The sequence below is a fragment of the Mesoplodon mirus genome (genome assembly GCF_964341445.2).
Source record: "Mesoplodon mirus genome assembly, chromosome: 10".
NCBI lineage: Eukaryota > Metazoa > Chordata > Mammalia > Artiodactyla > Ziphiidae > Mesoplodon > Mesoplodon mirus.
In genome coordinates this window covers 43679620-43823798 of record NC_138986.1, presented here as the reverse complement: position 1 = coordinate 43823798, position 144179 = coordinate 43679620, and the positions used below count along the sequence as shown (strand labels likewise).

The 144179-nt window shown below is 38.5% G+C and overlaps 5 protein-coding genes and 1 pseudogene across 6 annotated transcripts; 5 read left to right on the top strand and 1 right to left on the bottom strand.

The window, feature by feature from the left end:
• The first annotated feature begins 6436 nt into the window (after positions 1-6436).
• On the top strand, positions 6437-8554 carry CALHM6 (calcium homeostasis modulator family member 6). Its single transcript, XM_082633819.1, has 2 exons — positions 6437-7065; positions 8030-8554. The coding sequence occupies exons 1-2, from the start codon at positions 6538-6540 to the stop codon at positions 8450-8452; spliced, it is 951 nt and encodes a 316-aa protein (XP_082489945.1). The 5' UTR covers positions 6437-6537; the 3' UTR covers positions 8453-8554.
• A 24199-nt stretch (positions 8555-32753) lies between these two features.
• TRAPPC3L (trafficking protein particle complex subunit 3L) lies at positions 32754-36319 on the bottom strand (the record flags this gene model as incomplete). The annotated part of the gene is made up of 3 exons (XM_082633215.1): positions 32754-32873; positions 35944-36129; positions 36281-36319. 3 exons carry the CDS (start codon positions 36317-36319, stop codon positions 32754-32756), a joined length of 345 nt encoding a protein of 114 aa, XP_082489341.1.
• A 1845-nt stretch (positions 36320-38164) lies between these two features.
• On the top strand, positions 38165-50002 carry CALHM5 (calcium homeostasis modulator family member 5). Its single transcript, XM_082633592.1, is given in 5 exon segments — positions 38165-38381; positions 38385-38507; positions 38511-38900; positions 49250-49327; positions 49894-50002. Coding segments are annotated over 5 exon segments (672 nt in total). The 5' UTR covers positions 38165-38360; the 3' UTR covers positions 49954-50002.
• A 20112-nt stretch (positions 50003-70114) lies between these two features.
• RWDD1 (RWD domain containing 1) lies at positions 70115-93905 on the top strand. The gene is made up of 7 exons (XM_082633591.1): positions 70115-70537; positions 78488-78553; positions 80397-80527; positions 82413-82556; positions 83255-83387; positions 83899-83961; positions 93612-93905. The coding sequence occupies exons 1-7, from the start codon at positions 70177-70179 to the stop codon at positions 93731-93733; spliced, it is 1020 nt and encodes a 339-aa protein (XP_082489717.1). The 5' UTR covers positions 70115-70176; the 3' UTR covers positions 93734-93905.
• A 17007-nt stretch (positions 93906-110912) lies between these two features.
• LOC309811516 (amine sulfotransferase-like) lies at positions 110913-124667 on the top strand. The gene is made up of 7 exons (XM_082634340.1): positions 110913-110996; positions 113051-113202; positions 115051-115259; positions 117915-118041; positions 118984-119078; positions 121785-121971; positions 123412-124667. Exons 2-7 carry the CDS (start codon positions 113061-113063, stop codon positions 123531-123533), a joined length of 882 nt encoding a protein of 293 aa, XP_082490466.1. The 5' UTR covers positions 110913-110996; positions 113051-113060; the 3' UTR covers positions 123534-124667.
• Positions 124394-126972, top strand: LOC309810891 (N(6)-adenosine-methyltransferase non-catalytic subunit METTL14-like; annotated as a pseudogene). Its single transcript has 2 exons — positions 124394-124522; positions 124872-126972. The product of its transcript is annotated as a N(6)-adenosine-methyltransferase non-catalytic subunit METTL14-like (transcript).
• Positions 126973-144179: the final 17207 nt, after the last annotated feature.

The window sequence follows — 144179 nt, the reverse complement described above, 5'->3', positions numbered from 1 at the left end:
AAAGGTAGAATTAAGATATTCAATTGGATAAAGAGCCAGGACAAAGATCAAAGTACAATTTTTCTACAGAAAACTGTAGTCTCATATTTACTCAGGGTACCTGTAATGGCAAGAGAGAGACAGATTATATCTATATCTATACCTACACCTATACCTATACCTATACCTATACCTATATCTTTACCTAGAGAGAGAATGGAGCAAGAAAGCAAAAGGATACAGCAGATCTGAGAACCATGTTTTGAAAACAACTGAGTATAGGTATCGGCAAATATAGTTTACTGAATAAAAAAGACAAGAAGCTTATGAAAATCTGAGAGACATTTATAGTCAAAGGAATCGTAATCCCAACTGGACCTGTGGTCTTTCAACGTTGTACAAGTAGCACGTGGATGAAGAAAACTACTCAGCCACCAAGAAGGGCAAATGCGCATTAAGTAGTATTGAGCCAAGGAAGATAACAGAAGACCTTCCAGAGGGTCGAGTCATAAGAATCAAAGAACATTTTGCAGTCACCAGGGTAGGGACCTCTGTGGTGTTTGCCCAGGAGTAATTCAGAATTGTAACAGGTTAGTTAGTGCCTGCTGCCTACTTCCATTTTTCCCTTTCAGGATGGAGTGTTTCCTGTGGTTGCCCTGGCCCTGTTCCTCCACTAGGCATTGTCTGTGGCAAACAGATTAATCTGTTACTGTGAATTCATAGTCTGAGGACCAAGAAGGGCCACATGAAGACCTGATGTGGAGACTATCACACACTACCCAGATATTCTGGACTGTGAGCTCCATGTCATGACCGGTTTGGACTTCCGGTTTGTTTCTTTGGGGAAGATTAGTGAGTTTCAGCCTCTTAACCCACCTCCTTCCCTCTCCACCCACCTTACCCCTCAGCGTTGTTTCTATCCCAACAGTGGGCACACAGAAGACTCTACAGAGCACAGCTGGAGCCTCGTCTGAATGGGGCAGGTGGCTCTTTCCATACTGTATCCCCCAGGGCTTGGGCAGACGCCACCAGATCCCGAGCCCATCTTTTCCACTTATCCTCCTATTGATTTTTGACACCTTTCAGTTCTCAGACGGTTCTTTATCTTCCATATTCTTTAAACACAGTTTCTCACTAGGATTTATTACTTTGGGCAACAAGAGGTGAGTTATTAGGATTCTAGGTTCAGGGAGCAGCCCTTGATATGAGCCCTGTGTGCAAAGAAAGAGAAAGAAGAGACTGAAAAAGCCTCTTCCCAGAGATGTTCCTTAGACCTTCTCATTACATCAAGGTATTTTATATTAGTTTTTTTAATTGTTGAAGTAACATATGCATGTTAAAAAATCAAATACTGTATATATATCTTAAAACTTTTTGCTTTATTTTTACACAAATGGATTGTGTGACATGCAGTGTTTTTGCTTGCCTTTTTCAAGTACCCTGTCTACTCTGTCTTTTCAACCATACCAGCACATACGGATTGACCTCAATCATATGGATCTGCTTTGTATTCTATTGCATAGATGCCCATAATTTATATATATAGTTCTCTACAATGGAACCTTATCTGACTGTGAATGTTTTAAATATGCAGCATATTTCAGGTGATTTATTCTTTTAGGGAAGATCTTTCACAACAGTTTAACTTCTCCAATGAGTTGATTTAAATTTTTGAGATTTTGCAATAGCCACGTTTATAATTTGAAGAAACACAAATTTTCTCCTATTAAGTTATTTTCATTTTCTTTATCTTAATCCTTTAATTTTATTTGTTATTCATCCTTATTATCTTTGGAAATCCAAATCTTTGGTCATAGTTCATAAACTAGCAAACCAAATTTGAGTTCAGGGGAACTAGGCTTGTGATGAAGCAAAGTATAAATGGCCATTGACAGTGAAGCTCTATCCCATGTTAAGATCACTCTAAAATGACTATCTGAATCGATGGGAAAACACAATTTAATGTGTGTTTATCAAGATTCCTAATAGATACAGGTCTTAAGAACCATGGAAGGAAAACTGGGACCTTTAATAGCCTTTTATGGTACCAGACGATGATGATGGTGGTGACAACAAAGACTGGCCACATCTAGGTTCGCAGAGTTAAAATACTCATCTACCATAAGAAAAAAAATTTGGGGGGTGGGAATCACGGAATACTTAACATTTTGTGATAGGTTTAGGAAATTCGTGCTCAGAAAAGGGGAAACTAATCTATTAAAAGGTTACTTGAAATGTTATGGGATTGCCACTTAGCAAATGACACTGCTGTGCTACGGAAAAGTCTGAACGTTCCTTCTTTCCGCTTTATACTTCCAGAGGAAGAACTTTTATAAACATTCAAAAATCTTATTAGATTAACAGGTCCCAGGTCCCAGACTCTCAGATACATTACTTAACGTAAACAGTATATTCCACAAATTACAGCATGCAGAAAGGTATACTCTAAGATTCAGAATGTCAGACGTTCTAAATCTGTTACTTTGGCATCCAAAGTTGTGTCTTGCATATTGCAGATACTTAAAAGATACATGGGGCTTCCCTGGTGGTGCAGTGGTTGAGAGTCCGCCTGCCGATGCAGGGGACACGGGTTCGTGCCCCGGTCTGGGAAGATCCCACGTGCCACGGAGCAGCTGGGCCCGTGAGCCATGGCCGCTGAGCCTGCGCGTCTGGAGCCTGTGCACCGCAACGGGAGAGGCCACAGCAGTGAGAGGGCCGCGTACTGCAAAAAAAAAAAAAAAAAAAAAAAAAAAAAAATATATATATATATATATATATATATATATATATGAACCTTAATTTGATTTTACTCTCATGGGTCTTGGGGCCAGGATTGACACTTTGCTGGAATCTAGCAGTTGTATTCCAAGCAGGACCATACAAAATTAGTCTAAGTTCTCATGAGAACTACAGAGACTAATGTTTGACATCCAGCTCACTTAAGGATGACTGCAAGGAACTTTCAGATTCACAGTGTGAATGTATACTTCCTTTCAAGAGTTTCTCTTGCTTTCTTTTCCAGGAAATGTTTTGTGGTTCCTGAAACCCATTTCTGACACCGATAACAACAGTGTTGAGAAACAAAGTACTACAGTTTAACAAAACAAAACAAAACCCATAACCATTGGTTTTTCGCTGCGTTTAACATGAGAGTCTCTCACTTATTTCTTAAAAGCTAAAGTAAACTGATGTTAAATTATAGGTTTTCAAAAGTGTAAAGTTCTTTCAAATATTATTTAGTGTACTCTCAGAGAAAATTCTTGAATCTTCTTGAATTACTATGTTACTCTATTTGCACTAAAGGCTGAACTTCTGAGCAATGGCCTCTCAGAACAGAGCCGAGTATAAAGGGCTGGACAATCTTCAATAGACCCAGAACTAGAACCACCCACTGCTCCAGAGGTGGTAAGGGTGGGTGTCCGGGAACTAGACTCAAATCAGGGGCTGGGAGGAAATTCAGGCTGGTGGGCCGCAGCTGGACTCTAATAGTTATGGAAACCTGGAATAAGTACAGAAGGATCATGGGATCAAGGGAGATCTGTGATCGGGGGAGCACAGTGGTGGCATCCCCAGGAGGTGGTGTTTAGAGACACAAGCTGACAGGATAATAGGTGAGGATGCAGCTCAGTCTGTAATGAGTTTCTGGGGGCAGGATCGTAAACTGCATACTCTGGTCTATGAAGCCCCTAAACCTGACCTTCCACCTGCAGCTCTGTCCTCGTGATGCACCACCTTCCTTCTCACTCTCAATGCTCTCGTCACTCCGGCTGTCTTTCTAACCGCAGAATACTAAGCTCCTTTACACCCAGAGCCTTTGTCATTCGCATTTCTGCTTGAATGTCTTCTCCTCATAGAGGCTTTCTCAGGACACTCTGTACCACATGATTGCATTTTAATTATCTGCGTAACCTGAGGACGTTCCCCCTCATCATCTATATCCTCTCGACTAGAACATAAGCTCAATGAAAGCAGGGCATCTCTTGGTCTTGTTCCTAGTTGCACCCAATAACACCAGGCACTTTTATAGGTACCTAGCATATTCTGGGTGCTTATTAAATCTTTAAATGAATGACTGAATGAACAAATGAACTAATTAATAAATTGGTTAACAAATGAATTACTCTAGTCAGGATAGTAACAAAAAATAAATGAAACCAAATCCTTGACAGCGGCGAGGAAGAAGAGGAAGGCTGTCGCCAGATGCAAATGTCTTAATAAATGAAGGGAATGAAAACAGATTGCAGGACTGGGGTGACGGAGGAGGTCATGCTGAACAGCTTGAGCCCTGATGGAGAATAAACTATTAGAAGTGATGGAAAAAGCCCAGGTGTGGATGTAGTAGTGGGGGAATGGCAGCGCTCCCTCTTGTTCTGAGAAATGTGGGAGAATAAATAAATTTCATTCAAGAGAATGGAAGGGTATGTTTGAGTTAGGTTACAATTAAGGGAGATTTGGATAAAGCCATCTGCACAAAGGAATTTGTTCATGACGGTAAGTGGAAAGTGTGGGAAAGGAGGCAACATCTCAAAGACGTAGGGTGGCAGTGAAGAGAGGAGAAGGGTCACCCACAGGAAAAGGGAAGGAAGATTTTTTGCATATGTGGGCTTACAGAGATGATAGTCAGAGCAGAAGTGATTTGCCTCAAACATGCAACTTCGATGCAAGTTTACAGGAATCCTGGCAGTACCTGGTCCAACTCCAGAGAAGAGGGCCCCAACTGTCCAGCAGGACAGAAAGGACCTTGATCTGGGGACAGATTCTGAACACTCACACAGAGAGAGGAGCTATTCATCCCAGTGCCAGGTGGTTCTGTGCCAGGAACTGGTGGTGGGAGGGAGCTCAGGAGGCAAGTTGAACTAAGAAAAGAGTAACATGCTCCTGCCCCGTCTCTAACAGTTCACTCGGCTCTGTGGGCTACCTGTTCTTCCCAGATAAATAAGGCAAACCTAGGGGATGGGCTTGAGCAGCAACCAGTTCACTGCGACCTGCGCCCCCCCGCCCCGACTCTGTATCCAGACACCCTCCTTGAAGTGAAATGGACAGCTAAGGGCACACTGATCCTCTGAAGGTCTTGGAGGATCATTGAGTCACTGAATACAATCCTTGATCTAAAATAGAGCATTCATTTGGATTCCTTTTTTTTTTTTACATCTTTATTGGAGTATAATTGCTTTACAATGGTGTATTAGTTTCTGCTTTATAACAAAGTGAATCAGTTATACGTATACATATGTTCCCATATCTCTTCCCTCTTGCGTCTCCCTCCCTCCCACCCTCCCTAAATAATGTACAACAGAGTTGTCTGTTGTCTCTTCCTGACGTTGTAAGGTGAGAGGTAATCCCTCACACTGAGCATTCGTTAATAGGCACACCCTGTGTGTAAAAGTGCTTTACAGATGCTACGCAATTTACTTGTCTCAACAATCTTGAAAAGTGAGCACTAAATTCTGCTTTTACAAAGGAGCATGATGAGTCTAGGGGAAGCTAACTTATTAAACACACACATACACACACACAATGCACCTGACTTCACAGCCCATGTTCTTTCAAGTACACCTCACCTCACTCTAGAGCTGCACAGAGTAAGGCTCAGTTTCACAGAAGTGGTTTTAGCTCGTGTCAGAGAAATGCTGCTTTGAGAAAACTGAAAGCGGAGGAAATAATGTTAGTTAGATGTGGCTGCAGATTGAAATTTTTTGGTTCAACTAGTGTTTTTTGAGCAACCATGTACCGCTCTCCTCTGCTGATCAACTTGGTGGTCACTGAGTAGGAATTTGACACTCTTCCACGTACTGCCAGTGTTAGGACCCACCTGAGGGGAAAAAAAGAGGCGGAAGTCAATACCGTCTATTCAGGCTAATGCCCTGCAGGAGACCAGGCAGAGGAGAGGACAGTGGTAGTTCTGTCCAGAGGGGGACAGAAAGGAGACAGACATCATGGACCTACTGGGATTTGAGCGGGGCTTTGCTGTGATTTAGTTTATGAAAGAGAAACTGGAAATTTGCCCTTGAATAATGTTTCTTCTAAATAATCAGTTTTGTTTGATTTCTTTGTTTTGTTTTGTTTCTTGTAATTGTTTGGTCTGACTGGGAGTGGGTTTTGGAGCCAGGGTGGCTGCCATCGAGGAAAAGCTGGTGTTTTTCCCAGTTTACCCAAGTAAAAAGTAGTCATTTGGTGACTGCATAGGGTCATTAAGGGGAAGGAAAGTCCCCTTGTCAGTTAGGAGGAAACAAAACTCACAATGGAACAGGGCCTATCTTCCCTCAGAGCTCCGGAATTGAGGGATAAGGGTCACGAGTACCTCCGCTTCTGGAAAAGCGTGGGTAGTCGGGAGGTCAATGGTGTGTGTGTTTTGAGTCTGCCACACCTAGTCTGGTTGAAATAAGAAAGCGAAAGCTCAGGAAACCCAGAGAAGACCTCTTTCTTTTTTGGAAGGCGCGGCTTAGCAGAGCAGGGAAAATCCCAGACCCCAGACCCTCCCCAAATCATTCGAGGAGCTGGGCAGCGAAGAGGCAGGAGCACACGGGCCCGTGCACGGCGCCCTGGGGTAGGGGACCCATGGAGAAGTTTCAGGCGGTGCTGGACCTGCACCTCAAGCACCGCAATGCGCTGGGTTACGGCCTGGTGAGCCTGCTGACGGCGGGCGGGGAGCGCATCTTCTCCACCGCGGTGTTCCAGTGCCCGTGCAGCGCCGCCTGGAACCTGCCCTACGGCCTGGTCTTCCTGCTGGTGCCGGCGCTGGCGCTCTTCCTCCTGGGCTACGTGCTGAGCGCGCGCACCTGGCGCCTGCTGACCGGCTGCTGCGCGCCCGGCGCGCGCACTGGCTGCGGCGCAGCGCTGCGCGGGGCCCTGGTGTGCGCGCAGCTCAGCGCTGCCGCTGCGGTCGCGCCGCTCACCTGGGTGGCCGTGGCGCTGCTCGGGGGCTCCTTCTACGAGTGCGCCGCCAGCGGGAGCGCCTTCGTGGCGCGGCGCCTGTGCTTCGGCCGCAGCCCCGGCTGCGCGGCCCAGCTGCCGCTGGTGCCCTGCCGTCAGGTCCAGGCGCCCGACGTGCAGGACCTGCAGAAGGAGCTCAAGGCCCAGTCGCAGGTCGGGCGCTCGCGCTGGACGCGCTGTGGGGATTGGAGAGGGACAGGCTTCTACGGGAATGGACGGGGGTGGTAGAAATGCGTGCCCTTTCTCCAGACATAGGACACCCGAAGACTAACTAGAATGGTTGTTGGCTTCTCGTGAGCCGATAGGCATTCCTTCCTTCCTCCCTCCCTCCCTCCCTTCCTCTCTCTTTCTTTCTTCCCTCCCTCCTTCCTTTCTTTCTTTCTTCTTCCTTTCCCCTAACCCCCTTCCTTCCTTCCTTCCTTTCTATCTCGGTGCTTTTTCTTTTTTAAATTGAAGTACAGTTGATTTACAATATCGTGTTAGTTTCAGGTGTACAGCACAGAGATTCAGTTATATGTGTGTGTGTATTCTTCTTCAGAGTCTCTTCCCTTATAGGTTATTACAAAATATTGAAGATAACGAATTAAAGGGGGAAAGGCACTTGGGCACTCGTATAGTGCCAGGCATCCACTCTGTACCAGTCACCGTGCTGGGCCCTTTACTTCCTTTATTATTCTCTTCTGTCTTTACAGTGAATACACTGAGTCCAGGTCAAGTTGCTTGTCCAGTCAGAATTGTTACAGTAAAATGAGTCTGCCTGGCTCTAAAGCCATCACCCCACACTACTTCTGGGCTTGTAAAGCTAAGAGGTTCTTGGAAATGAATGTTTGTTTCATTGGATTTTCTGAAATTCCATGTTTTGAGTTCCAGGGATTCGACATATAAACTCCTCCTTGGGCCCTTGACATGCCTTGTAAAATGACTGTCTTGTCAAGTGAGCACTTGTACTGAGGGGTTCGAGAGGTTACTGCCACTTCTTTCTCGCAAGGGATTAAGACCTAAAGCTGTTGCTTGTTCATCATCATAACTCTAAGTAGTTCAAACTTTATTGAGGATTTTAAAATTTCTAAAAAAAAAAAAATGTGACTAAATTGCTATTTTGTTGTGTTTTCCTAAGGTGTTGGGCTGGGTCCTGATAGCAGTTGTTATCATCGTCCTCCTGATTTTTACATCCATCACCCGATGCCTATCTCCAGTTAGCTTCCTGCAGCTGAAATTTTGGAAAATCTATTTGGAACAGGAGCAGCGGATCCTTAAAAGTCAAGCCACAGAACATGCAACCCAACTGGCAAAAGAAAATATCAAGTGTTTCTTTGAGTGTTCACATCCAAAGGAATACAACACTCCAAGCATAAAAGACTGGCAGCAAATTTCATCACTATATACTTTCAATCCAAAGGAACAGTACTACAGCATTTTGCACAAATATGTGAACAGAAAAGAGAAGAATCGAAGTATCAGATCTTCTGAAGAAGATGCAGTGGTTCCTGTTCTTGGCTTTGTAGATTCATCTGATATGAACAGCACTCCAGACTTATGACCTTATGAATAGGAAAAAAGTTCTTCTGAGTTATTGACTCATTTGAAAAAATAAACATTGGTATTGTTTATGACTTTTTTTGGTCTTCCAAATTATGGAAACATAGCATATTAAATCAAATAAAAATTTAGAACTTTATCTCTTTATTATATTATAAGAAAAAAAGGAAGCAAAGGTAAACGGTTCACCCAAAGTGACAACCTGGAACTAAATCAGAATTTTTATATCCCTAGCCTAGGGTCTTTTTCACTGAAAAATAATGCTGCTTTCAAATAAAAGAATTTAGTAGCAAAAGCAGCAAAAGAACAATTGAACTTCAGACCTTTCTTTTAGGATATCTGATGTTAATTTCAAATTCACTTTCATGCAGACAGCACATTGTTTGGAACTTTAAAATACTGGCATTTTATGGCTACTAAAACAAAACACACAAAAAAAATCATCATGAAAAGGGAAGTAAATTTTTTTAAAAACAAAATTTGAAAAACTATGATAATTGCAGGCATAACCTGTATTTAGTTTGTAGGATCAGAAGGAAAGCTGTTTATTGTGGTAAATTTCAAATATACACAAAGGTAGAAAGGATAGTATTATGAACCCTCATATGGTCATTACACAGCTTCAACGGAGTGGGGAAGTCAGCTAAAGCCTACACCATACAAATAAATATAGAAATACAAATTGTGAGCTGATTTAGATTCAGAAGGAGGGGATTGGAGAGGTCTGTGAGAAACTGAAATCTGTAGAGTCAGAGAAGAGCATTTCAGTTTGCAGAACAGTATGTACAAAGACTGAGGTGAGGAAGATCTTAGTACAGTCAGAAGCCTTAAAGGCGACTGGAGAAAATGTGCAAGGGACAGCTCATGCAGCCCCTGGAAGTCGTGCAAAGGATTTTGGTTTTCATCCTATGAACATCTCAGGAAGATTGATGTGCTTTTCTTGTGGGAAAAGGAATGGCAGGGGGAAGAGGGAGAGCCAGGGTGGAAACGGAGAGATTAATCAGGAGGCTACTGCAGGGGAAATAGTGGGAGTGAACTTGAACCTGGTTGGTGGTGAGGAAGACAGAAAAAGAAGATAGATTCAAGGTAGACTTTGACAGCATTTGTTGATGGAAAGGATGCAAGGATTTTTTTGAGAACAAAAATATCTATAGATAAAATTCTGTTGCTTGATAGTGCCAGGACTTTTCAGGGGATCTTAGATTGTCATTCCTGTCCATCTCCCAAATTTATGGCTGTTCTGTGTGTTTAAAAAAATGACTTATGAAAAGTTTGTAAAACAACTAAGCACAGATCATATTTAGCCCTTCTTCCTCTTTCGGCAGATCCTTGCTCCTGCTTCTATTTGCCCTTTGTTGCATAGGGGCCATTAAAAAGTACTGGTCAGTAGAGCTGAATATCCTGTTATTGAGAGTCATATATTACAAGAAAGTTGGCAGAGAAACTGCATGATCAGTTCTTTTCTATTCCCTAATGAATAATTTTGAAAATCATATCATGACTACTTTCATTTCTGCTTCCTTTATTTTAAAATTTCTTTAGTATATTCTTCTCTTCAATATTTTTTTTTCTGGCCTACCATTTATACTTATGTATAATACTGTCTTCAATAGTCTCATGTTCCATTTTATTGACTTATGCTCCACTTTCTCTTGCACAGTCTTTAATATTATTGTGAAAGTATATATGCTTAAGATAAAAAATGATGATGGAGAAATGTGTGAAAGAAAAAGTGAAATCACCTCATTCCTTTGCAATATGTTCTTCCCAGAGGAAGCTGTATACTCCATGTCTAAATAAGCGTTATCTCATACTATAAATGTGGCTTTGCACATTTTTCATATAAAATATCATAGTTCCATGTATATATACATAACAATTTACCTCCTGAAAAATTACTGCATAGTATTCTACTGATTAGTAGGATATGATTCCTTTTTTGTTAAAAAAAACACACACACATGCACACATATATATGCACACATTCATAAAGTATATAAAGATAGGCACAAAATTGTCAGATTTGGTCAATTCTGAGGAATAATAATGGGTCAGGGGATTCTTTTGAACCTCATGCACTTTTTTTTTTTTTTGTGGTACGGGGGCCTCTCACTGTTGTGGCCTCTCCCGTTATGGAGCACAGGCTCTGGACGCGCAGGCTCAGCGGCCATGGCTCACGGGCCCAGCCGCTCCGCGGCATGTGGGATCTTCCTGGACCGGGGCACGAACCCGTGTCCCCTGCGTCGGCAGGCGGACTCCCAACCACTGCGCCACCAGGGAAGCCCGAACCTCATGCACTTTAGATCTTTGGATTTTAAAATAATAAATAATAAATATTAAGAGTATAATTAGAAATGATTAAAAAGAACCCTTACTACTGGTGTAGGGCTCTACAATCAATAAAGAGGTTTTGCATCTTTCACTGCATTTTATTTTCAGGAGTTTGTGGAATACCCATGAAACACATCACTCACACTTACAAGTAAGGTATCGAAGGTTAGAGAAGTCACATTGCTAGGCCAAGGTCACATGGTAGAACTGAAGCTAGGGGACTGCTCCTTTCTGGATCATGTAGTTCAAAGTGGCCACTTGGCTGTTTTTATTACTGGGTTAGATTTTTTCCCCTTTTAAACCCATGTGCCCTTGTGAGCGGAAAAGGTACAGATGTCCTTAGCGACCCCCAGGAATTTTCATGTCCTTCAGAAACTTGGCAACTACTGATAGCTAAGACCACCTTGAACAAACACAGTGAGATCAGGACACAGCACAGTTATTTCATGGTGGGAACACGGTCACCACTATTTCACAGGATACATCACTCTTCTGACCCTGGCCCCAAACAGGCCATGTCTGGGCTCAAGAAGCATTTTTATACTCAATGTATAGTTTTTTGCTGGCTCACCAAATGATTCTTCGTAATCACCCCGGCTTTATGCTGCTCTGAAGCCTTAACCTTAGAAGAGATTCAGACACAGCATCTGCTATTAGTATTTGCTGAAAAACAGCTATATTGTTCTAAGAGATGATTCCATATGTATTGAGTACTGGCAAGGTGATACAATTTACAGAGCATAAGATTAGGCATGTTCTCTTTGCTCCATCCAAAGCCGTGGACAGTAAAGTCAATGCTCCATGAACTGATTAAAGAAGAAAGTCCCGAGGAAAGCATCTGAAAATAGAACTAGCCTCATATACAAATATCTCTGGTTGAAAAGCATCTGGGAATCCCCAAATTTTGCAATATCTTGCATCTTATCTACCAGGTGGCCTACTGTAAACAACTCTTCCTAAGATAGAAGATGAAGAAAGGCTCCCTGTCTGAGTCAGACCAGCAACAACTGCCACTGCCTATCTTGTCCACAGCAAACTCCCACTGTGTGCCTACCATGTGTCCAACACTGGGCCTGCCCTGAAAGCTAAGACTTTAATTGTCTTATTTTGTCTCTTCCTCTTCATTACCTAATTATGAAATATCTCTTATAAATTTCGATGTAAGGACTGTGGAATTGATTATATTATATTCTTATCTAAGGAAAGGCACATATATCAAAAAAGGGATATGGGGACTTCCCTGGAGGTCCAGTGGTTAGGACTCTGCGCTTCCACTGCAGGGGGCATGGGTTCCATCCCTGGTTGGGGAACTAAGATCCCGCCGGCCCCATGGCACGGCCAAAAAAAAAAAAAAAAAAAGAAAAAGATGGTCTGTCAAGACCCTTTGTCATAAGAAGAGAACATAAAAACTTCCAAGTGAAAGAAAATTTCTACAAGATAAGGCAATTAATTGTCATTTAAAAATTGTGAGAAATCAAACATAGAGAGGAGTATATGAAACATTTATGTACAAAGAATAATTACAAAGCAAACATCTATGTAACCATCACAGAGGGGAAAGAAATAGTACATTTCTAGCACCCCTAAATCCTGGCCCATGTGTCCCTTCACAATCCCAACTCTCTGCCTGTAGAAGTCGGGGGGTTGATCATTTCCTTACTTTTATTTATAGTTTTACCACCTACATGTACATTTGCATTTCTAAACTGTTAATGTTTAGTTTTGTCTGTTTTTGAACTTTCTATGAATGAAATCATCTTCTAAGAATTATTTTTATCACATTCTTGTTTGATTTTGTTTGAGAGATTCATCCATATTGTGTCTAGAACAACTTATTTATTTTGCTTGCTGTATAATATTCCACTGCATGAATATCCACAATCTAGTTATCCATTTAACTGCTGATGGGTATTTGAGTTGTTCCTAGTTTCTGGCTCTTATGAGCAAAGCTGGAGTGAACATTCATGTACTTACATTCTGGTGTACACATGCTGGTTGTTTTTCAGGGTGTGCTCCTAGGAACAGATGAAACACGAGGGCATGTACATATACCAGTTTGCTAGATATTGTGAAATATTTGCCCTTATGGTTGTACCAATTTACACTACTGTGAGAGTTTCCAGTGCTTCTCACTTTTGCCACACTTGGTATTTCCAATTATTTACTTCTGTCACTCAGGTGAGTATGTAATGGTATTTCTCATTGTGTTTTTTTTCTTTTTATTTCATAGTGTATACTGTATTTTATTTTATTTTATTTTTAACCATTTTTATTGAAGTATAGTTAATTTACAATGTTGTGTTAGTTTCAGGTGTACAGCAAAGTGATTCAGTTTTATATATATATATATATTCTATATTCTTTTTCAGATTCTTTTCATTATAGGTTATTACAAGGTATTGAATATAGTTCCCTGTTCTATATAGTAGGTCCTTGTTGTTTATCTATTTTATATATAATAGTGTGGATATATATATTAATTCCAAACTCCTAATTTATCTCTGCCCCCCTACCCCACTATCCCCTTTGGTAACCATAAGTTTGTTTTCTGTCTGTGAGTCCATTTCTGTTTTATAAATAAGTTCTTTTGTGTCATATGTTAGATTCCACATACAAGTGATATCATATATTTGCCTTTCCCTGTCTGGCTTATTTCACTCAGTATGATAATCTCTAAGTCCATCCATGTTGCTGCAAATGACATTGTTTCATTCTTTTTTATGGTTGAGTAATATTACATTGTGTGTGTGTATATATATATATATATATATATATATATATATATATATCTCACATCTTCTTTATCCATTCATCTGTTGATGGACATTTATGTTACTTCCATGTCTTGGCTATTGTAAATAGTGCTGCTATGAACATTGGAGTGCATGTATCTTTTCAAATTAGAGTTTTCTCTGGATATGTGCCCAGGAGTAGGATTGCAGGAGCACATAGTAACTCTATCATTGTGGTTTTAACTAGCATTTCCCTAATCATTAAAGGCTTTGGCACATTTTCATATGTTTACTAGTCATATATGTAAACATATATATTTGCTAGGATATTGGATACCCTCTTTTATGAAGTGCCTATCCAAGCCTTTTGCCTATTTTTAATATTTGGGTTTTCTGTCTTTTTCGTTTTTTTTTTTTTTTTTTTGCGGTATGTGGGCCTCTCACTTTTGTGGCCTCTCCCGCTGCGGAGCACAGGCTCCGGACGCGCAGGCCCCACGGCCATGGCTCACGGGCCCAGCCGCTCCGCGGCACATGGGATCCTCCCGGACTGGGGCACAAACCCGCGTCCCCTGCATCGGCAGGCGGAGTCTCAACCACTGTGCCACCAGGGAAGCCCTTTCCTTTTGATTTATAAGATTTCATTATTATATCTTTCACTTAAACCAACAAATATTTATTGAGTGCCTGCTTTGTTTCGAGCATATTTTAGGTATTGGGATACATCGGTAAACCAACAGCAAAGACCCTGACCTTATGGAGCTTGCATTCTAAGGGGAAAGAGAGATAATAAACAGTAAGGATAATAAATAAGTAAATAATTGGACATGTAAGGGGAACTAGAATTCTAAGAAGGAAAGAAAAACAAGAACTTTCTAAAAGGTATTAGAAATGTTGGAGATTGGAGGGCTGTTTCTCTCATCGAGGAGTGAATTTTAACAAAGACTTGAAGGGGTGAGAGTTTAGACAGTGTGACCTGAGGGTAGTGAGCTAGGGGACAAAAGTAGGCCATGAGGTCAGAGAGGTAAGGAGGCAGGGGCAGATCATGTAAGACTTTTGGGCCAGTGTAAGGACTTCAGCTTTTACTCTGAATGAACTGAATAACCATCTTACACGTTCCCTACAATACCTGAATCAGATGATTCTAACTGCGTTAGACCGTTGGCCCTCGGGGATAATCAACAGAAGGCAAGAACACACTGACTTAAAAAACAAGTGATGCTCCCTTTTTGACCGTAGATGGCCATAGTCCTGGAACTAGGGAAACAATGCCTAAGACCTAATGAAATATGTTATTGTGGAATTAAAGTCAGATAGGAAGTATCTGAGTGTGTGTGTGAGTGTGTGTGTACATGAGTTCTCTTACGGTGCCTCAAGTACATTTTTTATTGATTTGCTAGGAGAATATTAACTTAAGAAAACTTGGTTTGATAAAAGAATTGATAGTGATGAGAAATGAAGTTGTATATTCAAAAGTCACAGGTTGCTTTTAAAACTCTGAAACTCACTTTTCAGTGATTCCCTTTGTCAAGTTTTGGGTTCCATTTAACCTATGCCTTCATGTTCACCATCAACATCTTAATATGTTTATTTTCAGTCATTCAAGAAACATCCAAACATATACTGAGAATAGCTACTGTATGTGGGAGTCTTTATAATATCGCGATTAAGAGCTCAGTCACTGGAGACAAATGGGTGGTGTATGAGCAATTGAAACTTATTTCTCACAGTTCTGGAGGCTGGGAACTCCAAGGTCAAGACACCAGCACATTAAGTGTCTGGTGACAGCCCACTTCCTGGTTCACAGATGGTTATCTTCTCACTGTGTCCTACATGGTGGAAGGGGCAAGAGAGCTGGGGTCTCTTTCATAAGGGCACTAATCCCATTCATGAGGGCTCTGCTCTCATGACCTAATCACCTTTCAAAGGCCCAACCTCCAAACACCATCACATTAGGGATTAGGTTTCAACATATGGATTTTGGAGGGATACAAACATTCAGTCTACAGTACTGGGTTGTTGTTCTGGCTCAGCCTCTACTAAGGATATGAGCTTAATCATCTCTCCAAATCTCAGTTTCAGCATTTGTAAAATGTAGAATAATCATATTATTTACCCAGATGATTTTTGCTCACAACTGAGATAATGCCAGGAAAATGCTCAATAAACATAATATATTTTTATTATTGTATGGCAGTAGGCTAACTGGATTGGAGAAAAGGAGAGAAATAAGATAACACTCTTAAGGAACTCTCAAGGAATTGGTAGGCAAATAAGTAAACAGTTAACCATTATAGGAAGGGGAATAAAATATACTATAACTAGAAACATAAGCAAGGTGTTTTGAGAAAAGAGAAAATAAATTCTGCCTAGGAATATTTGGAGGAATTTTCACAAAAGAGGAAATAGTTTAAGGCTTCCTAGTGAGTTGGATCCCACTCATCAGGGAGGGACTGAAAAGTCAACCTACTAAAACTGTAATAAACTCCCAGGCTACCCAGAGCCTCCCAACGAAGGTCCCTTGAGTTACATTCCTATTGAACAGTGCTGCTCTAGAACATGGTAATCAGCATTAAGTCTTAAAGAATTCTCCCTGCCCCACCCCAATGTGCCATTTCAGAGTTTCTCCACAATAGCTTCTTTCTCTGGAGCGTTCTTTTCTTGAATTCAACTTCTTTTGTGGGCATGGTGATTGTAGTTTTCAATGTAATGTTTCATTTGGTGTGTGGAATTTTTTTTATTTTTTTTTAACAGTGGCAGCTTAAGAATCTATCTAATTCAAACCAATACTGCTATGGAGACTAACTTCCTTAGAACTCTTCCCAGTATGTTCGCAGTGTCTGGTCACGTTTTCTCATATATTAAACAGTGATTGTCACAAAGAGCTCAATATCCACAAATTTTGACATTTATTGTGAATCAAGACAAACCAATTCAACATATGAATTTTGAAAAGTCACCGATATTCAGTCCATAGCATCGTCATTTAAAGCTTTTAAAATCTACCTGTCCTCCACTCCATCCCACCTGTCTACCCTTACTCTTTAATATTATCCAATATAAATATAATCTCTGAGTTAATCAGGCTTTTGACATCCTACCACACCCATTAAACAGCGTGAAAGGCTCAGTCTTACCTCTTCACTCAACTGGTTCTCTTTTCAGTCATTGTTCCAATGTCTTGACTGGGATTTGATTTTATCCTACTTACAAGCTAATAGTTAGCCTGTTACTGTAAAATGGAGGCTGGCAGAAGAGATGAAATTTCTGGACCAATAACCAAAATCTATATTAATCACAACAGAGCAGACAGCATGAGCATTGTGTTTGCATTGGTTCCCCTTGCCCCCAAGTCCTAAGGGGAACAACACAGAAAGCTAAGATGAATACCTGCACACAGTGTGCGTTGTGTTGCTGGAGAGAACACTGAGCTTAGGGCACCACCATTTTATAGCAAGTAGTAATGAAGCCTGCTTTCTAAGAGAGAAATTTTTTCTCTCAAGGCAGGGTGCTGCAAACACAGCCCTGAGAAATGACCTGGTAAAAAGCAGTCAGAGCCTTGCATTCCTGGCATACTAGTAAGACATGCAAAAGCATGAGAGACCAAGGGAGGACTATCTCCCATCACACAATATCTTCCAACTTTCAAGCCCCATTTCAAATCATACTTGCCCCTCAATGCGTCCTCCAACTCCATCAATCCACAGCAACTTCTTAATTCTCTGAACTCATGACTTTACCTCTCAAACTCACTGTAGCACTTGATCAGATACTTGTTTGTATCATATTAAAATTTTGTGTGTTCTCTTCCCAGAATGATTTTATGACTTCTGAAGACTTAAAAAAATTATCTTGTAAATGTCACAAAACAACAACAAAACTGATAAAAACAAGTGAGAAAGATTAAATATATTTATTATTTCATTGAGAAGAAAAAAGAGTTTAAGTATCACAAATACTTCTTGAAATTTTAAGACACAGGGTACATGACCATGATAATATATCAGTAACCAGAGATTGAGTTTTGGTAAATACACTATCATTTCTAGACTTGAAAACCACGTGTTTGTCAATCACGTGATTTTTTATGTTATTTGTTCGTCTTATGTGTATGGCACTCCGTTTCTTAAAGGCAGTTTATAGCATAAGAAAAACAGTTATATAAATATATTTAATGTTTTGCTTGCATATCATAGAGAAGCAAAATTTAAAAGCCAAATTTTTTTTTTCATGGCATATCCACTAGCAACTGATGTTCCACAGAATGCAGTTTGGGAAACAGCACCTCAGATAATCAGAGGCAGATGGAAAATCAACTGTTGTTTGGCTTGCTTCACAGTATTCTCAAATCACATAGTCTATTCAAAAATAGCAACTTGAATGAACTCAAGTCTGAGACATGGTCAAGCTGTGGGGCAACATTTCAATGGCCAAGCAAGTAAATGGATACATAGGGGATTCATTAAACCATAGTTTACTTCATGGAGACCAGATCATCATGTGTCTAGGCATCTTTAAAGATACTTAAAAGCACTTGGAAAGAGGGCAGTGCATAAAATAAAAAACAGATGTTTCTCCTCTTAAAATATCAAAACAATCCTAACCCCTTTCTCAGCTCCCAGCTCTGCTCCAGAACTCTTGATGAGACAACTGCTTTTTATTCAATTCCTATGTTAGTCTTCTAAGAAGACTAACTTTGAGTCCACATGCTTTAACTTTAAATCTGCTTGCCACTGTACATACCAACAAAATTCCACAACCCTTCCAGCCTCATAGGCACATTTATCCCAGCTAGAAGCTGCCTAACTCTCCCTGCAGATGTGTGCTGAATCTCTCTCTATAAAATAGGAATTTTATTTTCTAAAAATGTAAACCTTTACTGCACATCCTCTATATCTCCACTCCAATTTGAGATTCAATAATTTATACTTGCTTAAAGAGTGCTTGATAAATGCAATCATTGGCAGTGAAAGGCTACCCAAAGAGGTACTTCTGGTTTAAATTGTTGGTTTGAAAGTACATATTCAACCACAAGCAAACAAAATAAAATGATCTTTTTTCATGTCATAAAGCAACCAGAGAACAGGAGAGGAAAAGGCAACACTTTTTTTGGAAGTTGGAAAGCAGGTGGTAAGTGGTGACTGTACTACCAGGCCTGAGAAATCTAAATCCCAAGCCAGAACTGGAGAAAGATAAGAAGCAATATGATTTGTACCATACAATCTGTACAAAACGATCAGGATTTAGCAGCAACAGTCACCTCTGGAAATGGGTCTGGCAGCAGAGTTATAAGCAGGATTGGTTGAAAGCTTGTTTAAGAAGAACTGGTCTCTCAGATCTCTGCTGCCATTCCAAGAAGCTGGACAACTGCTTCTCCCTACCTTAGCAAAAACGGGGGTTTTAATCTCTAGATAAAGTTTTTCAAAAATTTTCTGAACTGAGAAAACAGGATAGTTGAAGACAGGGATACTATATTGAACAAAGTGAAATAAAAGTTAAAATATACATACTGAATTTTATTTTCCCCAACCTGGCTCCCAGAATGCTGGCATTCAGGCTCACATTCTTCAAGCAGTAGGTCAGAAGAGTCATATCTAGCAAATTTGACTGCCCAAGAGAAGAAACCTCAATAAAATGACACATTTTGAGGTTCACATTTAAATTCCCCAACTTGCCATACTGCTCGGGGGTGGCAGGCAGCTGGGGCAACTAACATCACATCTGCCCTCTCCATGGTCTGAGTGGCAATCCTGACTTCCTGGGGTGCTTACAGTGCACCAGTTTAAGATGCGAAATTAACAACTGTTTTCTCTCTCCTTCTGCCTTGCCTTCTTCTAAAGAAGAGCTGTTTGTCTTGGTTATCATTCCTGCCCCTCTCTGAGCCCTGAGTTTTAGTGCCGGGGCTCTCACACAAATCTAGCTTCGCATCCTGAGTGAAATATTTCACAGGAATGTAATTCTGGAATGATCTCATTGAAAAAGCACATCCAGCAAAAGCCATAAGCATTCACACCCATTGCCCGTTCACACCCAGAGCCAAGGAGATCACAGACCCCTTTCCCTTAAGCAGAGAATGTGCTTGGGGCCCAAAGCAAAGCCCACCAGCTGCCCATAGATATTATCCTGCCGACTGCCAGCCTGCCTGCTTGCAGACTGAAGCCTGGGTCCAGAACAGCCACCACCACAAAACATTCTGCACTGTACAAGGACAGACTCAGGAAAGCATCCAAGCAAACAGGCCTCACTTTGCAGATGCTCCCTATGTTTCATGGGAGATATCTGGCTCCAGGAAAGACCAGCAGAAACTATTAATACTCCCCTGTCACAGCCCCATAAGACAGAAGAATGTCCGGAAGCCAAGCTGTCAAGATCCTTCCCATAGCTGCCCGCCTTTCCCAATTCTCTAACTCAGTTGCTATCCAACTCTTGAGAGAGTCAGAAAGTAGAGTATTTAACTCTGAAACTAGATGTCAAAGCCAGGTCTAGATCAGTCCAGCAGGGCTGAGACAAAGTGAAACTGGAGAAGAAATAATGTACTTTGATGGACTTTCAAAAATCCTAGCTGAAACATCACCAAGTTGGAATCTTTGGAAAAAAATTCCTTACTGCAATCTGTATCCCACTCCCAATGAATCCTCATAAAATGATCCAGAAGAGGAGAAAACAAATTAATGGTTTGCCGGGTCTATAAATCTAAAGCTATTCTAAAGTAAAATGTTTATTAAGATAAAAAATAATATAATAAGTCCCTCAATTTATTATTCTATGTTGAAGGCCATAATCTACAAGCTCCACTAAAGTTCATATTTTATCCAATATGGGTGGATAACCAAGGAGCTCCAGAGATTTGAAAAAAGTATGAGAGGCAGAAGCCAAAACAAATGGAAAAAGTTACTTGTAGGAAACAGACACTATGTACTCATAAGAAAACTTTAAAAAGATGACCAATAATGATTTTAGAGATGTAACAGGAGACATGACATGTATGAAATGAGAATAGAATTGTATTTAAAAACTTTTGAAGGACAAAAGAGTTCTTGAAAATTAACATGATAGCAGAAATTAAAAATGCAATAGACGGTTTGGAAGATAAACTTGAGGAAATCTCTCAGGATGTAAAATATTAATATAAAGAGATGGAAAAGAGAGAAAAGTTAAAAAAAAAAAGAGAGAGAGAGAGAGAGAACTAGTCTAGGAGATCTAACATCCTACTAATAAGAGCCTAGCAGAAAGCAGGGAAAATGGATAGAATAGGATAAGAAATCATCAAAGAAATAATTCAATGTTTTCACCAAATGGAAGATGGATTTCTAGATTGAAGAGTTTATCAGGTGATCAGCACAGTAGAAGGACACAGAGCCACAGTGAGATGCATCATGGTGCAATTTTGGAACAATGGGGATAAGAAGATCCTAAAGTTTTCCAGAGAGAAATAATAGACCAAGAATCCAAAATCAAATGGCACTGAACTTCTGAAAAATATCTGGAAGCTAGATGATCATGTTTTCACAAACTTTATTCCCTATTCACTCTTTATCATGAAGCTACTAAGGTATGCACTCTTTCAGAAGAGGGAGGACACGGAGAAAGGAAAGTCATAGGATCAAGGAAACAAACGATCCCATAGAAGATAGAGGGGAAGAGAATCTCTAAGAGGATAGTGAGAGGAAAAGACAAAAATGATGGTAAAATTAACCCCTGATAATAAGATTAGCCCTATCTGGGTTAGTCAAGGGTCAGAAAGGAAGAAAGTTAAAAACAACAAAATTATGCATTCTTAATATTTTACGGGAAAATCACTGTGACATCTTTCAAATAGCATGTGGTGTTTATAAAACATTGTCCACAGATTCTCTGAAACTCCTTCCTTCAAGAGATAGAGATGAATTACCTTACTTGATTGTGAGCTGGACTTAGTGACTCATTTCTGACGAATGGGAAAAAAGTGGAAGTGATGATATCAAGTGTCTTCAGAACCTAGGTCATAAAAGATGTTGCAGCGTCCTTTCTCTCTCTCTCCTGGATTTCTCTCTGGTGGAATTCAGTTGCTGGGTTGTGAGGGTGATAGAGCAGCCTCAGGAGAAGCCCATGTGGTGAGAAATTGAAATTTCCTACCAATAGCCATGTGAATGGCCTGTCTCAAAATCAAATCCTCCAGCTCTAGTCAAGCCTTCAGATGGCTACGGACTCTGCTGACAGCCTGATGGCAGCCTTGAGAGAAACCCTGAACCAGAATGACCCAGCTAAACTGCTTCTGAATTCTTGACCTCCAGAGACTGTGAGATAATTATTGTTCTTAGATCATTAATTATTTTAAAATTATGGGGTGACGTTACACAGCAAAGGGTAAATAATTCACTGCCTTTTTTTTTTTTTTTTTTTTTTTTGCGGTATGCGGGCCTCTCACTGTTGTGGCCTCTCCCGTTGCGGAGCACAGGCTCCAGACGCGCAGGCTCAGTGGCCATGGCTCACGGGCCCAGCTGCTTCATGGCATGTGGGATCCTCCCGGACCGGGGCATGAACCCGTGTCCCTTGCATCGGCAGGCGGACTCCCAACCACTGCGCCACCAGGGAAGCCCAATTCGCTGCCTTTTGAAGTAACTTATGTCTCTAAGGTCCATACTCCCACCTGTTGTTTTATGACATTATATCTCATTTGCTCTTAGCTGAGTGTCACAGGTTGACACTCTTGCTGACCATGAGGCAATTTTTGAAGAGAGTTTTACACTGTACTCGTGTATAAAAGAACTGTGATTTTGATGGGTTAAGGAATCTGGATTTGTAAATGCCCAACTACTGGCTGGTAATCACCACTTCTTCATTCCTGAATTGCAGCTCTCAGCATCATCAAAATCTTATTTTGAATTTTGAGTACGTTTTTTTCCCACTGCAATAGGTAAGCAACAAGACAACATCAAAAGGCTTGAGAGAGACTATCACTAAGAAGATAAATTGATAGAGAACTTAATGTGTTTGAAAATATTAAGAGGAGATTTATGCACATGGGGGAAGAATTTAAGGATTACTGATAAGAATAGAGAAAGCTAAGAAAATGTAAAGACTCTTCTATTATTAACTCTAGGGAAAAGTTGTAGAGGAAAGGAAACCTACTCTTACTGTGCTGCATGGTCCAGTGGTCGATAGTGTTTACACAGTCTTGGTAATGTAACCACCGAATATTGATCTAACCCCAATTACACCATAGTAGGAGGGATGACAGTCCGGAAGTTTGCCTATGTGTGTGGTTAGGATGGAGGCTGTGTGTGAGAAAGCCTTATATTTCTTGTGTCAAATAAAAAAATAATATCTCAAACTGAAAAAATAAAGAGCTATATAAGCATTTTATGTATAAAGGTGAAGTAAATGACAGAAGAATCGGTCACAAGAGTAGAGAGGAGATGCTGAGGTGAAGCAGGAAATGGTAAAAGGTAAAAGTGATGGAGGTCAGGGAGGAGAGGCAGGCAGATGATTCACACTCTCATGTGATGCTTTAGATTGTTTGCATGAATACATTTTTTTAAGTAAATTTTGAAAGAAAAGAGAAATAAGATAATTACTAAAATAATCACTAAAATGTATGGAAAGAGTCTGTAAATGTCACCAATTTACTAACAGGTGCTTTACGTCTTTTGCAATGTCAAATCCTTTTCCAGGGGCCCCTCAAATATGGTCCTTACAGGTACAGAGAGGAATATTTACATGATATTAACTTTCACTTAAGATCTTCCAGTGTTTTCTGAACTGATGAAAAACAACCCTATGACTGGAGCCATAATAATCTGCTCTTTGAGAAGAACATTTTTGTGTTTTGAGATGAAACAAAATTTCTAGTGACAACTTTAATCAGTTCTGGTGAGTATTTTGTTGACTACTGATTTAAAGTATGAAAAACAATATTCCAGTTATTGAATAGATTTTCTTCATTTTAGCTTTTCCTTCTCTTTGCAATGTCACTCCAAAAACTTTTGAAACGGGAGACAGATTGATTTAATTAACATTTATTAAGCATTCATTACATGATCATAGTCTAGTAGGGGATGGGCAGCCCTGGAATCAAATCATTAAAATGTAATGGGATTTGTGCAAAGATTAATGTGTGTACATGTCAGAGAAATAGTAGAGTGATAATTTCTCTGAGAGTTGCCTCAGGTATTTATGGAAGGGGGCAAGATATAAATTGACTAAGGAGTTGGAGAGAGATGATAAGAGAAGGTTTTAGAGAACACGAGACCTGTAGAGGTTTTTGGAAGATGAATTATTTACCAGGTGTACAAGCAGGGGAAGACCATTGCAGGATGAAGGAACAGCATGTGAAAAGGAACAGAGGCACAAACGGCCTTGTATATTTAGTAACCGAATTCTTCAGCATTGCCCTGAATGATTTAACAGAGAGTGAGAGGAAATAACAAGTTGAGTTTTGGACACACAAAATACATGCTTCTGGAACATCTAGGTGGAGTGACCAGTAGGGAATAGGAGCAGGTGAGTGAAGAGGTAGAGAGGAGAGGTTTTCTGTGTAAGGGTTGTACTATCCAGGGGAAATGTCTACCTTGAGAAAAATGCCAACCATGGAGTCTGCATATATCAAAATTTGGGGAAGAAAGAGGAACTGGAGGAGAATGAAGGAGACTTAGAATTAATAGCCAGCTAAAATAGAGGAGAAGAATCAGGATAGAGAAATTTTAAGACAAATATTTTAACATAGAATTGTCCAGTTTCAAAGCTGGCACTCTGCCTTTGTTTGGGCTGCTATAACAAAATTCCATAGACTTGGTGGCTTAAACAACAAAACACATTTATCCCTCACAGTTCTGGAGGCTGGGAAGTTCAGCATCAAGGGGCCAGCAGATTCTGGTGAGAGACTTCTTCCTGGTTTGCAGATGGCTGCCCTGTTGTATCCTCAGAAGGCCAGGAGAGAGATATCTTATGTCTCTCTTCTCGTAAGAGAATTAATCCCATCATGAGGGCCTCACTCTCAAGACCTAATCTAACCTTAATTGCCTCCTAAAGGTCCTACCTCCAAATATTATCACATTGGGGTTAAGGCTTCAACATATGACATTTCGGGGGAGGCAAACATTCAGTCCATAAAACACTCTTTCTGCTACATCACATTTTCTTAAAATTTGCCAGTGAAAGGATGAAGGAGGTATCAATTGTCTGTTAAGTAAGCAGTGTCAAGAATGTTTTTTTAGGATGGTGGAGACTTGAGCATACTTTTAGGCTTATGAGAAGGAGCCAAGTGAAAGGTGAAGGTTGATAAGTGACTAAGAAAGGTTTCTGAGGATGTAGTGCGAGCTAGAGCGTGCCTGTGTCTCTATAAGCAAATCCATAGACTAGTAATTATTTAATTTGCCCTGGGGTCTTCCTCCTGACATCATTATCAACCTTTCAGGTCTCAGTAACTTTATTAATTTTTTTTTCTTTTTTCTTTTCTTTTTTTTTTTTTTTTGTGGTACGGGGGCCTCTCACTGTTGTGGCCTCTCCCGTTGCGGAGCACAGGCTCCGGACCCGCAGGCCCAGCGGCCATGGCTCACGGGCCCAGCCGCTCCGCGGCATGTGGGATCTTCCCGGACCGGGGCACGAACCCGTGTTCCCCGCATCGGCAGGTGGACTCTCAACCACTGCGCCACCAGGGAAGCCCTTTATTAATTTTTTAAAAAGCAGGATACTTTAGATAATCCCCAAGACCATGTTTGGTACTAAATTTTTATCTTTGTAGCTTTTTCTATAAAATCTACCATCCCAGAGCTGGAAAGAACTCTCTGAATTATTGTATTGTCTATATTCCTGCTGCCAAGCCAGATCTGCTGCAAATATTTTTACCTCTAAAAGGTAGCTACCAGGCATATCATCGTGTTCAAGTACATTTAACTTTCAGTTATAGAGTATCACAAATCTTTGCCAAGAGACGGCTGGCCCAGTCCATGCATAGAAACTATTGGACCCGGAGAAGTTGAATTCTTGGCAAAGAATTGTCCCCAGAGCTGTGTAAACTCAAGCAACTAGTTTTGGCCTCCTTTTCCCCCCAGTTCATTCATTTTGATTTGACATCCTCTTTTTTTTTTTTTTTTTTTTTTTTTTTTGCGGTATGCGGGCCCCTCACCGTTGTGGCCTCCCCCGTTGCGGAGCACAGGCTCCGGACGCGCAGGCCCAGCGGCCATGGCTCACGGGCCCAGCCGCTCCGCGGCATATGGGATCCTCCCAGACCGGGGCACGAACCCGCATCCCCTGCATCGGCAGGCGGACTCTCAACCACTGCGCCACCAGGGAGGCCCGATTTGACATCCTCTTGAAGGACTCCCCCCGGTGGCTGCTTAGAAAAGTTTAAAGAGGCAATTTCCCACCTCTCAAGGGGGTTGAAAAGCACATTGTTTAGAGCTGGAACGCTTCCAAACTGTCTGAAATGTCTTAGGTAGTCACAAGGCAGGCACAGGTTATAGTTTTTAGGGACTGCTGACATTCAGGATGGGGATTTGTTTCTTTCTATTAGTTTTTAAGTGTCTCTGCAGCAGTAAAAATTATGTCCATGGACACTTTTTCCTTTTTGGCTCCAGCTTTTGTGATGCTTTTCCTGTTTTGTTTTGTTTTTTCCTTCAATAGTGGCATTTGTAAGCTCTTTGCAGGATTCTGTGTGAACCCTTGAAAAATATTTCCCAAAGAGGAACAGTGCCATTTCTTTTACATCTTTGGGAAAATCACCTTACAAGGCTTTGTAGTCCAGTTATGTGGCTTTCTATGGCTTTCCTTAGTGGTCACTTTTCTGTGTACACCATCAGCAGTTTCAGAATGCAGGAGTCCCTGGGGCAACTTTGTAGCCACAAATCTAGTGCCCGCTGCTGGGAAGAGCTCCTTTAAAGAGCTGAATTTCCCAATCTCCTTCCGAGACACAGGGAATCCCGCTTTTGATCCAGGTGGAGTCTCAGGTCAGAGCATGCAGTGAGGCTGTTATCCCCTTTGTGTTGGTGCGAGGGGAGAATGGTTCATTAGAGCACAGGGGAAGTAAAGGTGATCTGTATTTTCTCCCCAGGTATGTGTACAGTCATTCAAGCTGAAGGCTGGGGTATTTTCTACTTCCGGGTGTGCTTGCTGAGAGGATGGGCTGTGACCTGCCCCAGGAGGTGTCCTCATCCAGCCTCCACCCCCGCTCCATCTCCACAAAGACCATGAATCTTGCTTCACAGTGAAGATTGAGGCCAGTGGTCATAAACTCTAAGCTCTTCCCCTAACACCTCCAATCCCATTCCTATTTATGCGCATTCTCACTGCCATTGCTTTTTCTCAGGGGAAAGGGTGGTCTTTCTGCTGTTCAGAGTCAAACTTTTCTCTTATGATCTGGATCTTGTCCCCTTCTACCTTCTGACAACTTTGCTTTGTCAATCATTCTCTCTCTCTTATATTTTTCTATGCCTGCATTCTTAAAAAATAAAAATAAAAGAGCAAACAGCCCAACTTTATACCAGTATCCTACTTCTCCTTCCAGTTACAGTCAAGTTCCAAGAATCATTTACACCAGTATCTCACCTGCCACTGACCCTTCAATCCACTGCAATGAGGCTGCTGTCTCCATCTTGCCCTGTTGATCCGAGGCAAAGACCTCCTCATCAAGTCCAATGTCCCTTTTCTGGACTAACCTTCTTGGCTGTCCTGTGGCACCTAATACCTCTGACCATTCTACTCTCCTTGAAACTCTCTTGGTCTCAGTGTCACCAGTTTCTCCCATCTCCGTCTCTGACTAGAAGTCCAGCCTCCCTTGTGCTCTTCTTCTCTTGCTGCCTCTTGAATGGCGGTATTTCTCACGATTCTATCTTTGCTCCTTGTATTTTCTGAAGTCCATGCTCTCCCTGGATGCTGCCATCCTCATCCTCTGCTTTTACTATTATTTGCATACTGATGACTCCAAAGTGCATCTTCAGTTCAGACCTCTCTCCTGAGCTCCTCATGTTGTTTGGGTGTTTCAAAGGCACCTCAAACTCAAAATATTCAAAGCTTATTAGCTTCTTTCCTAAGCTGCCGCCTCTTCCTGCATCCCTCACCCAGCCTCCCAAGCTAGATACTCGGGAGACCTTGCCAACTCCCTGGACTTCCGGTCCCACGAATAATACACTTAAAGCAGGCAAATTTAGGCCCTTTGTAGTTTCATATCCAACTCCTTTTCTCTCCCTGTTACCAACTTAATGCCTCACAGATTATTATGAATATTAAGTGACATACCACATAATTAACGTACCTAGCACCTGATAAAAATCTTAATTGAATCCAAAACCAAGAAAGCAGCATTTCCAAGTGCTTCTATTGTTTGGCATATACGGACCACTGGGAATTAGCACTTCCTCTTTTAAGTCATTAAAATCTATATGGTTCACATGCTACAAGGAAATAGCAAGTCACTAAGTACAGTCTGCTGGCTTGAAAGATTCAGGCCACTTGGGAGGCTCCAGAAATCAGAAGGATTCCGAGTTGGAAATCCTCAAGTGACTCTGGATGTGATTTAAGTTTCCAGTAGAAATAGTTGAAGGAAGAACCTGAAATGTATGAGTTTTTTGTGGTTTTTTTTTTAAGAGCTACCACTGATTGAAAATGTCTTTTTTCTATGAAATCTCCTTTTTCTGGAACCTGTGCTCTGTGGATGCACACCATAATGCTAGTTCTATTCTCTCTGTCCTGTAACCTTTTCTTCTCTGTGAGGAAAAGAGCTATTGTCAATGCAAATTTTATTTCATTGAGCATTCAACCATGTGAAAAATGTAATAATAAGCAGTTTATTCTCTTTGGTATTCTCCAATATGTTGCAAATTATCTGACCTATCACATATTTATCATGCAATGAACCTTGTTGCATTACTGTAACAGAAACCCAACTCTACTACTTAAGGAATATAGTAAATTTATTGCCTCATGTAACAGGCAGGTTTTTCTTCTCTTCAGTCCATTCAGCCTTGTCCCCCTCCCTATGTCAGCAGCAAGGACTGTGGTCTGGGGAATGCCATGTCACGATTGGCTTAGATCTGGCTGGCAAGATTTTAAACTGGGAAAGAGCCACTGTACCTAGGTAATAGCAATGAAGCTGGACGTATGGATGACTTCCTCTGAAGTAGATGGGTTGGGTTGCCTAATAAAATGGTGGGCACCTGAACAGAAACATGTCATTCTATTAGGACAGGGAAACATACAGGCAGCCAACAAGTGTCCATTAAATGAAGAATAATTAAAATAAAGGAACTGAAACAGAGAATAAAAAAGGAAGTAAATGAGTTGCAGAGACTTCTTTGGAAGAAAGAGAAGTGTATGTAGTGGAAACAGAGCTTCGAGAAGAAAAAATGGAAGACAAAAGAAACTGAAGGAAGAAAAGCAAAGAAAGATTTAATTGGGAAAAACAGAGTCTGAGTTTAAGGGAGAACAAGGAATTATCCTAGGACATTTATTTCTTAACTGTTTTTAGTGAAGGATTTCCAATGGTTGATGCATTTTTTGGGTCTTCTGTCAGTGAAACACTTGAAAAATAAAATTTTGCTAATGATTGTTGTGGCTATGGCTTGTTTTCAATTTTAGGGTAACTATTACTGATTGAATAAGAACGGTTTCCTTTTCAGATCATTAGAGGGGTACATTATACTGGCTGCATCCCTTTTCTGTCTGCTGATTATTTGCCATAGCCACTGTAGGTTGACCATTGGTCATGTCCAGTTAAAGTTCTGGAAGGTTTACCAGAATGAGGAAGTGCAACAACTGGACAGATTTTTTTAAGGAATATGCAACCAAGCCATGTAAAGAAAACTTGGCTCATTTTTTAAAAAGGGAGTCTTTTGTTGTCCCAAGTTCCTAGGACTGGGAGGGTGCCTTCGTCAGGGACTCCTTCAGTGTTACTGAGAAGAAATGAATTAGCCTCCATAGCTGGTGGATGAAGCTGTGAACTATCACAGCCACCCAGAGTCTACAGTCCCAACTCGAGAGACCCTTAACAATGAATAACATTATATCTTTCAGCATTTGCTGTGTTACTCAACATTTAGCAGGTCTTGGTTAAAGGGACCTCTTTGGTTACAAAGGTTTTAATGTTATATTTGCACTTCAAGTGTCTGGTTTTCCAAATTTCTGCTTTGGTCCCTCATAAAGAAGGAGAAGGGGGAACTTTCCACTTATTCATAATAGTCCATTCCAACTGCTAAAGAGATCCAGGCTTCCAATAACTAATGGGTGTAACTGAGAGATTTGAGAAGACAATAAATAAATGTGCAGGCTGCTGAGGGAAGTATGTCTGATTCCTGGCATCTTTAAACAGTGAACAGGCAACCAAGGCAGGTCTCCTCAGAAAACAGCTCAAGGAACCATCTGGTGATGTCATTTGAATAGCATGAAACTATCCCTCTGTCCCAAACCTTTCTTCCCTTTGGCTTTGCCAAGATGACAGAAATCTCTGCATTGATCAAGGTTTGGGGTTCAGAGTGAAGGCTTTTATGAAATAAAAATAGTATATAACTCTGTAGTTACACTGTGCAATTTCCAAAAGTTCTTTGTTTAAAGACTCAGCTTTACACAAAGGCAATGAAAATACACTTGGAGCCCAGGGGGTGGTGTGCAACCTTTCTTTACTATGAAGCATTTTTGTTTTTATGTATCCTCTTTCAGTTTGTGAAGAGATAGAATTTCATGGATCTCTGATGTTCTCTTTCTCCTTACCTTTTATCTTTTCTATTCATCTCCTCTTTCCCTCTCCATGAACCTAGATCCTCCCCACTTATTCTTTGTGTCCAAGGTCAAGGAGATCCAATAGATCTTTGACTGGGAATTCTAGACCTGTGTACATATTACAGTAGCTGTAGTCACATATGGCTATTGCACACTTACAATGTGACTAGTGTGACTGAGGAAATGAATTTTTATTTTAGTTTAATTTTAATTAATTTAGATTTAAAAACTGAAGCTACTAAAGAACACTAAACACAGTTTGATTATTTTGGTAGGACTGCATTTTACTGTAAACTTTGAAAACTTAGCATTGAATTGAGATGTGCTAAAAGTGTAAAATACACACTAGAGTTCAAAGATTTAGTATAAAAAAGAATGTAAAATGTCTATAATCATTTTTATATTAGCTAAATGTTGAAATAATATTTTGGATAATTAGTCTAAATAAAATATGTTGTTAAAATTTATGTTACCTGTTTCTTTTTACTTTTTTAATGTGGTTATTAGAAAATTTATATATGTGTCTCTCATAATTCTAATGAACGGCACTTTCTAGATTCTTGCATTCTTCAAGATGGAGCAAGTCAAGATTGAATACAAACGAGCCATTCTCTTGGTTATATAGATCACCTTTCACAGCATAAATTCAATGCCAAGAGACTTGCCTCCCTCTCCAGGGTGAGGAAAACAAAAAAGTATGGAGAACAAACCCCATCTTGAAGCAATCACCAGTTTCAACACTCAGCACCACGGAGAGTATCAGATTAGCTGCCTTCAAGGGGTGGGTAATAAAAGGACTGGGAGAAGCGAATTTTGATGGCTGGGTTGGGAAAGAAAGGAGATGAAGGTGTAGACAAGTAGGAGAATATTCCAGGGCACGGAACATTTTCAAGACAGCTTGTTGAGTGCTGACTTCAGAGGGAGACACTTAGACATGAATATCTTGGGTTTCTGGAGGGGTGAGTGTACTATAGAGGAGAAAGAGGAAACTGAGCAGAAGATGGAAACATCCCAAAATAAGTTTTGGGGTGGATTGTGGACAAACATCCTTGAAGGCATCCGTTTAAAATCCATGGCTTACGATATCACTTCTGCTATCAGAAAACATTCTTCTTCCAGATTCTACTCCTGGTCTTCTGTGGTATTGGTTTGAAAGTCCTTCCATTGATGCTGCAGTTGCCCCAGTGACCTTATTCTGTCCTTAGTACCTACCTCAATGTCCTTTGGAAGAGATAGCTGAGTAGGTGGGGAACAAACAATTTCCCCATAGCCTTCTAAAGTCCAAAAATGTAGAATTTCAGTGGTGGTTGTTTATGTCATTTAAACTCACTGATATAATTTTAGATATTTACTACATTCAATCCTCTCATTTTACAGATAAGTGAGAGAGAGACAGAGACAGAGACAGAGACTGACAGAGAGACAGAGGTGGAGAGAGGCTGAGAGATGATGTGCCTTGCCCAGGATTAGCCACTAGTCAGGATCAGCTGAAGCCACTAGAAACAGAACTGGGACTGTATCTTCAGGATCCTGAGACCTAGTTGAGGTCTACCACTACCTTATTACTTACACCAGTTTTAACTGATGGTGCCACACTAATTGGTACTTTTACTTATAATTTGAGTTCTCCGCAGAGCCTAGTAGATTCTGGACTTCTATATGCTTATGGTCTAGTAAAGATTATCATTTATTTAATCCAGTACATTTTGAATTTTAAATATGTTCTGGTCACAAACAAAATATACTTTGTATGATTTTTAGGGGATAAAAATTATACTAAAATTTCTAACCAAATAAGCTTTGGGATAAGACAGTATTCTCAAAGAACATTCTTTATCTTTCATTTTATTTCCTGGCCTGACCATCAGTAATATTTCCTGAGAAAAGGAAGGAATTTGGTTATTACCAGCTATCTAAAAATTAAATGAATTAAAATTAAATGTTATTTTAAAATATTTCAGAATTAACATTCAAATAAATAGTTTGCCTTGATGTTTACAAGTCAAGAGTAGCTTCAAGAGGCCGAAGATATAAGCCAAGCCTATATATGAGAAAAGTCACATGTACAGCTTCTCAAAAATATGGAAAATTGTTACAAATGGTACTGCTCCTATAGAGAATGCAATATACAGTATCTGGAAACTGTCTTTATATAGTGACATTGATATTGTATAATTTCATCCATTTTTCCAGTAAGAAGGGATAAATACACCAACTGTGTAGGTCGTATACTTTTTTTTCATTACCATAAGAAAATGAAAAAAACAAACTCTCTTAGAATGGATTATGTAATATGTAGAGTTCATGCTTACTATTTTACAAGGAGTTATTTGTATATGAAATCTTGCAGACTTGAGATTGAAAATGTGTGATTTACAAGCAAAAAAAAAAAAACAGCTTTAAATCTTAGTGCCCTGCATTTCAAATTTCTGGCTGATTTATAAGTCTTTTAAATCCCATGCTATTAAACAATTCAAAACTTCTATGGCTATATATGTTTAGCTAATATTAACTGCTCAACCAGCCAGCCTGTGGCATTTTGCATGCTATTCTTCATTTTTTCCATCTGTATTTTTCCTCATCCAGCTTTTTCAGAAATATTATTCCTATTTCTGTCACACTGCCACCTTTTAGTCTGTCTTGCAAGAATGTAACATCAGCAGCCAAATGAACCTAGGAAAGACAAAAAGAAAAAAATATAAACAGGTTTGAGTCATTCAGGTTTAAAAAAAAAACAACCTCTAATTTTTTCTGTCTTTATTTTCAGTTTGATTTACCCCATAAAGAGCTGACTTTCTTTACAAAATGATTTAAAAAAGAGCTTTTTCTGTGGATGAAGGGCCCTTTACTGGGTGTCCTCCATTGATGATCTGGCTGTGGTCAGCTCTCTGTGTGAGTCTGCAAAGAGAGGGGTGGTCCAGGACAGGCTCAACTTGGTCGATTCTGGGGCAAGCCCAGGATGTGGGCCCCTTTTTGCTCACAGTGCAGGTCTAAACTAAGGCTCCATCTCAGGAAGAACACAAATTCCCAACTCAAAGATAGCCTTGACTCAGTGTGCCTTGCCAAGCAGAACTTCCAAGGATAAATGGCTTCTTAAAATAATTTTTCTCCAATTGACTTGCTATAAATCACCCTGTCATTAGCTCAATAACATAATCACTTGTCCTAACAACATTTAGCAATTACTTATGGCTTTGAGAGCTGTGAAAAAACACCAACTAAATAAATTATAAGTATAAAATTAAAAATCGAAATTATAGACATGAATATTTGATACCCAGACCTTCTTTTCCACGATAAAGCATTTCTCATTTCCCAGACACTGAAGCAAACCCTAGGGCCTGCTTCTCTATTCATTAAAATATACTCACATAAGAGCAGCATATTGCTGACCTACCCTCAATAGAGTACCTGTTCAGCTATTTTAAGTCATTGGGATAAATAAGATATAAGCAAAAGTACATAGTAAAAAATATCTAGTAGTTAAATTATGACAAAGACAAAAAAGGTCTTATGGGGAAAAAATGAGAGTGAATTTAGCTTCCATATTTCAAAGTGCACTGTACATATGAACTACCATATGACCCAGCAATCCCACTACTGGGCATATACCCTGAGAAAACCATAATTCAAAAAGAGACATGTACCACAATGTTCATTGCAGCTCTATTTACAATAGCCAGGTCATGGAAGCAACCTAAGTGTCCATCATCGGATGAATGGATAAAGAAGATGTGGCACATATATACAATGGAATATTACTCAGCCATAAAAAGAAACTAAATTCGAGTTATTTGTAGTGAGGTGATAGACCTAGAGTCTGTCATACAGAGTGAAGTAAGTCAGAAAGAGAAAAACAAATACAGTATGCTAACATATATATATGCAATCTAAAAAAAAAAAAGGTTCCAAAGAACCTAGGGGCAGGAGAGGAATAAAGACGCAGACGTAGAGAATGGACTTGAGGACATGGGGAGGGGGGAGGGTAAGCTGGGACAAAGTGAGAGAGTGGCATGGACATATATACACTACCAAATGTAAAATAGATAGCTAGTGGGAAGCCGCCGCATAGCACAGGGAGATCAGCTCCATGCTTTGTGACCACCTAGAGGGGTGGGATAGGGAGAGTGGGAGGGAGATGCAACAGGGAGGGGATATGGGGATATATGTATATGTATAGCTGATTATACAGCAGCAACTAACACAACAATGTAAAGCAATTATACTCCAATAAAAGTGTTAAAAAATACCTAGTAAAAGCAAATAATAAGTGAAAAAGCCTGGGTCTAGTAGGCAGTTAATTAATATTTATTGAGTCTTACCTAACTCCCCTCTCTCACTAAGAATTCCCTGGCCAACCAGCCTGCATTTGTTAAACCGTAGACTTTGGTGTATCAAATTATCTGCTCCTGTAGAGTGCAAAAACCATGCTTTTGTGATGCTCACCATCCAACAGAAGGATGTACAGTGCACTTTGGAATATGGAAGCTAAATTCACTCTCATTTTCTCCCCATAAGATCTTTTTTGTCTTTGTCATAATTTAACTGAAAATCAGTTAAAATAACAAAAAGACTACATTGAAATTATTTGGATATTTGGGACCACATGAAGTCTGATACATATTTGTCATTCAGCACATATAATCAGCTGTTACCCATGAAAGCTAGAGACTTCTTTGTTCTATTTTGGACCTGATTTTTTTCCCCAATCTACATGTGAATCACACTGAACTAATTCAAATTCCTTGTCCCTTGAACAAAATATTATTTTTGTGCCTTTGGGCAAGGTCCTCCTTTTACCTGGAATATTATTTTCCTCTTACCCCAAGACCGTCACCTAACTGCTTTTTATCTTTCAGATGTCAGTTCAGAGTTTCCCTAGGAAAGTTTCCCTGCCCACCTCCCACCCCACTCCACCCCACCCCACCCCAGGTCCTCCCATGGCCCTAAGTCATTTGACTTCTACTGGACAGAAGATTCTTGAAGGGCAATAACTGTGTTTTGTTCATCTGTGTATGCTCCGTGCCTCTTAACAGATGCTGATCACTGTCTTAGTTAAATCAATGAATAATTCAGGTGTGGAAGCCAGCCTCCAAAATGGCCCACAATGGGGCTTCCCTGGTGGCACAGTGGTTGAGAGTCCGCCTGCCGATGCAGGGGACACGGGTTCATGCCCTGGTCCGGGAAGATCCCACATGCCGCGGAGCGGCTGGGCCCGTGAGCCATGGCCACTGAGCCTGCGCGTCCGGAGCCTGTGCTCTGCAATGGGAGAGGCCACAACAGTGAGAGGCCCGCGTACCGCAAAAAAAAAAAAAAAAAAAAAAAAAAAGGCTCACAATGACCCCGCCTCCTATCATTCAAGTAGTCCCCTCCAACGTTGTCCCAGAGTTGACAGCACCTGTTGTGATTAGATCTACAAAGAGACCTATGTGACAAAGAATTTCATGAAGCCTCTAACCGACTGCGAGAAAGGCACTGAAGCCATGTGAGTGAGCTTGGAAGTAGATTCCCAGCCTTAGTCAAGCCTTCAGAGACTGCAGCCCTGACCAACCGCTTGATTGCATGTGCATTAAGCTGTGAAAGGCTTTGAATCACAGCCACCTAGCAAAGCTGCTACCAGATTTCTGATCCTCAGAAACTGTGTGAGATAATAAATATTTGTTGTTTTAAGAGGCTACATTTGGGGGTAGTTACACAGCACTAGGTAATGAATATACCTGGCAAAATAGAGTCTGTGCCTTACCATTTCCAGGGCCCCTCTGATAATCCCACAGAGTAAACTGCAGTAGCACAGAGAAGATCGCCCAGCAGTGAGCTCTTCCACAAACTCCACCAGAGGATTCTTGTCTAGAATCAGGGAAAATTCATTTCTGCTTGAATTGTTACAGGTCACACTTGGTGTAATTCCCAAGTACATCTTGAAAACAACCTAGTAAACAGGAAAAAATTTACAAAACTTGGTCTAGAACAAAGAACTGTTAGTAAGGCACCCAAATACCTTTTTCCAGGCACAATGGTTAAGCTCGTGGAGTTTGTAGTCAGAAAGCCTGGGTTCACACTCAGCTTTGAAATTTACTGACCCTCTGACTTGTGCAAGTCTTCAACCCTTTTATTTTCATGGAGTGTCCTAAAGGACAAGTTTTCTGTGGAAACAATATGGTTTATGAAACTTAGAGTTAAGGCATCATTTTTGAAAAAATCTTTTTCAAAAGTGAATATCCTTTAGGAGGGTAAGAAATTAAAATATTACTAATCATCAGCATACTAGCATAATGTTTGTCACATGAGCCTAGTAAAGGATAAGATCCTGAATTAGAAGGGACCCAAGACACACCTGCCACAACAGGAAGGCGACAGAGCAGAGGGCAGAGGGTGCCATGGGAAGATTAAACCCAAGGGTGTGTTTTGGGAAGTGGAGGGAGCCGTAACACCAAGGATGACTAGTCTCTGAGAAGGAACAAGGGTTAGTGGTGGGAGGCACATAAGTGAGTCATAAAGCAGCTTCTCAAAAAGGTCTGCTGTTTTAAAGAGCTGAAAGAATTCTACAATGTAGAGATAGAGGAAGCCTTGGAGACTATTTCTGGCATACCTCCAGTTTCTCAGATGAGTAACCTGGGACTCAGAGAAGTAAAATGACATGGCTAAGGTTACATTGTAACTTAGTTCCATGGCTTCTAGTCCAAGGGACTTCCTTGTCACAAAATATACAGGTCTGGAATCTGAAGTTCATTAATGGAAATTTGTCAGCTTGACTTTGTTGTTGTTGTCTTTCAAGTGCCTTAATTACTTTAATTTTAAAATTAAAAGCAGTGTAGGACAGATATGGAGACAATTTCCTTAAATTATTTATAATTAGAAGTACTAAAAGTTTCACCATTCATTCTTTCATTCATTCAATAGTACTCATTGAGCACTGTCTGTCTAGCACAGTGCCTGGCACACTGTGGAGTGGAGTGTGGAGTTCGATAACTATTTGAAAAACGAATTATTGAGTAAACATCCATTCTGTGTTTGACATCATATTGATGCCCAGAATACAAAATGTAATAAGATGTAGTTCCTGTTTTATAAGAGCTCACAGTTAAAGAGGAGCTATAGATATTTTAAAAATAACTGCAATACTATGATAAGCTCTGCAAGTACAATGTTATATATTTGGTAGCAACCCTTGAAATATTCACAGAATAAGAAGCTTCTACCCTGTTTATGAATATTGAGTGAAAGTTTGCCAGGTGGACAAGGTCAGGTGTGTGTGTGTTGGGGGAGGGGACGGATATTCCAGATAGAAGGAACATGTCAAGGGCATGAAATACCATGATGAGGTTCAGGGGAAGTTGGCATCTATCAATTTGTGGGTAACAGGGAGCCCCAAAGGTGTGAGTAAGCTAGGGAGGAACTGGTTTTCTGTTTTCGAGGGATCTCCTTTATGTCAGCATAGAGGATGGGTTTAGGGTTGAGAATGGGGGTGGGCATAAGCTCAAAGGCAGAGATACCAATCAAGAGGTTACTATGAAAGTCTAGGAAAGAAATGATTAGGACCCTTCTCACTTTGTCTTTCATTCAAAACTCAAACTCTCCCTGAACTTTTCCGTATAAATTTCAAATAGCCCAACTCCTAACATTTGGTTTAAGTCACTAGTCAGTTAAAGAGGATGTAAAATGAATCTTCCAGATCTTAAGTCAAAGTGCAAAAGTCTTAAGCAACAGGAGAAAAATACCATCATGAAACTCTAGGCTAGGAGGCTTGATTCAATGGCTCCCAATCAATTGGCTGAAACCCTATTTCTGCTAATGTTGATTCCTCTGGTTGGAAAATTCCTAGACTATTATTATCTGTAGAGTCGCAATTTCTTTCTGATTCTCAATCCAAGCCACATGGAAATAACATAAAAATGGAGGCTGTTCACTTTGAATTTTCTCTAATTCTCAGTGTTTTGGCTCTAGTTTCATGGCCTAATATCCACCAGTAGGAGGCATTATCTGAACACTGTTGGGAAATATTCATTCCTAGGGAATGACATTGTTTCCTTATCTGGCTGAATTCAGTCTGAGAAGGAGGACTGTTGCTTCTAACGGAGAAAGAGCTCCACCCTCGGCCACTGCCACAGCTGCTCTGCCAATAAATAAGAGCGAAGCGTTTTCCCTTTGTGTATCTCCAACATGGATGCTTTTCAGGGGATTTAAAAATTCATCCTCAACCAGAAAACTGTTATTGGCTACAGCTTTTTGGCTCTGCTGACTGTGGGAGGTGAGCGTCTCTTTTCACTCGTGGCTTTTAAGTGTCCCTGCAGCACTGAGAATGTTGTGTAGGGATTGGTTTTCCTTTTTGCTCCTGCCTGGGTGTTACTGATCCTGGGATTCTTTCTGAACAGCAGGTCATGGAGACTCTTCACAGGCTGCTGTGTGAATCCCAGGAAAATCTTCCCCAGGGGCCACAGCTGCTGCTGCTTCTATGTCCCCGGTCAGATCACTCTGAGTTCATTGGTGGCTCCAGTGATGTGGCTTTCTGTGGCTTTGCTCAATGGGACATTTTATGAATGTGCCATGAGTGGGACCAAAAGTTCAAGACTCCTGGGGCTGATTTGCAAGGGCAAGCCCAAAGAGTGCTGGGACGAACTTCACAAAGTACCTCGCGGCAAAATCAGCATGACCCCTACGGACAACAAAGAACTGAAACTGTCCCTGCAAGCCCAGCCTCAGGTAAGAAAAGACAAACATGACTTTTTTCTTTTTTTCCCCAGAGTGAGCTTGAAGTGTTCCGTCTGTACTCTGTTGAGCCAGGGCTGAGTCTGAATCCTCCTAAAACATTTTGAAACTAAATGGAAATTGGAACACGGGGCAGCATTAAGACAATCTGAGGAAAAGCTTTTTAGTGGTTGCTTGGCTAGTAAAATTGCTGATTGGTTTGCCTTTTCCATTTCTGAAAAGAAATCTCCTCTGAGTTATACATACGTAAATACTTATGTACTTTAAGACAACCTCTCTGGGTTGATTTTGTAAATAATGCATGACACTAACTCATAATAGAGTGCTAATGGCAGAGTAATTAGAAGTTACTGCCTTCTATTAATTATTTTCAAACTGGTTTCTCAGAAAAACACACACATCGATTAAAATATTGCTGAACGAAATGAGATAACACTTTTCAAAGCCACACATAATATAATTAGTGTAGAGATTCCCTTGCATGATTTCTGGCCACTGCTATCTCTATGTATAAATATTGTCAAGATGGAGAAGAACTTCCTGTATAAAGTGGGTGTTGGCAGTCTCTAAATAGCCTTCAGTGAAATGGGACCATATTCTCCAGGGAGGTTTCGTCCTGTGCTCTGTGCTCTATAGCTAAAAAAAGTTCTTACATTATTTTAGAAGCGCAAGATTTGGGGCACTGTTTTATTTAACAGCAGGAAATTGTAGCTTTACCTAATTGACACAAGGAAGTAGCTTGTCATCCTTCCAGGTACGTGAGCACAAATCCAGATGTGAGCCTGGCCCTGGCCTCAGGAAAAGACTGAATTCCTACTTGTGAGGAGAAGGAATGATGTTCCCCAAATCAAAACAAGCAATAAGAGTAGATAAATAGATCCACAGTTTGTCAGGAATGCTATTTGTTTAAGAATAAATGTGCTGGAAATAGTGTAATTTTACTTTCTTTCAGCCTAGACTCGCCTTTTCAACAACACATCAAGGCAAGATCTTTTTCTAAAATCATGCTTTCCAAAACTGGTTGGCAATACAGTCGTACTCTCTTCATAAGCTGCTAAGCCTAAAAATGCTCCCCAAACAAAATCTTTGGTTTCATGCATAAAGCGCATCTTAGATAAAAACATGCCAGGCTCCCAAACGTCTTCCTTCTTTGGTTGAAGGAAGGTATTAATTACAAGTGTTATGATAAAATGAGTGACGTATGATTTGTGTCCTCGGGCACCAGGCTGCATTCAGGTAGATCCAAACACTTGTCACTGTGTGAACTTTTCTTCTCTAAACGGAAGCATAAGGAAATCATGCACGTCCTCCCAATAGCTTAGCCTGGGCACGCTGACCTGTTTACTTTTCAGAGGAATGAGAAGGGCCTGGGGCTGATTCCTAGGAGAAGAGACATAAGAGATGTGGACAGAGGGAGCTGTGTCACCGCAGGTGCCGACTACAGTGCTTCCCACAGGCAGGAGCGACAAAGAGTCCAGACCAACAGCTGGGTGTGCGGCTGGGGGCAAAAGGTGCCGCGTCTGTGGGTGGAGCAGAGAAATGGAATCCAGCTGGGTGGCTTGCTATTCCTCAGGAAGGTAGGGTAGAGCAGTGGCAAGATCTCTGTCTTGGAGTTTGCTCTCCGTGGGTTTGAATACTGATTCCACCACTTACCAGCTATGTGGCCCAGAGCTACTGGTTTGACCCCTCAGGGTCCCAGTTTCCTCAGAGTTTCCTCCTACCTTGGAGGGGTGCTGGAAGGTATAGTGGATGCTGGACGTAAATGGATCTAAAGCTGCTGGCACGGAGTAAGTGTTCTAAACTGACGAGAAAAACGTCAGGGTTTCAGGGAGAAGACTCGTGCAGAATGGGACACTCTTGAGGGCTGGGGCGGGAGCATCCACCATGTCTAGGTAGACCCTGGGTACCATGAATTAGGGAAGAACAGAGGGCTCAGGGCTCAGTGCTCAGCGCTCAGGTGAGAGCGAGTCGAAGGTAAGGTCATGTAATGGGGGGAGGGGGAGTCTGAAGCTGATCAAACAGATGATGACACAGCAGAATTGGTTCAGATACTGAGGTGAGATGGCCTACTGGCCTACAGGAGAAGCTGTGTGGAAAAAGAAAGGTAGAGGTTAAAGAAAAGAGGAAGATCTGAGGGAGCCAAGCACAAGTGACTGAAGTAAACGTGAGGACTTTCACACGATGGGAGCTGTGCTTCATTTGTGACTTGTGAGTGAGTGAGTGTGGTACTCTTAGCAGACTTCTGTACAGTGGGATCTGCAATGTAGTTGGTGGAAATCCTCACTCAGTAAATCTATCCTACTGCCTTTCAAGGATGTGTGAAATTCTATCATTTGAAATTCATTTCCTTGGAACCTGAAGACACCGGTTCTCAAAATAACACATTAAAAGAATATGATGCCTAAAATTCAGAGCTTTTCACGTTTCCACTATGCACTGAAAGTAGACCCCTACGGTCAGGGCTGTATTATGACTTTTGTGGGCTCTAGGTACTTTTGCCTTCATGAAACCATTTCTACATTAAAAAATACACATGTACACATACACACAAGCACACATATACATATATATATTTATGACTATTGATATAGACATATATTAATATTACATGTTAAAACTTTTTTCAACCTTGAAGTTCATTTATTTCCTGTGACTTTATAAGAAAATAAAAACACTTTTGTGGGCACTTACAGAATGCAAATTTTGCATTCTATTATGTAATATATCCACATTAGTTTAACTATACAGATATTTAATTCCCTTTAAATCTTTGAGTGGGATTGATATTTAAGGGAGAGGCACCATGTTCTATGCTGTGGCTCACATCTTATACCACAGAGAGTCCTTGCCTCCTAGTTGGAGAATCCTGGGGATGAACTCCTTATTACCATGGAACATTATCCCAAATTGGGGAAAGGATCCTATAAGTATAAGACCTGAAACAACATATCCTTGGGAACTTGGAGGTGCAGAGTCAGGTTGTGTGTGTGTGTGTGTGTGTGTGTGTGTGTGTGTGTGTGTGTGTAGGTGGGAGAGTGGGAGGTGGGGGCTGTGATGTTGCAATATTTGAAATATTGTTTGGGTTTTAAACATGGTATGTGATAAATGTTTAACAACTGGCTCTCAAAAAAAAAAAAAACCCTGATTTGAAGTGTTTGCCAATTTCTATGATGTAATTTCAAGTTACCAAGGTGATGTCACTGAAAGCAGAGTTAGGAAGAGATGCTAACTATGGGCTCTATGAGCTGGAACTTTCTAAGAAGTTTTTATAGCTAGTATTTTTTTTTTGCATTTACTTTGATTCTAGCCAGATCTTCTCCCGTGCAACTTTGGTGCATCTGAGTTCCACTGTAATAAAACCTAACCATGGGAAATTAAACTTAGCTCAGTGGCTCCAATTGAGAGATGGAGTCTCTTTCTCTTCTTGATTCTGACCTTAATGAACCAATAGAATGTAGCAGAAGTGAATCCAGATTGCCAAATTGTTGCAGCTTATGCCTTGGTCTCTGGCAATGCTCAGCCTGGTAAAAGCCAGCCACCATGTAAGAATTCCAATTACCCTGAGAGCGCCAAGCTCTGAAGAAAGCCAAGTTAGACAAATGAAGAGAAAGAGAGAGAGATTAAAAAGAGTTAGTTGGCTAACTCCAGCTTTTTGAGTCATTCTATTGATAGGTTAGGTAAAGTACCAGGCATCTGAGTGAAGAAGTCATTTTGGACATTCCAGCCTCAGCAGACAAGACATGGAGAAGAACCAGGGGACCCAACCGACAGCCAGAAAAAAGGTCCCAGGTCTATGGTCTGAGTGAAGTCATTCCAGCCATCAGACTTTCGAGCCATACCATCTGAGGCTGCAGACATTACAAAGGGGTCCCCACTATGTCCTGTCCAAATCCCTGATCCAGAAAATCATGAGCTTAAAAAAATATTTGTTGTTTTAAGCCATCAGATTTGGGGGCACTACGAAGTAAGATAGCCTGAACACTAATATGTGAAAATCAGAATTTATTAAAGGAGAGAAATTAGAGGCAAATTGAATTTATGCATAGATTTATACAAAAATTCTCCCTATGCATAGGTGTTTCCTTAATAATTTTTTCCTCTTGATTTCAGGAAGCAGTATATCCTCTATGGAATGATTTGATAGATGTTGAATAGGTACCTCTCCAAACTAGCTCCACCAAAGCCTGAAATTCATTTTTAATGATTTTTGGTTAAATTTGGTTTGAGAGGAACACACTGATGTGAGTTAATTCAGTTTAAAATAAATAACTGAGAGGAGAAACATACTATTATCATTAATACCTAGAAGAAAATGGCAGTAGAAGGTACAGGATAGGTTGGCCTTGAGTAAGCTAGAAACAGATTGGTCTTCTAGTCTTGCTCCTCAAAGTGTTGCCTTCAAACCACAGCATCAGTAAATGAGGGAGCTGTTAGAAATGCAGAATCAGACCCCATCCTAGGCCTGTTGAATCAAGGCTGCTGTTAAACGAGATCTTAGGTGATTCCTATGCAACTTAAATTTTAGAAGTGCTGGCGTGGTGGTTCTCAAACTTTAACGCATGCCAAAATCATCTGGAGGGCTTGTTAAAATGTAGACTGCTGAGCCCAAGTGTCTGATTTGGTAGGCTTGGGATGAGAATTTGCGTTTCTAACAAGTTCTCAGATGCGGCTGCTGCTGGTCTAGGGATCACATCTTGAGAACAACTGCTCTAAAGCAGGGGTCCCCAACTACCGGTCCGTGGCTTGTTAGGAACCAGGCCTCATAGCAGGAGGTGAGCAGCGGGCAAGCGAGCGAATCTTCACCTGCCAGTCCCCATCGCTCCCCATCACTCACATCACCGCCTGAAACATCCCCCTCAAACCCCAGTCTGTGGAAAAATTATCTTCCACAAAACCGGTCCCTGGTGCCGAAAAGGTTGGGGACCACTGCTCTAAAGCACAAAGCAGGCCACGCCAAGGAAGGAAGCCTAGAAGAAATGCAGAATCTTGGGCCCCACCCCAGACCTACTGAATTAGACTTTATGCTGTTATCAACCTGAGAACATGGGGTAACTTTCCATGTATTTTCTATTTATTCAAGGTGACCTTTCATCCCTTAACAATATTTTAAAGTTTTCCTCACATAAGTTTTGCAAGCACTGTGCATTTGTAGGTAACTTCTTTGCTGCTAGTCTAATGGTTTCTTTTTCCCGTGATATTTTCTAAGTGATGGTTATCTGAGTACATAAAAAAGCTATTACTTTATGCATATTAGTTTTATACCACTGTACCTTACTGATTTTTAAATTATCTTATTCTTTGTAGAGCTTTTCAGAATTAGAAAATAAATATTTTGCAACCCCTAATGACATAATGGATCTGGACAACAAATAATGAATTCTGAACTACTAGGTGAAGGCGGGATGGGTGAGGAGCATGCAACTTGAAGCCACTCCTCTGTCTTAGCATCCCTAAAAATGGGACAACCACACATTATGTGACTCCTTATGTTATGCAGTGCAAGAGTAAGTACACAGTACAATTTGTGAAATATTGTTTCCTAAAATAACTAAATCTGACTCTAATCAAGATCTTACTCGTAGTTTATAGGAAATGTAGGCAAGAGAAAACAAGTTAATTAACACCATGAGGAAGCAACCAAGTAAATATAGAATATAGGACATGCTATTGGACGTATGACCCAGCTTTCTGTAGACCAATGGCATTAAAAAAAGGAGAATAAAAGACTTGAGAGACGTAATGACCAGAGACAACATGTGGGCCTCATTTGTATCCTGTTTCAAACAACCACTGACACAGGATATCTTTGAGATATTTAGGGAAATATGAATGGGTATTAAATGGGTATTAGATAATTTCAAGGAATTGTTCATTTTGATGTGCATGATAATAGCACATTGGTTTATGTTTTACCAGTTTGAGGTGCACGTTGAAATATTTATATGTGAATTACCAGAATGTCTAGAGTTTTCGTTAAAATATTTCAGCAGAAAAAAGGGGGAGCTGATAGTTGAAACAAGATGGGCAAAATACTGATACTTATTGAAGCTGGATAGTAGGTACTTGGGACTTATTACATACTCTCTTTATATTTGTGTAGGTTTGAAATTTTTCATAATAATTATATAATGAAATAAACTATGTGCTCACCTCAGTTCTTTTTGCTGAAGTTTTGTCAATCAACTCCTGCTTGCCTGGAGTTTACCCTCCAGTATTATTCTCAGAAAAAGTTCTCAGGAATCCTATTCCCTGAATTTTTACATATTCAAGTTATTGACCTATTCTATACTTGAAGGACAGTTTAGCTGGTTCACACTTTCTCTACTTGAGTATATTTTAAGTGTTACTCCACTGTCTTTTGTCATTGAATTCTGTTAAGGAAACATCTGATGCCATCCTAATTTATTACTAACATGATGTTTTTAACCTATATTCTCACAAAATTCTTTCTTCATCTTTAAAGTCCAAAAACAGCACCAAATATGCTTTCAGGTAGGTCTTTTGGATCAATTTTCCCTGCTACAAGTTATACGCTTTCATTATGGAGAAATATTTTCTCTTGTTTCAAGAAAATGGAGTTTGTGAGTTTCCCATTATTCTCCTTGTTGCTCTATATGATTTTTAAGAAACCTTATGGTTTTAGATTCAGAACTAAGCCACTGCTATGTTCCTATTGGAATCTCATTAATTTAATAATAATTTTAAAAAGCTAAGTTATCTTGTGGTCTTGATTCTTGTTTAACCCATTCCTACCCTCTCCTTCCCCTTTGCCCATTCATGCAACCAGAATAAAGTCAATACTTGCAGCCCCTCACCTATGAGATGAATAGCAAGGAGCAGTGGATCTGTACATGTACCTTTTATATGGCAGCTGCAAGGATGAATGAAGACTTTTCTCATTTGTGTGGTTGCTGCCTTGATTGTTGTCATGTATTCAACCAATCCCATCATTGCCCAAAGTTCCCAGGGGAACCTAGATTGCCCTGAGGAGCTAACACAAGGAAGGATCTGGCTCCAGTTCTAATCATTCATAGCAGTGGCTTCTGACTAAACCTAAATGAAGCCCCAAATGTGTACTGGGACCTAATGAGACTTTAGGAGAGGTAGAAGCGCAAGCTGAGCTACTGAGGCTGGACTTGAGCATGGAGCGTAACCCCAGAAGGACGCCTGGGATTACTTGTAGGCAACGCAAGTGTCAGTGGCTTTGTACTTATACCTATTGGAGTAGGGTTTTGGTCAAGAGCATTAGGTTAGTTTAATCCCTTTTGGAGATTGGAAGATTCTTTTTTTTTTTAACTTAAAAAAATTATATTTATTTATTTATTTTTGGCTGCATTGGGTCTTCGTTGCTGCGTGCGGGCTGTCTCTAGTTGCAGTGAGCAGGGGGCTACCCTTCATTGCAGTGCGTGGGCTTCTCATTGTGGTGGCTTCTCTTGTGAGTCTAGGCATGCGGGCTTCAGTAGTTGTGGCTCACAGGCTCAGTAGTTGTGGCTCGCGGGATCTAGAGCGCAGGCTCAGTAGTTGTGGCTCGTGGGCTTAGTTGCTCCACGACATGTGGGATCTTCCTGGACCAGGGCTCAAACCCGTGTCCCCTGCATTGGCAGGTGGATTCTTAACCACTGCGCCACCAGGGAGCTCAGAAGATTTTTATTACAAACATAAAATGTCATATTTGAGTGTGGAAGAAAACTGCTTTTAGTTTGCTTCAAATAATATTTTCAAAGTTCAGTAGTTTGTTAAAATTGAGTTATGCAGAAAGAATACTTGCCCAGCTGTAAGAGAGATCATATTCTAAATTTTGCTATTCCACCGAAGAGGAAAGGCAGAATTAAAATTTATTAACAAACTATTATGTGCTGGATACTTTACATAAGATTTATATTTAAAATTTCACAAGGTTAAAATTCAAAAAGTTTACGTTTAAGCCACAGGTAAGAGATAGAGCTTAAATTTGGACCTGAATTAGTCTGATTCCTAACCTCCATCACATAAATGCTGCCTCGTGTTGGTATATTCTCAAGTGTTTATTTAATCTTTTGAAGCAAGTTTTTTCACTTGTAATATTAGAGTGTTGGATTAATACATCAGAATTTCTTTCAAATCTGTCGTCCTAAATCTTAAGGCCAGTAGCACATGAATTCCCAGTCAGTTGGCTTCTTGACCTACTCCTGGGAATTGATGCCTATCTCCAAGTTTCTTGGCCTTTGTCTGGGTCCCTGGCCTCTTTCCCTTTCAGCACAGCTTTTCCACCTTGGGTTTCTAGATATTTGAGACAGTTATGCTCTAACTATGCTTCTAGTTCTCTATATTGATGAGGTTAACTTCCCATTTTATTTCCTTAAGTAAAAATGACAATTGATAAAGAAGGAATTTTCAGCAAGGGAAAGTTCATAAAAGATTTAGAATAGTCGCCAAACTTTAACTTTTATACCTTTTAGAGCACATCTTTCTGTCTGTCTGTGTGAACAGCTCTCTCTTCACAGTTTCAAATTCCTGACCCTACAGCTACACCAATGCCAGAGAAAAATCTTCAAACGTTTTAAATTGTAATGAAAACTGAGATTAAATTGGGAAAAATGAATTAATCAACTCACCTAATCACATTCTCTAGATCATTTCAAGGAATAGGATAAAGTAAGTAAAATTATCAACTCAGGTGAATATTGAATAATTTTGCCTTAGAAAATACCTCAGAATATATGCATCCTTCGGCAGAATACATAACCTATAAAATGATTACTAGTTGCATTGTAACAACGTTTTATTCTTAGATTTTAACATAAAAGGATGTGCTTCTGCAATAATAATAATTGCTGATGATATCCACAGATCAAGATGATTCTCCCAGGAGTTTTGTTGGTATTTGTGCCATGAGAAGAAACATGAGGGATAGTGCTTTTAAAACGCTTGCTTCATTAAACAGTTGGCTAACTATGAGTGAGTTTCACTGACCCTATATAGGAAGTAAAGTGGTTAAAGAAATATGCAGACAAATATAGAGTTACAGACTAGTGTTTGATCAATATCCATCTTCTTTGGAGTGAAGGTCCTGGGAGATAAAACTTCTCTCCCTACCTCCTCTGCGAGAGATAAGCTAGTTATCCCAACCACTGGTGGGCTTTGTTTTAATTGAGACTGTCCTTGATTACATCTCTCTGATGTTTTCCACTTTTTTTCCAATGACATTTTATTTTATTTGAAACACTTAAAGGAGACAAAATGAGTGGTAACTCTGGAAGAATTTGGACTGAGGGACGGGAGGGGTAGCAGTCATCACAAGCCACCTTGCCTCTGCAGTGATCACCCTAGAGCACCAAGGAACGCAGTTTGAAAACCCCTGCTCTAGGGCACTGGATGCCCATTAAGATCACCTGGGGAGCATTAAAAAAGTTCTGATGCCTGAGTCTTATTCCCAGAGAGTGTGATTTAATTGGTCAAAATTAGGGCCTGGGCATCAGGATTTGGGGGGGAAAGTTCCAGGAGATTCTCTGGGGGAGTCAGGATTGATAACCATTACCCTGGAGCCTCACGGAGAGGTCAGGGCAAGTCAGGACAAAATCTTAGTTCTGACACAAACTAAGAGTCACACCAAGCAGGGCTGACCAAGAGCGTGGCTGGCCTTCCATGTGTCTCTGAGTGTGGCTGGCCTTCCCCATGTGTTTCTGAATCTTGAGGCTCAGATGAAGGTTGCTTGAGCCTTGGGGGTTTTGTTTCCTCAACTGTGTTCATCTCTCAGTAAGGAATTTCATTGTAAATAGTTACATTAATGAAACGTTCCCCATGTGATTGCTAGTTTCAATCCACACATATAGGTTTGTTTCATAAGTCCGTCTCTCATGAGTTTCTTCCAAATAAGTTAAGCAATAGGAATAAAAACAAGAGTCTCCAGTGGAAACTTAGGACAGCCTAGATTTTCATGGGCTGAGATATCTGGAAGATTGAAAACTTCCTTCTGGAACATCTTTGGTAATAGTGCTAAGGAGACAAGATGCCTAGAGAAAGCCAGTTTGCTTGTTAAGACTGGATCATGAACAGGAGTGGAAGATGGACGTTCATAAGTAAGGGGAGATAACTTGCAGAATTTACTGAGAATTGAGCCTTAAGAGATACTTTTCTGTGACTAAAAGAAAAATAATATTACACAAACGTAGTCACAATAAAAGTTTAAGCGTAATTTTCCTGCAGATGCCTTGCCTTCATATTGGGAATCTGCCTTAAGTAATTGATGTAGTCTTCTGGGTTCGACCTAATCAGTCTGCAGAATCCACAGATCTTGTGGTTATGCACACAAGCTTGTCCACAAATGAAAACTTCCTACGCTTTTCTTCTTTCTCCCCTCCCAGGGGTACAAAGGGGAACAGAGCAAGTGCGTGGGTGTTTATATAAGGCAGTTCTTGTCCGCCATATTTCTGGACCAAATGGTAAGAATTTTCAAAATATTTTGTGTGTTCCTTTTGATGTTAATATTCACCATTCTTAAATACTGAGAATTTTATGACTATAAAGGGTTTTTCTTTCCTTTTAATTTTTTCCACTCCCGTCTTCCTTGCTCAAAAATGTTACTAAGAAGGAAAATGGCCTTTGCTCAAAAATGTTACTAAGAAGGAAAATGGCCTGACATTCAGCTAACTGTGAGGCCATCCTTCTCTGGAAGGCTGTGTGGTGCCGTGCTGTGACTTCTATGGAATTCAATCCCTGTTTACCAAGGGCTCTCACTTATTTTAATATCATATGTTGGAAAAAGTAAAGTAATTCAATAGACCTCTACCACTAAATTGTGAGTTAGCCTTTGAAAAATAGTAAGTAATAGCAAAGAAAGATGTTCTATTTAGGCTTAATCTGATTAGCTTCCATTGCTTGGTGGAGGGATGAAAGGAAGCAGTAATCCTAGGAAGGGGGTTGGGAATTAGGCACACAAGGTGCCTTAACCCTGGGACCCACCTCTGCCTGTGCTGTGCTAAGAACTGCCCTCTGACCTGGTCTCCAGTCCACCCTGTTCGCTGTGAATCTGACCCTCCAGGGCTGCCCAGACTCTTCTGATGAGTGACCGAGTCTGTCACTTGGCTTCTTCCCACCCTTCAGCTCCCTGCGTGAGTCACAGGTAAGGAATGTCTGGCTCCTGAATGCAACATAGACTCTGAGGACCTCCGTTTCCCACTTCAATCTTTTGGGTGGGGTTAGGGGCCCATACCATCATGGCTAAGTACTCAATCTTCTATTTACAAATGATTCTAGTATAAAACAGTGGCAAGATACCTAAATATTTTAGGATTGGGGAATCTCTGTGACAGAGTCACAATGCTTGGCTGTCTGACGGAGGTGAAATTAGTGGTAGCCACCCTGCCCCTTCTACTCCTCCCCACCCTGCACTGTTGGGATTCCTGGCAGGTTATCTTTGAGTTGCCTGACGTGGATAGCTTTGAGCTGAGTGGAAGTTGGCCTCCAGTAGTATGTGTGTGGGGAGCACATGTTCCAGAAGAAGGAAGGCTGAGCCAGGACGTGTTATCATCTGGTGATGCTGACCACTAGGCAGAGGCAATGACACGCTCCCAGCCCTGATGCGGTAAAAGCAAAATACATCACGGCAAAATACAGTCCTCCGCATCAGTGAGAGATTTCCACAAAGGGCAAGCATTGCCTAGCAATAAAAATGTTCCAAGTCTCCCTCTATTTTATGCCATTCAGGCTGCATTTCTTCGTCTATCCCTTTAAGTAAGTTGTGTGTAAAAGGAAGGGGTATGTGTCTGTCTATGTGTGTCTATGTGATGGGTGGGAGGGTGGTGTGGGAATGGAGGCAACTTTAAAATTGAGATTTAAATTTTCATCCTGGTAAAAAAAAAAACAAAACAAAACGTTCAAAGCACAGAAAAAAGCCTCTCTGTTTCGTGCACAGAATTATGATGTCAACATAATCCTGCGTGTTGTGCCTGGTCCTGGGTGCATTCCATTTAGGCTTATACTCAGAATTGTGAAATATGGTAATTTTCAGGGAAAGTACTTCTTTTAATAATGTACATTGTTTAGAAAATGAAAGGAGCCAAATATCGGGGGTGGGGGGGAAAGGAGAGCAAGTAAAATACAGAAACATAAGGAACAAAACTGTTTGTTTTGTTTTTAAGAGAAAAAAAATATCCTAAGATATGCTGATGTCTCTGACTCGAATGGCCTGGTTCAAGTTCACTTCACCTGGCAGTTTTTCTATTCACATAAAAAAATCAGGTCATCGCTGGTAACATTCTCTGAAAAAACACAGACTGCCAAGAGAAAGGACTGCAAGGGATTTAGAAAAAGAGAAACAAATGCAAAAGCCCCATAGGATTAGAGGACCAGAACTTTTATGATTGGCTCCTTTATAAGAAATTCAAAAGAAAAACCTAATACTATCTACTGTAGTACAAAATCATTTTTCTTAGGAGAACTTGGTTGTCTCCCTTCCACCAAAGCCTCCCTCTGAGTTTACTGTTCTAAGAAATGTCTGCCCCACTCTTGCTAATGGTCTAAAATATTTACTTTCAACTAACAATGTAGTTTCACTTGGACTGCCTCATGGGGGAAGTTTTTTTTTTTTTTTTTTTGGCGAAAGGTTTGCTTACTTGATTATTATCTCCAAAATGCATAACAATGACAATTCCCTACTTCAATACCTTATAGTTAGCATGCTAAATGGAGCCTGCTACACTATTCTATACAGGACTTCTAGCTTCTGGAACAAAGGAAAACAAACAACAGCATCAGTAAGATGAATAAAGTGAGCAGAGCATTCATAGGTAAAGTAAGACTCATAAATTATTGCTACTAATTTCCTAGACAGGAAGAACAAGTTCTTTGCCAATTACTTTTCCCCATTTGGGGAAAACTCAGGATGTTTTTCATAACCAAATGCCCTTCCTGAGGGGTTCCCTATGATGGCCATGCATTGTGTCTCATTACCCTATTGTTTTGGCCATAGATAATGGACAAGGCTGGGCATTTGAGAACCCGGACTGTCAGTCCATAGTTTGGCTATAGGCCTGGAAGTGGCTTAGCATGAAAACTCTACCCAACAGAGGGCTAGTGATTGGCTGCACAGGCTAGAGATTCTTCTTGGGACTTTGAATGTGAGACACACAGAGAGAGTCACAGTTTGGATGATTGGGCAGAAGACAAAAAATGCCTGGGGAAAAAGAGAGTAAGCAGAAACCAAGAGGCAGCAGAATCACTGAGATGGAGAGAAGATATAGAAGAATAGAATGATATTAATATGTAGCTGCAAGAGCATAATAACCAGAGAGTAGTTGAGTCTCCAAAATGGCAGAAGACTGAAGTAGGGAACCATAAATGCCCGCTATTGAGACGACAAGACAGACTGAATTTCTGTTCTTCCATGAGGCTTAGCTGTCGTGTCCCAGAATATCCTCACAATAAACCCCTATGACCTGACAACCCAAATGCCAGCAACATAAAGAAGCCTACCTAACACAATTTGGCTCCATGATGAGTTTTAGGATACTTTTCAAATGTTTTCCACAATAAACGGGAATGATTTATTTAAATGATCATTTTTGTCTCTAGCATCTCCTGATAATAAAACTGACCATAAGTATGTTTGGAAAGCATGAGATATATTTTTGTGTGACTAAAGAGATGTTTTTTAGATCTTAGACCAGAGAAAGGTACAATTGTACTTTTTATTTGCCCTTATAATAAACTGAAAGAGATATGAGCCCATTAAGTAAGTTAAGTGAAATATAATATCTAGTGATTTGATTACCTCTTTAATGTTTGCATTTTGTAATCACAATTGACATCAATGTAGCAAGAATGAATCTTGCCCCAAAACTTTCTACATTCATATAAATCATGGAAAAAATAAACATTTCTATAAAATTATCAAGATGAGTTTACTGTCTATTATTTAATGACAGTCAGTTATTTTTCTGTCCAGGATCCTATTGTAATTCAAATCTTGTTATTGCTGTTTTGTTATTGTGAGCAACCAGACATTTTTGGAGCATTGAATTTTCACCGTAGTAAATATTGCTTGAAATAAGGGGGCTTTTGCCCTCGGTAGTGAGTGAGAGTTAGGGTAAGGGGGAAGGGATAGGAAAGTCTTTAATTTGGAGATGGGTGTTGCCCACTGCCCTCTTCTGGACAGAATAGGAGGAGCAACAGTGTGTAGATGTGTAAAAAAAAAAAAAAATCTTCAAATATTTTGTAAATTCACTTCTATATTTAATGAATGTCTACAATGTGCTGGTTTGCCATGGCATGGTGGGCCAAACCCCAAGAATGTCTGAAATTTCCCTTCCTTTGGAAAAGCTTACAGACGTGATGGGGAAATGAAATTTCCCAGAAATGAACTATAACTTCACTTGATAATCTAAGAAAGTATCAAGTCAAATTTTATGTCTATTAACATAACTCAAGAAAACTTCATATTATTTTCATTCTTTGTAAAACATTTTTGCTCTAGCTGGATGGAGAATAGGAATATATACAAAAGAAGCTGGCCAGCAGCAAGTTCTTAGAAGATCAACAGGCACAAAATACAGTAAAACTGTGTGTCACATACTGATTAAAATATTAAACTAAAAGGCAGATTTATACTGCTCTATTTTCATAATGAAGATGCTCTCAGTAAAGTTGATCATGAATTTCCTTACCTTTCCAAGGTTTCAACTTATACTATTCAAAGGAAAAGATCTCATTTTTGCTTTCCAGAATTTCTAACAAGCACAATATACGGAGTTCCAATTTTTCAACCTAAGGATCAGAATTTCAAGTTTTATAAGTCTGTTTCTATTTTTTATATAGTTTATATCATATTTTTCTCTATTTAAAAATTTCATCTTACTGTGACAACACCAATGATGTGATGTTTTTACTGAAAAATCATAAATTCCCTCTATACCCCTCAGAACAACCATCATAATGACATTGACCTGACAGTAAAAAGCTTTCCCAGCTTTGATGAACAGAGTTTGCAACAGGCCAAGTATTTGTAAACACTATCAGTAACTAGAAGGCCCGGATGCCCTAAGGGAGGCTTTGGAAGCTATAATCAACACACTCATCTATTTATGATCTAGTTCTGTGTCCAGAGTTTAGCTAGGGAAAGCAATACCTGAAAATCAGGAGAACTACAGCTGGAAGAGGTCTCACCTGACAGATACGGAAAACGAGATTTGGACAGGCTAAGTGACTTGCTCAGGGTCACACAGTGGGAATGTGGCTGAGCAGGATATGTACTCATATTTAATCTCCATTACATTGGACTTGGTTAGACTACCGCTCTGACTCTGATGAGGATCAGAGCTCTTCATGTTTAACTCATAACGGCAACATCATAATATTTCTTGTCAAACCTATCCTTTACAATTATCTTGATTTAAATGATCAAGTTTATCTCTGATTAGCTTCTCCTAATAATAAAACTTTTATTATAAATGTGTTTGGAAATCATGAAATATATTTTTGTGTAACTAAGGAGCTTTCTTTTAGACCTTAGACCAGAGAGAAGAACAACTTTATTTTCGGCTTGCTCTTATAATAAACACAGGGATTTATGCCTGTTAAGTTAAACCGTCTGATATTTCATTACTACAACTAAAATCAACTATGGTAACTCTACTGCAAATTCCACATTTTCATTTTTCTCAAAATGATGATCATCGTAAGAGAAAATCTTCAAAGCTATATTTTATATTTTATTTTTTTATTGAAGTATAGTTGATTTACAATGTTGTGTTAGTTTCCAGTGTACAGCAAAGTGATTCAGTTGTATATATATATATATATATATATATATATATATATATTCTATTCAAAGGTATATTTTAAGGAAACAATTAATTTTTGGAAAAAGCACTAGAATAAAGTCAGAAGAATTAAATTCTAAGCTGGCTTTTTTTCTCTGAAAACTATAAATTTTTAAAATTGAAGTATAGTTGACTTACAATACTGTATTTGTTTTAGGTGTATAACACAGTGATTTGATTTTTTATAGATTATACACCATACAAAGTTATTAAAAATATTGTCTATATTCCTTGTGCTGTACATTACATCCCTGTTACTTGTTTATTTTATAGCTGGTAGTTTGTGCCTCTTAATCACTTTCAACTATTTCACCCCTCCTCCCATCTCTGCTCTGGCAGCCATTAGTTTGTTCTCTGTATCCGTGAGTCTGTTTCTGTTTTGTTATGTCTGTTCACTTGTTTTGCTTTTTAGATTCCACGTATAAGTAAAGTCATACAGTATTTGTCTTTCTCTGTCTGACTTATCTCACTTAGCATAATACCCTCTAGGTCCATCCATGTTATTGCAAATGGCAAGATTTTGTTCTTTTTTTAAATGGCTGAGTAGTATTCCATTTTATATATATATATATATATATATATATATATATATATATATATATATAATGGAATATATATATATTCCATTATATATGTATTCCACATCTTCTTTATCCATTCATCTATTAAGGGGCACTTAAATTGCTTCCATATCTTGACTATTGTAAACAATGCTGCAATGAACATAGGGGTGCATATATCTTTTCTTTAATTAGTGTTTTTGTTTTCTTCAAGTAAATACCCAGGAGTGGAATTGCTGGATCCTATGATAGTTCTACTTTTAATTTTTTTTTTAGGAATCTCCATACTGTTTTCCATAGCAGCTGTACCAATTTACACAAAAAGTTAAACTGGCTTTTCTTACTATGTGTTCGTGGTGACATCATCTAAGTCTTAATTACAGCATCAGTAAAATGAGGCTAATGACAGATGTAAAATGAGGCTAATGGCAGATGTCCTTTTTACTTCACAAGGCTCTTGTAATGGAAAAACAGATAATAGGTGGGAATTACTTTGAGCTTTTCTGAAGAAACGCTCTGTATTATTCATGTTTTAAAATATCAGGACTTCCCTGGTGGCGCGGTAGTTAAGAATCTGCCTGCCAGTGCAGGGGACACGGGTTCGAGCCCTGGTCCAGGAAGATCCCACATGCCGCGGAGCAACTAAGCCCGTGAGCCACAACTACTGAGCCCGCCTGCCACAGCTACTGAAGCCCGCTTGCCTAGAGCCTGTGCTCCGCAACAAGAGAAGCCACCACAATGAGAAGCCCACGCATCACAACGAAGAGTAGCCCCCGCTCGCCACAACTAGAGAAAGCCCGTGCACAGCAACGAAGACCCAATGCAGCCAAAAATTAAAAATATAAATAAATAAATATTTATAAAAAAATAAAATATCATGTGTTGCTGTATATCATATGTTACAATGCTGCTGACAATTTTCATAAATAATGTCTTATTTAAATTTTGTAGTCGTATTTTGAGTCAATAACCACAAAAAGTACACTTGTGTATGATAAAATCACATTTAAAATGGATATATTTTAATGTTGCAGGAAGTTGACATTAGAAGTAACCTATCTCCTTTTTATTTAAAATGTAAGGCTGACTGCCCTCCTGCACTGTTGGTGGGAATGTAAACTGGTGGAGCCACTCGTGGTGGAGAATAGTATGGAGGCTCCTTAACAAACTAAAAATTGAGCTACCATATCATCCTGCAATCCCACTCCTGGTCATATGTCTGGAGAAAAACATGGTCCGAAAGGATAGATGCACCCCACTGTTTACTGCAGCAAGACAATAGCCAAGACATGGAAGCAACCTAAATGTCTATAGACAGAGGAATGGACAAAGAAGATGTGGTATATATATATATATATATATATATATATATATATATATATATATATATATATATACAATGGAATATTACTCAGCCATTAAAAAGAATGAAATAATGCCATTTGCAGCAACATGGATGAACCTAGAGATTAGCATACTGAGTGAAATAAGTCAGACAGAGAAAGAGAAGTATCGTATGATATAGCTTATATGTGGAATCTAAAAAAGGAAGTGTTTTAATGACCTGGAATGTGGTATATTGTGGTGAATGTTGCGTGTAATTTTGAGAAAAATGTATATTCTGTTATTGAATAAAATATTCTGTACATGTCAAAAATGATTTGGTCTCTGGCATGAGATTTCTTTTCACATCGCTAGATGGCGCAATTTAAGGTTAAAGCCTGTCATAAGAATTTGTCAGAAGCCTAGTGATAGAGTGACAACCTGCCCTGTAGAAAAGGCAAAATGAGGAAAACAAGAGAGAGGAGAATGTTATTAGTACCCTAAGTCACATAGTTGTCTCCTCTCAGAGACAAAGGAGTGTAGCGTAGGGCATAAAGTCAGGAGACCTGTTCCTATGTGCAGCCTTTCACTAATCAGCTCTGTAAGAGTCACTTCACTCATATGGGTATAGATTTCTTCATCTAGTCAATTCCCTTCAAATGCATCCTCTTTCTCTCTTTCCTTCTCTGGAGGCAGGAAACAATCATGAGTTTTGTGGAAGCCACGGTATGTAGGTATACAGTAGGTACTTGGGAAGGATGATGATGGTTTTCTGTACAAGTGCATGGTCTGAAAGGGCAGCCAAACAAAAGGCACACCATTAGGTTCTGTTCCTGATTCTGCTGTGCTCCACAGGCAGCATATAACTATGTGGACTTCCTCTAACTTTGCCCCACTTCTCTATAACACCAGCTACGGAACATTTTACACTTGCCTAATGAGATAACGCTGCTGAAGGCCAAACCTTTTAACAAAAGCTACTAATTATAAGCAAAGCTTCAGTGGGTGAGTATAAAGTCTGACCCTTCATTTGTGTTAAAATGCTCTTGAATTGGGTGACATCATTCCCACATGTAAAAGAACACTTAGCTGGTGAAGTGAAATTGATCAAGAGGGAGGAAATCAGGTCTTTGAAGGAAAGTGCAAAGGCCAAGAGACAGCCCCTTTGCACAAGAGAAGGGTGAGGGTGACAGAATATTCTCTTCATTAATAAGAAGGAATTTTGTATAGGAGTGGAAGTGGATCTTTTCCCAGTTCATTGAGGACAGGAAGGGCAGACATGAATTTACATGACATCAGAAAGGTCAGAAAAGACATAAAGTTTAGAGAAGAGATATTTGGAAAGTGGATGTTGTATATGTTCTTAGTTGTTTTTTCTTTTCTTTTTTTTTTTTCGGGCCTCTAACTGTTGTGGTCTCTCCCGTTGCGGAGCACAGGCTCAGGACGCGCAGGCTCAGCGGCCATGGCTCACGGGCCCAGCTGCTCTGCGGCATGTGGGATCTTCCCGGACCGGGGCACGAACCCACATCCCCTGCATCGGCAGGCGGACTCTCAACCACTGTACCACCAGGGAAGTCCTAAAGGCAACCTTTTAATACTGAGTTTTTGATGACCTATTCATACTTAATTTAATATATAATCACCTGTTTTGTATACATTTTGTTTCCTATTTCATGAAGTATGAAATACAACAAATTACAAGTAGGAAATACAAAGATTTGCTTACTCTTTTCACATTTTCTGTTAGAGACAAAAGAAAAATTTGACACTTTTGTAGATCTAATTAGTTAGAAAAGAAGACCTTAAAATATGTATAAAGAATCGATTATTCTCTCACAGTATGTAAGAGATCATTGTAACTATTCCCAGAAGTATCATTTATGATTCTCTCCACTAAACACTTCCCTGGTCCACTGAAAAAGTCTACTTAATAGCATCACCTTTCAAAATAATTCAGAAATCACTCAAGAAAACATTTTCTCTGAAGTAGAAAAAAAAACTCTTTGAGAATACGTTTATAAAAAGATCTTACTATTTTATGGTATTCTGGTCTTCCGTGTGCAGGACCAGACATTTTGCCTGGCAGGTGAAGAAAGTGTATCAATCTTTGTCCCTTTGTGTTGTTTCTGCAAGTTCCTCCTTGCTCTGAGACACGGGTGCTACTTCTGCACTACTGCTTTTGCTCTCTGCTGAACTGAAGAGGAAAAGAATTGTAAATAGGACTGTCTTATACCCGTGTACATTGCCAACAATCAAATACTGCTTCACTTGTGGGGATGAGTTGTAACCTAAAGGCATAAAAGCTGATAGTGAAAAGTCAGACCAGAAGCACCAGCTACTGAAAATTCTTCTGCCCAAGGGAATATGAGTGGTGTTTTGCTCTCATGCCAAGGCATTGTTTTAAAATCACAAACAGAAAGCTTCACAATCCAAGACAAATCTAAATGTTAGCGTTATTCACTGTGTGAATTCGAGACAGGATCAGCAATCTATAGGCACTAAATCCTGGATTCAAAGTACCATGTTATCCCCCAAATAACAGGTATCACAGATACCCATCTCATGTGATTACAAAATTCAAATATATCTGGTAACTTTTTTTCTTCATAAGTAGCAAGTTTAAGGTATGATAGAATTTGGGTGGTAATATTTTCTTACAAAACTGTTGCTCAGAACGCATGTTCTACCGTTTAATAATGTATAACCATTCTGTCAGAGAAAGCAAGCCCTTAGCTTTCTTTTGAAAGCACCTGAGATGTTAGCTATTGAAGGCTGTCTTTATTTACGCAGAAGTATAAATACATCATGTTAAAACAAGAAACCTTCTCATCGTGACAACTGCAGGGCTCAGAGGATCAAAACTGTTCCAGAAATAGAAGCATAAAGCTCAATTTGAGAAAGTAGTTTCCTATTTCTTACAGCTTGAGTCAATTAGCCTATGTGTTCTGGAAAATTCTTGCTCTAAAGTGACAGACTACTGAGTACTTTGAAGAAGAGAGTGGTGTAGTTCAAAGAGCCTAGGAGGATTTGGTAAGCTCAGGCTCAGCTGCATTTCTACCATTTACTGACCGAGTCACCTTGGACAAGCCATTATATTGCTCTTTGCCACATCTGGAAAATGGCAATAACAATATCCACCTCACAGAATAATTGTGATGATCAGAGATGATGTGTGCTATAAAACACATTATAATGTACTATATAAACACTAATTACTATAGATGATTTTTGTACTGAATATACTGAAGGGAATTCTACAATATTTAAGACATTTCCATTAGTGCCTATGTGACTAATTATCAGGAAAATCAGTGTTACTGGCTTGGGGGGGCTTTTCAGCAGCAGATTAATAACACCTTACATTTATACAAATTTTACAGTTTACAACATGTTTTTCATTTTCTTTATCTCATTTTAATTCAACTACAACCTGTGAAGTAGTCGGTACTGTAATCATGACCATTTTAAAGGAAAGGAATCTAAGAGTCAGAGGTTAAGAAATTTGTTCAAGGTTAGCTGGATAGTAGACAACAAAGAGTGATTTGGGCTCAATTTGCTGACTGCGAATCAAGAATGTTATTTTCTCTACTGCACACACTCTAATTATGTTAGAGCAAAGTATTTCAGAGGTAGATTCGCAAAAGCTAATCAGGTATGCTGACAGCATGTTTCTGTGCCCAATCTGGGAGCAATTCTTGGTTCTGGATCAGACATCCAGAGAACAACAGATAAGGCCTGTGTACTCGGTGGGAGGGGTGTGATGATAAAGGAATCGATTTCACTGAACTCTAATGCTATGGTGACATCAGGGCCACTACGAAAATTCAGGACATCATGGGTTCATTAGAAAAAGCCAGTCCTTCCTCCAGACGGATGGCTCTCCCCCACTTCCCCACCCCGGCAGCCAGGACCACGGCGCTTAAGGAAGGATCCCCTGTCAGGCGCTTCCATGCAAAACCACAGCCTGCACAAGCGTAGCTGCAGGCACTGGCTGGGTCACTGCTTTGCTGGGCTTCAGACTACGAAACCTGCTTACCTTCAGCAGCTCTTCTGATCAAAGCGAGCCTTGTGTTCCCCAGGCTCCTTTTTATGTAAAACCGCCCTTCACTTTAATAGAGGAAAGCACAGAGGTTATGTTTCAAACAGGTAGATGATCTATAATTTCTGCCCTAGCAGCAAACTGGGAAGAAGAGTCATTTCAAACTAATGCAGAAGATAAAAATTTCCTCTTTTATCAAGTGTTCTTTCTGTAACCGAGGACTGAATTTGGAGTCAGTGTTGGGAAAATGATACATTCTTCAATCTCATCGTATCTGCACTGCAGCCAATCAACACAAGTAAGTGGTGAACTGGGCCACTCCCCTATACTGGTCCTTTAGGAAGTACCAGGGCAGCTGAGTAGAGAATTGGGGAGATGCTAAAAGAGGAGGACCTCTACTGATCTGTCAGCATTATGTTTACCATCATAACGGTAAACATAATGGTGATCATCCACTAACTCTTAGACAATGCAAAGCCACTTCCGGTTACTATAACATCTGGTCCAGGGGTTTGTTAGCTTTCTGCAACTTCTTTTTCTGTTTAAGTCTGCTTTTGGTGTTTAAGTGAATTTCTTTACGTAAGATCAGTGTTAATTCGCTCAGCACCCCTACCTCTCTGAAGTCAGCTCTAGCCGTCAGACCTGATTTCCCGTACCCATGTACAAATACCAGCATGTGCTCAGTGAATGAGCTGGCGGATCCCTGCTGAGGGGTAGACATTTTACATGTTGGCTAGACAGGCAACAGCAAACTATCTTTAACAAGGAGACTATTTGGCTATAAAGCCCCAAAGAAAATGATTACTCATGGATGCAACCGTTCACAGTCATTGACAAGGTACATGCTAGTACTGCAGACAAAGTCAGTTCTTTCAACAGTAAATGACAATAAAAACTTAAGAGTTTGTCATCAGCAAACTCCTTTACAGCAAGACTTTGACTCCTCAGTAACGACTTCTAATAAATGTTCCCTGAAAGAATTGTCTACAATTTCCTTCTCCACTTCCTTACTTCCCATATACTCTATTAAAGGGATTTTTAAAATATGAAATTATAAACATAAGGAAGATGTAGTACTTACTACCAAGCTCTACTGAACAAGTTTCTATCTATACTTCAGGCTTTTTTTTTTTTTTTTTTTTTTTGCAATACGCAGGCCTCTCACTGTTGTGGCCTCTCCCGTTGCGGAGCACAGGCTCCGGACGTGCAGGCCCAGCAGCCATGGCTCACGGGCCCAGCCGCTCCGCGGCATGTGGGATCCTCCCAGACCGGGGCACGAACCCATGTCCCCTGAATCAGCAGGCGGACTCTCAACCACTGCGCCACCAGGGAAGCCCCCAGGCTTTGTTTTAAGCATTAAAGCAGTGCTGATACAGTTGAAATATCCTGTACCCTCCTTAATCTTATTCTTTCTTCCTCACCACTACCCAGAACTTGATATTTATTGTTTCTATATGTTTCTAAATTCTGCAGATGTCAGTAACCATAAAGAATACGTAATATTATTTTATTTTAATACTTTACATAAGGTATCATACTGCAGGTATCCTACAGCTTGCCTTTTTCTTTCAAAATTATTTAAGATTTATCTATATCTGTACCTGTCATTCTAGTTAATTTATTTTTCACAGCTTTGTAATAAGGGGGCAGCAAACTTTTTCTGTAAAGGGCTGGATTATTTTAGGCTTTAAGGCCATACAGACTCTGTTACAACTACTCAACTCTGTTGTGGTGGTGGGAAAGCATCCATAGACAACTTAGGAACACGTGTGGTTATGTGACCATAAAACTTCATTTATACACACTCAGATTTGGATTTCATGTAATTCCCACATGTCACAAAATATAAAAAAAAATTTCAAACCATCTTAAAATGTAAAAATCATTCTTAGCCTAAAAGGCATACAAAACAGGCAGTGGGTCAGTTTGGTCCCTGAACTATAGATTGCCAACCCCTACTCCATGGCATTCTATTACCCTGGTTTTTCAATCTGTTTCCTTGTTATTAGACATGAATGCTGAAATTTTATTTGTGATCTTGTGCATGATCAGTATGTTTTGGCAAATGATTTATGGGGAACTTATAAAAATGCTTATTCTCGATTTTTAGAGTATGGAACACTATATCTTAGACAAAGCTTGCTAATTTTGTTCTTTCATATCTTTTATATCCTTTCAATGTTTACTTTCTAATGTTTCTCTGATCATTTCTAACATGTTAAAAATCTCTATGATTATAAGAATTTCTCCTTACAAGTTGATATTTTTGCTTTACATATTTCAGTTATACAGTCATAGACATACAAGTTCATGACTGTCATATCTCATAATGGATTGTTCCTTTTATTATGATTGTGTTCAGAATTAGCCCTTTTGACCATTTTTGCCTTTAGCTCACTTTTGCCTTGTATTAATATTATTATTTCCAGTCATGCATATTTCAATACCTTTATTTTTCAAGCTTTGTGTGTGGTCTAGTTTTAGGTGTGTCACTGGTAAGTGGCACGACTCTATTTTTTAATCACTCTGTAGGTGAGTTCTCACCAGCTCTTAAAAGCATGTGCCAGACCACCTGGCTCCTCATCCTAGCCCTTTCACTCATCTCTGTGTGGCCCTTTGCAATTTCCTTTCTCTCTCCATACCACAATTTTCTCATCTGTAAAAAAGCTGAGGATAGTATTAGTACCTCATCATAGGATTATTGTGGGAATTAAATAAGATAAAGTTCTTGAACAGTGCCTGGTATGTAGCGGGCACTCAGTAATTGTTAGCTATTTAAAATTTTTGTATGTATGATTATTGATGTGTTTGGTCTCATTTCTACCATTATTTTGTGTTTTCTTTTTACCGTCCTTTTTCCTTTGTTTACTATCTCTTTTCTTATCATTATTCTCTTTTTACTTCCCCTGTTTCTGAATGATCTATGCACTGTATTTCTATTGTTTAGTAATTATACTTAAGATTTTTACTGCTCTATTGAAATATAAGTGATTTACAGTTTGATAAGTTTTGACGTATGTGTACACCCCTGAAGCCATCAAATTAAGCAACATAATTAATATTTCCATCACTCCTGTTTTGTAACTGTGTTTTCTTTGATTCTTTGTCTATTTTGTATCCATTAACTACAGGACCAAAACAACAGCCAAAGTAGTTTATATCTCCTGTGTGATCCAGAGTCCATATTCTGACCCACTCTCTTGTCTAACTCTCATACACCAAGCCAAAAATTCCTCTGCTCTAAATCAACCCAGGACCAGGTACCAGACAAGTAGCAACAGCCCCCATGCCCTGAAGCCCACCAGAAATATTTAAATTAGCCAACCCTAAGCTGTTTCCCCGACCTGCCTTGCCTTTCGCACAGAAACCCCACTAAAGGCTGTGGCCTAGGCTTTCCTTCCTCCTTTCTGCCTCCTGACCAAACCTGGCACTCCCCCTGAGTGGCCTGGCATACCCCCTTCTCTTGGTAAATGTAAGTAATAAACTTTTCTTTCAGTGGCATCGACGTCTCTGTGTCATCACTCAGTCACTTCCGTCAATTAAAATCCCATGGTTCAAATTGATACGTTCTGCCACAAGTTGCCCCATGCCCCTGGCAATTCCTCTCTTCTTATTCCTCCTCCCCTACTCCCTAGGCAAGCACTGGTTTGTTTTCTGTCAGTAGAGATTAATTTTTATTTTATTTTATTTTATTTATTTATTTATATATATATTTTTTGCGGTACGCGAGCCTCTCACTGTTGTGGCCTCTCCCGTTGCGGAGCACAGGCTCTGGACGCGCAGGCTCAGCGGCCATGGCTCACAGGCCCAGCCGCTCTCCGTGGCATGTGGGATCTTCCCGGACCGGGGCACGAATCCGTGTCCCCTGCATCGGCAGGCGGACTCTCAACCACTGAGCCACCAGGGAAGCCCGAGATTAATTTTAAAAGAATTTTAAAAGAATTTTATATAAATAGTCATACATTATGTATTCCTGTGCCTGAATTCTTTCTTTCAGAAAATTATTTTGAATTCATTTTTGTTATTGTATATATCAAAAGAGTATTCCCTTTATTTTGCTGAGTAGTTTTCCCTTACATGGATATATAACAGTTTGTTTATTCACTCACCTCTTGATGGACATTTGTGTTGTTTCCAGTTTGCAGCTATTTTAAATAAAATTGCTCTGTCATTCATGTACAAGTTTTCATGTGGACATATGCTTTCATTTCTCTTGAGTAAATAACTAAGAGATAAGTGCCTGTGTTTTATGGCAGCTATATATAGGTAACTTTTAAGGAAACTGACAATTTTCCAAAGTGGTTATTTCATTTTACATTCCCAACATCAGGATATGAGTTACAGTTGCTCTGCAATCCTCACCAACATTTGGTACGGCGTGTCTTTTTAAATTTTGCCATTTTAGGAGCTACGCAGTGATATCTTATTATAACCATGGATTACCTTAGTTGTATCTTTTGAAATAAAAAGTAGTTATTTGTAGAAATAACTAATAATTAAATAAAGGAACATTAAAAATATATTTGTACTCATCATTATTTTTTGCTCCCATGTCTTTCCTCAGCCTTAATTTTTCTCCTTGCTGAAATATATCCTTTAATAATCCTCTTAATGAGGTTCTGTGGGTGGTAAATTCTCTTAGTCTGTATGTGTCTTTATTTTGCTCTATCTTGAATGATGGTTTAGCTGGTACTAAGCACTTTGAATATCATCTTCTGGTCTCTGTTGTTACTGATGAGAAGTGTACTGTCAGTCTATTGTCATTTTTTTGTAGGTTATCTGTCTTTTCTTTCTGGCAGCTTTTAAGACTATCTCTTTATTTTTCACACTCTGCAGGTTTACTATGATGTGTCCAGATGTGAATTTATCTTTAGTGACACTGTTCAGAATAGATAACACTCTTCTGAAGTAAGAACTTTCTTTGATTCTGCAAAATTCTCAGTTATTTCTCTTCAAATATTGCTTTTCTGTCTGCCCCTTCATTTTTTCCTCCAGAACTCCTTTTAGAACATGTAGTTGCTTAATCTGTTTTCTATTTCCTTTAACTGCTTTTTTTTTACTTCTTTATTGGAGTATAATTGCTTTACAATGTTGTGCTAGTTTCTGCTGTATAACAAAGTGAATCAGCTATATGTATAAATATATCCTCTCCCTCTTGCATCTCCCTCCCACCTTCCCTATCCCACCCCTCCATTTTGAGTTGTTGGTGGGAATATAAATTGATACAGCCACTATGGTGAACAGTATGGAGGTTCTTTAAATAACTAAAAATAGAATTCCCATACAATCCAGCAATCCCATTACTGGGCATATACCCTGAGGAAACCATAATTTAAAAAGAGTCATGTACCAAAATGTTCATTGCAATAGCCAGGAAATGGAAGCAACCTAAGTGTCCATTGACAGATGAATGGATAAAGAGATGTGGCACATATATACAATGGAATATTACTCAGCCATAAAAAGAAATGAAATTGAGTTATTTGTAGTGAGGTGGATGGACCTAGAGTCTGTCATACAGAGTGAAGTAAGTCAGAAAGAGAAAAACAAATACCATATGCTAACATATATAAATGGAATCTAAAAGAAAATGGTCATGAAGAACCTAGGGGCAGGACAGGAATAAAGACGCAGACCTACTAGAGAACTGACTTGAGGACACGGGGAGGGGGAAGGGTAAGCTGGGACGAAGTGAGAGAGTGGCATGGACATATATACTTTACCAAACGTAAAATAGCTACGTAGTGGGAAACAGCTGGATAGCTCAGGGAGACCAGCTCGATGCTCTGTGACCACCTAGAGGGGTGGGATAGGGAGGGTGGGAGGGAGACACAAGAGGGAGGGGACACAGGGATATATGTATATGTATAGCTGATTCACTTTGTTATACAGCAGGAACTAACACACCATTGTAAAGCAATTATTCTCCAGTAAAGATGTTAAAAAAAAGGCAAAAAAAAAAAAAAGGTGGGACAGAAGATTTTCAATAGGAGGAAATCAGAGGGCCTCGATTTCGTTATAGATAGAGGAGATGGTGGGCTTCAATGTTAGAAGACAAATAATCAATAGAAATCATGGAATAACAATTTGCAGATGAAATCAGTGCATGTACTCTTTAGAAAGAAGTTCAATACCCACTGAGAAATTGATGAGTCTGCTCAGAGAAGAAAGGGAATTTTATTTGTATTGCATACATATTATAAAACCTGTAGCTTGTTTTTAGGAATGACAATATAATTGGCCTCACTTTGGGAGAAATTCCACAAATAAAGAAATACTAATCTAATAAAAAAAATGGAGATGAGGGAGTAGGCCATTTGGGCATGGGAGAAAGAGCATTTCAGAAGGAGGGAACAGCAAGTCCCTCCTTAGGAGGAGAACCTGCCTTGTGGGTTTGAGGAACAGCAAGGAGTCTAGTGTGGCTGAAGCACAGAATAGGTGGCAGAGTAATAGGAGATAAGGTTAGAGAGGTCACAAGAGCTGCAGGTGATGGCCAGGGAGCCAGATTCTATAGAGTTTAGGCTGTAAATACATGGGCCTCTAATCTGAGATGGGGAGGGGGCAGTTATGAGCAAAGGAGTAACATGACCTAATTTACATTGTAGGAGGATCAATCTGGCTGCTGTGTTGAGTCAGTCAGGGAGACCAGTTAGGCTAGAAGTGATACTGAAATTCACTACCCTTCAAAGGAACTCACAGAATTAGAATTTCATACGGCTGTTTCTATTTGTGACTGGTGATGAGTTCTTGAGACACCTGACTAACTAAAACATTAGCCACATGAACTGTGCTTGAGAAGATTAACCTTTAAATAGGGAATTCTCAGTTCTGCACCTCTGAGAGAGGCGAGATTGCCTAGATAACTCATAAGGATAGAAAAGCAAAAATAAACATCAAAACACACTTTAAAGACTGCTAATATTAGGAAGCAGCAACTATGACCTTGCATTATCTGCAGAAAAAAACTTAAATACAAATGAGTAAGATGAATCTCTCAGGGACATTTTTCTTTAGCAGTGAAGATGAACAGAGAAGAGGGAGAACAGAACAGCTTCAGAGGAATATATATTTGTGTATGTATATATATTACTAATTACTAATAACACTGATATCCTATTTGAGAATTTGCAGTGTGCTTTCACATACATTATTTCATGTTATTCAAATGATCTTGTAAGTTTACATAACCTGTAAATGGCTAAGGCTTGGCTTCTCACTTTTGGCTCCAGATCCCATGATGGTTATACCCACTACATCATTTACATCCCTGCAGAGCTCGGAACACACTTATCCTATAACATCTGTAACTACAAATTAAAAATGAAACACTGAAAGAAAGCCAATCTGCCTCATAAAAATTCTCCACTTTCAGGAAGTTAAGGACCTCCCTGTGTTCGCTGAATTGTCTCTGTGTCAAACTGAAATTAGAGATCAACCAAAAATGCTTAATGATGCCCATGTAGGTGTGACAAAGATTTGGAGGTATGTTATCTTGCTTACATTAGCATTGGAAGTCTCTTAGAAAGTTATCTCTAGTATTAAAAAACTAAAGAACAACTCTTGAGCATTCTGAAATATGAAGGCTTTTTACAGTGGATATACAACAGGTTTGAAAAGGATGTTTTACCAAAAACTCTGTTAATAAAAGAGTAAAGCAAATAAAGGGGCACTCCATTTACCTAAACTTGTAACCAGTATTAACCTTCTCTTTCTAATATAAACCTTAAATTGGTTGCTTTGCTGCACCTAGTTTGATAAGTTGTTTTTATTATCAGTTAGGAAATTTAAAAAACATTTTTACTTGATGTTTTTCTTTGATCCATGGATTAAAGGTGCTATCAACTTCCTTGCCATACTCATTCTGTCTTCCTCACCTGTCACTGTGGTCAAAAGAACTTCATCTTGCCAGTTGTTCTAGCCAAAAATCACCCCTTACTTCTCCCTTTCGTACAACACATATCGAATCCTGACAGCTTCAAAGTATATCCAGAATTCGTTCAGTCCTATAGCTTTGGTCCAAGTCATCGCTATTTTTTGCCTAGGTTATTGCCATGCACTAATTGGTCTCCACACTTTCAGACTTTGTCCCTCTAAAAATTGTCACTCTTCCACCTAAACCCTCCAGTGATCCTACATGATCTGGATTCCCACACCAGTTCACTGTGCACCAGCCACACTGGCTTCCAAAATACCAAGTGGGCTCTCACCTTAGGACCTTAGCACTGGCTGTTCCCTCTGCACAGAAGCTCCTTCTCCAATAACAAATCATTGATTTCTCTAAGCTGAGGATATCCAGAATAAGAAGCACCTTGTATTTGCAAAGTTACTTCCCGTATTTTATTTGATTCTTACCATCACCAGAAGAGTTCCCACGTTTTTCCTGAAAGTTTAAAAGAATGTCCCAAATCAACCCTTAATACTGAAGACACGGAATCAGTACCAAAGTGTATCTGAATATGTTTGCTTTAACGTATCCTTCTGCTATAAATAGGCAACAATTCCCAACAAAAGATCAAGTGCCTTCTGGTCCATGGGACCATCATTTTAACACGAGAAAACTTTAGAGCCTTTATCATTAGGGAACTTCCTATTTAAAAACTGTTTCCCCCGCTACACAAGTGAAACCAGCTTTAATACAAAAACAAAACAAAGGAAAACACAAACGAATGTGAAAAATCTTTTAATTACATTTTTTCTGCATTAAAAAAACCTCAACGTAAGCATGTTCCTTTATTATAAACATAAATGGTTCTTCAGCATTCATTTCATAAAAGTACCATGTTTAGCCATTTTCTTAGCTTCTTGCCATATAATGGCAACAAGGTTATATACTTGTTGCCATTATATCTCTTTGTAACTGCTGCGATGAACTTGAAGATAACAGATGTATATAATATACATTAAGTACCATTATTTCCTCAGTTTCACTCTCCCAAATCAAAAATTCTGAATATTTTTCGGAGTATTTCTACTTACTTTCACATTACTTATCAGAACTGTTACCCAAATTTACACCCCCTTCATCAGTTCATAAATTGCTATCACAGCAATATTTAGATCTGTATCCTGCCGCGTTCATTTTACAAATTCAAAAGTGAAGCCTGGAATCCAAATCTAGAACCCAGATCTCAGGACTTCCAGTTGATTTCTCCCCCTGATTCACTGGCTATTCTGCAGTTGGGCTGATCCTTCTGGACTCGCCCCATGCACTAACAGAGCTTCTGCTCCTCTGCCCACTGGATCTTACACTCTCGTGGGATGCCAAGAACTTAGAGGTTCCAGGAACGTAGAAATCACCTGTGACCCGCCATTAGCCATCACTATGACGTGCCTTTACCCATTCTGTCGCTGCCACAACTTCGTAACCCGGAAACCGGAAGCGACCAAGTTTGCGGACGCCCCCAGCGTCCCGCCTCCAGCTACACAGTCACGCCCCCGCACGCCAGGCCGGCCTTAAGCCCAGACCAGTCGGGCAAGGATGCGGCGCTGAGGGGCTTTTCACGCTCAGGCCCTGCAAAGCCCAGGAACCAATCCTTAGGTGTCCGTGGCTAATGCCAGACCGGGTGTCTTCCCCATCCCTGCAAATCCCGAGCGGGCGTGGGACAGGCGGCCCACCGGCCAGGCCCGACGAGTCGAACGCGGAACTAGGGAGCAGGCGGAGGCAGGCGCTAGGCTGTGGCTCAGCAGGCCTAACCTGTCTTTGGGCCTCCGGCCTCTCAGCCGGGGAGTCTGCGCCTGCGCCCGCCCGGCAGCTGCCTGCTCTCCCAGCGCGCCGCGGTCCCGGCTGCCGCGCGCCGCCTGGGTGTCTGGGCGATCCATGGGCTGCAGCGAGGGCCGCGATGACAGATTACGGCGAGGAGCAGCGCAACGAGCTGGAGGCTCTGGAGTCCATCTACCCTGACTCCTTCACAGGTGACTTCCGCGGCCGCGGGCCCGCAGCTACTCGGGGTGGAGTGGTACCGGCCGCCACCGCCACGGCCCTCGGCATCCCGGGCCAGGATGGAGAAGGGAACGGAGAGGCCGTGTGGCCACCGCGCTCTCTTCTCTACTTCTCCTCAAGGGTTCAGGCATCTACGAGTAAAACTATACAGCTGTTTTCTCTTCTTCGCTTGTTCCCTGAAATCTGAAAGTCCGGGCGAGGCTGGCGAGGTCCCTGGAGTCTCGGGCCTGGAATTCAGTCGGGGACAACACCAGAGGGTTTCATTGTCACTTAACAGCAGCCCGAGGTTTAGTGAAATACACGAATATAGATACTCCAAGTGGGAGTAGTTTTTCCAGTGCCGCAGAAGTGTCAGTTTTCATATTTTCACCTCTATTCTGGTAGAAGCTGTTTTTCAGACGATGGCGTTTTAAAGTTTGTGGGATTCAGAATTCTCAAAGTTACTCAGAATCCGTTTTGAGAGTAGCGTTGTCCCTGAAGTTTGTCGTTTTTCTTTTCTTTCTTTCGTTCTTTGTTTTTTTTTAACATTCTGATATTCTGCAGACTGCCCCATGAATGAGGTGGCCCAAATTTCAGGTCCACTGTAAGATCACAGGTAATTCACAGGTAATTAGACCAATAGTAGGATATCAGACGTCATCAGGCCTGGCTTCCTCTTGCTAGAAGCAAGGTAGTGGAGGCTCAGGAGAGGTAAGTGCTTGCTCTGGGTTGGCCAGAAAGTTAGTGGCAGGACTGGTAATAAGAGTAAGGTCTGGGGCTTGGGATCCAGCTCCAGCTGGGATGAGGGGGAGCAGATTACTTGGTAAGTTGGGCTAATGTAAAGTATTAATGAGAAATTCATTTGGTATATTTTAAAGGAATAGAATTCTTCAGTATTAAGCCTTCAGATGATTCTGAAAATGCTGCAAGATAACCATATCAATATGGCTTCTCTCACTTTACACTCAGTTTTTGAGAGGTGACCCAATAAAGCCAATATGAGCGAGTATAGCCTAGGTTTGTGGGATTTACATTCCCTATCCCTTCCTTTGAGTGTTGTGCATCACTGATTGTCAGAATTCAGAGTGTAAGGTAATGTTATTTTAACTCATAAACTCCCTTTTCATTGTTTAGCTTAGTTTTCTTAGCTCTACCCTTTGATCACTGCTTGCAATGGTAGCAAATTTTGTTCTGCTTTGCCAACAGGCAGATGTCTCTCAGCTATCCCTGTATAGCTCCAGTCCTGTTCATGTTCTCTCTCAACAGCAGTACAACTGTGCTGTGAGGATGTTAAGGGGATGAGTGAAGAGGGGTTTGAGAGTGTCATTAACTGGGTGAGTGTGTATGGAGTCTGGCTCCCTTATCTATCCTTGCTTATATATCAATGTCTAAATAAAATAGAATATAGGGTCAGTTGTTGGATATATTCTTAATCATGACGTTTGGTCATTTCTAGTACATTGGAAATGTAACAGGCATGAACACAGTGTAGGCAGAGTTAAGAAAGCATACGATGTGCTGTTGTTTTCATTTCTTTGGGCATAAGGTATCACTCATTAAGTACTGTGCACATAAACATTTATGACAGTGATACATTTTTAACCCTAGAATAATTGGATGGTTCTTTCAAATTGTACTAAGCTCTGATATAGTTCAGTATGTGAAATTCTTGTCAGATGCAAAAGTGCTTGAGGATTCTGAGCCAGGGTAATGAAAGACAATTTGTGAATCTTTGACGCATCAAGTATTCTGCAGTGTCAGCTGAGCCCACCTGTCTCTAATTCCTATCATCATTCCTACAATTGCATTAAATAAATTAAAATGAGATGTCTTGATTTATAGTTCTTTAGGAACTTTGATCAAGTTCTGTATGATACCTCAAGGAAAAGGCAGAGGACTTTGGAATCATATATTTCCATGTTTGGTCTTTTGAGATTTTGAGGATTCGCAAGGTTTACTGTTTTATAGCTTTCTTTTGTGTTGATGATTTCATACTTTAATATTTTCATACCAGGTTTCAGAAAGAGAACTTGTTTGTGTCAGTTTGCCAAGGAACACTAATTGGTAGTGTTCAAATGTCACTTTGAATCACATTGAATATTAGATTTGGTCAATACTTTTTTTTAAGTACATGGTAGAGTGCTGACAGAGAAGCCTTTGTTAAATACATCATGACCCCCTTGTGGATGCTGAAGAGGCACAATTCAGCCAGCCACAGTCCTAGGCACGTAGACCTAACCTGACTTTAGAATTGTTGCTTGACTATTTGCAGAGAACTTTTGGCCTGATGTTGCATTTGTTGTGAAATATAACAGATCATAATACAGTTTCTTCTTTGTGCCTATTCTGTAGCTTGACTGCACATTGATCCAATCCTCCTAACAACTAGTCTCCCAAAATATAAATGGACTTTCCTGATACCACATTGTCCTTCAGTGCTTCACTTGACAAGGTCCTGCTAAGGTAGTTGAATTTGGTTATTTCCATTTCTGTGTCAAAATCCTGGCTATCGGGTGTTTTGTTGGAACAAATTGGTTAGCTTTAGGCTAAACAAAAGTCAGGTTCCCTTAATTCTGTTTGATCTTACGGAGAGGGGTACGTAATCCTGTATTTGCGTATATTAGTACCTCTAAGTAATACCCATGAGCTTAACAGTTAAAGTTGCATCTTAGAGATGGGGCAGAAGTCATCTTGTGAAAGCAGTTTTTCTAGGACAGTCACTTTCTAAGACCCAAAGAGACTTATTTTAACATGACCTGATCTGGTTCTTTGTGAAAACCTTAGTGTCATTTGTGTGTCCTGTTAGTGTACCTTTCAGCTACTACCTCCATTCTCTCTGCTCTTTACAAAATCATAAATTCTGTCTAGTTTACCATCATCTGCCCCGTATCACCTAACACTTCTGCTCCTCCACTGGTTCCTTCCGCAATGCCCAACAACTGTATTCTTTTTCTCAAAAGTATTTTGATGCACTCATAGTGGTGGAAGTCTGGTCTCTAGTGAAAGCTAATCTTTCCTCAACTCGCCCCAACTCACAGTGTGTAATGCATTGGGATAGGATTGTTGCTTCATGAGAACTCAGGAATAATTCATCTTTGCAAGTTCAGTTCAGTAAGTTTCCCTATTTTAGTAACCTCCAAGCTTTGGAATATTATCCCTTTTCCATTTTTTAAATTTAATTAGGTTAAGCTATGATAGAAAACTCCAAATAACTGGTTTTAAAAAGGTAAAAGTTTATTGCTCTTGCACATAACTGATAGATGTGTAGCTCTGGTGCAAGAATTCTTCAGGGACCCAGGCTTCTTCTTAGTTCTTTGTCATCCCTAAGACGTAGTCTCATGCTCATGGTGACGATGGCAGCATCCCTTTTCCAGACAGTAGGATAGATAAAGGAATGAAGGAGGAAAAAGAAGAAGAAGAAGAAGTAAAAGACAGCAGTTTCTGAAGGAAATTTCCTCAAAACTATCAAAGGGCTTATTTCTTTCTATCCCATTAGCTGGAACTCAGTCATTTGGTGAGACCTAACTGGAAGGGACGCTGGGAAAGATAGTCTTCATTCTGGGTGGGCAGTACGCTCAGTTAAAAATGGTATAACTGGAAGAAGGGGAGAGTGGATATTAGCAGTGTTCTCCAATATTTTTGTTTGTTTGTTCCTGGTTCACAATTTTCTCTCTGTAATGGCAGTTTGGTGGAATGCGTATCAGCTCTTTGTCCTTGGACAAACCATATAACCTCTCCAAGCCTCAGTTTACATATCTATTTAATAAGGAATAATGTAAGTGTAAAAACTTTATAACTGTTAAACAAATATAAGATACTCTTTACTAGAAATTTACCATCTTAGTTGTGGATTCTTCTAATAACATGGCTTCATAACTCCAGTCTTTATCAACGAACAGTTTTGATTTCTATTTCCTCCAACTGCATGGGGCCACAGCCACAGCTTGGATGGGCCATCTTTAAAATTTTGGCCTCTGAAATTCCTTTCTGTCTCTAAGCTTTGTAGCCCCATGGTTTTTCATTCCCATGCTTTAAGTGAACATGCCTCTCATCATGAATTCTCATGGTTTGATAGTTTATCAGCTTCTTTCTTGTTCATCTTGCCTCCCTGTTCTGTCTAGCTCCCAAGGTCAGGCAGTTCAGTGATGTTCTTGCTAGCATTCCCATGTCCTCATTTACCACATGGGTTCCTCATTTACCAGATATTTAGTATACGTATTGTTAGAAGCTCAATCTCTTGGGAAAAGACATCAGATAAATAATTTACAACACAATGTGATGATTCTTTCATGGAAGTTCATATAGAATGCAGCCACAGCAAAGGGAGAGGGGACGGTCTGAGTTGTTTTGGAGAGCTGAGGGGTGATGAGTTATGTGAATGAGACTGGGGGATGGGGCATATGTGCAGAAGCATGACTCTGTGAGAGCCAAATGTGTTCAAAGGACAAGTAGCTGGGTATGGCTAGAAAGTAAAGTGAGAGTCACGGAAAATGAGACCTGACAAGTACGCAGGGCCCAGATCACAACGGGCCTTGTTAGGGATTTAGATACGATCTTGCAGGCCAATGGTTCATTCCCCATTACCCCCACCAACAGCTACTCAGACACATACAGCACGTAGACACTGCCATGTCAGAGCTGGATCTCTCGGTACTTAGGTGGCTTCACAAATAAAATAGGCTTCTCTTGAGTTTGTTTTTACCTGTCATGGCTGCTGCTTTTCTTTTAACCTTTGGCACTTTTTCCTCCTCTTACTTTTGTTCGGCAAATTTAGGATCCCTTACATAGCTGACATTGGCCCTTATTTTTCTCTCTGTATTCCCTCTGGCGATTTCATTTAGTCGAATGGCTTTAGCTGTCACCTCTGTGGATGATCCCAAATTAAATTCAAACCCAACTCTCTTTAGCTCCATTTGCCCATTTCTGATTGCATACTTGATACCTCCAACTGAAATTCCCTGTGTTCTTCAAATACATCTGGCTTTTCTTTTCTATTTCTGGTTTTTGTTAGTGGCACTGCCTGCAAATTCAAGTTGTCACCTATTACCATCTTAGATTTCTCCCTGTTCTCTGCTGTTCCCATTGCTACCAGCCTAGTTCAGAACCTCATTAACTTTGCTGAAACGATTTCAGTAACTATCAAGTTTCATCCTGCATCTAGTCTTGTTTTTCCCCTTCCATTTTATGCAATGTTGCTAGATTTATCTTCTATGTTTAGAAATAGAATTCTGACCTTATTACTTCTGCTAAAGAAAGCTATCACTGTCCACACTAAACTTTCAGCTGTATATTTTCAACTTGTTTTATTCACCGCATATACATTCACTAGTGGAATAATTTCTAATTCCTTGCACATTCCTTAAGCTTTTGCACCATCATACCCTTTGCCGTGTTACTCTATCCTGCATTCCTTTTCTCCATTTCTATTTACCAGTATGCCTTAATTCACAACCTAGCTCAAATTACTTCCCTGGAATTTCTAAGCTGGAAAAAATTTTTTTCTTTTTAAATGAAACTCTATACAGTTTATATTCAGTCCTGCCAGTTACTGGCTATATAGCTCTTTTATCTCAGTTTCCACATCTATAAAATTGGGATGATACTATATTTAACTGATTCGAAGACATAATTTTACATGTAAACATTTATGAAATATGAATTTGTCTTATAATTGATTACATATCATAGTTTAATTGGCAGTTTCTTTTTTCTTTCTTTTTTTTTTTTTTTTTTCTTTTTGCGGTATGCGGGCCTCTCACTGTTGTGGCCTCTCCCGTTGCGGAGCACAGGCTCCGGACGCGCAGGCCCAGCGGCCGCGGCTCACGGGCCCAGCCGCTCCGCGGCATATGGGATCCTCCCAGACCGGGGCACGAACCCGTATCCCCTGCATCGGCAGGCGGACTCTCAACCACTGCGCCACCAGGGAGGCCCTCTTTTTTCTTTCTTAGTGGTACATAAAGTAGGGCGCATCACATAATTGATGGCATCTTAAACTTGGTGAAATATGGTAACAGTATAAAAGCACGATTTTGGTGTGAGAAGTAAAGGATCTTTGTGTAAATGCATAGAACAGCACAGGTGCAAAGTAAATGCTCAATAAATATTAGCTGTTGTTACTGGTTATAGGTAACCCCTAAATTACAGCCTCATGGAGCCCTAGAAAATGATAATAAGTTGGAATGTCATTGAGTTGAACACTTATTTCTATAGTTGCAATGTTTATATTCCATGATATGTAAATGCTAAGGTTGGTCATGAAAAGAAATAGGAATGAAGTACATCAAATATATTTTACACACGTTTGTTAGAAAAAAGCTAGGGCAATCATATTATAAAAGCTTTATTATAATTACCTTTTAGGGGCTTTTTCAGCATAGGCTGGACTGCCTGAGGCCTATTAAAATATGAGTCCAGTGAGTCTCTTACCGTCCTGACAAACACCTTTGTACTAATCATAGATGTTCATCATTGCTTCAAGTACTTTTTTTTTTTTTTTGCGGTATGCGGGCCTCTCACTGTTGTGGCCTCTCCCGTTGTGGAGCACAGGCTCCGGACGCGCAGGCTCAGCGGCCATGGCTCACGGGCCCAGCCGCTCTGTGGCATGTGGGATCTTCCCGGACCGGGGCACGAACCTGTGTCCCCTGCATTGGCAGGCGGACTCTCAACCACTGCGCCACCAGGGAGGCCCCTCTTCAAGTACTTTTAAACTTCAATTAAAATGAGGGAATATGTCTTGATTTTTTTTTTTTTTTAACATTTTGGCCATGCCACAGAGCATGTGGGATCTTAGTTCCCCCACCAAGGATCGAACCCACGCCCCCTGTGGTGGAACCACTGGACTGCCAGGGAAGTCCCCTGAAACTTTTATTGATAATTCATTTTATTGATAATTCATTTATTTATGAAGACTTCAGAAGTTCTCGAATAGGAAAAGCTGAGTAGTTTTTGTGGTGACCTCTTCAGAGATCCCCTTACTCTTTCATGTCCGAAAGAGGCTGCTGAGCTGCACTGGGGTCAGGGCTTCCCAGGCCTGAAGTGAAGCACAGACTTTTCTTGTGGGCTCAGCAGCAGTCAAGGGTGACTTGAATTTTCCTTGTTTAGTCATCTAATGGTTCTGAATATTAGTTTAGCTCTTTCATTGAGCCAAACTTTATTGAGTTTCTAGATACTGCCAGGCACTGATCTAGGAGTTCTCAGAGTTTTTACAGTATTCTTGTGGGGGAATAGATCATAAACAGGTAAATAGTATCAGATAGACATCAGGCTGCAAAATAGCATATAAAGCTTTCTTATTTATGTAAATGTTGATTGACATGTCTTGCTTAACAAATTATAAGTAATTTGATACTTGGATTCATGGATAATTTTGTAATTCCATGAAAGATGGCAGATTTTCAATAATTGGTGAAAGAATAAAGCTTGGTTCTAGAGATGATATAGAAGAACGAGAGAGCTAGAAGCCACAAACTCTAACAAATTAATATTTACTGTTTGTCATGGAGATTCTGAATTATATTTCAGAATATATAAGTATAAAAATTAGTGATACTACTGAGTATTTATGAGGGGGTAGGTTCTGATGAGAAACATCAATTTTTTTTTTTTGCCGTTTCATTTGAAATTTTTTAGAATGTAATTTTCCATGTATAGGTGGAAATTTTGAATTAAAAAGTAAATTACTTATTTTAATTGATTTGATAAAACTCAAAGAGGGTATCTATTATAGGTATTTTTCCCCCAGATTAAAGAAAACCCTAGATTTAAATAGAAATTGATGGACGTTTTATCATTTGAATTGTTCTATTCAGTCTGTATTTATGAAAATGGAAATACAGGCTAGGGATCAGTTTCTAGGACTGGATATTGATATTTTGCTAATAAGGAAAAGCATGTGCCTTAGGAAGCATCTTAATAACTTAACCTCTGTGTATAATTTCTTGCAGTATTATCAGAAAATCCACCCAGCTTCACCATTACTGTGACATCTGAGGCTGGAGAAAACGATGAAAGTAAGTCTAATCAAAAATACTGTAGGTTTTTCTAAGCCCTTCTCTCGGGAATTTTATTCATTCTGCAGCCATTGTGTTGGGCATTGCATGTGTGGAGGTGCTAAGGTGCTGTTAAGAATTTAGTATGAGTGTTACATATTTCTAGTCAGTATTTACTATGGAATAATGACTTCTAGAGAAACAGAGAGGAAGTCAAGGAGATGTATTCTGACAGTAAGCTTAATTCTTAAAAGTGAAACAGAAACATTAACAATACAGCAGATAGAAAAAGGGTAGGACATACTTGTCAAGAACACTTGGCATGCACACGTAATTTAATGGTTGTGTGGTATTCCTTGGCATAGCATGGACTTTTTCCTCTTTGGATATTTAGATTGTTTACTGGAAATTTGCTGTTATAAATTGGGCTGGATAAATACCTATCTGCATTTTTCCCCTCTCTCTTTAGAATGGATATTGTACTGTTATTTAAGTATGTGTATACATAAAACCAAATAAAAACCAATATTATACAAGTGTAGAACTAAGACAGATATACAAATTGAAATAAAGGAGCTATAAAACTAATAAATTTAAATTAATTTAAATTTGGTACCTGTTGGGGGAAGAGTGTCTTAAGTTCTTTTCTGCTTTTAGTCCAGTTCAGTTAATATTGTAATTTGATAAGAATGTTATATAAGTTGGTGTTAACCCCAAGGATTTTTTTTTTTTTTTTCCTGTCAAGTAAAATTCTGTCATGGGTATTCAGTAATACCGTTTTAGTGGTATCATTTGATAACTCTAAATCTGTCTTGTAGAATTGAAAATGAGGTTAGTATTGATATTACTGAAATCTGAATTAAAAAGCTGTTGGATACAGTTATTTACATATATTTATATAGATAGATATATATATTTATATATATTTATATATAATTATATAAACTTCTTTGTTAACGTCATGCACAAAAATTAAAACAAAATATCAAGCCAGCACATTTTGAGGTGTTTTTTTTTCCATTCCCATGAAGAGAAATCTAGATTTCAGTTAAAATCATCAAAATCAGGAGGTTTTAATAATTTAAATGTGAGTTACAGGAAAGGCAAAATCTAGACAAAGGGTCATTTTGACAAATAAGTTTAAACAGAAAATGTCTAGCCCTACTGCTTAGTTGGTGAAATTGAGAATTCATCATGCTAGGTAGCAGAGAGATACTTTGCACTAATGCGCCTGTAAGAATCTCACACCTATACCAGTGTCAGATCTGTGAATTGGCACAGGCCAAAAGACTGGGGGAGCATGTATGGATGAGTCAGGTTAAAAGTTTCTCAGACAACCTCTCAAACTGTCCAGTTCACAGCTGTGTACTCTAGCAACCCCTTAGCAATGCCCTGCTGGCTTGCAGATAGCAGTATGGACTCGAGGGCTAAAGGCAGATCTTCTGCACTGAAGCTGGCTCTGGTAGAGGCCTGAAAATGAGCCTAAGGTAGTACTTTTTCTATATGTCATATTCAGTGCCTTTTGTTCATCTTAAGGAGAGATTTAAAAAGAATGTGTTCTTCATCCTCTTTCTCTGATGTGCAATATGATAAAATACTCACAAGTAGTAGACGTGTTTCATGTGTTAGAAGTGATCTTTGGTATTCCTATGATTTGTTTTCACTTATATTTGTGGTACATGTTGTTTATGTTAGTAATTATCTATCTGCTCTCATGGTAACCTTGTTTTTCTTTGTAGGAAAATCTGTTGTGCTACTTTTCATTGACACATTGTAAATTAATTACTGACTCCACAAAGATGTTGACCTCTCTGTACTTTACATTTTAAGCTTTTCATATCAATCTCTTATCTTGTGTCTTTAGCTGTCCAGACTACCCTCAAGTTTACATACAGTGAAAAATACCCAGATGAAGCTCCCCTTTATGAAATATTCTCTCATTTAAATCTAGATGATAATGATGTCTCAGACATTTTAAAATTATTAGCATTACAGGTAAGGAAATAACAAGTTTTGTAATGGCATTATTTTATTGGCCTTAAATATTAACAGTAATATTAAGAGTCAGAAAATGCAATTAAATATGTATAACCAGTGTTTTGAACAAGCACAATTCATGATGTGTGTGTGTATATATATATTCACAAAGCATCTTTATTTTTGTTTCCCACTGTACCTTTAAAATTTGAGTAAGAGAAGTTCTCCCTATACCCTTGTTTGAAACTCAGTTAACCCTGTGACTTGTAGGTGATAATAAGTCTGATTAGGTACTCTAAGTTATAAACACAGTTAAAATTTGGTTCTCAGAATGCCTAGTCCCATGTGCACTTAAAAATTCCAACTTAAAAAAAATTATAACTCCTAACCCCTCTGACCTGTTGCAGTCTAGTTGCCTATAATTTGGTAAGAGGAGTGGTGATTGATTTTTTTCTTTCCTATCTCTCCTGCCCCCTAAGCTTACAAACAGCAACAATGGTTTATGACCCTTCCAAGAGGAGGTGTTGTGTGGAAGAAAAAAATGGGTATCAGAAAGTTCTTACCTGGCTAGTTCTGTGATGGGATGGGCTACTCACAGTCTGGGCATGGGGGATATTTAAAGCTCTCTCTTGCTTGCGTAGAGAGTTTTCATGGGATCTTCAGAGTAGGGAGTAGGGAGGGCAAGTAAAATCTTACTCCACCATCTTAAAAGCAGAAGTCCTGATTTTGTTTGTTTTCTAAGAACTGACAGAAAACATGTCTCCAGCATAAATGTGACTTGTATATTTCAGGGACTATAGGTGCTCTAAATGCTGACATTTAAAAAATATCTGGAGCTATTAGAGAATGAAGAGGGAAAGGATATATCAAACATTAATTTATGCTGATCCTGGGCCCTGTTCACTCTGTTACCCAGTGTGAAGTTATATTAATTCTATATATTTGGTTTAACATGCCTCTTGTAAAAACATTGCAGAGAGCCTGGAACAATATACTGTATTCAGTCAGTCATATATTAATGTAAGTTATTTGATCTGAGTGATTTTGTTAATATGCATTTTTTATTTCATTTATACTCAAACTCCTTTCTTTCAAAAAGAAAGTTTTGATTTCTTTCTGATACTTACCTGAGATCAGAGATAGAGCGCATATTTGTATTTTTCCCCTAAAAGTAGTTATATTAATTTTTAGTTATCAAAATAATAAATTTATATTATAGAAAACTCAGAAAATACAGAAAATAATGAAGAAGAAAATAAAGATTACCCTTAATCTCACCAGTCAGGTATAAGTGCCTAATAACATTTTGGTACGAATTCAGAAAACGTTTTCTTACAGTAGCTAGCACTATCAGTTCTCCAGTATGTTAGCATTATTTTAGTTCTTTGAGGGTATTTTAAGAGCTCTGACAATGGACTGAATTTTGAGGGCAAAGTGATTTTCTAATATAATACAACAATAAAGAATGTAGGTACTTTTATGATTTATCTTTATGTATCTTTTTTTCTTTCTATTCATAATGGTTTAAAACTAAAATGATGAAAACATGCTGGAGAACTGATGTTGCTAGCTACTGTAGACAAAGGTTTTCTGAATTCTACCTACATTTATGAGTATTACATAGAATTTATTGAAATTTCTTTTTTTCTCTGTTTTAGGTTGAATACGGCAAATTACAAGACTTTTAAAATTTAAGATGTTATTTTTATATATATGCTTAATTCTTAAGTGATCCAAGAGTCCAAACTTATGGTGTAACTGAATTAGTAATCATGTTATAAATGTATGGAGTGTAGTAATTATGCTGAAACACCTTTTTTCCCCCACTGGTTAGTTAGTTGTTTTTATTTTTCTGAGAATTATGTTTCTCACTACAACCTTTTTTCCTTTTTTGGATACATAGGCAGAAGAAAACCTTGGTATGGTGATGATCTTTACTTTAGTGACAGCCGTGCAAGAAAAATTAAATGAAATAGTAGATCAAATAAAAACTAGACGAGAAGAAGAAAAAAAACAAAAAGAAAAAGAAGCAGAAGAAGCTGAAAAGGTATATTTAAAAGTCATGTTTTCTTTTATTATTCTTTAAATCTGCTTTTTGGGTGGTTTTTTTGTTTTTGCTTTTGGAAATTTCAGTAATTTGGGGGGAATCACAAAAAGAAACACAAGTAAATATTAATAAAGCTTTACTAAGTAAAATTTTAGAAGGTCCCTCATTTAGTTGGTGTGCATGGCACAATAATGATTAATAATCAGTTAGTTAAAGGTTAATAAAGCTCATGCAGGTAAAAGCAAGAAATATAAACTATTTCACTTACGTTATAGAGTTTAGAATTATAAAGCCTCCACCAGAGTGATTTAAATATTTACTAAATGTAAAGAAAACCTTAGATTCTAAAATGAAGTAAAAAAGATAAGCAATGATGTTAGTGTTATGAATTGATGTGTATTTAAACGTATTAATATTGACAACTTTCTTCGTAACAGTGAATAGCAATGGGGACACATTACATATTATCTTTGCTTTTTTTGTAATAAAAATTAAAAAAGGACTTTTCCAGAGTAAATTGCCAAAACCAATGAGAGTAGCTAATGCAGGCAGAAATCAGACTAAATATTTTAAACTTGAAACCATTTTTCTCTGTTTTTCCTGTAAGTGGCTGTATTCATTTGTCTAGAAGATCATTAGGCTTTATTTTCTAACTGTTGTATCATTTATCTGGTGATGTGTCTTTTTTCTTTTCTAAGCAATTATTCCATGGCACTCCTGTTACAATCGAGAATTTCTTAAGTTGGAAGGCCAAGTTTGATGCAGAACTCTTGGAAATTAAAAAGAAACGAATGAAAGAAGAAGAGCAAGCAGGAAAAAATAAATTAAGTGGTATGACCCCTCATATCCTGTTTCCTTTAAGCCCTCCTATATTATTTCTCATATAGCAAGAGGATCATTTGGACAGATTTCTATAAGAAAATAATATACTTAGGGATCTAGGACAAAAAGAGAAAGCATTCTCTCCATATGGTGATGTTTCTTCACACATAATTATAATTAATTTTTATGGCTTATCTTTCATCTAAATATTGGAGTGGATAGATCTTGTGATATAACTACCGTGACTTTTAGGATCACAAGCCTTAGGACTGGTAGAATCAAACCCGTTTGTTTTTCTAGGATTCTGAGGCAGATTAGGCTTTCACTTGTTCCATTTTAATGCAAATACATTTCATATGCCTCTTAGTTACTCACTGAGTTCATAAATTGATTGAAATTCACAGGAAAAACAGGTTTTAAGACTTTTTTTATAACTTGTTTATATTCTACTGGTTAAAGCATTGTAGGGAAGATGGAGGAAAAGTATGCCATTCGAGTTAAATATGTTTATTTCTTTTAGGGAGACAGCTATTTGAAACAGATCATAATCTCGACACATCTGATATTCAGTTCTTGGAAGATGGTAAGATAATGTTAGAATTCCACATATACATAATGTGCTGTTTTTAATATTAAACCATGAAAATCATAGTGGTAACTTAATGTAAATTTTTCCTCCCAAGGCTATAAAGAAACACATTTTGAAGAATAAATTCTAATGTTTGATCAATTTATACATTAAACTATAGCAAAGTATTTTTTTTAAAAACATCTTTATTGCAGTATAATTGCTTTACAATGGTGTGTACGTTTCTGCTTTATAACAAAGTGAATTAGCTATGCATATACATATATCCCCATATCTCTTCCCTCTTAGGTCTCCCTCCTACCCAGCCTATCCCACCACTCTAGGTGGTCACAAAGCCCCGAGCTGATCTCCCAGTGCTATGCAGCTGCTTCCCATTAGCTATCTATTTTACATTTGGTAGTATATATAACTCCATGACACTCTCTCACTTCATCCCAGCTTACCCTTCCCCCTCCCCGTGTCCTCAGGTCCATTCTCTACGTCCGTGTCTTTATTCCTGTCCTGCCCCTAGGTTCATCAGAACCATTTTTTTTTTTTAGATTCCATATATATGTGTTACATACGATGTTTGTTTCTCTCTTTCTGACTTACTTCACTCTGTATGACAGACTCTAGGTCCATCCACCTCACTACAAATAACTCAATTTCGTTTCCTTTTATGGCTGAGTTATATTCCATTGTATATATGTGCCACATCTTCTTTATCCATTCATCTGTCGATGGACACTTAGTTTGCTTCCATATCCTAGCTATTGTAAATACAGCTGCAATGAACATTTTGGTACATGACTCTTTGAATTATGGTTTTCTCAGGGTATATACCCAGTAGTGGGATTGCTGGGTCATATGGTAGTTCTATTTTTAGTTTTTTAAGGAACCTCCTTACTGTTCTCCATAGTGGCTGTATCAATTGACATTCCCACCAACAGTGCAAGAGGGTTCCCTTTTCTCTACACCCTCTCCAGCATTTATTGTTTGTAGATTTTTTGATGATGGCCATTCTGACTGGTGTGAGATGATACCTCACTGTAGTTTTGATTGTGCATTTCTCTAATGATTAGTGGTTTGAGCATTCTTTCATGTGTTTGTTGGCAATCTGTTTATCTTCTTTGGAGAAATGTCTGTTTAGGTCTTCTGCCCATTTTTGGATTGGGTTGTTTGTTTTTTTGTTATTGAGCTGCATGAGCTGCTTGTAAATTTTGGAGATTAATCCTTTGTCAGTTGCTTCATTTGAAAATATTTTCTCCCATTCTGAGGGTTGTCTTTTCGTCTCATTTATGGTTTCCTTGGCTGTGCAAAAGCTTTTAAGTTTCATTAGGTCCCATTTGTTTATTTTTGTTTTTATTTCCATTTCTCTAGGAGGAGGGTCAAAAAGGATCTTGCTGTGACTTATGTCATAGAGTGTTCTGCCTATGTTTTCCTCTAAGAGTTTTATAGTGTCTGGCCTCACATTTAGGTCTTTAATCCATTTTGAGTTTATTTTTGTGTATGGTGTTAGGGAGTGTTCTAATTTCATTCTTTTACATGTAGCTGTCCAGTTTTCCCAACACCACTTATTGAAGAGGCTGTCTTTTCTCCATTGTACATTCTTGCCTCCTTTGTCAAAGGTAAGGTGACCATATGTGTGTGGGTTTACCTCTGGGCTTTTTGTCCTGTTCCATTGATCTATTCTTCTGTTTTTGTTCCAATACCATACTGTCTAGATTACTGTAGCTTTGTAGTATCGTCTGAAGTCAGGGAACCTGATTCCTCCAGCTCCGTTTTTCTTTCTCAAAATTGCTTTGGCTTTTTGGGGTCTTTTGTGTTTCCATACAAATTGTGAAATCTTTTGTTCTAGTTCTGTGAAAAATGTCATTGGTAATTTGATAGGGATTGCATTGAATCTGTAGATTGCTTTGGGTAGTATAGTTATTTTCACGGTGTTGATTCTTCCAATCCAAGAACATGGTATATCTCTCCATCTGTTTGTATCATCTTTAATTTCTTTCATCAGTGTCCTATAGTTTTCTGCATACGGGTCTTTTGTATTCTTAGGTAGGTTTATTCCTAGGTATTTTATTCTTTTTTTTGTAATGGTAAATGGGAGTGTTTCTTTAATTTCTCTTTCAGATATTTCATCATTAGTGTATAGGAATGCAAGAGATTTCTGTGCATTAATTTTGTATCCTGCTACTTTGCCAAATTTATTGATTAGCTCTAGTAGTTTTCTGGTAGCATCTTTAGTATTCACTATGTATAGTATCATGTCATCTGCAAACAGTGACAGTTTCATTTCTTCTTTTCCGATTTGGATTCCTTTTATTTCTTCTCTGATTGCTGTGGCTAAAAATTCGAAAGCTAGGTTAATAGAGGTGAGAATAGGCAACCTGATCTTAGTGGAAATGGTTTCAGTTTTTCACCACTGAGAACGATGTTGGCTGTGGGTTTGTCATATATGGCCTTTATTATATTGAGGTAAGTTCCCTCTATGCCTGCTTTCTGGACGGTTTTTATCATACATGGGTGTTGAATTTTGTCAAAAGCTTTTTCTGCATCTATTTAAATGATCATATGGTTTTTATTCTTCAGTTTCTTAATATGGTGTATCGCATTGATTGATTTGCGTATATTGAAGAATCCTTGCATTCCTGGGATACACCCCACTTGATCATGGTGTATGATCCTTTTAATGTGCTGTTGGATTCTGTTTGCTGGTTTTGTTTTGTTTTTTTTTGCGATATGCGTGCCTCTCACTGTTGCAGCCTCTCCCGTTGCAGAGCACAGGCTCTGGATGCGCAGGCTCAGCGGCCATGGCTCACGGACCTAGCCGCTCCGCAGCATGTGGGATCTTCCCAGACCGGGGCATGAACCCGTGTCCCCTGCATCGGCAGGCAGACTCTCAACCACTGCGCCACCAGGGAAGCCCTGTTTGCTGGTATTTTGCTGGGGATTTTTGCATCTTTGTTCATCAGTGATACTGACCTATAGTTTTCTTTCTTTGTGACATCCTTGTCTGGTTTTGGTATCAGGGTGATGGTGGCCTCGTAGAATGACTTTGGAGTGTTCCTCCCTCTGCTATATTTTGGTAGAGTTTGAGAAGGATAGGTGTTAGCTTTTCTCTAAATGTTTGATAGAATTTGCCTGTGAAGCCATCTTGTCCTGGGCTTTTGTTTGTTGGAAGATTTTTAATCACAGTTTCAATTTCAGTGCTTGTGATTGGTCTGTTTATATTTTCTGTTTCTTCCTGGTTCAGTCTTGGAAGGTTGTGCTTTTCGAAGAATTTGTCCATTTCTTCCAGGTTGTCCATTTTATTGGCACATAGTTGCTTGTAGTTATCTCTCATGATCCTGTGTATTTCTGCAGTGTCAGTTATTACTTCTCCTGTTTCATTTCTAATTCTATTTATTTGAGTCTTCTCCCTTTTTTCTCGATAAGTCTGGCTAATGGTTTATCAATTTTGTTTATCTTCTCAAAGAACCGGGTTTTAGTTTTATTGATCTTTGCTATTGTGTCCTTCATTTCTTTTTTATTTATTTCTGATCTTTTTGATTTCTTTTCTTGTGGTAACTTTAGGGTTTTTTTGTTCTTTTTCTAATTGCTTTAGGTGTAAGTTTAGGTTGTTTATTTGAGATGTTTCTTGTTTCTTGAGGTAGGATTGTATTGCTATGAACTTCCTTCTTTGAACTACTTTTGCTGCATCCCATAGGTTTTGTGTCATCGTGTTTTCATTGTCATTTGTTTCTAGGTATTTTTTGCTTTTCTCTTTGATTTCTTCAGTGATCTCTTGGTTATTAAGTAGTGTGTTGTTTAGCCTCCATGTGTTTGTATTTTTTACAGATTTTTTTTCTGTAATTGATAATCTAGTTAGTCTCATAACGTTGTGGTCGGAAAAGATACTTGATACGATTTCAATATTCTTAAATTTACCAAGGCTTGATTTGTGACCCAAGATATGATCTATCCTGGAGAATGTTCCATGAGCACTTGAGAAGAAAGTGTATTCTGTTGTTTTTGGATGGAATGTCCTATAAATATCAATTAAGTCCATCTTGTTTAATGTATCATTTAAAGCTTGTGTTTCCTTATTTATTTTCATTTTGGATGACCTGTCCATTGGTGATAGTGGGGTGTTAAAGTCCCCTACTATTATGTTACTGTCAATTTCCCCTTTTATTGTGGCTGTTAGCATTTGTCTTATGTATTCAGGTGCTCCTATGTTGGGTGCATAAATATTTGCAATTGTTATATCTTCTTCTTGGATTGATCCCTTGAACATTATGTAGTGTCCTTCTTTGTCTCTTGTAATAGTCTTTATTTTAAAGTCTATTTTGTCTGATATGAGAATTGCTACTCCAGCTTTCTTTTGATTTCTATTTGCATGGAATATCTTTTTCTATCCCTCACTTTCAGTCTTTACGTGTCCCTAGGTCTGAAGTGGGTCTGTCGTAGACAGCATATATATGGGTCTTGTTTTTGTATCCATTCAGCCAGTCTATGTCTTTTGGTTGGAGCATTTAATCCCTTTACATTTAGGGTAATTTTCGATATGTATGTTCCTATTACCATTTTCTTAGTTGTTTTGGGTTTGTTATCGTAGGTCTTTTCCTTCTCTGTGTTTCCTGCCTAGAGAAGTTCCTTTAGCATTTGTTGTAAAGCTGGTTTGGTGGTGCTGAATTCTCTTAGCTTTTGCTTGTCTGTAAAGGTTTTAATTTCTCCATTGAATCTGAATGAGATCCTTGCTGGGTAGAGTAGTCTTGGTTGTAGGTTTTTCCCTTTCATCACTTTAAATATGTGCTGCCACTCCCTTCTGGCTTGTAAAGTTTCTGCTGAAATATCAGCTGTTAACCTTATGGGGATTCCCTTGTATATTATTTGTTGCTTTTCTCTTGCTGCTTTTAATAGTTATTCTTTGTATGTAATTTTTGATAGTTTGGTTAATGTGCCTTGGCATGTTTCTTCTTGGATTTATCCTGTATGGGACTCTTTGTGCTTCCTGGACTTGATTAACTATTTCCTTTCCCATATTAGGGAAGTTTTCAACTATAATCTCTTCAAATATTTTCTCAGCCCCTTTCTTTTTCTCTTCTTCTTCTGAGACCCCTATAATTCAAATGTTGGAGTGTTTAATGTTGTCCCAGAGGTCTCTGAGAGTGTCTTCAGTTCTTTTCATTTTTTTTTCTTTATTCTGCTCTGTGGTGGTTATTTCCACTATTTTATCTTCCAGGTCACTTATCCATTCTTCTGCCTCAGTTATTCTGCTATTGATCCCTTCTAGAGAATTTTTAATTTCATTTACTGTGTTGTTCATCATTGTTTGTTTGCTCTTTAGTTCTTCTAGGTCCTTGTTGAACGTTTCCTGTATTTTCTCGCTTCTGTTTTCAAGATTTTTGTATCATTTTTACTGTCATTACTCTGAATCTTTTTCAGGTTGACTGCCTCTTTCCTCTTCCTTTGTTAGGTCTGGTGGGTTTTTACCTTGCTCCTTCATCTGCTGTGTGCTTCTCTGTCTTCTCATTTTGCTTAACTTACTGTGTTTGGGGTCTCCTTTTTGCAGGCTTCAGGTTCGTAGTTCCTGTTGTTTTTGGTGTCTGCCCCTAGTGGCTAAGGTTGGTTCAGTGGGTTGTGTAGGCTTCCTGGGGGAGGGGACTAGAGGTTGTGTTCTGGTGGATGAGGCTGGATCTTGTCTTTTTGGTGGGCAGGTCTGCTTACGATGGTGTGTTTTGGGGTGTCTGTGACCTTATTATGATTTTAGGCAGCCTTTATGCTAATGGATGGGGTTGTGTTCCTGTCTTGCTAGTTGTTTGGCATAAGGTGTCCGGCACTGTAGCTTGCTGGTCATCGAGTGGAGCTGGGTCTTAGCGTTAAGATAGTGATCTCTGGGATAGCTTTCACCGTTTGATATTACATGGAGCTGGGAGGTCTCTGGCAGACCAAAGTCCTGAACTCCACTCTCCCACCTCATAGTCACAGGCCTGACATCCGGCCGAAGCACCAATACCCTGTCAGCCATAAAGAAAGAAAGAAAGAGAGAGAGAGAGAGAGAGACAGAGTGAGGGAGAGAGGGAGGGAGGGAGGAAAGGAGAGAGAGAGAAAGAAAGAAAGAGATAAAGAAAGAAAGAAAAGAGCAACCAAACCAAGAAACAAATCCACCGATGATAACAAGTGCTAAAAACTATACTAAAAACAAAACAACAACAAAAAACGGAACCCTAGGACAAATGGTAAAAGCAAAGCTATACAGACAAAATCACACACAGAAGCATACACATACACACTCACAAAAAGAGAAAAAGGAAAAAAGTATATATATCATTGCTCCAAAAGTCCACTGCCTCAACTTGGGATGATTTGATTCATTGTCTATTCAGGTATTCCACAGACGCAGGGTACATCAAGTTGATTGTGGAGATTTAATCCACTGCTCCTAAGGCTGCTGGGAGAGATTTCCCTTTCTCTTTGTTCACACAGCTCCTGGGGTTCAGCTTTGGATTTGGACCCTCCTTTGCATGTAGGTCGCCTGGGGGCGTCTGTTCTTCGCTCAGACAGGACGGGGTTAAAGGAGCAGCTGATTTGGGAGCTCTGGCTCACTCAGGCCGGGGGTGGGGAGAGGTATGGAATGCGGGGCAAGCCTGTGGTGGCACTGAGGTGCACCATGCGTTCTCCCGGGGAAGTTGTCCCTGGATCACGGGACCCTGGCAGTGGCGGGCTGCACAGGCTCCCGGGAGGGGAGGTGTGGATAGTGACCTGTGCTTGCTCACAGGTTTCTTGGTGGCGGCAGCAGCAGCCCTAGCATCTCATGCCCCTCTCTAGGGTTCGTGCTGGTAGCCTCGGCTCGCGCCCGTCTCTGGAGCTCATTTAGGCGGTGCTCTGAATCCCCTCTCCTGCGTACCCCGAAATAACAGTCTCTTGCCTCTTAGGCAGTTCCAGACCTTTTCCCCAGACTCCCTCCTGGCTAGTTGTGGCACACTGGCTCCTTCAGGCTGTGATCACGCAGCCAACCCCAGTCCTCTCCCTAGGATCTGACCTCTGTAGCCCAAGCCTCAGCTCCCAGCCCCCGCCCGCCCCGGCGGGTGAGCAGACAAGCCTCTTGGGCTGGCGAGTGCTGGTTGGCACCGATCCTCTGTGCGGGAATCTCTCCGCTTTGCCCTCTGCACCCAGTTGCTGCGCTCTCCTCCGTGGCTCCGAAGCTTCCCCCTTCCTCCACTCGCAGTCTCCGCCCGCGAAGGGGCTTCCTAGTGTGTGGAGACCTTTCCTCCTTCACAGCTCCCTGCCACTGGTGCAGGTCCCGTCCCTATTCTTTTGTCTCTGTTTTTTCTTTTTTCTTTTGCCCTACCCAGGTATGTGGGGAGTTTCTTGCCTTTTGGGAAGTCTGAGGTCTTCTGCCAGCGTTCAGTAGCTGTTCTGTAGGAGTTGTTCCACATGTAGATGTATTTCTGATGTATTTGTGGGGAGGAAGGTGATCTCCACGTCTTACTCTTCCACCATCTTGAAGGTCTCCCCCCAGCAATGTATTTTTTAAAGTTTTATGATAACTTAAGCAATATCAAAGATAGCAATAGGTAAACAATATGGTCACATTTGCTTCTAACAGCCAGTAAACCAGGTCACTATGATTCAAGTGACCTGTTTTCTTCAAATTTCTAGTATCACAAATCTATGGTCTGTCATGGAGCTTTATAAAAACCTCTAATGTATAACTAACCAAAAGTCTTAGATTTTATATCACTCTCACTGTCTTTGGAACCTCTAGTCCCTTGTGCTTTCCTTTTCTTTTTTATCCTGACCCTTATGCTCTTGCTGTCTTTGTCCATCCATTGTCCATCCATCCACAAATGTTTATTGCATCCCTGTAAGGCAGGCACTGTCCTGGCCACTGAGGATACAGCAGAGGACAATTTAGACAGATTTCCCTGCCCTCATGGGGCTTGAGCCCTGTGTGTATCTGTTACACTGAGCTCCTTACTCATCACCCCTCCAGTTGCTCCCTGGGTTCTGTACTTCATCGTCCCTCTGTCATGCCCATTATGCCAGCTGGGGATCCTCTAGCATCTGGCCTTTCAACCTCGTTCCTGGACTACCTTCTGGAAAAGGTTAAGAAGGTTAAGAATCAACCATCTGTTGAGGTGGCCCACTGCTAAATCATGCTTCTTAACCTGAGCTGGGCTCCTACTGACACTGAGCAATTTTTTTTTAATTTTAATATCTTATTACATTCTTGTTCTAAGATTTTTAGTCTCCAAAACAACAACAACAACAAAAAAAAAAACCGCGAAACGAAAACAAGAATATCTACATCTGTCCTCCCTCTCATTTTAGGAGCTTATTTTACTTTCTGTTTTGTTGAGAAGTTTTACATCCAGAAAGCTTAGTCTCATTCTCTCTTGAACTTTAAAAGTTTTACTGTCTTGACTCATTTTTGACTCTTTTCCCTGTCTAATGGATCAAGTGTCTCCTTATATCCAATAACTACCAAAAGCTCTCTGTTGATTTTGCCTCTGCAATGTCTTTTCAGCTCTTTCCTCCTAATTTGAAAGTTTTGTTATTTTTCAACTGGACTTGAGTAATAGCTTCATAAATTATTTCCCTGCCTCAGTCTCTTCCTCCTGGTGCCCTTACCTACCTTGTAGTCACCACCTCTGAGGTGGTATTTCTAAAATCCATGTGTAATGATGCCACTTCTCTCCGTACAGTCCTCTGGTGGTTCTGTGCTGCTTAGAGGGAGAGGTTGACCTGCACAGTCCTTCAGTTTGGCCTTCATCTGTGTTATCTCCAGATGTTTTTCCTCAGGAATCTTGTGTTCCACTTAGAAGTATTCAGCTCTTCTCTCTGCCTTTGCATAACCTATCTAGAATTGCTTCATCCTGGCTCCTTTTCTTCTGGTTGGATTCAAATTTATCATGAAAATATTTCAGATGTCATCTGCTCTGTGAGGGCTTCACTACTTCTCCCAGGCTGAGTCAGTTATTCTTTGGCTTGGACTTAACAAATTGTATTTTATTACTGAACTGCTCTTAGGCATGAAGCAAGACTCCTTCTCACTGAGTTGAATGTCAGTGGACTAGAGTCTGAGAGGGAAAGAAGGCAAACAATGTTTTGGTGATTTAAGAGTACTGTAATATCCTACTTTATTTACTACAGATAGACTGAAGAGTGAAGATGTTTCATACAAAGGCTGGGTGTTACTTCCTATAGGGCTTGGACATTTGGAATCTTAGAAAGGCATACCACTGGTTACAGGGGAAGTGGGTGAGAGTGAAGATCAAATTTGTCAATTAATTATAAGTATAGTTGAGCTTTAATGATGTATATATCTCCAGTATCGGAAGAGATAAACTCTTGGTACAGGTCTCATGGTCAGTGATAATCAACTTTGTATCATCATTGTCTTCAACTTATAACATGCCAGATCATAAGTAATTCATTCTAGAATGGCTTTTTTTGTAGCTGGATTTTTTAGGCTATGAACTGGAAGCATGAAGTTGCTCTTAAAATGTGTTAGTCTCTGCTGACCAATGCAGATCACTGTTGGTATGAGTAGTAGTTCAGGATTTCGTCACTTGCACCTCAGATGCACATTTAAGAAGTCTCTTGTTTGGTACTGCCATTGGGTTGTATCTTTTATTTCTGAGTGTAAGACTGCAGGGGAAATCTTCTGTCTTTTGCAGCTGGAAACAACGTGGAGGTAGATGAGTCTTTGTTCCAGGAAATGGATGACTTGGAGCTGGAGGATGATGAGGATGATCCAGACTACAATCCTGCTGACCGGGAGAGTGACTTGACCGACTAATGGACCGTCCCGTCTTCAGAGAGGCTTGACTGCCATAGCATCTGTGGCTATGCTAAGAGGGTGTTGATTTTCCTTTCTTTTTTCTAAGAAAAAATAATTTTCAGGAGAATATTCTTCTGATGGCTTTCATCATTGAACTTAATAAACTGATCTTAAAATTTCAGATATAAAATGTTCAATTCCTCTTACTGGTGGGAAGAAGGCCACAAGTTTAAAATCATTTAGTGTTGGAGAGAAATTCTGCCTAAAACACCAAGACTGGAAGGTCAGCTGTTGCTGTACCCAGGTGTGGGTTTATATGCAAGGAATTGGAATAACTTGGAATTTCTGTGCTAGAGACGTGGCTTTTGAATTCTAAGGGTTGTCATTCATATAAAATATTAGAAGACTGAGGCGAACAGAGCATTAAACCTTCTGAATTCTAGCCTTCAGGCATAATAAATTTAAGTCTTAACAAAACCAGAAGCCCATATAATAGTCAGGAGTAAAATGGACTTTAGTCCTATAGTAGTATCTGAATCAGAATCATCTTTGGAGTTATTAAAAAGTGTACACTCCTAGTCCCTTCTCAGTGGAGGTTAATAAACACTGAGCCTCAGTCTGAGTTTTAAAACAGTGAAATCTCATACCTGTGACACAGGTGATTGTGATGCACACTCCTGATGAAGAACTACTGTCCTACAGTTGACAAGTCTATAAATTGTGATTTTCCCCACTTTTCGAATTAATTCTGAAGTGGTCTGAATTCTTGGGATTGTACACTGTCTGCAAGAGTACCACACATCCACATTCATGCACACATTAGACCTTTGTGATAATTTGGAATGATCGACTTGGGGGCTCCAGGTAGGAGAGCCAGGCTTCATGCAAGTTATCCAGTCATTGCAGTTCTGGAGGATTGAATCTTAACTGCAATAGGAAATCACTTGTGCTATTGCATATAGCTTCCTCCATTCAGAAATACTATATACCTACAAACACAGCAATATCAATCCATGTTTATTTTTGAAGTCAGACCTTATGATTAAAATAAAGTTAAGACAGAACTATCATTGAGGAATTTAATGCTTTTCACCCACCTTGATCCTGACCAATAAAGAGGAATAGCAGTAATGTTCAGTATTTCTATGCAGAGAGAAGTCCAAAAGTTTGTTACGTGAGATTTTGCTTTTCCTAAGGAGAGATCCTTTCTGCAGCTGATCAGCAGTTGCATAAGAACCTGAAGGAGTGGTTCAGTTAAGAAAAGCAGTTGTGAGCAGTGTAGTATGAGGTCAATGAAGACTTGACCTTGAAGTATCAAGAATGATGACACTTGCCCCTCACATAATTTTTTAAAGTCTAAGTTTTATACATTTTCTACAGATATTGAATAACCACCTATGTCATTTCAGAATGTAGGCAGACACTAATGAAATAGAAATGAAGACAACCTGGTTCTAATGATAATCCCAAATATTTTCACCCGGAGTAAAAATTAACTTTACCGTTGGCTTTGTATTCTGGGAATTAACCAAAGACTCTGCTTCTCAAACTGGAGCACACTTAATTTCTGGATGTGTAACAGCATGACTGGTGGTATTTGAAGCAATAATTGGCCCGTCTTGAATTATCAGTTTTGCTTTTGGATTTGGGAAAATTTTTGTTTTGGTTTTTCTACTTGTGTTAACTTGTATACAGTATTATTAAGTTAAAAACATACACAGATATTTGTATTCATTGCTGTATCCCTGGAACAATGGCGCTGAGTAGGCACCTAATTGTTGGAATAGTATGCAAGATGCTTATGCATTTTAAAGATAAAATATAAGAGTTCTAAGAAATGTTCTATTTTCCATCTGCAACTTTGAGTACTGCTTCTACTTCACATTCTTCTGACAGCAAGCATGCCTTAGGGAAAAAAAAGTGAATAAATACTAATCTAAGGCAACACATCTAAGAGGTTACCCTTGTGGCAGCAAGGACGACTGAGGGAAAAAAGTGAATAAATACTAATCTAAGGCAACACATCTAAGAGGTTACCCTTGTGGCAGCAAGGACGACTGAGGGGAAAAGGTGAATAAATACTAATCTAAGGTAACACATCTAAAAGGTTACATGAACATTTCCTAGTTGAAGTAAAACCAACAGAGATGTCAGTAACATCTCTTATCAGTGAAAATGATGAGATCATTGATTGTACTGTCCCAAACTCCCAAGATTTATGTGCCAAGAAGTAAAGAGATTCATTCTTGGATTCCAGAAGAAAGGAAATTGTGGTTTTTCAAAATTTATGTGCTAGCTGGTTGTTAGGTGTTATGAAGGTGCAAACAGATAGTAAGTAAATGACTGCAAGTAGCTCCTAGTGTTTGTCATCCAGAGAACATACATGACAGGCAGCAGTCATAGGGATTGTATGATTATGGGTCAAAATGAGTCACACAGTTCAAGAACTGTAGGGAGTAATTTTAGAGAGACCATTGAGGTCTAAAGTGATGGGGAAAGTTTTCCACAAATGACACATGGAGTGTGAATTCATGTAGATAGGTAAATGTGAATGACACTAGTTTGTTTGCTGCCTTGGGACCTGTGTCTGAGTAACAGATGACAGAATGTTGCCAAAAGGTGTACTGTGAAGTTTATAGGTTTCTTCTTCATGTCACCCTTCTTGGGCAAACTCATCAAAGGACTTGAAAGAAGGGGGGTGAGTTGGATTCCAAATGTACTAAATCCCCTCCATTAATAAAAGATGGGAAAATGCTGGGGAAGTTTCAAGAATATTGTAAAGGGTTATCGAATCAAAAATTTCACAGTGCTGTGCAAAGCCATAATGGCACCTGAGCTAAAAGGAAAAATCAATAATTATTTAAAATTTGGATAATTCATTTTTCATGGATTTTTACATTGATTTTTATTTTTTAAATGCTGCATTAAAATATTATTTATCTTTGTTGAATTTTATGCATCTCCTTAAATTTTGCACCCGAGGTAAGTGCCTCACTCACCTGACCATCGTCCTTGCTGTTTCAAAAAGGTTCTCAGGGTCCTATGGCCTCCATCCCAAAGAACATTAGGTAGAAAGACCATAAAAGAAACTACTTTTTCAGGTAAAGTGGGCTTCTTTGCATAAATGAAAGTGCTCAGTGGACAAACAAAATGAAGCCATATTACTACCAGCCAAATAGTTAAGGTAAAGTAATGAAGAAGATGAAATTACTGGAGTGTCGGCTGCTGCCACATGCCCAAGACATTAAAAAATAGGTCACTGATTATTAAATGAAAATGAATTATACTCCAAATTTGGTGCTATCATTAATAGATTTATTGTTGTGGAACTCTGTTTTGAAAATATGGATCTAGAACATTCTCCACCGGTCCATTTGAGAGAAAGTTAAAAAAACTTACTGATTTTAATTTGGATGTATCTTCTGACGTAAATTTTGCTTTTAAAGTATCGGAGTGATCCATCTCTATTGATCTAAAGGCCCTTAAGACATTAGGATCTGTTACTAAAGGTATTTGTTTTAAAAGGTAAATATTGATGCTAATAAAGGTATGCATTTAATGTTTTCCATGCTATTATCAGCTGATATTATGGGATTCTATTTAGAATAGAATAGAAATAGGAAGTGTCTCTGTGCATACATATTTTTTTTACATAGTGAGGCTGAGATTTCTCACCGACATTGGTGCTCAATTGATAATAAACCGAGTACACTTTGAGCCAGCCCCTGGGAGCTTGAGCACAAAAGGAAAAAAGTAAGGGGGCTTCCCTGGTGGCGCAGTGGTTGAGAGTCCGCCTGCCGATGCAGGGGACACGGGTTCGTGCTCCGGTCCGGGAAGATCCCACATGCCGCGGAGCGTCTAGGCCCGTGAGCCATGGCCGCTGAGCCTACGCATCTGGAGCCTGTGCTCTGCAATGGGAGAGGCCACAACAGGGAGAGTCCCGCGTACCGCAAAAAAAAAAAAGGAAAAAAGTAAGGATTTAATGCTTGATATTTCAGTTCACCACTGAAATTTAATGTGTTGCTTAATATGAAAATATCTGAGATGGTTCTGCTGGAAAGGTGTGAATTGGAATAATGGGCTTGTCTACTAACTGTGGGAACTTGAAGAAAATTCACATAACCTCTGATCCTCAACTTTCTCATCTGTAAAGTGGGGGATTATAATAGTTCCTTAACATGAAAAAGGTTTTAAAAAAAGGAAACAATAAACATCAAAACTGGGCGGTTAACAGGGAACTTCTTCACAGGCCTTTGTCTACAAATCTCTCCCACCTTTCCCATTCCGCCTGCCCTACACAATCAAATTATAATGAAGACGTCTACTGCTATGGACTGAAGATTTGAGTTCCCTGAAATTCAAATGTTGAGATTATAACCCCCATGGTGATGACGTTAGGAGGTAGTGCCTTTGGGAGTTGATGAATGGGGTAATTGCCCTTGTAAAAAGAGGGCCTTGAAAGCTCCCTGCCCCTTCTGCCATGTGAAGTTACAGTGAGAAGACAGCCAAGGGCGCCAGCTCTCACCAGACAAGAATATGCTGCTGTCATAATGTTGGACTTCCCAGCCTCCAGAACTGTGAGAAATAAATTTCTATTGTTTATAAGCCACCCAGTCTACAGTCTTTTGTTAGAGCAGTCTGAATAGACTCAGACAAATGCTCCTCCAGCTTCCTTCTGCCAGTATTTCATCAAAAAATCTAATTCTGGAAAAGAACAAAAGATATATTTGCAGTGGAGTTAGCACCTCCTTGAGATCCAGTTGTTGCCCTGCATTTGCATCTGTAGCAGCAAAAGTGCCTCAAGTGAGAACAGCTCTGAAGGGTGTCCCAGCTCCTTAGCCCCGTGTTTGTGACCCGCTGTGGATACTGTTAAGCCGCATTGCAGTTCAACTTCTCCCTGTGCCCAGTCTTGCTTCCTTCATTCCTCACAGGTGTTGTTCCTGAGAGCTCTTCCCAGTCTGCAGGCACGTCTCTGTTTCCTGGGGGAACCCAACCTAAAATGTCTTACAATAATTTTTACAATAAATGTCTTATAATAATAATTTAAATTAAAGCAGCACGGCGACCCAATGGCAGAACAATGATAGAACATAGGAGGGCGGAGTTTGGTGGGATGGACCTTGAGTCAGTGCCCTTGGCTGCCCACAGACCCTAAGTGGTGCTCGGGAGTGATTCTGGGTCAGGGTTAAAGTGTGGGAGCGTTTTTGGCTGTCACAATATATCAGGGTGGCTAGAAGCCAGAGATAATAGACAGTTTCTGGTGGGAGGACGTTCTCACAACAAGAAAAACTGTTCTGAATCTTGCACAGATTTCTCACCTTCCTCTGGACATTCATGGCTGTGAAAAACCTGTCTAACTACCTTAGCGTTGAACTAATTCCAGTTGTGTGTGAACTCAAAGTTTATTTTGCATAATTTTAAGAACTTCAGAATGTTGTTACCATGCAAATTAAGAAAAGATTGTATTTTGTTTCCAGAAATATATAAAAAAAATTTTCAACATCAAAAAAATAACATTGCAGGTAACAACTCCTCATATTCAACATGAATTACCAAGGCGATGTATATATTGCATTCATTAGAGTTGTTGCCTCTATGGTGATTCTGCTTGTAGGTGAAATGACTGGCCTACTTTATGACATCTTATACTGCAGGAATACTTGAGTATTTCATATGTAAATACACGTTATTTTTTATTTGTAACTTTCTTTGTATTTCTTTATAATCAGGGTATTATATTGATTTATTTTTCAAATTGCATATGTAGTTAGATCATGTTATCTATGGATTTTATCTCAGGAAAGTAAAGGAATTACAATGAAAAAATCACAATAATATACCTTCACTCACTAGAACGTCTAAAATTAAAAGAACAATCTGGATGTTGGTGCAGATGTGCAGCAGCTGCAATTTGTTCACACTGATGTTGGGGTGAAAAATGGCACGAGCGCTTTGGAAAACTGGATGTTTCTTACAAAGTAAACAGTACATCTATTCTACAACCCAGTAATTTTCTCGTTAGGTATTTGTACAAGAGATGTAAAATGTATGTCCAAAAAGTGTTGTACAAGAATATACATAGCAGCTTTATTCATAATTGTCCTAAAATGGAAACAACCTAAATATCTCTTGATAGGTAAATGAACAAATTGTGTTATATTTATGCAATATAATTCTACTCAGCAATAAAAAGGAACAAACTACTGGTACACATTCAAACATGGATGACTATCAACAATATTTTGTTTAGCAAAAGGTAATTGATGCGTTTTTGTTTTGTTTTGTTTTTTTTGTGTGTGCAGTACGCGGGCTTCTCACTACTGTGGCCTCTCCCGTTGTGGAGCACAGGCTCCGGATGCGCAGGCTCAGCGGCCATGGCTCACGGGCCCAGCCGCTCCACGGCATGTGGGATCTTCCCGGACCGGAGCACGAACCCGTGTCCCCCGCATCGGCAGGCGGACTCTCAACCACTGCGCCACCAGGGAAGCCCAATTGATGCGTTTTATGTAAAGTTTTAGGACAGGGAAATCCAATCAATGTTGATTAAGAAAATCAAAACAATGGTTTCCTCTGAGTTATGGGAGATTAACTGGAAAAGGTCACATGAGAACTTCCTGGGTTGAGGGAAATGTATATATTTTACAAAATTCATCAACCATGCACTTAACATTCATGAATTTTATAGGATGTAAATCACACCTCAATTTAAACAAAGAGTGTTATGAAAAAAAGAGGGAAAACCCCCCAAAGATGTGGGGATGTGATAGGGCTGAGAACTATTTTTCTAGGACGTAAGTTCCACCAAGCTCTATAAAGGATGAAGAAGTAATAATAGAATCGGACAAGAAGAAACCTGAGAGGGGGGATAAGAGGCTCCTGAGTAGGAGGAACTTGAGACCTCAGGCAAAGCAGGTCCACGGTCACCAGCAGTAGCTGCCAGTTTCATGCAACACACACCTGTGCCAGAGGCCCCGGTGGAAGGAGAGACATCTCCCTGGAGGTCTGCAAAGCTTGAGAAGACAGAACATAGGCCAGTCTAGACAAGACTCCCCCCACCAGTATGCAGACCCTTTTGAGAAGGAGAAGTAGGAGGAAAGATAAGTTAGGAGGAGTGAAACAGCCTAACAGGGAGTTTAAAGTGTCTTAATTAAATTTACCTCAAGTCCATGTTCAACACTGGAGGAGACATATAATCTTAATCTATCGTTTTATTATTTATTTATTTTGTTAGTGGGAAGGAGGATTTGTGGATAAGATGAATTGGTATAGAAAATAGAAAATGTATACTTTTTCACACAGTGCTTAGTCATGGAGTATAAATCATTAATTTTGTTATAGGAGAATTAAATTGAGATAATATAATTAGAGCCTTGTCTTGAATTTGACTCAGTGCCAGGAGGCAGCTTCAAGGTAGCAAATAGCTTAGTTAATAAATAAGCACAGAGTATAATCTATTGAAAATCCCTGTGGGTATGAAAATCATGCAGGTCCTGCAGTTATGCTTCAAGAATGTTAGGTTCTAGCTATATCAGAAAGACAGTACTGCTTGTATTGTAGCAAGTGAGATGAGTTTCTTTAATTATTCATAACTTTTATGATGAAAAAATAAGCAAAGATAAGCACATGCCCAAGCATGGTTGTGAATGGGGAAGTCAGTTTTATTCTGTATTACACCTGATACAATACATTATTACCATTTCAGAAGAAACTCTTTGTTCATAGTAGAGTTCTTTTTGTTAAGCACAGAGTGTATTCCTGAGACTGCCTGTTCACTCTGTAAATGATGTTAAATATCTCTTTTGATCTTGAAGAGGACTGTATCGCCATCTATCAACCAAAATGAGTAAATCATCTTGAAAATGCTGGGTTCGCAAGTGTCATCTAGTGGTTAAGGAATCTATTGCGTTTTTAACCGCTAGTATTTTTGGACAGCAGTGGCTGGCTCCAGGGACAAAGAGGGCAAAAACCAAAACTAAACAAACAAAAAATAGGAGACCATCCCCGTCGTGACCAATTATTCAAGTTTTGCATCCCCTCCACACAACGTCTGCCTTCGTTTACTCTTTGGTATCTTCATCTAGTCGTTTACTCTTTGGTATCTTCATCTATATCTTCATTAGGTCACTTGTCCAGAGGGTTTATAGATATTTGAAAGATGGGCTGAAAGGAGTGATGCCACCATCCCGGAACAAGAATTTGAGTGATAGGGTTTTGGTTTTTTTTTTCCTTTTTCTTTTGAGGTACGCGGGCCTCTCACTGCTGTGGCCTCTCCCGCTGCGGAGCACAGGCTCCGGACGCGCAGGCTCAGCGGCCCTGGCTCACAGGCCCAGCCGCTCTGCGGCACGTGGGATCTTCCCAGACCGGGGCACGAACCCGTGTCCCCTGCATGGGCAGGCGGACTCTCAACCACTGCGCCACCAGGGAAGCCCCGAGTGATAGGGTTTTGATTCTAGAATCTTATGGAGCTTTGGATGACCATGTTGGGCTTTAAACTCCTCTAGATTAGATTAATCTCAGAGAAGATTCTGACTCCCAGACAAGATTCTCTCTCTCTTCTAGAATGAGTAAGATTTTTATACAGAAAAATAGGCACCTGTCGTTGTTCCTTGGAATGTGGCCTGTCTTAGGTTCCCTGCCTAAAATTTCCTGCATCCCTGTTTTTCCCAGGAAACAATTGTACTGCATTTAAACCTTAAATCAACGCCCACTTAGAAAAAATTCAGAGAGAAGAGATTTCTTTTTTCCAAGTCTCAATCACACCCATTGACATAAGAGAAATAGAGAATGACATCAGCATCTTGGTGGCATAAGATATTCCCTTTCTCTTCTCCTTTGATTTATAACTAATTGGACATCCATAACCAAACAAAAGGGACTCTGCACAGCACACCAGGACACCTGAGATACATCCATTTTGTGCCTCTGAAAGTGGGTGGGTTGGACCTCAAAGGAGACTATGGAGCCGAGGGTGTCTCGGCTGCTATAGAGGCAAAGGTGGCAGTGGTGGCCTCTCTAGCCAAGGAGGTGGAAAGATGTTTAGTGAAAATCTGTCTGGCTTCCCTGGGTGCAGCTGGAGAGACTTGTTGCTCTCCAGCAGCGCCTGGATCTGTGAAGAAACCTCTGTGACCCTGAGGAGGAAAAGGAAAGGGAAGAAGGCAGACAAAGAATAAATGATCACATTTCCTGCTGTCCACCCCATGATTTCAGCAAGAGGACAACCCACAGTCCCCTAGGACTCCCTACTGGGCTCTAGACACAGCCAAAGCCCCAGGTGCTATGCATATATCTCTCCCACGCTGCCACCAGCTTCTTTTTATGCCATATTTTTTAGGGTCACTCCCAACTTTAGTTTCAAGTCAGCTCCACTAAAAGAAACCAAAAATTTGTGCTAAGAGCCAGCTTCTGGAAAACAAAAGAAAGATTTCTAATTGTCAATCTGTTGAACTGTTGAATCAAGGTAAACAAAGCCTTCCCTAAATAAGAAAGGTGTTTGCCATTTCAAATGAGATGGCAAAGGTGCATTGGAACATTATCACACACTGTGAAATTGCCCAGTAATACAGCATCACAAGAAGAAAACAATTCTTCAGCAAAGCAATCGAAAGACACAGAATGTTGCAATCTAACTGATAAAGAATTCAGATGGCTGTTTTGAAGAAACTCAATGAGGTACAAGATAACTCAGAAAGGCAATTTAATGAACTCAAGAATAAAATTAACTCTATGGAAGCTGTTTCCCCAGCAGGCTGCAAACTTTGATGTCTCCACTCATTAAAAAAAATTAAAAGTTGTAGTTTTATATTTACATATGGGCCTGCATAGCAGCATAGCTTAGTGGTCAGTCAATAATAAGTCAGAGTTTGTGCTTAAATAATTTAAGCTAGTAAGTTTTCCACCTTTTCACCCTTATAAGACTGGAAATGAATTAGAAAGTTCACCAACCATAAGATTCAGTTTACTTGCCTTAATTTATTCACTTTAGTTGGACTCTCATAATTATTCTCTTCTATTAACATACTTTGTCTTCTAGAAATGGCTTATTTTTTAACATTTAGAAATTGTTGTGGAAAAAGGCAGTCGGAATAATTATAAGGTCAAGTGTCTGTCACATTAAACTCTTATTTTCTTAGCAGTAATGATTTCTTCGGTAAAAAGGGATTGAAGCCTTCCTTGGATCAAGTTTTTATTTAATGAAAGGTGACAATAGAAAAGATGAAACTATGAACTCCAAAGCTACTAAGAGTTGTTCTAAGTGAGAAATACAATGTGGCTTTGCCTGGAGCAGTGGCTACGGGACAGGAGTGAGGGGAAGTGTGTTAGGAAGAGCTTGAGTTACGTTCCAAACCAGATAGTGTGTAGTGGTTGGTGGAGTCTAACAGATAAGAAACTGGACTATAACTCTACTGTCTGTGTTACTGCATCCAATGTTTGTTTCTTAGCTCATCACCCTGTAAGAAAAACTGAAGTACCAAACCCCACAGAGAACTAACAGATATTTGGCTTGGGTTGGAGAAGAGATTAAAGTGGGTTGTAGGAAGTTTTGTCCTGAGAGTGCTACCTCCTCACCCAGGTGCTGTCCATGTGCTTATCCCACTAGGTACCACTGGACACTGGAAACATCACTTGACCATGGAGCAAAATGAAAGATTTGACAGAATTTTCCAAAGGAAGATGAAAGATTTTCCCTTGAAGTTCATCTAGGATATAATCGAGGAGTAGAATCAATGTGAAAGAATCATATAAAAAAATCTGCTAACCAGGGAGCATATTTTAATACACATATTAATTTGTGCTGCTCATACAAATGTTAATTATACAATTTTATTACAAAACAAAGTGAATAGACTGTGCTTAGATTAGTTGTCATGAGTTTGATGAATACTTTGAAATTTTGAAAATTAAAATGATTTGAGAGATAGTTTGCATTTGTAACCTATATGATAAAGGGATAGACAAAAAGCATGCAACATGAATTGTAAATGTATGGAGAGAGTTTTCTGTAGTGTGTATATTTTCTTTATATGCGATTAAATTTAGGATCAATCAAACATTAAAAATCCTTTTATTCTTTTATTTAAACCTTAAGTCTTTGGTTTGAAATCATTGTGAATGTCAAAATAGAGAAATCTCATGTAAACACAATGCATCTATTAATAATTTACCAGATCACAAAGTTTGAAAGGCGATCAAAGGTTCAAAAATGGATTAATTATTTAATGGTTCAATTATTTAACTATTTGTTTGAAAATAGTAGTTGTGTAACCAAAAGTGGGGTCTGGCTGCTCGCCGCTCAAAAGCCAATAAAGAGGTAAGGTTGGTGGAAAGGAAAGTTTGCTTTACTTCCGAGGCCGGCAACCGGGGTGGGGGGAATGTTTGTGCAAGGCCAACTGCCCCCCACTGACAATCAGGAGGCAAGACCTTTCTTTTATAGATGGCGCGAGGTGGCTACATGCAGAAACAGCACAGTCAGCTCTGATGTCATCTTGAAATCGGTCATTGGTGGTCTGACCAGTGTCATCTTGATTGTTTTAAGTACAGTTAACCTTCAGTTCCAAGGTTGGTTTGTTTCCATTTCTTTGAGGCCAATTCTCGGAACTGTGGCAGCTTGTGTCATGGCTACAGCCTGGTTATCATGTAGTTAACTTCTTCCACCTGGTAGGGTTTCAGTATCTATAAGACAGCTCAGAGGACATGGCTCAGAATATTATCTACAGCCCTTGAGGGGGAGCTAAGGGGCCTTGACTTTGCTTAATGACTACATTATTATGTGGTCTCATTTGACTGTTTTCCTTTGTTTTTACATTTTCTCACTTCTCCGATTAAACTTATCAGAGAAGTAAAAACTTAAAGTTTTTCCACAGACAAAAGGCAGATGGAGGACACGGGCAAGGACCATAGGGTACTGCTCCATTTCAGCTGTACCTATAACTGTACCCAAAGCATATTACTCACTAAACTAATTCCACCACATGGAATTTAATTTTCACATTTCATATTTGAATATTTAAGATAAATTATTTTGGTAACTAGAAAAATATAGGTGAATCTGTTTATAATTCCCAAATAGAGAAAAACTCGTGAAGCATAAAAGCAGTGGAAGAAACTTAAAAGAAAAAACTTAGGAAATTTACAATCGTAAACAGTTCAAGTGCCACTGTCCTTAATAGTCAACAAATGGAAACAACTCAATGTCCACGTACAGTTAAAAAAACAAGTCAATTATGGCGTTTCAAATAAGGAAACACAGTAAGGATGCATGCATTACGACTACATGGAAAACATACATGAACCTCAGAAACATAATATTCAGTGAGAAAAACTGGGCACTTGTTGAATGATTTGCTATGTAAGATTTAAAAAACAGCAAAGTTACTCTATGGGTTAGAAGCAGAGTTGTTAGCTTTGGGGAATGGTGTAGTATCTGGACAGGTAAATGAAGGAATTCCCGGGGTGTTGGTAATATTCTTTTCTTGAGTCTTAGTGCTGGTTCCCTAGGTGTTGTTACTGAAAATTTTCATTGGGACGTGCATGTACAATTTGTGAATTTTTCTTTATTTATGTCATAATTAATAAAAATTGTGAAATAATTCCTGAACATGCAAACATTTTGTGAGACCAGACAACTAAAAGCTTGCCATTTATAGAAAATGCAAGACATTTAGTCATAATTAGCAAAAGTTTAAAAATGCAGAATGCTCAATGTTAGAAAGACTAGGATGAAAAAAACATTCTCATATAGTTTTGTGGAAATGGAAATCATTTCCAATCTTCTTTATAGTAATATTGATACAGGATCAATAGTCTAAAAAATCATTATGTCCTATTATCCTGTAATTTCATTTCTAGGAAGCTTCTCAACTCCTCTCAATTAACTCAGTTTTCTGTAATTTAAATTTTACCTTCACTCCAGTTTTTTTAAACTAACATTTTTTTTCCATGTCCATACAATTGGATTATTTTTTTACACAGTTAAAACATCTATTTACATATCTGTGGGAATATGAATCTGAGGTTTTCTCTCATTTTAAAAATGATTTCCCTGGCATTTGGTCAAGCACATTGTTGCAAATAAGAATAATCTACTTCTGACCAGTTTATGCATAATATGATTATGATTGATATGACTCAAGGAATCAGAAGAAATTGTCTTACCTCCCTGAAGAACTAGAACCAAAGGGTATGAAGCCATTAGGGATTCATATATTTTTTCAATTTTTTTCTCTCTCTCATCTTGGAGTTTCGTGGTCTCTCATTTCTGTGTTCTTTATGTGAAGAAGACATTCTTTTTTGTGTCTCTGAAGACTAGCTGTGCTTCAGCATGATTGTAGTCAGACACTAAGTCCAAATGAAATTAGTTCAATTAACAAACAGAGATAGGCTGGTGTTGTTGAATTCACATGAAAACTCCAGGGAGAGAAACTGAATGGTATAGGTTAGGTCATTTAGCTTCTGTGAGCAGTCAACTTACGGTCAAGGGAAAATGGTCATGGAGTATAAGCACAGCACATAAAACCTTGTAGCATCCTTGAAAGGATGAGATAGATATGAAAAAAAAAATCTATTAAACTTGCTATAGCTTGAATTATCCCTAAAGGGCATGTTAATGTCTTAACCCCCATTACTTCAAAATGTAACATTTTTTTGGAAATAGGGTCATTGTACATAAATTAATTATATTCAGACACTGGAGTGGTGTGTGGCCTTAATCTAATAAAACTGGTGTCCTTTTAAGAAGAAAGATATGGAGTGAAATGGCCATGTGATGACAGAGGCTGAGTTTGGAGTGATGTAAGCCAAGGAATGGCAAAGATTTTCAGCAAGTACCATAATCTAGAAGCTACAAGGAAGGATTCACACCTACAGTCTTCAGAGGGAGTATGGCAGTGTTTAATTTGACTCAACATGGGAAGTGCTTCTTCAATTCCAACTGACAACCCTCTAGGGAATATTTTGGCAGACTGGTCAACCTATAATTATAAACCTATAAATAAGGAAAAAATAATTTAACACTGTGTGGTCACAATATTCTTCAGACTGGAGAAAATTGTTGAGATGAAACTCTTTTGAAATTCCAAAACTGGTCCTTTACCCATGTGCAGTTATAGAAAGCTGGCTTGATAAAATACTTTTTTCAGAACACTGACCCTGAGAGAACAAAAATATTCTTAGGAGAAAACTTGAAGTTAACTCTTATCATGTCCTTGAAGTACAAACACAGCCCACTTTGCCTGGGACTTCAGCCTTGGGTTAATTAGTAGAACTTCAGCCAAGGGAGGAAAAAAGGGAAGAAAAAGAAGCCTTTTAAAATCAAATGTGTAAATTTGACTATTCTGACTGTTATTCATAAACTGGTAAGTTTAATTGCAATGCCTGATTCATGAAATATAAAAAGATGAAACAAAGAGATCTCTGTTTGTTTGGATGTATGTATGTCTCAGTATGTGTCTTTGTCTTTGGATAATATTGCTGAGGCTAATTTGAAAATGAGCTTTATTTAATTGGCTTAAAGAAAGGTAAGTGCTTACAAATGAAACAAATCTAAATTTACCTACTTTTATCTTCTTGCAAGAGGGAAACTAAAGACGTTTGTGTTTATTAGACACATGTCTTGTGCCACTTTGAGAAAAGAAATTGTGCTTTGGGAAAATGCATGTTTTTAGAGGTTATAGAATATGTTCTTAAATTTGCTAATCAGAGAATGCCAAGCAATTCACAATTGCTTTCTTCTTAGTTCTCACTAGAGAACAAGGGTTTTTTTTTTTAAGGGTTAAAAATTATAATATGTAATGAAAACTACTAAAATTATATAGGAAACATTTCAATGTGTAATGCAAGTAGGAGATACATTGCCAGCGAGAGAAGATATAAAGACTGGAAATATTTTTGTTGAGGAAAATAATGATGCCAATAATTTTGTCCTACAGTTGGCTGTTTCTGGATGGAAAAAATAAGGGTCAAATTAATATGAATCCAGAAAGTGATAAAAGGTTGTGAAAAAGGCACTTTGAGAAAAGAATTTTGTACATCATTAAGACTGAGTTCCTCATTGTCAGACTTCTGCCATTCTGGTGACCTTATAGCATGGAAATGGTCTACTCCTAAATCAGGAAATTTGAAATGAATAAACAATAGCTGTATATTTTTTAAAATCAGGGCTATGGGAAGTCCAAGATGGCTACTTGACTTTTCCTGGCTCCCTGACAAACCTCATTTTCTATTCAGTGGGTTAAAGTTTTCCCTGGCTGCAGGGCTGATGCCCTCACAATGAAAAGGAAAAGGTTAGAAAATGTGTTTCCCACTTGGAGTGTACCTTCTACAATCTCCAGTGATCAAGACATCCACTTCACTGGACAAATCATACAAGCCTTAACAAAAACTTCATGAACTTCTTGAAATTATCACTGTCACTATCATCCTCAATCATCAGCCAAGGTCAATGAAACTAATGGAAAAACTGGGCTCAAACAGAACAAAGATTAATTATATGGGATTAAATGAACTACTAAATATGACTAATTTTTATGACTCGTCTGACATACCACTGGCTTCTAATCTTTGTTTTTCAGATATAAAAAAGCCCTTTTCCTCAAGCTACTCGTGATTTACAACAGTTTGGTAATTTACACTTGTGTTTAAAATTAAAATATTTTTCTTTTCTTGCTGCCTGGTTCCTCCAGAAATTGGAGACTCTTGGGTTCTGAGCAACCTTATCAAGTGAATGGAAAAAACCGTCTCTTGGCATGTGCAGAAATCTAGATATTCTGGTGACCTGGAAAAGAGACAAATTTGCCCAATATATATATATATCACAGGCAGAATCTGAAAGCAAGCCATTGGCATGGCTTTCCTGGCCTTGAAAGGCCTTTTAAAAGTCCAATCTGAGATTCCTAATGAAAAGTTCCAGTGCAGCCAATTGAAAAGAGCCTATATGAGCAATTACATTTATATGAATAATCAGGCCATGTTTATTGAAACCAGACTTATTTTGAACAAATCAGCCCTAATTTAGCTGGATTTAGTAAAAATGAGGATAATCCAGATAGAAAAATTATGTTTCAATAGTATATGTTTGTGGATATTGAAGTTTTGTATTTACTGAGGCTTTGCATTTATTATCTATGTCCAAGATGTCTCCTTGTTGCTATGTTACATTATTATAAAGTTTAATTGAATTAGTAAAAGAATATTCTAAGCTTGTTTCTAAAGCAGATCACAGTAGTCTATCTTTGGTTGAAGATCAGATGACCTGTGACCTACATCTAAGAGGATATGCATACTGGAAAAGATATCATTTAAAGGACTATCTCCAAACTAAATAAAAGGACTGTTATCAGGTACTCTTAACTAGCACATGTACAACAGAACTGAAGGGAATTGACTCCTGAATTCGTATTTCCATTTAAGAAGGGTCTCTGCATTGGACTGTCTATAGAAAAGACTGCTGACCCCAAATGACACTCACACCAGGATGAGAAGAAGACAATAGCAGTGGAAGACAGCTGACATAAAAATCTGGACCAGACCTGTAAGAACCATTCAACTAATTCAATTGCACTGTTACCAAGTGTTTGTCTTCCTATCAAAATGGAAATTCATTGTTTTACTTCTAACAATACTTTTGACCCCAATGTTCAGGATGAAAAGAAAATTCTCTAGTGAAGTTGTCACAGAGTATAACTATCCATGACATGTATCACTGCTTGTTTTAAGTGCATTGCTAAAAGCACATGTACAATGCTTGTGTGACAATTAAGTACAAGTGATAAAATGTATAGCCCACACAGCATTTCCCCATTAGCATACCTCTGAGCCACTTCATGATATCTGATTCCCCCCCAGTGTGGAGAACTAGGTAAACTAGTTTCTGGAGAGTTTTTTTAATCATAAATGGGTGTTTTTGAATTTTTTCAGAAACTTTTTCTGCATCTATTGAGATGATCATATAGTTTTTATCCTTCAATCTGTTGATGTGGTGTATCACACAGATTGATTTGTGTTTTGTACAGAATGCCAAAATTAAGTAAACAGGACTACTGTGTACCTGAAGTTCTCTAGTATTTGACTCCTTTGCTTTTTCTGGAGTAACCAGATAATCTTAATGCCAACTAAATCTTACCCAATTTATTTATCCAAATTGAGCTAGCTGTTTACACCCTGGAACACTACTCATTGGCCAAGACAAACTCTGCAGGGAATATTTCTTTCTCAACCACAAGTGGGTCACTATCATCCTTAAAGTTAAATCAGAAGTGGATTTTGCTTCCTCAGTTTATCTGTAACAGTGAGTAGAAAAAGGGTAGATTTAGAGCCTTTTCAAGTCTCACCCTCTCTTCAGCATACAAATGTATTTATTTTTTTCTCCTCAATTTTGTTTTTCTTTCTATTCTTTCAGACTTCGGTGAGTGAATAAGAGGGAGACATTAGATGTCCTATCTCTTTATCCAAGCACTTTCTTCTATATTCATCAAGGAGATACAAACAATATATGATTTGCCAATACTGAGATCCTATATGAATCTAAACTCTTTTTCTCTTGTTTATGTGACACAAAGCTCTCTAATTTTCTCTCTTCTGAGACAGTGCAAGAGAGATTAAGCTTACAAATAACAAAAAAGAGTGATGTTCAGAATGTTTCTGTGGGCTGCCTGGCACTCTTTCCTCTCTTCTCAGCATTCTGAATTTCTGAAATTGGTGTTTTTTAGGGCCTGTTTGCGGTGGCTTTGTGGGGCATCAGGAGGTATGTGACAGTGACTCACACTGTCATCCTTGGCTTTCACTTCAAGTTTGATTGTTTGTAAAGGGATTAATTGTTTCTTGACATGCAATTTAGACAAAACCATAGGTACAGCTTTTTAACAAATTCATTTTCTTGGTGTTCACAGAAATTTTTAAAAGTGCATAATGAAAATATATGCTTGCTCTAAATCTAACGTTATTAGAACTTCTGGGATCCCTCACCTATTTCACATTCAACATTTCTCAGGCATGGCTAATAAAGAAATATTTGCCTGGTCCAAATTTAAACTTAAAAAAATTATTTATTTACTTATTTATTTAGGCTGTGTTGGGTCTTCGTTATTGCGCAGAGGCTTTCTCTAGTTGTGGTGAGTGGGGGGCTACTCTTCGTTGTGGTACGTGGGCTTCTCATTGCGGTAGCTTCTCTTATTGTGGAGCATGGGCTCTAGGTGCATGGTCTTCAGTAGTTGTGGCACGTGGGCTCAGTAGTTGTGGCGCACAGGCTTAGCTGCTCTGCGACATGTAGGATCTTCCCCAACCAAGGATTAAACCCGTGTCCCCAGCATTGGCAGGCAGATTCTTAACCACTGAGCCACCAGGGAAGTCTCTGGTCCAATTTTTGAACAGGTGTATCTTTAGACAGTTTGTTTCTGATTTTTGGCTTTCATTTTTAGATTTATTTCAGAATTCTGATAAAAAACTCCTTTTGGAAAATATGACGATTACCATAAAACATCTTGCAACTATATGAGGGAACATTTACAAAATAAATGCAATTAGTATTTCTCATGCAAAACATTTCCCACAATTCATTTCAAACAGTGTGTCAGATCTCAAAGCCTCAGAAGCTTCTTTCACAGACAGCAGATTATTTATGCTCCAGAAAAAAAAAAGAAATATAAATTGTATTAATTAAAGAATTTTATATTTCTGGAACAATGAAAAAAATGTAAGAATAAAAATATAGGGCTTCCTTGGTGGCGCAGTGGTTGAGAGTCCGCCTGCCGATGCAGGGGACACGGGTTCGTGTCCCGGTCTGGGAGGATCCCACATGCCGTGGAGTGGCTGGGCCCGTGAGCCATGGCCGCTGAGCCTGTGTGTCCGGAGCCTGTGCTCCACAATGGGAGAGGCCACAACAGTGAGAGGCCCATGTACCGCAAAAGAAAAAAAAAAAGAATAAAAATATAAAGTATTAAGAAAATATGATAAAGTGATTAAAAGCATGGACTCTGGCTAAATTGTCTGGCATCACTTTTGCAGCTGGGCCACCTTGAACAGTTTACAGAACCTCTTGTGCCTTAATTTTCTCATCTGTATATTTGGAATCATGATTATAATTCATTCATGGGGTTTTAGGAAAAGATGTTTAACCTTTTAGTATCTTAGTTTCTTAATCCTTGAAGTAGTTGTAATAACAATACCTTTAGCAACTTTGGGTTGCTGTGAAGAGTAAATGATTTAATATAGAGAAGGTGGTTTGTATGCTAAATGAGTTGATACACATGGGACATTTTGCACATACTGAACACTCAGGAAGTGTTAGTCGTTATTATGAAATACTCAGAACTTTGAAATAATTGTATCTGTTTTTACTTGTAGGTGAATAATTATGGACAACACAGACTCATATTTATTGAACTTTAAAGGCTATTATTTTCAACGTTCTTTACTTGATCTTGACCTTATAGAACATTTAGATGATTTTGAAATTAGAGATGATGATGTGTTTTTAATTACATATCCAAAATCTGGTAAGTTTGAGGAGTGGCCACCTGTTTTAGTCCTCACCATGGTTTGGTAATTCATGTGGACAAATGTGCCCTTTTCCAGACATTGACGGTAATCCATCTACATTTACAGAACTGTTTAGGATCACAAAAAGTTAAATAAATCTCAAATCTCTATGCATTTGAAATGCATATATTGTCATTTCTGATGGAATATATGAAGAAACCAAATATTGAACTAAGAGGAGGTACTTGGTAAATACTGACCTGTTGGCTTGGTCTGAGAATGGAAGAAAATATATTTAAAAACCTAGGAAGATATTTGTTACCGTCATGTCTCAGTCAGAACTAATTCATAGTATTCTTTTCAATTACTCTAACTGCTTTTTATTTCCCTAGAATAATGCAATAATTTTAAACTAAAATGAATTGCTCTTAACCTTACATTCCAAAAAAAAAAAGAAGACAAAAACCCAACCTTATTTTTTATATTGCACTTTTCAGAACATAGGATGATAAGATGACTGGTGCCATTGAAGCAATGTTGTACAGAATATTTAATGTGGTTCAAAGATATACTGGAGTCTAAGGCAATAAAAAAAAGTATTCCTGATTTTCATGAAAATGCTCCAGTCCCTCCCTTTTAACCTACTTTGAAACTCATGACCTTGTTTACTTTCCTCAAATTAGTAACACATTGCTTTACCCCTGAATTCTTCCACTCTCAGAACTTATGAGCACATCTGATTGAGCTATTTTTTTCCTGCATTAGATGTTAGTGGTATCTCAGTTTGCTTAGTTTTAGGTCAAGCAATGCAGTCCATAAAAGAGTCTTTTCTTTCCCATTAATCCTAGTCTAGTGTTTGGGACACAACACACCAGTCCCCAGTGCAGCTTGCTGGATTCTTGCTCATCTTGGAGGGGAGATTAGTGAGTCTCCCCAGGATTCACTATAAATTGCATCAAATCTATCACGTAGGTACATTGGTTGTGTAGTGACATTGTGAGACTTTTAGCATCTCACATCCTTTTAGAACATTGATGGCATATTCATGGACAAAAATGCAAAAATCCTAAACACAATATAAGCAAAACACATTTAGCAATGTTAAAACATAAATACACTATGACAAAAGTGGGTTTATTTCAAGAGTCAAGATTGGTTTAAAAAATTATTAATGTAGTTCACCCACATTACTGAAGTATAAGAGAAAGCCTGAATTATCGTCTCAATAAAGCATTCAAAAAATTCAGCAGTCATTCATAATGAAAGCCATTAGCAAACTAAGGAGAAAAGGGAACTTCTTCAACTTGATAAAGAGAATTTACCAAAATTTCCACAATATCATGTGCAACAGTGATACAAATAAATATTACATTTAAAATCAGGAACAAGAAAAGAATGCCTGCTGTCACTACTGTTATTCAATATTGTGTGGGAAGACTTATGCTACACAATAAGTAAACAAAAAAAGTAAAAGAGGACTTGAGTTCTTAACTTGTCTTCTAAAATATAACACTCTAAGAAAGGAGACTAAGGAAAGAGAAACAAAGGTAGTCAGAGAAAATCGTGGAAACAGACTTTACTTGAAGTACAGGAAAGAGAGGAGGTGAAAGATTAATCTGAATCACTGCTATCATGGAGTCATAACGATCACAGCTCTTCAGAGTGAAAAAGAAACTGAGTCCTTGATTTTATCTTCATTAATTTTAATGTAAATGCAGACAAACAAAAAATTGGGCAAATTATTGGCATCCTTAGAGTGATTAAAAGAAATAAAAGTTCCAAATAATTTTGAGGACAGCCTTACTGTTAACATTTATAATTAAAAATTAACTCAGTGTTGAAAGCAAGATGATCTGTTTTCACAGGTACAATCTGGACTCAGCAGATATTAAGCTTGATTTATTTTGAAGGACATCGTAACAGAAGTGAACTGGTGAACACATGTGATAGAGTCCCCTTCCTGGAACACAGTATAGAGAAAATAGACCATGTCAACAGACCATCCCCTCGTCTCTTCACTTCCCACATCCCATATTATTTAGCACCGAAAGGTCTCAAGAAACAAAAAGCTAAAGTAAGTCACAGAAATAGCTTATAGACATTTTTCACAGAAAAAATTACTTTATTCAGATATTGTTTTCCAGCCCCATTCATCCACATCTTTTCAAATGTGATTACTATAGTCTTTATAATCTTGTTTTACGTAATAAAAATATATACAAAATTATAAGAATATATATAAATTGGGTCACCATACATCATTGTTTGCAGTATAATTATGTAACATATAGTAAAAATAATTTTATGTCAGCATGTATAGTTCTATTTTTTAATGGTTTAGTAGGATTTTGTTGTATGACACACACTATTGAATGTGTGTTGATGGACAGGTAGGTGGCAGCCAATGAACATATCATATAGCAATAAACATTCTCGTAGATCTTTGCACTTTTTTGTTCTGATGAAATGCTTTCCTAAAAGTAGAATTTTCAGGTTAAAGTGTCCAAAAGTTTTGTGTTGGTACTTATTATCTATTTGCCTTCTATAATGTATCAATTCACACTTCTCAAATAGCAAGAATGACTTTTTCCTCACACACTCTCCAGAGATTGTGTGCTAGGTAAAAGCAATCTCATTCTTAAGTAACTGCAACCTTTTTGTTTTTAATAAGTTTGAGCATCTTTTTGTATATTTTGAGATCTTGAAATATCCATTATATTCTTTGCCCATTTTTCTCTAGCTTGTCTTTTATTTACTGTTTTGCAGAAGCCTTTATATGGGGGAAATATTTTCCCAATTAACAATTTACCTTTACAAATTGTTGAATGATTCTAATATTATAGAATCAACCTATCAATCTTTCTTTCATAGCTTCTGGATCTTGTGTCTTGCCAAGATAACATTTCCCCACCAAAAAAAGGAAATATATGCAAATACACTTCAGATTTTTTCTAATTAACTTTATGTATTTATTTTTTTACATTTCACTGTAAATTATATCTGGCAATACATGTGATTTGAAATACGACTACTGCATGATATTTGCTAGGGGGTTGGCCAGTTGACCATCTATGAGTTGTTAAGTATTTAGTCTTTCCTACTAATTTGAAGTCTGCACTTTGATATACTACGTTTCCATAGTTCCTCCCTCCGACCCTGCATTCTTCATACCAAAATTGGTACGATCTGTTTAATATGTGATAGTTCTTCATATTATAACTGATAAGGCAAATTGCTATCAACTTTATTTTTAATATGTTTATTCCCTCAATAATATTTAGATATTGATTAGAATTGATCAATTATATAGATTAATTCTAGGACAATCATTAGCATTGCAGTACTCCAACATTTCATCCTGCATTATTCTGATGCTCTGTTTATCAGGTTTACTTTCAAACCCACCTCATGTGCTATGTTTTTCTCTGCATGTTTTTTACACATTTTTTTTTCTGAAGTTGCAGTTTTTTATTCCTATTTTATGGATATTATGAACAGGTAATTTTTTCACAATTATTTTTTCTGTTTAGTTATAAAGTAAATGGCACTGATTTTGGTACACTATTATATTTGGCTTCCTTAATTTCTCTTATTAGTTTTATTAATTTTCCCTATATTCTCTGGAATATATTTCTTCTTAAAATAATAATACATTTTATATTCCTTTATTTTCCAATATTTGCACTTCTATTTCCTTAGTTAAAATCTTCAGAAAAAAACAGAATAATGGAGGTGATGATGAATGTTGTTCTCTTGTCTTTGTAGCATTTTCTTTTTTTTTTTTTGCGGTATGCGGACCTCTCACTGCTGTGGCCTCTCCCGCTGCGGAGCACAGGCTCCGGACGCGCAGGCTCCGCGGCCATGGCTCACGGGCCCAGCCGCTCCGCGGCATGTGGGATCTTCCCACACAGGGGCACGAACCCCTGCATCGGCAGGCGGACTCTCAACCACTGCGCCACCAGGGAAGCCCTGTAGCATTTTTAATATCTTTTCTTGGTTTTCTTTTTTTGTTTTGCTTTGTTTTGCAATTGATTTTTGAGGCACATAATGCCGAGAAATAATTTTTTTCTGTTCTTAGTTTACTTGGAGTTTTACTTTTTTTTTCTTTTTGCTGTTCAGAAAAGGTCTACTCACATAAAATGCCTTTTTTGACAAATGTGACGGTACCATGTCTCCCCTCCTCCCCAAACCTCCCTTCAATTTATAGTGAAATGAAATTCATTAATAATTTACTAATGTTCTATTTCTGGAATAAATCCTACCTGTTCATAGTTTAGTACTTGTTTTAACATACTGCAAGAAGAGTTTTGTTTTCTTTTACTCAGAAATTTTTATCTGTAATTATTTAAAAATATACTTTAATTTTTTGCGATTGCTCTATCTTTATTTTAGTATTGCTTTTATTCTAGTCTTGTAAATAAGTTTAGAAGCTTTTGGTATTTTTGCTAGGTTATCAAGTAGTTATAAATGTAAATCAACAGAAGTTTTTGAAGATTTAATTAAAGTCCATTACAAGTATATCTGACCCTGTTACCTTCATAATTCCACAACATTTTTCCTTTTTCTTATGCTTTTATTGAAATTAGTTGTCTTTCCCTAAAACAGTATTGTGATTTTCCTAGATAAAATAAATTATTATGCATTCATATGATGTAATACTATGTAGATATTTAAAAATCTGTTAAGATGACCAATAATTGTTAAAATTGTTTCACTCTTCCCCCTGCAGATTGTTTACATCTATAGAAACCCCAAGGATATTTTGACTTCATATTTTCATTTTTCAAATTGGTTACTTACATTTGAACCTTCAGATAACATAGAACATTTCATGAAAAGGTTTCTAGATGGAAAAGGTAACTATTAATTCATTTCTCAGGCAACGTGTTTATGAGGCAATGTTGCTGTTTAGTCAACAATTCTCAAACCTATGGAAAAAAGTTTGGGGAGATGGAGAAGGGTAATCATAGAAGGGGGAATTGCACGTAAGCGGTCACTATTGTCTGTCAACTTAATCTGTCACCCAAAGGCTTTTCTATCCTCAGCAGGACCACTCTGGGCATTGTCAAGGTTGCAAAGATATATTTTGACCAAATGAAAAGAGATCTACAAATGGCCTAGCAATTCAAACTGGTTAGATCCAAAGTTAGATCTAGGTGTTTCAATATAGCTAATGTTTAGATTGGGTGAAGTTTTTATTCTCTGTCATGGCGCTTGGGTAGGCCTTATCTGGCAGCTGTGAAATGTTCATTCCAGCACTGAGGAGGATTAATTGATGCAAGAGGCTTGTGGAATGTGCAATCAGGGCTCTCACTCATTTCAAAAATTATATTCAGGTTAGATAAATACTGGGTTGGCCAAAAAGTTCCTTCGGGTTTTTCTGTAACATCTTATGGCGAAAACCGAAGGAACTTTTTGGCCAACCCAATATAAATAGATAGCTAAACTTGCTCTGAACAGATCTTAAAATAGGCAACAAGAGGGGAAACAAAGACTTATGTTTTCATGTGGAGGAAGTAGGAAAATGAAGGGGCTTACCTTAAAGAAATCTTCAAAATGAATTTTTTGATATTGTTTTTTCTGAATTCCCTATTCCTTACATACACAGAGTACCTTGCAAAGGCAGGTTTCTGTGAAAACCATGTACTTGTTTGCCCAAACACCATTTTAAAAAGGTAGCATGGATCTAGTCCAGTGGTTGGTGCTTGATTTGTCTTGATGATCCAGAAAAGAAAAACTGTAGTTTGCTGTTCAATTAGTTCAATATTTTTACCTTCTTATGTATTAATTTTCCACAGTGATGGGAAGCCTTTGGTTTGATCACATCAGAGGCTGGTATGAACACAGACATGACTTTAATATTTTGTTCATGATGTATGAGGAGATGAAGAAGGTAGGAGGAGTGTTTTGTTTTTAAAATTATTCCTTTGAGACCCTTTCTTATCTTGGTTAATGAACTGCATTCTCCTAGTTATCCTTGTATCACTGTATAGACTATAACCGAAACTATGATTGTGCATAAAATTGAGAGTGGGAAGGGAGAAAGGTAGAAAAAGAGGAGTAAGAAAGAAAGGGAGAAAGAGGAGAGAGAAAAAAAAGAACTAGAGTCTGTAATTGAGAGACATTAAGACAAACAGTTTGGGTATGGAGAGAAAGCAGGTAACAGAAAAGATACTATCAGAAATGTAGCAAGGGAAGTCCCCTTTGTTGTACCCCTTTGAATTCTTGTGGGTTTATACCCCCAAGTGGAATTGTTGGATGACATCGTAATTATATACTTATTTTTTTGAGGAACCACCATACTATTCATACTATTTTCCATACTGACTGCACCATTTTATTCCTACTAGTAGTACACGAGGTATTTCTAATTACTCCACATCTTCATCAACGCTTGTTATTTTATTTATTTAAATAATAGCCATTCTAGTCCTTGTGAAGTATCTCATTGTTGGTTTTGTTTTATGTTTCCTTAGTGATTAATAATGTTGAGTATCTTTTCATGTGCTTATGCATTTCTTATATATTATCCTTGGAGAAATATATTTAAGCCTAATTCATTTTGAGTTAATTTTTGTAAATGGTATAAATAGCATACCATAGTTATTCTTTTGCGTGTAGACATTCAGTTTTCTCAAAACTATTTATTGAAAAAGCTGTCCTTTCTCCATTGAATGATCTTGGTACCCTTCTCAAAATTCATTTGATCTTATATGTAAGGGTTTCTTTCTGGGCTGTACATTCTGTTCCATTGACCTATCTGTCTGACTTTATGTCAGCACCACACTGTTTTGATAACTGTGGTTTTCTGGTAAGTTTTGAACTCAGGAGTCTGATGCCTCCAACTTTCCTCTCTGTTTTCATGATTGCTTTAGACTTTCAGGGTCCCTTGAGATTCCACATAAATTTTAGAAGAAAATGTCACTGGGATATTGATAAGGACTGCATTGAATCTGCGGATCACTTTGGGTAGTATTGATATCTTGACATTATTAAGTCTTCCAATTCATCAACATTGGATGTTGGTCCAGTTATTTGTGTCTTCTTTAATTTCTTTTGCAGTGGCTTGCAGTTCTGAGTACACAAATCTTTCACCTCTTGGTTAAGTTTATTCCTAAGTATTTTTTTCTTTTTGCTGAACTTGTAAATGGAATTTAAAAAAATTTCCATTTGGATTTTTCTTTATTATTATATAGAAAAGCAACTGACTTTTGCCTGTTGGTTTTATACTGTGCAACATTTTAAAATTTGTATATTAGTCCTAACAGTTTGTTTTGCAGAATCTTAGGGTCTTCTATGTACAAAATCATATTGTCTGTGAAGAGAAATAATTTTACTTCTTTTCCAGTTTGGATGCTGGTTATTTCTTTTCTTTTTTTTTTTTTTTTGCTGTACGCGGGCCTCTCACTGTTGTGGCCTCTCCCGTTGCAGAGCACAGGCTCCGGACGCACAGGCTCAGCGGCCATGGCTCACGGGCCCAGCCGCTCCGCGGCATATGGGATCCTCCCAGACCGGGGCACGAACCCGTATCCCCTGCATCGGCAGGCGGACTCTCAACCACTGCGCCACCAGGGAGGCCCTGGTTATTTCTTTTTCTTACCTAATTGCTCTGGCTTGGACTTCCAGTACTATGCTGAAAAAAAAATGCATTGTTCTTGATCTTTGCAAAGTACCTTCCAGTCTGTCACCATTGAGTACAATTTTAGTAGTAGGTAATTCATATATGACCTTTTAGGTGGAGGTAGTTTCCTTCTATTCTTCCTTCATTCAGTGTTTTGTCACAAAAAGGTGAAGGATATTGTCAAATGCTTTTTCTTCATCAGTTGAGATAATCATGCCGTTTCTTTATCTTTTTTCTGTAAATGTGGTATTACGTTATTGATTATCATATGTTTAACCTTGCTTGCATCACAGGAGTAAATCCCACTTGATCATGGTATATAATTCTCTTAATGTGTTGTTGGTTTATTTTGCTATTAATTTGTTGAGGATTTTTGCATTTTTATCTTGCATGATATTGGTCTTTGATTTTCTTTTCCCATAGTGTTTTTCTGGCTGTGATATCAGGATAATGCTCCTTATTGAATGAGTTTGAAAGTATTCCCTTTTTTTCAATTTTTTGGAAGAGCTTGATGAGTGTTGGTGTTAATTCTTTAAATGCTTTGTAGAAGTCACCAAAGAAGCCATCCAGACCTGGGCTTTTCTTTATTGTGCCCATAGTATTTAATTACTTGCTTGACTCTACTCCTCATGATACTGTGGATTCTTAATGAACCCAGATAGCATGTTATTATTCTCTTAACCTTCTCCAGCATCTTGCACAGTTTTTTAAACTTATTAGGTATCCTAATAGTGTTGGTTATTTGAATGAATTGAGGTGAGTTCTCCTTATAAAATCAAACAGTAGGATGCTCTAACAGCTGACAACCAGAGCACTCATTTTCAAAGAACAAATAAGGTAGGAATACATTCTTGTCAAACTTTAGACTTAGAATAACCCCAAGCACTTTCAGTTTTCCAATGTGTGATAAAGATGTTGGTCTGTAACTCATGTATTCCTTATAGGTTTAATAGACTCTTATACATGCAATTTTTTCAGGATCTCAGAAGTTCTGTGCTTAAAATCAGCAATTTTCTTGAAAAAGAACTGAGTGAAGAGGACTTGGATGCTGTTGTGAACCAGGCTACATTTCAGAACATGAAGCTGGATCCACAAGCAAATTACGATGATATTCTAAAATCTGTAAACTTGACAAGAACAAATGAAGGAGATTTCCTGCGCAAAGGTGATGCTCAGTGGTTAAGAGGAGCAAAATGTTGAATGTTTTCTTGACTCCTTGGCCCCTAGATTAATTAAGGAGTGCTTCCAACATTTCTTTCAGAGCACTGCCATCTGGGGTCTAGAGAGGACCAAAGATTCTAACTGAAAATAGCCTCTAAAAGTATCCCTGGAAACAGAATCATTCTGACTTATAAATATTAGGTTCTTTCCTTCTAGTACAAGTGACCCTACTCTTGAAAATTTGTTAACAAGTCTTATCTGGAGGCAAAGGATATATGTGACCAGAATAGCTGCAAGTCTTTGTTTTATTTTTCCTAGAACACCCTAGAAGTAAAGTTAACATGTATTTTGTTTTGAGAGACGGGGTTTGAACTATTGTAATTTCCTCATGTGTTAGATTTCCTTCATTGTCAAAAGTAGACTGATACCTCATTAACCTAATCTGCTATTCAATTATTCAATAATGTGTGATACATTTTTATTGTGCTCCTATAATATGCCAGGAGTTGTTAAGAAAGAAAATATTTTCCTTCTGATACTCCTTAAGCTCAAAATCTTTTAAATTTAATCTTTTAATGTACATCATTCTAAAACATAATGGGTACTTCTCTAATTTATTCATATTTTATTCCCTAAAATATTCATAAGTTAACATTATGTGATGGGCATTGATTGATCTTAATTATCTAAAGATCTTATTGAAATTGATGTAGATATTGATATTTTTAAAAGTTATTGTTTCTTCTTTTGTCCCATGTATTATCAGCTTTCACTTCTCATTGCTCAATCAGATTACATATAAAGCATTTTTCATGCCCATAAAAGCTTGTTTACTATTCCACATTCCAACAATAACCTTTACATAAGAAAATCTGATACCTTAAAAATGCCAAATTATTAATCTTCATTGTAAAATTGTCTGAATAATGATGGTTTCAAACTTTTGTCATATAAAACTGCAGCAATGGCAGCTCTGGCCAACCTCTGTGACTTTGATTTCATTACCTGAAAACATTTGGGTCCAATTTTTTTAATGAAGTCGTATTTACCTTGAAGTGTTGGTTAAGAATTATATTCATTATAGATGTAGTTTGCCAAGTGTGGTGCCTGGCACTTACTGAAATATTTTTAAATATTCTAATCTCTTCATGTATTTTAGCTTTATTTTTCCTTCTAAGGAAAGGCTATAATTTAATGCAGTGGCTGGTGGAAGTCTAATACATAAGGAAGTGGACGATAACTCTATTTTCTGTGTTACTGCATCCTAAGATTTTTTCTTAGCTCATCCCTGTATAAGAAAAAAGTAAGGTATCAAGCCCCATGGGGAACTAACAGATAGACATTTAGCTTGCCTTGGAGAACAGATTAGAGTGGGTTGCAGGAAACTTTTGTCCTGATAGTGCTATCTCCTCACCAAGTGCTGTCCATGTGCTTATCCCACTAGGTACCATCGGAGACTGGAAACATCACTTGACCGTGGAGCAAAATGAAAGATTTGACAGAATATTCCAAATGAAGATGAAAGATTTTCCCTTGAAGTTCATCTGGGATATAAATGAGGAGTAGAATCAATGTAAAACAATCACATAAAAAATCTACTAGCCAGAAAGCATATTTTAAATATACATACTAATTTGTGCTGCTCACATAAATGTTAATTATACGACTTTATTAATATACAAAATGAGTAAGCTGTACCTACATTAGTTGCCATGAGTTTGATGGACATTTTGAACATTTTAAATTAAAATGGTTTGAGTAATATACGGCATTGGTAGCCAATATGACAAAAGGAAAAATAGCATGCAAAATGAATTCTGCATGTCTTTTGATTTGAGATTGAGATTTCTCAAATGATTGAGATTTCTGTTGAGTGTATTTTTTTCTTTATCTATAATTACATTTAGAATTAATCAACATTAAAAGTCCTTTATTTCTTCTAATTAAACATTAATTCTTTGGTTTAAAATCAGTATGAGTGTTGAAATAAAGAAAACACATGTAAACATATGCATCTGTTAATAATTTATGAGGTCACGAAATCTGCACTAAAGATCGAAGTTTCAAAGGTGGATTACTTCATGTTATGGTGCAATGATTTAACTATTTGGATTAAAAATAGATGTATTCATAACATATCACTCAATAAAATAATTCAAAGTGTATATAATAGTTAAATATTTAAGACAAAATCATTTTGAAGAACTAGAAAAATATAGCTGAATGAGTTTGTAATTCCCAAATGGAGAAAAACCTGTGAAGCATAAATACATTGGAAGAGGAAACACCTTTTGAAAAAATACTGGGTACCCGTCGCCTGAAGCTCCTGGAGAATTTTGTGTTCCACAGTCTCCGAAGAAAAATTGGGCAGGTATTCATCCGCTAATTGTCACGTTTTCGAGGTAGTGGAAAACAAGGGTTGGGACATGGACAGCCACTTGCAGGAGATCCGGAAGCGGCAGAAGTTACCGCGACAGCTTCTCGCGCAGCAGTTGGGAGCTGAAAGTGCTGCCAGTATTGATGCAAAGACGAGCAGAGAGAAATTGCTGAAACAAGTGAAACTTGCAGGGCTTCCTATGATACTTCTGCTCCAAATGCAAAATGTTAAGTATCAGGATGAAGGAGAGACAGATGAAGACAAAATGGAAGAATATAAGGATGAATTAGAAATGCAACAGGAGGGGCTTCCCTGGTGGCGCAGTGGATGAGAGTCCGCCTGCCGATGCAGGGGACATGGGTTCGTGCTCTGGTCCGGGAAGATCCCACACGCTGCGGAGCGGCTAGGCCCGTGAGCCATGACTGCTGAGCATGTGTGTCCGGAGCCTGTGCTCTGCAACGGGAGAGGCCACAACAGTGAGAGGCCCGTGTACCGCAAAAAAAAAAAAAAAAAAAAAAAAGCAATAGGAGGAAGAGAATTTGCCATATGAAGAAGAGATTTACAAGGATTCTAGTACTCTTCTTAAGGGAACACAGAGTTTAAATCCCCATAATGATTACTGCCAACATTTTGTAGACACTGAACATAGACCTCAAAATTTCATCAGAGATGTAGGTTTGGCTGACAGATTTGAAGAATACCCTAAACTGAGGGAGCTCATCAGGCTGAAGGATGAGTTAATAGATAAATTTAACACTCCTCCTATGTACTTACAAGCAGATATAGAAGTCTTTGACATCAGAGACCTAACACCCAAATTTGATGTGATTCTTCTTGAACCCCCCTTTAGAAGAATATTACAGAGAGACTGGCATCACTGCTAATGAAAAATGCTGGACTTGGGGTGATATCATGACGTTAGAAATTGATGAGATTGCAGCACCTCGATCATTTATTTTTCTCTGGTATGGTTCTGGGGAGGGATTGGACGTTGGAAGAGTGTGTTTATGCAAGTAAACATACAGATGTGAAGATACTTGTTGGATTAAAACCAATAAAAACAATCCTGGGAAGACTAAGACTTTAGATCCAAAGGCCGTCTTCCAGAGAACAAAGGAACACTGCCTTATGGGGATCAAAGGAACTGTTAAGCGTAGCACAGACAGGACTTCATTCATGCTAATGTTGACATTGACTTGATTATCACAGAAGAACCTGAAATTGACAATATAGAAAAGCCCGTAGAAATTTTTCATATAATTGAACATTTTTGCGGTACGCGGGCCTTTCATTGCTGTGTCATCTCCCGTTGCGGAGCACAGGCTCCGGACGCGCAGGCTCAGCGGCCATGGCTCACAGGCCTAGCCGCTCCACGGCATGTGGGATCTTCCCAGACTGGGGCACGAACCCGTGTCCCCTGCATGGGCAGGCGGACTCTCAACCACTGCGCCACCAGAGAAGCCCCTCTCTTAGGCTTTTAATATTTTCTTGTTGAAACAATAAAAAGAGACTGCTTTTTTCTTCCTTTTTGAAAAATCTTAAATAACTCATATAATTTGACCACAGAAGAAACTGAGAGACTTGGAACAAAATCACCTCCTCCCAAATCTAAATCTGACTGGGGAGGTGGAGCTCCCAGGGGTGGGCAGGGAAGAGGTAGAACCTAGTAGGCAGACTTTACAAAGAGAAAAAAAATACTCATTATAATCTCAGTTGTGCAGCTACTGATGACTGTTAATCATACTTCTTAAAAAGGGAACAAGGACAAATATCCAAGTGCTAGAACTTTGGTATGGACTTGATCTTGGATTGACTTTCAAAACAGTTTCATATTCCTTAACAAAATAAAAGAATTGGAGGCAACAGGGACACCTGGTTATCAGGTACTTGGTTTAAACATTTTGGGGAATAAAGTACTTGGTGATGAGGAAATGACATGCATCTTTAAACTTGTTATGGAGAAAACAATGTAAAACAAATTACAGAGGATCCTCAACTTAAGAAGAGTGCTTGGAAAATGGAACTACCGTTGCCTTTTAAGGGACTGGTTTTCCAGATCAGTTAGTTGTGTGAGACTTTATGTTGTCATTTCTCTTTCTATACTGTAACCCATGTATTAAATGAATTTGCTGAATGAAATATTGCCATTATTGTTCTTGATAAATATATTTTTTATTTTGCATATGATTTTTCTAATGAAACTTTAAACCTTTAAAAAAATTGGAAGATACTGAAAAGAAAAAATTTAGTAAATTCACAATCATTGATACTTGAAGGCACCATCGTCCATAATAGCCAACAAATGGAAAGAATCCAATGTTCGTGACAGTAAAATGAATAAGTAAATTGTGACATTCATAAAAGTAGAAACAGTAAGGATGAGTGAATTACACTACTTGAAAACATTCATGAATCTCAGAAACATACTACTCAGTGAAAAAAACCAGACACTGATTTCATACTTCATTATATAAGATTAAAAAATAGGTAAAATTAATTTATGGGTTTAGAAGGAGAGTTGGTTTTCTTTGGGAGATGGTATAACTGGCTAGGCAAATGAGAGCATTCCTAGGGTGTTGGTAATATTCTGCTTCTTGATCTTACTGCTGGCTCCATAGGTGTAGACACTGTGACTATACATCGTGCTATGCATGTATAATTTGTGAATTTTTCTGTATTTTTTCATATATTAATAAAATTTGTGAAATAATTCACAGGCATGAAAATTTTCTGGACTACCAGATGAACAAAACCCTTGCAGTTTGGAGAAAAGATAAAACATTGGGATTCATAACTGGCAAAAGTTTAAAACCCTAGGAATGCTCAATGTTAGAGTAAGGCAAAATGAATGTTGTCTCATATAAATTGTGACAAAACTAGTTCAAGTGTTCTTTATAGCAATTTTGAAACAGGATCAAAAGTCTTAAGAATGGTCACATTCTATAATCCTGTAATTTCTTTTCTAGGAAACTTTCAAACTCCTATCTGTTAAGTCAATTTTCTGCAGTTTAAATTTTACTTTCACTACATTTCTTTTTTTCAACTAACTACTTTTCCATGTGCATGCAACTAGCTTATTTTTATTGCACAGGTAAAACATCTATTTACATCTTTGTGAAGAACACTAAATCTGAGATTTTCTCTCATTTTCGAAACTTTCTCCTTGCATTTCGGTCGAGCTACTTCTAAGCAGCTTATTCAAAATAGGGTAGTTCATTAACATGATGCACAGAATAAGAATTTTCTTGAACTTCTTGAAGATCTAGAACCAAGAAGTATGAAGCTGTCAGGGATTCATATCTTTTTGACATTTTTTCTCTCTCTCTCTTGTCTTAGAACTTCATGGTCTCTCATCTCTGTTCTGCATGTGAAGGACACATTCTTCTCTCCCTCTCTTTCTGAAGACTGGCTTTGCTTCAGCATGGTGGCAGTCATATACTATGTCCAAAAGTAGCAGAGAAGAACAAACTTGACTCCACATGGGAGGTATTCTTTTACCTCTAAACTTTGTGCTCTGTTGCCCGTGCTTAGTCATGCTGGCTCTGCACCTTTGTCTAAAAGACTGTTGCCTATAGCCTGAGTATACATAATAGCCTTTCTCAAGGCTCTGCATCCCAGGCTTGACATTTAAACACAAAACACTTTTCATTCGTATAGAGATAAAAAGATGCAGAACAGAAAATAACATTTGCCTTGTTAAAGATTTATAGGAACATGTGACCAGACATCTATGGACAGCTGCAAGAGCAAAGGATTATCACGTCCTCTCTGGGGTCGGGTGAGCACCAAGAAGTCTGCAATAACCAGCTCCTCTTCCTCCCCTTTTAGTATAAAAGGAGCCTGAATTCTAACTTGGGTAAGATGGTTCTTTGGGACACTAGTATGCCAACTTCTCAGTCTGCTGGCTTTCTGAATATAGTTGCTATTCCTTGTCCCAACACCTCCTCTCCATTTATTGGCTTGTTATGTTGAGCGGTATGAGCTTGGACTTTGCAACACAAATTTTCTCAGTTCAAACAACAAAAAAAGATAGCTGTTGTTGAATTCAAATTCAGGAAGAGAAACTGAATGGCGTAGGGTAGGTCACCAGGCTTCCCTAAGCAGTCAACCTATGGTCCAAGCAAAATAGCCATGGAGTAAAAACACAGCATATAGAAAGCTGTAATGTCCTAGAGAGGATGAGATGGACAGGGGAAAAAATCTCCTATACTTATTATGGCTGAATTATCCTCAAAGGGTATGTGTAAGTCCTAAACTCCCTTACCTCAAATGTGACATTATTTGAAATAAGGTCATTGTAGATGTAATTAGTTCTTTTTCAAATACTGGAGTAGGAAGGGCATCTAATCCAATACTACTGATGTGCTCATGAGAAGAGGAAAGACACTAGGTTAAAGACAGTCATGTGATGACAGAGGCTAAGTTTGGCATGATGCATCTATAAGCCAAAGGATGCAAACAAATGGCTGGCAAACACCAGAACCTAGAAGAGGCAAGGAAGGATTCTCTCCTACAGGTTTTAAAGAGAGTATGTCCCTACTGACATTTTGATTTTGGACTTCTAGATCCAGATTGTGAGGCAATAAATTCCTCTTGCTTTAAGCCATCTGTACGTCAGTATTTTGTTACAGCAGCCCTGGGAAACTAATACAATACCTCAACTCAATTAAATAATTGCTAGTCTAAACCACAGCCATTAGGGCAGGTTCTGGAACAAAACCAAAGGAGTCAGTAAGGTAGCATACTGCTTAGTAGCTTTGATGCATGAGATAAATATCCAAACATATGTCAGCAAAACTGTAATAGTAATTGGATATTTAAGTCCATTCTCAACACTCCTATTCAGCATAGTACTAGAAAAGCCTAGCTAGGACAATAAAGCAAGAAAAGGCAAGAAAAGGTATATAGATTGGAAAATCATGTCATTTGCAAATGATATGATAGTCTATGTAGAAAATTCAAAGGGATTAACAAATCTAGATGATTTTGAAATTAGAGATGATAATGTCTTTACTATAACATGTCTAAAATCTGGTAAGTTTGAAGAGTGGGACACCTGTTTCAGTCTTCACTCTGGTTTGGTAATACACATGTACAGACGTGCCTGTTCTAGACATTGACAGTAGCCTACCCACATTTATAGAACCTTTGAGGGTCAGAAAAGAGTTAAATATATCTTGAATTTCTATGATATAAGGCCATTTGAAATGCATATGCTGTCATTTCTGCTGGCACATATGAAGAAGCTAAATACTGAGCCAACAGCTGGTATTTCATAAATGTTTAGTAGGAGATGGAACAAAATACGTTTGAAAACCCAGCAAGATTTTTATTATCAGATTATCTCAGTCAGAACTAATTCCTAATATGTCTTTCAATTACTCTAATTGCTTTATATTTCTCTATAATAATTAAATAATTTTAAATTAAAATAAATTATCCTCAAATCTTACACTGCAAAAAAAAAAACCCTTATTTTTAAATTGTGCTTTTTAGAACATGGGTTGATTAGTGCCATTGAAGCAATGTTGTACTCAGTGGTTAATGTCGCTCAAAGGTACACTGGAGTTTAAGTCAACACACACACAAAAAAAAGATTATTCCTGATTTTCATGAATATGCTGCAGTCCCTATTTTTACCACCTAGTTTGAAAATTATGACCTTGTTTACTTTCCCCAAAGTAGTAACACATTGCTTTATCCCTGGAGTCTTTTACTCTGTAAATTTCTTAGCACATCTATCATTGTTTTTTTTCTGCCTAGAAGTTGGTGACATCTCAGTTTGCTTAGTTTTAGGTCAAGCATTGCAACCATAAAATCTTTTTTTTTTTTTTTTTTTGCGGTACGCGGGCCTCTCACTGTTGTGGCCTCTCCCGTTGCGGAGCACAGGCTCCGGATGCGCAGGCTCAGCGGCCATGGCTCACGGGCCCAGCCGCTCCGCGGCATATGGGATCCTCCCAGACCGGGGCACGAACCCGTATCCCCTGCATCGGCAGGCGGACTCTCAACCACTGCGCCACCAGGGAGGCCTGCAACCATAAAATCTTAAATCTTTTCTTTACCTTTAAAACTGCCCAGGTGTTTGAGACATTGCATACCAGTTCTCAGTCCAGGCTGCTGGGTTCTTACTCATCTTGGAGGGGAGATTAGTGAGTCTCCCCTGGATTCACTATAAACTGTATCAAATCTATCATGGATGTAAATCAGTTGAGTAGTGACATTTGTAAGATTGTTGACATCACACATCACACATCTTTCAGAACATTGATGGCATATTAATGAAAAAATCCTAAACCAATATTAAGCAAAACAAATCCAGCAATGTTAAAAAATACACCATGACCAAGGTGGGTTTATTTCAAGCATAAAGACTGTTTTCAACATTTACTAGTGTAGTTCACTCTTATTACTAGAATATAAGAGAAAGCCTGAATTATCATCTCATTACTGCAGAACAAGCATCCAATAAAATTCAGCAGCAATTCATAATAGAAACTACTAATAAACTAGGGAGACAAGGGAACTTCTTTAACCTGATAACAGAGCCTACCAAAACTACCACAAATATCAAATGCAATAGACATTTATAGTGAGGAACAGGACAAGGATGCCAGCTATCACTACTTTTACTCAACATCTGTAGGAAGACCTATGCTATACGATAAGGGAAAACAAAGAAGTGAAAGGGGCCTTGAGCTCTTAATTTGTCTATACTTCTAAAGGTAAAGCTCTATGAGAGCAGGCTAAGGAAAGAGAAGCAGAGGAGTCACACAAAGTCGTAAAATGAAATCTTACTTGAATTACAGTTAACGGAAAAGGAGCTGCAGGATTAATTTGAATCACTACTATCATGAAATCAGAAAAAAACACAGCCCTTCGGTGTGACAAAGGAACTAAGAGCCCTGATTTTATCTTTACTTGTTTTAAGGTGAAAATATAAACAAACAAACATCTTGGGGAAGTTCACTGGCATCCTTAGAGTGGTTAAAAGAAAGAAAAAGCTCCAAAGAATTTTGAGATGGAATGCATTACTATTGAATTATTTATTAAAAATTAGTTCGGGTTTGGAAAAAAAATTAGTTTTACAGGTACCATCTGGACTTAGCAGATATTAAGCTTGGTTTATATGGGGGACATTGTAATAGAACTGAAATCGTGGAAACACTTTACAGAGTGTGTTGATAAGTGTTGCTTTGGTGATTCAGTAGAGGTATTGAATAAAAAATCAATATACAAAATTATGTTGCATTTCTGCACACAACAAACAAATTAACAGAAAGAGAAGTTAAAGAAGAATCTCATTTACAATTGTATCAAAAAGAATTTTAAAAAAGAATAAAATACCTAGGAATAAATTAAACCAAGGAGGTGAGCACCTATACATTGAAAACTATAAGACATTGCTAAAAGAAATAAAAAATGACACAATAAAAAGATATTGCATGCTAATGGACTGAAAGAATTAATAGTTTCAAAAAGTCCATGCTACCAATACAATCTACCAATTCAATACAATTGAAAACTTTACTTACTTTTTTCAGAAATAGAATAACATTTCTAAAATTCGTATGAGGGCTTCCCTGGTGGCGCAGTGGTTGAGAATCTGCCTGCCAATGCAGGGGACACGGGTTTGAGCCCTGCTCTGGGAAGGTCCCACATGCCGCGTAGCAACTGGGCCCGTGAGCCACAGCTACTGAGCCTGCGTGTCTGGAGCCTGTGCTCCGCAGCAAGAGAGGCTGCGGCAGTGAGAGGCCCGCGCACCGTGAGGAAGAGTGGTCCCCGCTAGACGCAACTAGAGAAAGCCCTCGCACAGAAATGAAGACCCAACACAGCCAAAAGAATAAGTAAATAAATAAATAAATTTATTAAATAAATAAATAAATTTATTAAAAAAAACTTTTTTGGTATGAAACCACAATAGCCCGCAATTGCCAAAGCAATCTTGAGAAAAAAGAGCAAAGCTGGAAGCATCACACTTCCTGTATTCAAACTATATTACAAATCTCTAATAATAAAAAATTATGGTATTGGTATAAAAACTGACACAATGATCAGTGGAACAGAACACAGAGGTCAGAGATAAACCCAGATATATATGGTCAATTAATTTATGACAAAGAAGCCAAGAATATACAATGGGGAAATGGCAGTCTATTCAATAAATGGTGATGGAAAATTGGTCAGAAGCTTCTATTTGACTTTCAGTTTTCATTCAACTACAAAATTCAGTCAAATGACTGACATAGACCACTCTGTTGTAAAGGAGAATGGAATTGGCATGGGGATCTCTTGGATCAATCAGGATTATTCCATTATTGAGCTAGACACTATTGCCAGAACACCACCAGAGATCTCTCAGTAGGAAAGAAAAGAAAGATTGCAATGAAGACAAGAACTGTTGGCTTCCACCTGCTGAATTTTTTTTTTTTTTTTTTTTTGCGGTACGCGGGCCTCTCACTGTTGTGGCCTCTCCCGTTGTGGAGCACAGGCTCTGGACGCGCAGGCTCAGCGGCCATGGCTCACGGGCCCAGCTGCTCCGCGGCATGTGGGATCTTCCCAGACTGGAGCACGAACCCGTGCTCCCTGCATCGGCAGGCAGACTCTCAACCACTGCGCCACCAGGGAAGCCCTGCTGCCGAATATTTTTAGCTAGTTTTGGTTAAAGTCTGCCCTAGACTCTCCTTCTGAGTCCAAATCACTCACCAAAAAAAAAAATTCAAGTATCTGGCTGGCTTTGCAACGCTCTCACAATATGGTCCCCTCCAGTTCCTCCAGCCACATCTCCCAAGTTTCCCATCCCACTCCTGTCCCCATCAAGCTCCAGGGATCCTCAACTTCTACCTTTTCTGTGACCAGGCATCTCACACTTTCCATGCAAAGACAGATTGCATATACTACTTCATTTCTCTAGACTATGTTCTCCAGTTTTGCCTAGCTAGAGAACCCCTGTTTTTCATTTAAGACCCAGAACACATTTATCTTCATGTTGGAAATTCTCTGAAATTCCCCATAGGTCCTCCATAGGTCCTTGAACACAACTTCCAGCAGTTCTGTCATTGTCATTCCTTAGTTCACTTGCGCCATTACTCAGGGTGGTGTCTGACAAATAGCAACTACTCCCAAAATGTTTCTGCAGTGAGCACAGATAAAATGATATATGAGCACCTTTAAAATATACCCAAATGAACACTGTAACTGTAGACAAATGAATTATACCTTGACAGGATAAGAAAGTCACTTCTAACTGTGTACCTCTGTATTTTAAGCCAGCACCTACATTTTTTACTCCGATGATGACGTTTCACTGTGCCATTTGTATGTCTTTCTTCTTATAATTTTCATAATTTATCATACTCTGATTTATTTAGGTATCTCAGAAGTTCTGTGTTGAAGTCTGCAAACTTCAGGGAAAAGAACTGAGTGAGGAGACGATGGATGATGCTGTGAGACAGGCCACATTTCAGAACATGCCCAAAGAGCAAATTACAAAAATATTCTGAAAAACCAGCTTGGGATAAAAAGAAGAGGCCATTTCCTTCCCAAAGGTGAAATTCAGCAGTGTATGGTTGTCTTGGTCTGTGGTACAAACGAACCAAAGTGCAAAGTGCTGGGTTTCTTGCCAGTTTCCAAAAAGTGGAGCCCTCATGGTCCCCTTCCCTTCTCTAGACAGTTTATTTTCCAATATTTCTGCCTGGTGGTCTTCATGAGACTACATTATTTGCTTCCTGAAGGTATCTGATCAGTAACCTAAAATCACCTGGTCTACTGCATGGCTCCTGAAAATCTACCAATGCTGAGAGCCGTGCTGGAGGCAAAACTGTTGTTCATTTCCTGTTTACCTTGTTGCCTCACTGACATTGGCCACAGGATCTTTTGGCCATCACTGGCTGCTCTTATACCACCTCAATGGTGTGTCCTGAACCTCCGCCTGGGGAGAATTAACAGCAAAATTTGTACTTCTTTTCTTATTGGAAGGGACTATTACATGTTTTTCATTACACCAGAATCTCGTATCATAGAAATTTATAGTAACAGCTCATTTACTTGGTAATTGAGTGTTTAGAATAAATTCGTTGTAAAACTGATAAATATGAACATGTTAAAATATTTTTATTATTTTATACAATCATTCTAAATTATATTCTGTGATCTTCTGACTTAGTACATAGAAAATGTGTAATAATAGAATTATAGACATTGATATTGCAATTATAGGGTAATATGCCTTTTTGTCAAATAGCAATAAATGTTGGCTTTGACTTCTCTAAGTTAGTATTTCTTTCCTTTCCTCTCAGGTTGTCTCTTTCCCTCTTCTTGAAAATATGAAGCACTGGTAACAATGCAGCCTACCTGATGAGAGCACATATTCTTTCCTGTTTGTCCCAGCACATTCTATTGTGTTCAGGATTCTAAGGCGATTGTCAACTGCTTTGCATGTTTTGGTTTTTGAAAAAAGAAAACTTTCTGTGTTTCTATGACTTTAACAAAACCTGAAAATTAGAGACTGAAATGGCTAAGAAGAAAAATATTGATAGTAGGAGCAAAATATCTTTGTGGAAGTGAAGCATATACCCATGTTTACTTTGCAGATACACAAACACTTCTCTCTTGGGGGTTACCTGGCTGAACATAATTTGCATTGGCTTTTCCACTCCTGCACTAGGTTTTTGTTTGTGTTTTCCATTTGTTCAGTGTTTCAGTTTATTTTAGTTGTTTATTCTCAATTCAGTGTGTTTCTAAAATCAGTGCTTCTTTTCTGGCCTCTCCTATCAGCTTCTATTTGTCATGGCAATTTTGTATCTCTGTAAGTTTAGTTTAAGTCTGTCTCATACTTAAATAAGGAAAAGATGGAGTGAATTCAAGTCTGCCATTATAAACTCTGTAAATGTGGGCTGCTTTTAATAACCTCTCTGACCACCCATGTCCTCATCAGTAGATATTAGCTCAAAGATATCTGGTCTTGTCCCTTCCTTGCCCTCATCAGTAAATGTTAGCTCAATGATACATGATCCTATGGAATTTTTAAAGGACTGTAAGATACAATAACCAATGTTAGCCTGGAAAAAATTTGTGATCCTGTTTTATTAATTTTGCTTTTTCCCAGGTGGCTGACAGCTGAGTAGGGAGGCTAATTAAATCTAACAATAGTATAACTCCAATGGTAAGTTTGCCTTATTGCCATAAGCTGGCAGAGCCATGGCTATGTGGAAGAGTAACTGGGAACTTAGTGGAAATAAAAATAAAAGTGGGAAAATAATGTTTTATCCATCACTAAGTTATCATGTTCCTGTTCCCCCAAAACTTCACTGAAGCCATCTCCTTGTTTTTCTTCTCATATTCAATTGGAGACTTTAAGATCACATGAATCTGGAGCAGAATCCAAATTTCACAAGCTTTTCCACAGGAAGATGAAAGATTTCCCTTAAGTTCACCTGGGATATAAATTAAGAATAGAATTCTAAGCTCAGCACAAAAAAATTCCTATATAGCACTTTCAGAAAAAAAATACATTTAATTACAGACTTTAATCTTTAACTGTCCTTGGATCATTTCTGAAAAACCTCAGTGAATAATAAATATTAATATAGTGTATTTACATCTTTGGCATCTGTAGCCTGTTCATTTCCAGGGATTCCTCAGTTTCAGATTAAAAGTGTATTCCTCTTACTGTTTTGGCATATAATTATGGAATACTTTTACTTTACTTTTAGTAATTCCTGAGTTCTTGAGCAAAAGAGATCATAAAATCTGATGAATTCATTATCCTGAAATAGAGTTCATGTCAATTAAAAAAACACTGGCTGTGATCTTGTTCATATTTAAGATTTTAATTTTCATATAGTCAAATGAATCGATCTTTTATTTTATGGCCTTTAGCTTTTGAGATTTAATTAGAAGGATCATTATTCAAATATTTTCATGTATTTACAAATCACATGCTTATTTACTCTGGATATTATTCTTATGTTGTGAGAAAACAATTTTTTGATATAGATAACAAACTGACCCAACATCATTTATTGAATGGTCCATCATTAACTTACTGATAAAAAGAGACATTATCATTTATAAATATTTATATGTACATAATTGACTCATGTATAATGACACATTATTCTGCTGGTGTACTTTTCTTTCCAAGGAATTGACATTTTAATTTAAAATAAATTATTAAACTCTCATAAGGAATAATGTTGGAATTTTAAAAATACTGTTTTACACTTAAAAAGTAATTTAAAATCTGACATCATTACAAATGAGTCTTCCCAACCAGAAATATTGTATGCTCATAATTTATTTGTATTTTCTTTCAGATCATTTGATAAAGAACTTAGTTCTTATAAAAGCCTTGCTCATTTCTTAAGTTTATTCTGAAGCATGTATAGATAGTATTTCTAGCTATTGTGAATAGGATATTTTTTCAGTTACATTTCTAACTGCTTACTTCTGCTCCTGGATTTTTGCCTGCTCCTCTATAACCTGGGTTTCTGGTATTAAGTCTGGTTGAAGGAGAAGCAATGCATTTAGTCTGAGGCCAGCAGTGGAGTGGATGCCACCAGCTCCAACCATCAGATTCTGCACTCACTTGTATCACTCTGCTGATTCATGGCCAACGTAGGAAGGCTGGCTGCCTCACTTGCTTTCATTTCAATTGCTCATCACTCTGTTTATCTTTCCTAAGAAAAACAGTGATTTTCATAGGTGCTGCTTTAAATTAGGATATAAAGCGCTCTGATTCTTGCATAGAAAAGAATTTCTCATCCCTTGTGTCCCACCCCTGGTTCTCCACCTCCCATCTTTCTGAACTCCTTTGATTGAAGTGCTCGTAACTTCCACAAGTGTTGGCTTAGGAATGTTATATGTCTGGAGAGAAACGTTCCTTTTCTCCTCCTTTCTCCTTTTTTCTTCTCAAACAGTGTTTGGATTAGCAATGGAAATGAAATCTTGTGCTTAAAAAAATAAATGTTGTTTCTTAAATTCCATATATATGTGTTAGCATACGGTATTTGTCTTTCTCTTTCTGACTTACTTCACTCTGTATGACATACTCTAGGTCCATCCACCTCATTACAAATAGCTCAATTTCGTTTCTTTTTATGGCTGAGTAATATTCCATTGTATATATGTGCCACATCTTCTTTATCCATTCATCCGATGATGGACACTTAGGTTGTTTCCATCTCCTGGCTATTGTAAATAGAGCTGCAATGAACATTTTGGTACATGACTCAGAGTGAGAGAGTGGCATGGACATATATACACTACCAAACGTAAAATAGATAGCTAGTGGGAAGCAGCCACTGGGAAGCAGCCGCATAGCACAGGGAGACCAGCTCGGTGATTTGTGACCACCTAGAGGGGTGGGATAGGGAGGGTGGGAGGGAGGGAGACGCAAGACGGAAGAGATATGGGAACATATGTATATGTATAACTGACTCACTTTGTTATAAAGCAGAAACGAACACACCATTGTAAAGCAATTATACCCCAATAAAGATGTAAAAAATAAATAAATAAATAAATAAATATTGGCACCTTCTGCATACCAGAATGGAGTTAGATTTTCACATGAATTATCTCCTTTATTATTAACAAAAAATGAATGAGGTAAGTGCCACTTCATAAATAAGAAAACAAGAGGTGTAGGGAGGTGAACTAAATTTCCCAAGGGCAAATATTTAGTAAGCATTAGCATTATGATGCAAAACCTGGTCTGACTGTAGAACTGAAAACTCTTTGATATTCTTGTCTTGCCTTTTAGTTCACTTTTAAGGATTAAGTTGTTTGGGGACTGAGTTGCTATTTTAATATAATTCAAGTCTACATTTGGTTTATCCTCCTTCCACTGACTGCCCAGTAAGTATCTTTCATGAGCCCTTAAAAATGGGAGTACTTAGTTCTCCTTTTTAGAAGTGCAGATTTTAGTTCTTCATAATCTCCTGCTGCCCTAAAGTTTCAAATTCTGGCCCAAAAGCCCAGAATTGGCACATGCACCCTGAAAAGACAACTAATGATGCCTCACCTACAAAAGGGCTCTTCCTCTCTAGACCTTTAGTTAATCTAGTAATTATAGTTTCCAGAGATCTAAGGGTTTTTTAAATTTAATTTTTGTACTTTACCTGTTTTTTACTGGTTTTCACCATGGGAGCATTGGCCTCTCATGACCTAATATATCCTTCTTATTCAGGAAAGAAAGTTGTTAACCCAATTTTAAAGGATGATTTGTATTAAAGTGTATTACCATAGCTACCCTCTTAGCTGCTGTAATTGACCAATTATGATGACCACCCTCCAACTCTGAAGAGTTCGCTTGTCTATCTTTCAACTGTAGCCTTAAATGCCAACTGACACTTTGGAGTTGGAATTTCACTCTTGTTATTTTTAACCCTCAAATACATTTGCAGGAAATCATGGGTCTTAAGTGAGAGAGTGAGTCACAACCTATATAATTAAATTAGCTAGTCCAAGTGCATGACCCTAAATAGCACAAGTATTTTACCTAATTATTTCCAAAATGTGACACACTTTGTCATATAAAATCATTTGTCTGAACATGTTCCTTAAGTGCTCTCCTGTTGTCCTGTTAACATAGAAAGCACTTTTATGTGTAATTTTATTGAACTATCATGTATTCCAAGAAGAGAGGTAAACTGATGAACCTAAATTCATCTGTGGAAAAACCAAGATTTCTGATATGTAACCCTGAACAATATTTTCTTATATTCCAGTTGATTAACTGGTTTAGTTGTTTCACAATATATATATGTAGATGCTCCTGTCAATATGAAAAACATATTTCTTACCATTTTTTACACAAATCATCTGAGACTTTACCTTCCCCAAATGACCCTTTGTTAGTGAGACAAAGTTTTCTTCCAAACTAAATACACGTGTACTGTAACAGCAGTTTTTTGAAATTTAAGTGTATAGAAATGTCCGGGTGAGTGTGTGAAAAGACAGATTTCAAGGCTCCACCCCACAGAGATTCTAATTTCTCAGGTTTTGGGTGAGGTCCCGAAGACTGAGATTTGTGGGGGGGTCTTCAGCCACACTTTGTGACATTGATCTATGGCTTCTTTGTATTGATCAGAAGAGCTATCTGATGTGTGTGTGTGTGTGTGTGTGTGTGTGTGTGTCTCCTAAACTTTCTGTGAAAACAGTTAACATAGTTTATTTTTTAAAAGTTCAATCAGGAACCTATAACCTAACTTTATTAGGTTATGACAAGGGCAGATTCATGTCTGGTGAGAATCTGCTTTTTTGGCTGTCTTCTCTCTGTACTTCACATGACAGAAGAGGCAAGGGAGATTCCAAGGCCTTCTTTTGTAAGGATTCTAATCCCATTCATCACTTCCCAAAGGCCCTAACACCTAACATCATCACCATGGGGGTTATAATTTAATATATAAATTTGGGGGGGACACAAACATTCAGTCCATAGCAGTAGACTTCTTTACTGTAATTTGGCTGTGTAGGGCAGGTGGAATAAGGTGCAAGTGGGAAAGGTGGGCTGGATTTGTAGACAAAGCCCTGTGAAGAAGTTCACTGTTAACTGACCAGTTTTGAATTTGTTTATTAATTTTCCTTTTTAAATATATTTTTCATATACAGGACTTTCATCTTCCGGGTGAGAAAACTGAGGATCAGAGGTTATGTGAATTTTTTTCAAGCTCCCACCGTTAGTAGAAGAACCTATTATTCTAATTTTCACCTCTGTTTCATCAGAGCCACCTCATACATTTTCATACTGAGAAATGTGTTAAATTTTGTGGTGGACTAAAATATTCAGGATTAAATATTAAATCTTCAAATTTCCCCCCTTCTGCTCAAGCTCCCTCTGGCAGCCTCAAATTGTGTTGATTCATTATGAATTGAGCACCAATGTCAGAAAGAGAGAAATCCCAACCTCCCAATGTAAAAAATTACGTGTACACAGAGACACTTCCTATCTCAAGTAGAATCCCATAAAACTAGTTGATAATAGCAAAAAAAAAAAAAAAAAAAGACAAGACATTAAATACATACCTTTGAGAATGTGCCTAACCCTTTCCTTTTGTGACAGTTTTAAAGACCTTAGCACTAATCTTTACCTTTTAAAGCAAATACATTTGGTAACAGGTCCTAATTTCTTAAGGGCCTTTAGATAAATAGGCATGAATTCATCACATGCTATAAGGACGAAATTTTAATGTCAGAAGACACATCCAAATTAATATTAAGAAGTTTTAAAAATATATATTCAAAAGTTATAGGTGGTAAGTGTTCTGGATCCATATTTTCAAAATAGTCGGAGTTCCACAAGAATCGATATATTAAAGATACAACCAAATAAAATGCTTAAAATAAAAAAAGATACCACCAAATTTGGAGTATACTTCATATTCATTTAATGATTATACCACATTAAATATGTTTACACTGCTATGGTCAAAGCCAATTACCTATTTTTTAACATCTTGGGCATGTGGTAGCAGCTCACATTCCAATAATTTTCAGGTTTCTAATTATTTATATTAAGTATCTGGTTGAGGCTGTCAATAATATGGCTTCATTTTACTTGTCCATTGAGCACCTTCATTTATGTGAAAACGTTTCCTTACCTGAAAGCTCCATGTGATTCCACCTCCAGGCTTTTCTACCTAATGTTCTTGGTGATGCACGCCAGGTAACCCTGAGAGCCTTTTTGAACTACCATGGAGTACAGGGAGGTGACTGAGGCACTTACCTTAGGTGAAGATTTAAAGAGGCACCAAAAACTCAGCAATCCAGATAAATAATATTTTAATGCAATACTTAAAAAAATAAAAATTAATGTAAAATTGATGGTAAACAAATATCCAAATTTTAAATAAGTACTGACTTTCTTTCTTGCCTCAGTGTGGTTCTGCACAGCACTATTACTTAATATTTTGATTTGATAATCCTTTACAATATTCTTGAATCTTCTTCAGCACAAAGACATTCCATTTCATACCCCCATAATGTCTACAACAAAAAAGACTGATAATAACAAGCATCAGCAAAGATATAAGGAAATGGGAATCTGCACATATGGTGGGGATGTAAATGGACAGTCTCTTTAGAAAACAGTTTGGCATTTCTACTTCTAGATGTCTACCCAAAAGGAAGGAAAACATATGTCCTCTCAAAGACTTGCCCATGAATGTTCACAGCAGCATTATTCACTGTAGCAAAAAGTGGAAACAATTCAAATGTCTATCAACTAGTGGATACACAAAATGTGGTATATCCATACCTTGGTATACACTTCAGGAATAAAAATGAACAAAATATTGATACATGCTACAGCATGAATGAACTTCAATGTCCAGAAAAAGACAAATCAATAGGTGCAGAAGTAGTTGAGTATGTGCCTGGTCTGGGGCATGAGAATGGGGATTAACTATCACAGGACATGTAGACTTTGGGGAGTTGATGGAATTGTACTAAAATTGAATTGTGGTGATGGTTGCACAACTCTGTAAATGACTGAGTACCATTGAATCATACACATAAAAGGGATGAATTTTATGGTTTATTAATATTCCCCCAAGAAACGGGAAGCTTCCTTCACTGTTGAAAGGAATGTAAATTGGTGCAGCCACTATGGAAAACAGTATGGAATTTCCTTAAAAAACTAAAAATAGAATTACCGTATGATACAGCAATCCACTCCTGGGCATATATCCAGAGAAAACTCTAATTTGAAAAGATACATGCACCTCAACATTCATAGCAGCACTTACAATAGCCAAGACATGGAAGCAACCTAAGTGTCTATCAATAGATGAATGGATAAAGGAGATGTGGCATTTATACACAACGGATAAAAAAGAATGCCATAAAAAAGAATGAAATAATGCCATTTACAGTAAAGATTTTCATACTAACTGAAGCCAGAAAGAGAAAAACAACTGTCATATGATATCACTTATATATGGAATCTAAAATATGATACAAATAAACTTATTTACAAAACAGAAACAGACTCACAGACTTAGAAAACAAATTTATGGTTACCAAAGGGGAAAGAGGATAGGGGAGGAATAAATTAGGAGTTTGGGGTTAGGTACAAACTACTATATATAAAAGAGATACAAACTACTATATATTAAAGAGATAAACAACAGGGCCTTACTGTATAACACAATATTCAATATTTTATAATCACCTATAATTGATAATAATATGAAAAAGAATATATATATCACTTTGCTGTACACCAGAAACTAACACATTGTAAATTAACTATACTTCAATTAAAAAATTTTTTTAAATTAAATATTCTCCCAATAAAGCTGTTAAAAAAGAGCCCAGAGAAAGTTCATGTGATATACAATTCAGAATACAACAACCATTTTACACTAATGTGGTCCTTATATAAATTCTAAATTTAGAGGTAAATTACTTTCCCCCTTGCCTTCCACACCAAAGTAAGTATAGTATAAGGAAGTAAGAGCTTTCTGTAATTTAGCCTAAGGTTGTCATTTACTCTAAAATTTTAACATGATAGCCCTCAGTTCAATCACATATTGTTTGTCTCATTAATAAATTCTCCTTTTATTATTTCTTCCACTCCTAGGCCTCAAATGGAGGGAAAAAACAAGACTTGGATACAATGATGGCAAATAAATAACAGTCTCACCAAAAAACATGTTTTAATTAGCTATATTCTGAAGTATAATAGCCATTTTCATCTTGAACTAGTCACAAAATAGTAATAGAAAGATCAGAAACTTAATTTTTTCACGTTTATCACAGCCTTATTTATAATTTTGTATTGAAGTAGAGTTGATTTACAATGTTGTGTTAATTTCTGCTGTAAAACAAGTGATTCAGTTATACATGTATATAGACATTTTTTAAATATTCTTTTCCATTATTGTTTATCATAGGATATTGAATATAGGTCTTTGTGCTATACAGTAGGACCTTGCTGTTTATCCATCCTATATATAATAGCCTACATCTGCTCACCTCAACCTCCCACTCTATCCTCTTGGCAGCCACAAGTCTGTTCTTTATGCCTGTGAGTCTGAGAAACTTTCCTTTTAAAGCACAAAGTATAATTGGAGCTGCCTTATTTACTAAACTGATATCAAGATTTTAAATTTTATTGGGATAATCCCCATGAATAAACCTGTTTTTATTTTTGCAATCTAAGGATTACATGGATGCTAATTTACTGAAAAGATCATTACAAGAATTTTGGCCTTTAAAATTCATCAGAAAGCTTAATTTCAAAAATTCATCAGAAAGCTTAATTGCCACTGACCATATAACAAAACAGTTATGGATTTAAATACAAATAAGACAGACCACAATGGGAAGATGTATTGCTTGGGCCAACAAATACTATGTAGCTGTAAAGCACTCTCAAATGATTAATTTACTTAAAGAAGTAAATATTAACATAAACTAGTATCACTTTAAATTTTTAATGATATGAAGAGAAAGTTGTTGAGAGAGAGGATATAGCACTGTAAAAAAATAACAAAGGAGAGTGTTATTTATTAACTCTTGGTAAAAGTCGAGGAAAAATCTTGTGGCAGTCATGGCTAATTGGCCAGTTACCACCATATCCTCAGATGATCTGCTCTTGAATAAGCAGATAATTGAATCTTTTGTTTATTATTGCTAATTTATAAGCATTATTCTGGTCACTGTTAAATTATCTGTATCCTTATTTAAAACAACGTAATTTCCCATCAGATTCTCTCCAGAACACAAGCAATGCTTGAAGAACTCCTTACAGTGGGTCATGGAGTTTCTACTTTTCCTAAAATGCAGGCAGAAAGCCCGGCAGGCACATGTCAGAGATCTCTGGCAATATT

Excerpts from the sequence above, each read along its gene's own strand:
- CALHM6 (XM_082633819.1), top strand. The coding sequence starts at position 6,538 with ATGGAGAAGTTTCAGGCGGTGCTGGACCTGCACCTCAAGCACCGCAAT. Across the intron at positions 7,066-8,029 it reads AGCTCAAGGCCCAGTCGCAG|GTGTTGGGCTGGGTCCTGAT; the intron begins GTCGGGCGCTCG and ends TGTTTTCCTAAG.
- RWDD1 (XM_082633591.1), top strand. The coding sequence starts at position 70,177 with ATGCCAGACCGGGTGTCTTCCCCATCCCTGCAAATCCCGAGCGGGCGT. Across the intron at positions 78,554-80,396 it reads GGCTGGAGAAAACGATGAAA|CTGTCCAGACTACCCTCAAG; the intron begins GTAAGTCTAATC and ends TTGTGTCTTTAG. Across the intron at positions 82,557-83,254 it reads AAGCAGAAGAAGCTGAAAAG|CAATTATTCCATGGCACTCC; the intron begins GTATATTTAAAA and ends TTCTTTTCTAAG.
- LOC309811516 (XM_082634340.1), top strand. The coding sequence starts at position 113,061 with ATGGACAACACAGACTCATATTTATTGAACTTTAAAGGCTATTATTTT. Across the intron at positions 113,203-115,050 it reads AATTACATATCCAAAATCTG|GTACAATCTGGACTCAGCAG; the intron begins GTAAGTTTGAGG and ends CTGTTTTCACAG. Across the intron at positions 118,042-118,983 it reads AAGGTTTCTAGATGGAAAAG|TGATGGGAAGCCTTTGGTTT; the intron begins GTAACTATTAAT and ends AATTTTCCACAG.